The sequence below is a fragment of the Delphinus delphis genome, chromosome 6, assembly GCF_949987515.2.
Source record: "Delphinus delphis chromosome 6, mDelDel1.2, whole genome shotgun sequence".
Lineage (NCBI taxonomy): Eukaryota > Metazoa > Chordata > Mammalia > Artiodactyla > Delphinidae > Delphinus > Delphinus delphis.
The window spans coordinates 84,133,124-84,277,302 of record NC_082688.1 but is presented as its reverse complement, the minus strand read 5'-3'; the positions used below and the strand labels follow the sequence as shown (position 1 = coordinate 84,277,302).

The window sequence follows — 144,179 nt, the reverse complement described above, 5'->3', positions numbered from 1 at the left end:
GGGAAAAGTTTTCCTCCTATTAAGACAGGAGTATTACTTCAGTGTTTCAATTATTAGAGTATTATTTTCCAGTACTTTTTTCCTAAAGAAAAAACAGGTCTCATAGACCTCACCCTTCTGTCCCTTTCCACTAATAGTAGAATTATCAGAGGTTTAGTGTTTAATTTGGTAATTGAGTTTTTGGTTGTGCAGGTGTTGGAGGATGTAAGGATGATTCTAGCACAAAAACTGGTTGGTCCATTGATGGAAACAAGGATCATAGGAGGTGAATCATTCTGAGGTGAAGAGAATCAGAAGCAGAGAAAGATCTAGACTGGAATCACAGATTTGGGAGTTATTATACAAAAGTTGCTGAAGTGGGCTCTAGAATTTCTACCTCCCCCTGCCACACACACATACAGAAAACACAGGCCTGTCCTTGCCTATGTTGGTGAGGCAGAGACCTCATTCTGATCAGTGTGTTGGACAGATCTTGCAAAACGCTACATTCCTAGTTCATATATTTGCACCCTACATGGGATGGAGTCAAATGCATGTAGTCGTGCTAATTCAATTGTTCTCACCCTAAGACTAAGGCATACCCAAGCACATCTGAGAACAGGCTATGTGCACAAGGGCCAAAGGAGTCACAGGGGAAATTACCAAGGTTAATTGATGCTAGGTCCATTTCACGATAAGAAGCCAAATAAGAGAGGAAGATTTCTGAATAAAATATGTGCCTGTTGTGCAGATTACCCTGCCAGTCTTAGGGACACATGCCTCATGTCCTAAGTTGAGACAGGTTTCTTAAAAGCAAAGAAACACCCACGGATACTCCATGGTGCTTTGAGAGCACAGATGGAGCCACGCTGGGGCAATGGCTTTCTCAGAACAACCTCTGTGCAGAGGTGAGCACCATGAACAAGAGCCACCAGCAGTCTTGGCATGAGCTTTGCCAAGCCTCACCCCTGCAGTAGGCATCCCAACTGGCAGTGGTGTCTTTTCTTTTTAAGATTTATTTTATTATTTATTTTTTTATTTTATTTATTTTTGGCTGCATCAGGTCTTAGTTGCGGCACGCAGGATCTTCACTGAGGCATACAGGATCTTTTGTTGCGGAGCGCAGGTTTCTCTCTAGTTGTGGCATACGGGTTTTCTCTCTCTAGCTGCAGCGCACAGGCTTAGTTACCCTGCGGTATGTGGGATCTTAGTCCCCTGACCAGGGATCGAATCCACGTTCCCTACATTGTAAGGCAGATTCTTTACCACCGGACCACCAAGAAAGTCCCAGCAGTGGTGTCTTAACAGGTGAGAATTAACGATGATGCTCCCAACACAGACCCTAAAACCTTAATACCAGGTATCAGGGTCATCAGGAAAAACAATATGGCAGTCTGTTCTTTCCAGTGTGAACCACACCTGAAAAGGCGGGAAACGGCAGATGCCACGCAGCACCCAGGAAGCACATGAGAAATTACTCCATGTGGACTCCTAACACTGTGTAAGAGGAATTTGGGAATCTGGAATTTTCCGAATTTGTAGAGGCAGAGCCTATTTGTTACTTATTTTCATCTTAATCTTACCCTTAAGACAGTGTGACTTCAGAAGGACAAGTCAAACTGAAAAACAGGGCTACACAAGTAAAGAAAAATAAACAAATTTTATAACTCCCACCATTTCCCCATGCATGAAGAAGTATCTATATCCAGTCACCCCTCATAATGCAGAAGTTTCTGATGTTTTTCCCTAAGAAAATATTAAAAATGACATCACAGTTTCCTTTTCACCCCCTGGCAATGAAATGCTTACAGCAATTGCTTGTCTCTTAACCTCTCTTGTAGTCATACGGGCCCCCTTTTGCTTGAAGACAAGAAAGAAGAATCTTGTAGGATCCTGCTTTCTAATATTCATGGTTATCAGAAAAGAACATGTCCTTGGAGAATTCAAGGTAAACCTGAGACACAATAGCAGGCACTGTTCTCACAGCTAATTGGGGGAATCTGGATGGTGCCCAGGTTTGAACCACACAGAAGTAATTATTCCTTGCCCTTCACAGATAACTTTAGAAAAGCATTCCCTTACATTTATGAACTTTTCCCTCTGCAGCATGAGAAATGCAGGAATGTAGCTCAGCCTGCCTTGCTTAGAGGAGATCTGTTTCCCAAAATTGAGTGCATTTGTTTAACCTCGTTTCCAAAAAAAAAGTTGAAAGTTTAGCTCAAGATTTGCTTTTGGGGAGTGGAGGGATGGAATTTTATCAGATTAGTGGGAAAGTGATGGTGAGTGTCTGCCAAAGAATCATACTGCTTTCTTTTTCTTTAAAAAAAAAAAAATACAAAAAAACCCCATGCTGATTTTGCAGTGGGAAGTCTGCCCATATGACAAATTAGTCAAGATGAAATGCAGTGGTTTGGCCTTTCTGGAAATTTAATTCTCAGGTTTTGAAAAATCTGGGGAAAACAAGAAATCTTATTGTTAAAGGACAGTAAATTAGCATAGTGGCAGCAACCCTGGTAAGAAAAGCTCGTCTGCAAACAGGAAAGAAAGTTTGGAGACATTCTGAAGTGGAAAGGTTGCTTATAAAACAGCCATTTAAAATAACTACATGGAGATAATCTAAAACACGGAGAGAAAGAAGCACAGGAGTAAAGGGAAGAATGAGGAAATTATGTCCAAGGAACTGAAAGTCCTGTACGGTTTTTATCCTTTGCTTCATTTTGCCCAAATGTCAGGACCCAGGTGCCTTTGGCTAAGATTTTAAACAGAGTTTAGACCAGAGTTAAAAACTTAAAGGTAAAAAATCTGAACCAGGGAATTCCTTGGCGGTCAGTCCGGTGATTAGGGACTCTGTGCTCTCACTGCCTAGGGCGCAGGTCAGGGAGCTAAAATTTCATAAGCCACCCGGTGCAGCCAAAAAAAAAAAAAAACCTGAACCAGAGGAGAGAATCAGAAAAGAAGAAGCAAGGTCAAGAACATAAGAAGTGAGAGCCAGGTGGCCAAGCCAAGGTCAGGAACACTCAAAGTCAAAGGAAAGGGACAGAAAATCACCAAGTTCAAGCTCACTTACTAAAAGAGGCCAAGGCCAAAGAGGCCAAGGAGTGCTTTAACACTGCCCTTTTCAGACTTTTCCAGGGAAACCCTAATGATAGAGGAGAGTAGATTCACAACCCCTAGAGATTCTGAGACATTTAGGCAGCATTTGTAAATATTATATAGCTTAAAAATGAATGGAAAATTTGCATTTTCCCCATACAGTAGATTTGTTGTTTCCAATATAAAGTTAATATAAGATCAGTTTCTTCCACTGAGCAAAATAGAGTGCTCAGGAGGACACACCATATGCCAAAGCGCAGGAGAAACCCCACTCTCATGCACCTGGGAGATGAGAAGCCATGCTTGAGAAGCTCTGGGCTCCACCGTTATCCTTGGCTGCACTTCCACATGATGTTGGACCCTCACCATCCCTAGGACTCAGGATGAAGCCTGCTTCATCCACAGCCATCAAGGTAGCCAGGGACTGCAACTGTGTTTGCTACTTGGCACAAGGGGCGCCAAGTAGCAAGCTCAGTTGTCTCAGAGACTTGTCTCAAGGCCACAATAATGTCTATCTGTGACAAAATATTTTTCCAAATGCCATGGAAGCCATATAAATGGGTCAAACAAAGGAAAATGTGGAGACATATGCAGCTGTAGGAGCACAGGGTACCAGCTTCTAGCTGTCCATGTCCCTGACCCACATCAAGAACTCAACTTCTGAGTTCTTCGATATATGAGTGAAAAAAAAGATGTAGAATCTAAGAGCTAAATGGAAAATTTTTTAAAGGAGAAGAAACCAAGTCCAACAAAGAAATAAACAAAAATTATCATTCACATCCTGACATATCAAAGCTATTTTTCGCAGATTCTCTATTTTAATAAAGGACAGGACTTCCCTGGTGGCACAGTGGTTAAGAATCCGCCTGCCAATGCAGGGGACATGGGTTTGATCTCTCGTCCAGGAAGATCCTACGTGCTTACACAGCAGCTAAACCCGTGCACCACAACTACTGAGCCTGCACTCTAGAGCCCACAAGCCACAACTACTGAGCCCATGCGTGGCAACTACCAAAGCCCGCGCGCTCTAGGGCCCATGCTCCACAACAAGAGAAGCCACTGCAATGAGAAGCCCACGCACCGCTACAAAGAGCAGCCCCCGCTCACCGCGACTAGAGAAAGCCCCCGCGCAGCAACCAAGACCCAACGCAGCCAAAAATAAATAAAAAATAAGTTTTTTTAAAAAAGAAAAGAACAAAGACAGGCTGGGTGTGGAATTAAGTTTGGGTGTAGGTTGCCCAGAAGGTAGTAACCCAGGCAAAGTCAATGAACAAAACTTTATTGGGGCAGGGGTGGGGGTTGAGATGAAGAGTTATTATTTAATGGAAATAGGGATTTAGTTGTGTAAAATGAAGAGTTCTGAAGATGGATGGTGGCGATGATTGCATAACAATATAAATGTATTAATACTTAATACCACTGAACTGTACGCTTAAAAATGGTTTAAAATGTAATACACACACACACACACACAAAATGCAATATTATTCAGCCATAAAAAAAGAAGAAAGTCCTGCCATTTAAAATAACATGATGGATCTTGAGGGCATTATGCTAAGTGAAATAAGTCAGACAGAGGAAGACAAATAGTGTGTGATCTCACTTATATGTGAAACTAAAAAAAAAAAAACTGAACTCATAGATACAGAGAACAGATTGGTGTTGCAAGGCGGGAAGTGAGGGGTGGGGAAATGGGTGAAAGTGGTCAAAAGGTACAAACTTCCAACATGTACAATGTGGTGACTATAATTAAAAATACTGTATTATATATTTTAAAGTTGCTAAGAGAGCAGATCTTAAAAGTTCTCATTACAAGAAGAAAAATTTGTAACTACGTGAGGTGATGGATGTTAACTAGACTTACTGCTGTGATCATTTTGCAATATATACAAATATCAAATTAGTATGCTGTACACCTGAAACTAATATGAAGTTACGTGTCAATTATATCTCAATTAGGATGGTAAATTTTTTATTATGTGTAGTTTACCACAATTGAAAAAAAAATCTTTATGGGAGAGTGCAGTCCCAGGGAGCAGGAATAAGGGAAAGGGGAGGCAAAACCAGAAGGGAGAGAGAGACAGAAGAAAGAGGCCAGCGATACAGGGGGCTAGCTGCTCCATCCTGCAGGATTGTCTCAGGAACTTCATGAGGGGAAGGGAAAAGCAATTAACTCCAGGCTCCACCCTGCAGGTTGGACACAGTTTGCCTCACAAAGTAATCTCTTGTATGCATCGGGAGTACACATCAGTGAGAATCAAGTGGTTTCATTGCCTGAGGTAAGACACAGTTGAGTTGCACACGCATGTAACTGGTTGGAGCCCTATGAAATTGATTATAGCAGTGATGGCTGGAGGAAGAGACAGATGAGGCCATAGGGACGTGAAATGATGTTCAGTCCACAGATGAAATACAGAAACAAAGGGAGACAAAAATACTCTAAGTAATGCTCTGATGCAATGCTAAGCAATGCTCCAGTTTTGAAATTATCATTAAATACACTATTTTACAACTTCTGATCATTTGCCTACCACTTTTTACCATAGCTACATACCACATTTATAATTAACTGGATTTTTTTAACATCTTTATTAGAGTATAATTGCTTTACAATGGTGTGTCAGTTTCTGCTTTATAACAAAGTGAATCAGTTATACGTATACATATGTCCCCATATCTCTTCCCTCTTGCATCTCCCTCCCTCCCACCCTCCCTATCCCAACCCTCTAGCTGGTCACAAAGCACTGAGCTCATCTCCCTGTGCTATGTGGCTGCTTCGCACTAGCTATCTATTATACGTGTGGTAGTGTATATATATCAATGCCACTCTCTCACTTTGTCCCAGCTTACCCTTCCCCCTCCCCATATCCTCAAGTCCATTCTCTAGTAGGTCTGCATCTTTATTCCCGTCTTGCCCTCAGGTTCTTCTGACCATTTTCTTTTCTTTTCTTTTCTTTTTTTTTAGATTCCATATATATGTGTTAGCATACAGTATTTGTTTTTCTCTTTCTGACTTACTTCACTCGGTATGAAAGATTCTAGGTCCATCCACCTCACTACAAATAACTCAATTTCATTTCTTTTTATGGCTGAGTAATAGTCCATTGTATATATGTGCAACATCTTTATCCATTCATCTGTCGATGGACACTTAGGTTGCTTCCACGTCCTGGCTATTGTAAATAGAACTGCAATGAACATTTTGGTACATGACTCTTTTTGAATTATGGTTTTCTCAGGGTATATGCCCAATAGTGGGATTGCTGGGTTGTATGGTAGTTCTATTTTTAGTTTTTTAAGGAACCTCCATACTGTTCTCCATAGTGGCTGTATCAAGTTACATTCCCACCAACAGTGCAAGAGTGTTCCCTTTTCTCCACAGCCTCTCCAGCATTTATTATTTGTAGATTTTTGGATGATGGCCATTCTGACCGGTGTGAGATAATATCTCATTGTAGTTTTGATTTGCATTTCTCTAATGATTAATGATGTTGAGCATTCTTTCATGTGTTTGTTGGCAATCTGTATATCTTCTTTGGAGAAATGTCTGTTTAGGTCTTCTGCACATTTTTGGATTGGGTTGTATGTTTTTGTGATACTGAGCTGCATGAGTTGCTTGTATGTTTTGGAGATTAATCCTTTGTCAGTTGCTTCTTTTGCAAATATTTTCTCCCATTCTGAGGGTTGTCTTTTCATCTTGTTCATGGTTTCCTTTGCTGTGCAAAAGCTTTTAAGTTTCATTAGGTCCCATTTGTTTATTTTTGTTTTTATCTCCATTTCTCTAGGAGGTGGGTCAAAAAGGATCTTGCTGTGATTTATGTCATAGAGTGTTCTGCCTATGTTTTCCTCTAAGAGTTTGATGGTGTCTGGCCTTACATTTAGGTCTTTAATCCATTTTGAGTTTATTTTTGTGTACGGTGTTAGGGAGTGTTCTAATTTCATTCTTTTCCATGTAGCTGTCCAGTTTACCCAGCACCACATATTGAAGAGGCTGTCTTTTCTCCACTGTATATTCTTGCCTCCTTTATCAAAGATAAGGTGACCATATGTGCGTGGGTTTACCTCTGGGCTTTCTATCCTGTTCCATTGAGCTATATTTCTGTTTTTGTGCCAGTACCATACTGTCTTGATGACTGTAACTTTGTAGTATAGTCTGAAGTCAGGAAGCCTGATTCCTCCAGCTCCATTTTTCCTTCTCAAGATTGCTTTGGCTAGTCGGGGTCTTCTGTGTTTCCATACAAACTGTGAATTTTTTTGTTCTGTGAAAAATGCCAGTGGTAGTTTGATAGGGATTGCACTGAATCTGTAGATTGCTTTGGATAGTAGAGTCATTTTCACAATGTTGATTCTTCCAATCCAAGAACATGGTGTATCTCTCCATCTGTTTGTATCATCATTAATTTCTTTAATCAGTGTGTTATAATTTTCTGCATACAGGTCTTTTGTCTCCTTAGGTAGGTTTATTCCTAGATATTTTATTCTTTTTGTTGCAAAGGTAAATTTTGCAAAGGTAAAAAAGGTAATTTCACTTTCAGATTTTTCATCATTAAAACTGGATTTTTTTAAAACTAACTCATTCTTTTGATTTAATTTTTAGCAGGTTATTGAGGTATAGTCTACATACAGTAAAATTCACTCTTTTAAGGTGTGCAGTTTGATAAATTTTGATAAACACAGTTGTGTAACCACCACCACAATCAAGATACATATTTCTATCATCCCATAATTTCCCTTGGGCCCCTTTATTGTCCAAATCCACCCCTACCCCCAGGCCTTGGCAATCACAGATTTCTGTCCCTATAAATCTGCCTCTTCCAGACTGTCTTTTAAAAAAGAATCATACACTATGTTACTTATACAATGGAATATTACTCAGCTATAAAAAGAATGAAATAATGCCATTTGCAGCAACATGGATGGACCTAGAGATTATCATACTAAGTGATGTAAGCCAAAGACAAATAACATATGATATCACTTATATGTGGAACATAAAAAAATGATACAAATGAACTTATATACAGAATAGAAATAGACCCACAGACATAACAAACATGGTTACCAAAGGGGAAAGGGTGGGGGGATAAATTAGGAGTTTAGAATTATCATAAACACATTACTGTATATAAAATAGATAACCAAGAAGGACCTACTGTATAGCACAGGGAACTATGCTCAACATTTTGCAATAACATATAAAGAATCTGCATATATATATATATGTATGTGTGTGTGTGTATATATATATATATACACATATTCCTCAATCGCTTTGCTGTACACCTAAACTAACACAACACTGTAAATCAACTATACTTCAATATAATAAATAAATAGAATAAAGCCAACATTACACACAAAAAAACATACAGTATGTGATCTTTCTACTTAAATTTGTTTTCTGTTTATTATAAAGCATGGGTGTGATATGAGAGTCATATTGTAATACACATCAAAGCACATATACCATTACAAAAATTAAAATATATCACCTATACCATATCTTCTACCATCACTTGAAAAACACCAAATGGATCTGACTGGGCCGGGTTGGGAGTGAGTATAAACTAGCATGAGACCAAAAGGTGCGTGTGAAGAACACAGGTAAACATCAGCTGCTAGAAGGTATACAGTGCAGACAAAGGACATTTGAGCATATAGGTGGGCAATGGGAACAGAGGATCCATGAAGAATTGACCCCTGGAATTTCAGGCAAGTGTTCCTTGATTCAGACCCAGGGTTTATGGGCTATTTACAACCTCTGTGTGAACACCGGCCAGAACAGAGGAGCACTCTGTATTCAGAGCTTCTGGAACACGAGGTTGGTGTCCAAGAGAAGGACTCAAACTTGGGAAATAAGTCTGGTCTCCAATTAGTTCATTCACTCATTCAAGAAATATTTATTGAGCGCTTACTATGTGCCAGGCACTGTTTGTGTTTCTGAGGGATACAACAGTGAAGAGAAAAAACAAGTCTTCAATGGAGTTTACATTCTAGACTTAGAGACAGATAATCAATCCATGAATATATAATATGATGTCAAACAGTGATAAATCCTAGGAAGAAAAATAAAGCTGGCTGAGGGGTTACAAGTGGTCCTCTCTTAGATAAGGTGGTCAGAGGAGACCTTTCTCAGAAAATGCTTTTAAACAGAGACCTGAATGAAGAAAAGCAGCTGCTAAGGGCCACTTCTAGGATGAGGGTCAGTCTATGAGAACTTTCCACCGAACTCCCAATTCAGACTAAAACTCATTGTAAATTAAGTGTAATTAAGACAATTCAAAACATGCACAGAGAAAAATAAATGCAGGTATTTCCCTACTCTTCATAAACCTAAATGACCATTTTGTTTAAGACAATATGACCCAGAAATTTGCCACTTTTGGCTATTGGGTTTACTGTTGCATTGTTTAATCATGATGTGACAAAACAATAAAAAATATAACTGGTTATTGGCTTAAGGACAAGACTACTTAGGCACTCATGAGGAGAAAGTCATAGGCTTTTAAGACAACCTGTATGGGATGAAACAACACAAAGACAAACCTGGTCTTCTGATAATGAGGCTCTGGGTGAGGTTGCCCTGAGAAGATTATGATGGCTTTTATCTTCCTGGTGAGTGGTGAGGGTGTGGGATAGTCTAGGACACAGGTTGGCCAATTACAACCTGAAGGCCAAATTCTGCCCTAAGCCCCTTCACTGGAGCACAGCCATAACCATTCACCCTTTCATTTATGTATCATCTGTGGCTGCTTCTGCCCTACAACCACAAAATACCACATACTGGGTGGCTTAGACAATAGAAATTTATTTTCTCACAGTTTTGGAGGCTAGAAGTCCAAGATCAAGGTACCAGCAGGGTCAGTTTCTGGCAAGAGCTCTCTTCCTTACTCATAGACAGCTGCCTGCTTGCTGTTTTTCCACATGGCCTTTGCTCACTACATGTGTGTGGGGAGAGAGAGAGAGAGAGAGAGAGAGAGAGAGGGAGAGAGAGAGCGCGCGAGCAGTCTCTGGTATCTACTTAAAAGAGTACTAATCTCATTGGACCAAGACCCCACCCTCATGACCTCATCTAATCCTAATTATTTCCCCAAGGCCCAGTTTCCAAATACACATCACATTGGGGGTCCGAGCTTCAACATATTAATTTGAGGGGACACAAGCATTTGATATATAACAGGCCATAATTTTTTAAATGAAAACCAATGTTTTAACCAAGTCTCATTTTATCAGTTAGGATTTTTTTTTTCAATCCATCCTCTGAAGAATCACAACAAACCACTTTCCAGAGTCAGCACAGAAAGTATTGAGTATAACTTCATCTCTCAGTTAAAAGTAGGTCTTCTATTAAATGTAGGAGCAAAGGAGGTCTTTTATTGCCTCTGAAAATTCAGTAAGTACTCATTTAGATCCCACAGAGCACATGGCACTTGGGAGATTACCACTTGGAATTCTAACTAACCTTTACTTTGCTGGTTTTTCTCCTTCCATCTCACTCTAGGCCCACAGTATAGTTCTCCTTATTCTTCAACAACTGGTAAATCGCAAGAGATAGAAAACCTAATGAAAAAACACAACATAATCAAGAGCCCCGATGAAAGGTAATGTGGGGTGTTTTCCTCCTTGTGATCCAGATAGAGAAACAGCTAATCTTGCAATTGTGTTCATCTGCCTGTCTTCTAGACCTGCAAGTCCCATTCATCTCTAATAGCAATTTGGAGAAAATGGGTAAAAAATCTAAGTAGGAGGTAAGGTGGACTTGTGTTTGGACTGTATACCATTTCTTTCTTTCTTTTTTTTTTTTTTTTTTGGCTGCTTTGGGTCTTTGTTGCTGTGTGCGGACTGCAGCTAGCGGGGGCTACTCTTCATTGCAGTGCACGGGCTTCTCGTTGCAGTGGCTTCTCTTGTTGCAGAGCACGGGCTCTAAGCACGCAGGCTTCAAGAGCTGCAGCGCATGGGCTCAGTAGTTGTGGCTCGTGGGCTTTGTTGCTCCGCAGCATGCGGGATCTTCCTGGACCAGGGATCAAACCCATGCCCCCTGCACTGGCAGGCAGATTCTTAACCACTGTGCCACCAGGGAAGCCCCTGGACTGTATACCATTTCTAAATTCTCATCTCAACAGCAAATTAAGACCAGAGAGGAATAATTTAAACTATTTATTTATATCATACTTTAAAATAAGAAGCCAGCTGGAAAGATGGCAGCTTGAAGCCAGTGTGTCTCCTAATGTCCCTTTCTAAAGTAGTATAACAACCTGATCAGACAAGGCAATATGAATTGCTTTATCTCTTAGGGAAGGTAATCTGCCACTCTCTATTAAAAAGTAAAAAATGCCTACCCTCTCTAACTCAGGAAGCCCACTTTGAGTAAAGTGGCAATACATAAAGATCTATGTAGTAGTGCTTTGATTGCTGGTTATTTGTAATGGTTTAAGTATTGTGGAAGAAAATGCTAACCAAAGACACAATGCGTTGTGTTTGGGTTGACAGACAAAAATTGCTTTCTTTTAAATCTACTACAGTAAGAGATATCTAAGTGCATTGTTCATCTAACACCCCCAAGACAAAATGATTTGGAGTACAATGGACCTTAGGAAAGGTTTAATAAGCTTCCTGATGAATCATTTACATTAGCTGTTACATTTTTAAATCATCATCAATTTTCACAATAACCACTGTTTTATGACCACCTATGTAATTATCTAAACAATGTTCCTAAAATGTTTGAAAGAACTAAGCTTTATAAAGAGTCTATACATGTCTACAAAATAAAGTTTATAGGAAAATTCTTGCCTTTTTCTCCTCATGTGTCAGGAACTTAAGAACAAATCTTAAAAGCACTTACTTTTCAGCTTCTCCTTAGCCCTGAGAATGGAGCTAGCAAGAACCTGATGGTTTAGTGCTCAACTTTCATTCTTAAAAGGAAAATTCATATTTCCCTTTTAAGAATGATTTCATATTTTTGAACTTATATTTCCCCTAAGAAAGAAGTGGATATACATTTCTTGTATGATGTCTATCAATTGGCTGAATAAATTGTGAGACCTAAATAATATGAAATAATTACACAGCTTTATTTTTCAAAGTGAGTTTGCATCTACATTTATCACACCACAGGGAATTCTACATTGTGTAAAGTGAAAAAAGAAATTTGCTGAATTTCTTCAGCAAAGAAAAATGAGAGCATAAGCCAAAAAAATCCAGTTTAATACATAGAGTATATGTATGCTGTAATCCTAGTTTTAAAAAACAACCAAAAACAACCTCTATGTAGGTATATTAGGTATATGAATATATGTGTTCCATCTCTGTGTGTGTGTGTGTGTGTGTGTGTGTGTGTGTGTGTGTGTGTGTATCTTTGTATGAACAAAAAAAGGACTGGAAAGAAAGCATTAATTCTAGGCTATTAACATTTGGTTAAAGCAGATGCAGCTAGGGGGAGGGAATACCGTAAAATTTTTCATTTTACATCTTTATATTGTTTAAATAGTTATAATGATCATAAATTACCCTTGGAAATAACAACAGAAAAAGTAAAAGTAAAAAAGGAAAATAAAGGGGGAGGGGAGCATAGATGGTGCCATTAAGTTCTTGCAAAGTTTTTTTTTTCTTTTTTTTTTCTTGTGGGGTGATGAGGGTCTGGATGTGCACTCAGGGAGGACCTCTCCCTTGCTCTGCAAAAACTCTAGGAGGCAGGTACACCCATCTCCACTGGACAGATGAGCCAGCTGAGGCTGGGAGAAGCTGAGCCGTGTCTCTCTGCCTCCCAGTTCCAGTCACACCCTCCCCACACACTACATCACCAGCACGGGTTGAAACACTGGTGTAATAACTATCTGTGCAAGTCCACCTGTCAGGCACTATGCTAGGCACTGGTGGGGAAGGCTGGGGCCGCTCTTTGAATAAGTCCCAGATGGGCCCTCTGCAGGAAAGGCAGCCTTGCACGCACTCACATCCCACTTCATGCCCCTAATCTCTCCTCAGAGGCAGGGGCTGCAGAAAAATCCTGACATTTACTGAGCATCTACTATGTGCCAAGCCCTATCATAGGCGGTTAACACGTTTGGGCTCATGTAATCCTTACAAGAATCCTCTGAGTTAGATTCTATATTATTCCCTTTTGACAGACCAGGCACGAAGTGGTTCAGTAACCTGCAGCTGGTCACACATCCAGTTAGTGGCAAACCTGGATTCACACGCAGCTATTCTGGCCCTAAGTCCCGGGGTCTCAACCACTATGCCCTAAGACCTCCTCCTTTGGGACCCAGCTCCCCAAGACTCAAAGAAGGCAAGCGCCTCGTCCCCAACATGCCTTGCAGCCCAGTCCAGCTGTGACCAACCATCCTGGCTGCAACCCCCTCTGTGCGTTCAAGGTACGAGGGCCTTTCCATTTTAAAACCCGGAGCGATTGGTCATCCCAAGTCCGGGACTCCTTCCACTTCCCCAGAGTACGAATGGGACCTGAATGCATTTCCTCCTTCCATGCATATACGCCAAAGGAGAGATTCTCTACCGGTGGAAACGCAGGCATCGGCCACAGCGCGTCCCCCGCCCCACTCTCTGAGCCCCAGCCTCCTAGGTCGGACCTTGAGCCACCACCTCTCACCTCTGAGCCAGCGCCCGCCAAAGGTTTCAACCGGCCGCGAGAGCACGTGGAAGCGCCACCGCCCGCCCAGCGGAGCCGCCACCTACCTCCACAAACTCCCCCAGCAAAATTCGCTTCTGCGCCTTGCCTGCGCGCCGCGGGCTCACCTTCTGGCGGAAGTGACGCAACCGGAAGCCGGAGGCGGATCATGCTGGCCGAGGGGGCGTTGTCTGGCTGGTTCAGCCGCCGGCGAACCCAGGCGAGCGGCGCTGAAGGCGGAGGCAGCGGCAAGAGAAAAGAGGGCGGCGGCAGCGGCAAGAGAAGAGAAGGCGGCTGGGCGTGGAGCGGCCTCCTAGGGGAAGGTGAGCACCAGGCCAGGAGGCCGGCCTCTCGAGGGCGTGCGGGTTCGGCGCAGTGGGAGCACCCCGGAACCCCGGCTGGGTTCCCGAGGGCCGGGCAGGGCATGGAACCACCGCCGCCCTCACATCCCCGGGCACCACGAGGGTCAGTGGAGCTGCCAGGTCAGGCGTGTTAACCCGCGGCCGCGCGGTGCTCTGGCTCAGAGACTAAGACGGGTCTGGGGCCTCGAGCAGGGCCTTCCCCTTCGTGCAGCTCCCTCGGCATGGAAACCCCACCCGCCTCTTGCAAAGTTTTAAATGTCAATAATTTATTTCCAGTAATCTATATTGTTTCCTTGTTTTACTTAATTTTTTAACTTTAGGTAATTGCTTTAATTAATTCTTTCCACTTGGAATTCTTCCAGGATTTCCTTTTTTTTCTATTTTTTCTTTTTTTTCACATCTTTATTGGAGTATAATTGCTTTACAATGTTGTGTTAACTTCTGCTGTACAACAAAGTGAATGAGCTATATGTATACATATATCCCTATATACCCTCCCCCCTGAGCCTCCCTCCCACCCTCCCTATCCCACCCTTCTGGGTCATCACAAAGCATAGAGTTGGTCTCCCTGTGCTATGCAGCAGTTTCCCAACAGCCATCCATTTTACGCTTGGTACTGTATATATGTCAATGTTACTCTCTCACTTCGTCCCAGCTTACCCTTGCCCCCTGTGTCCTCAAGTCCGTTCTCTGCATCTGCGTCTTTATTCCTGGCCAGCTACTAGGTTCATCAGTACAGTTTTTTTAGATTCCATATATGTGCATTAGCATATAGTATTTTTCTTTTTCTGACTTACTTCACTCTGTATGACAAACTCCAGGTCCACCCAACTCACTACAAATAACTAAATTTCACTCCTTTTTATGTTTGAGGAATATTCCATTGTATCTATGCACCACATCTTCTTTATCCATTCATCTGTCGATGGACATTTAGGTTGCTTCCATGTCCTAGCTATTGTAAATAGAGCTGCAATGAACATTGTGGAACATGTCTCTTTTTGAATTATGGTTTTCTCAGGGTATATGCCCAGTAGTGGGATTGCTGAGTCATAAGATAGTTCTATTTTTAGTTTTTTAGGAACCTCCATACTGTTCCCCATAGTGACTGTATCAATTTACATTCCCACCAACAGTGCAGAAGGGTTACCATTTCTCCATACCCTCTCCAACATTTATTGTTTGTAGATTTTTTGATGATGGCCATTCTGACCAGTGTGAGGTGATTACTCAATGTAGTTTTGATTTGCATTTCTCTAATGATTAGTGATGTTGAGCAACTTTTCACATGTTTGTTGGCCATCTGTATGTCTTCTTTGGAGAAATGTCTATTTAGGTCTTCTGCCCATTTTTGGATTGAGCTGTTTGTTCTATTGATATTAAGCTACATGAGCTGTTTCTGTATTTTGGAGATTTCTCCTTTGTCCGTTGCTTCATTTGAAAATATTTTCTCCCATTCTGAGGGTTGTCTTTTCATCTTGTTTATGGTATCCTTTGCTGTTCAAAACCTTTTAAGTTTCATTAGGTCTCATTTGTTTATTTTTGTTTTTATTTTCATTACTCTACAAGGTGGGTCAAAAAGGATCTTGCTCTGATTCATGTCATAGAGTCTTTTGCCTATGTTTTCCTCTAAGAGTTTTATAGTGTCTGGCCTTACATTTAGTTCTATAATCCATTTTGAGTTTATTTTTGTTTACGGTGTTAGGAAGTGTTATAATCTTATTCTTCTACATGTAGCTGTCCAGTTTCTGCAGCACCATGTATTGAAGAGGCTGTCTCTTCTCCACTGTATATTCTTTCCTCTTTTGTCAAAGATAAGGTGACCATATGTGCGTGGGTTTATCTACATCTATTAAGATGATCATATGGTTTTTATCTTTCTGTTTGTTAATATGGTGTATCACATTGATTGATTTGCTTTTATTGAATAATCCTTGCATTCCTGTGATAAACCCCACCTGATCATGTGGTATGATCCCTTTAATGTGCTGTTGGATTCTGTTTGCTAGTATTTTGTTCAGGATTTTTGCATCTATGTTCATCAATGATATTGGCCTGGAATTTTCTTTATTTTGTGACATTTTTCTCTGGTTTTGGTATCAGGGTGATGGTGACCTTTTAGAATGAGTTTGAGAGTGTTCCTCTGTCTGATATATTTTGGAAGAGTTTGAGAAGGATCGGTGTTGGCTCTTCTCTAAATGTTTGATGGAATTTGCCTGTGAAGCCAACTGGCCCTGGGCTTCTGTTTGTTGGAAGATGTTTAATCACAGTTTCAACTTCAGTGCTTGTGATGGGTCTGTTAATATTTTCAATTTCTTCCTGGTTCAGTCTTGGAAGGTTGTAATTTTCTAAGAATTTGTCCATTTCTTCCAGGTTGTCCATTTTATTGGCATATAGTTGCTTGTAGTAGTCTCTCATGATCCTTTGTATTTCTGTGGTATCAGTTGTTACTTCTTTTTCATTCCTAATTCTGTTGATCTGAGTCTTCTCCCTTTTTATCCTGATGAATCTAGCTAATTGTTTATCAGTTTTGTTTATCGTCTCACAGAACCAGCTTTTAGTCTTACTGATCTTTGCTATTATTTCCTTCATTTCCTTTTCATCTATTTCTGATCTCATCTTTATGATTTCTTTCCTTCTGCTAAGTCTGGGTTTTTTGTTTTGTTGTTGTTGTTCTTCTTCTTTCTCTAATTGCTTTTGGTGTAAGGTTAGGTTGTTTATTTGAGATTTTTCTTGTTTCTTGAGGTAGGATTGTATTGCTATAAACCTCCCTCTTAGAACTGCTTTTGCTGCATCCCATAGGTTTTGGGTCATCGTGTTTTCATTGTCATTTGTTTCTAGGTATTTTTTGGTATCCTCTTTGATTTCTTCAGTGATCTCTTGGTTGTTTAGTAGTGTATAGTTTAGCCTCCATGTGTTTGTGTTTTTTACAGTTTTTTTCCTGTAATTGATACCTAGTCTCATAGCATTGTGGTCAGAAAAGATGCTTGATACGATTTCACTTTTCATAAATTTTCCAAGGCTTGATTTGTGACCCAAGATCTGACATATCCTGGAGAATGTTTCATGTGTACTTGAGAAGAAAGTGTACTCTGTTGTTTTTGGATGGAATGTCCTATAAATATTGACTAAGTCCATCTGCTCTAATGTGTCATTTAAAGCTTGTGTTTCCTTATTTATTTTCTGTTTGGATGATCTCTCCTTGGGTGTAAGTGGGGTCTTAAAGTCACCTACAATTATTGTGTTACTGTTGATTTCTCCTTTCATGGTTCTTTTCATTTGCCTTACATATTGAGGTGATCCTCTCTTGGGTGCATAGATATTTACAATTGTTATATCTTCTTCCTGGATTCATCCTTTGATCATTATGTAGTTTCCCTCCTTTTCTCTTGCAATAGTCTTTATTTTAAAGTCTATTTTGTCTGATATGAGTATTGCTACCCCACTTTCGTTTGATTTCCATTTGCATGGAATATTCTTTTCCATCCCCTCACTTTCAGTCTGTATGTTTCCCTAGGTCTGAAGTGGGTCTCTTGTAGACAGCTTATGGGTCTTGTTTTGTATCCATTCAGCCAGTCTGTGTCTTTCAGCTGGAGCATTTAATCCATTTCCATTTAAGGTAATTATCGATATGTATGCTCCTGTTACCATTTTCTTAATTGTTTTGGGTTTGTTTTTGTGGGTCTTTTCCTTCTCTTGTATTTCCTGCCTAGAGAAGTTCCTTTAGCCTCTGTTGTAAAGTTGGTTTGGTGGTGCTGAATTCTCTTAGCTTTTGCTTGTCTGTAAAGCTTTTGATTTCTCCATCGAATCTGGATGAGATCCTTGCTGGGTATAGTTATCTTGGTTGTAGGTTTTTCCCTTTCATTGCTTTAAGTATAACCTGCCACTCTCTTCTGGCCTGCAGAGTTTCTGCTGAAAAATCAGCTGATAACCTTCTGGGGATTCCGTTGTATATTATTTGTTGCTTTTCCCTTGCTGCTTTTAACATTTTTTCTTTGTGTTTAATTTTTGTTAGTTTGATTAATATGTGTCTCAGTGTGTTTCTCCTTGGGTTTATCCTGTATGGGACTCTCTGCACTTCCTGGACTTGACTGACTATTTCCTTCCCCATGTTGGGGAAGTTTTTGACTATAATCTCTCCTAATATTTTCTTAGACCCTTTCTTTTTTTCTTCTTCTTCTGGACCACATATAATTTGAATGTTGGTTCATTTAGTGTTGTCCCAGAGGTTTCTGAGATTGTATTCAATTCTTTTCATTCTTTTTTCCTTATTCTGCTCCTCTACAGTTATTTCCACCATTTTGTCTTCCAGCTCACTTATTCGTTCTTCTGCCTCAGTTATTCTGTGATTGATTCCTTCTAGAGTATTTTTAATTTCAGTTATTTTGTTGTTCATTACTGCTTGTTTGTGCTTTAGTTCTTCTAGGTCCTTGTTAAACATTTCTTGTATTTTCTCTATTCTATTTCTGAGATTTTGGATCATCTTTACTGTCATTATTCTGAACTCTTTTTCAGCTAGTTTGCCTATTTCTTCTTCATTTATTTGGTCTTGTGGATTTTACCTTGCTCCTTTGCCTGCAAGATATTTCTCTGTCTTCTCATTTTGTCTGATTTACAGTATTTGAGGTCTCCTTTCCCTAGACTGCAGGGTCACAGTTCCTCTTGCTTCTGTTCTCTGCCCCTGGTGGTAGGGTTGTTCCAGTGTCCTGCGTAGGCTTCCTAATGGGAAGCACTGGTGCCTGTATTCTGGTGGGTGAAGCTGAGTCTTTTCCCTCTGATGAGCAGGACTGTGTCAGTTGGTGTGTTTTGGAATGTCTGTGAGCTTAGCATGACTTTAGGTAGTCTGTGTGCTTATAGGTGGGTTTCTGTTCCTGTTTTGTTTGTTGTTTAGTATGAGGCATCCATTGCTGGGAGCTACATGCAGTTGGGTGGAGCTCTTGGCGATTAATCTTCCCTGGGGCCAGGAATTCTCTAGTAGTCCAGCGTCCTGGACTCAGTGCTTTCACCCCAGAGCCTCAGGCCCAACTTCCATTCGAGAAACCAAGACCCCACAAGTTGCTCGTCTCAGCAATAAAGGGGATTAAAAAAATAAAAAAGACTAACAAAACCCCAGGCAAACAGTGAAAAGTAAAATCAGACACACAAAAACAGGGCTTCCCTGGTGGTGCAGCAGTTGAGAGTCCACCTGCCGATGCAGGGGACACGGGTTCGTGCCTCAGTCCAGGAAGATCCCACATGCCGCAGAGAGGCTAGGCCCATGAGCCGTGGCCGCTGAGCCTGTGCATCTGGAGCCTGTGCTCCACAACGGGAGAGGCCACAACAGTGAGAGGGCCGCGTACCGCCAAAAAAAACCCCACAAAAACAGAAACAAGGAAACATGCACACACACAAAAGAAACAAAAACAGAACCAAATAAAACAAAAAAAGCAAGAGAACAACCAAACAAACAAAAGAAACGAAGAATGAAATAAAACTATTAAAAAGAAAACTAGGAGGTGGAGTCAAGGTGGCGGTGTGGCAAGACATGGAGTAAGTGTCTCCCCATAGTGAGGGCACATGCCGGCTGCTCGTTGGGGACTCTGACGACCAAGGAGACAGGAGGAACCCCAAAGTGAACTGGTAGGAAGTAGGGGGACTGAGGGGGGAGGAGAAGTGGAGGCCAGACACAATCGGCAGCCCTGAGGCCAGGGAGATCAGGAGAGGCAGGATGGAGGGACTCTCCAGGAAGAGCGGGAGAGGACCTGAGGGTGATCGTCTGGCCCACACGGGCAGGGGAGCCTGCTGAGCTCCCAAGCCAGTACCCCCTCTCCAAAGCCCCACCCAGGACACATGGGTCCTGGGAGGTATAGGAGAGAGGCCGGGGAGATCAGGAGAGGAAGGGTGGAGGAGCCATCTGGAAGGAGGGGAAGAGGAGTGGAGGGCGATTGCCCTGCCCACTTGGGCCCGGGGAGCCTGCTGAGCTCCCAGGCTGCTCCCCAGTCCTCCAAACACCCCTTCAGGCTGCATGGATCTTGGGGGTATAGGAGGGAGGCTGGGGAGATCAGGAGAGGCAGGCAGGAGGGTCCCTCCCAGATCTGAGGACCAGGAGAGGAGAGAAGGGTATTTGCTCTGCCCACTCGAGGCCAGGAAGCCTGCTGGGCTCCCAGGAGAGGTCCCCTGCCGTCTGAGACAAAGGGTGGGGGCCACTCCTGGGCCCCTCCTGTTCCTTGAGCCTAAGCCCCACCCTCCACAACCCCCAGGGCCTTTTCCAACCCTGTGGGTCCTGAGCATTGGTGCCGCCCACCACCCAAACCTCGCCCTTGATTAGGTCCCACCATCCACAGCCAAGGCCCTCCCCCCTCTTTTTTTTTTTTTGGCTGTCCCACGCAGCTTGTGGGATCTTGGTTCATGTGCCCAGGATCAGGTTGAAGGTCCTGTGGTATGATCTCTGAGTCCAAACCACTGGACTAACAGAGAACATCAGACCCCAGGGAATATTCATCGGAGTGAGGTGCCACGGAGTTCCTCATCTCGGCACCAAGATCCGGCTCTACCCAATAGCGTACAAACTCCAGTGTTGGAAGCCTCAGGCCAAACAACCAGTAAGACAGGAATATAATCCCATTCATAAAAAAAATAAAAAATGAGACAGCAAAACAATTGTCACAGATGAAGGACCAAGGTAAAAACCTACAAGACCAAATAAATGAAGAGGAAATAGGTAACCTACCTGAAAAACAATTCAGAGTAATGATAGTAAAGATGATCCAGAATCTTGGAGATAGAATGGAGGCACGGACTGGGAGAATACAAGAAATGTTTAACAAAGATCTAGAAGAACTAAAGAACAAACAAACACAGATGAACAACACAACAACTGAAATGAAAAATACACTAGAAGGAATCAATAACAGAAAAACTGAGGCAGAAGAATGAATAAGTAAGCTGTAAGACAAAATGGTGGAAATAACTGTCGAGGAGCAGAATAAAGAAAAAAGAATGAAAAGAATTGAAGACAGTCTCAGAGACCTCTGGGACAACACTAAATGCACCAATATTCAAATTATACGGGTCCCAGAAGAAGAAGAGAAAAAGAAAGGGTCTGAGAAAAAATTTGAAGAGATTATAGTTGAAAACTTCCCTAATATGGGAAAGGAAATAGTCACCCAAGCCCAGGAAGCACAGAGAGTCCCATGCAGGACAAACCCTAGGAAAAACACACCAAGACACATATTAATCAAACTAACAAAAATTAAATTCAAAGAAAAAATATTAAAAGCAGCAAGAGAAAAACAAAAAATAACATACAAAGGAATCCACAGAAGATTATCAGCTGATTTTTCAGCAGAAACTCCTCAGGCCAAAAGGGAGTGGTAGGATATACTTAAAGTGATGAAAGAGAAAAGGCTACAGTCAAGATTACCCTACCCAGCAAGGATCTCATTCAGATTCAATGAGAAGTCGAAAGCTTTTCAGACAAGCAAAAGCTAAGAGAATTCAGCACCATCAAACCAGCTTCACAACAAATGCTAAAGAAACTTCTCTAAGCAGGAAACACAACAGTAGATAAAGACCCACAAAAACAAACCCAAAACAATTAAGAAAATGGTAATAGGAACATACATATTGATAATAACCTCAAATGGAAATGGATTAAAGGCCCCAACCAAAAGACACAGACTGGCTGAATGGATAAAAAACAAGACCCCTATATATATGCTGTCTACAAGAGACCCACTTCAGACCTAGGGAAACACACAGACTGAAAGTGAGGGGATGGATAAAGATATTCCATGCAAATGGAAATCAAAAGAAAGTTGGAGTAGTAATATTCATCACAGGTAAAATAGACGTTAAAATAAAGACCGTAACAAGAGATAAGGAGGGACACTACATAATGATCAAAGGATCAATCCAAGAAGAAGATATAAGAATTATAAATGTTTATGCACCCAACATAGGAGCACCTCAATAGTAAGGCAAATGCTAACAGACATGAAAGGAGAAATTGACATTAACACAATAATAGTATTTACTATTTACACCAATGGACAGATCATCCACACAGAAAATAAATAAGGAAATACAAGCTTTAAATGACACAATAGACCAGATAGATCTAATTGATATTTATGGAATATTCCACTCAAAGTGGCAGAATACACTTTCTTCTCAAGTGCACTCAGAGCATTCTCCAGGCTACATCACATCTTGGGTCACATATCAAGCCTCAGTAAATTTAAGAAAATTGAAATCATATCAGGCATCTTTTCTGACCACAAATCTATGAGATCAGAAATCAATTACAGGGAAAAAACGTAAAAAACACAAACACATGGAGGCTAGACAATACATTACTAAATAACCAAGAGATCACTGAAGAAATCAAAGAGGAAATCAAAAAATACCTAGAGTCAAATGACAATGAACACACGATGATCCAAAACCTGTGGGATGCGGCAAAAGCATCCCCCAAGAAACAAGAAAAATCCCAAATAAAGAAGCTAACCTTACACCTAAAGGAACTAGAGGAAGAAGACCAAACAAAGCCCAAAGTTAGCAAAAGGAAAGAAATCATAAAGATCAGAGCAGAAATAAATGAAACAGAAACAAAGAAAACAATAGCAAAGTTCAATAAAACTAAAAGCTTGTTCTTTGAGAAGATAAACAAAATTGATAACCATTTAGCCAGACTCATCAAGAATAAAAGGGAAAGACTCAAATCAATAGAACTAGAAATGAAAAATGAGAAGTAACAACTGACACTGCAGAAATACAAAGGATCATGAGAGATTACTACAAGCAACTATATGACAATAAAATGGACAACATGGAAGGAATGGACAAATTCTTAGAAAAGCACAACCTTCCATGACTGAACCAGGAAGAAATAGAAAATATAAACAGACCAAACACAAGCACTGAAATTGAGACTGCAATTAAAAATCTTCCAACAGGGCTTCCCTGGTGGCACAGTGGTTGAGAGTCCACCTGCCGATGCAAGGGACGTGGGTTCGTGCCCCGGTCTGGGAAGATCCCACATGCCATGGAGCAGCTGGGTCCAGGAGCCATGGCGGCTGAGCCTGCGTGTCCAGAGCCTGTGCTCCGCAATGGGAGAGGCCACAACAGTGAGAGGCCCGCGTACCGCAAAAAATAAATAAATAAAACTTCCAACAAACAAAAGTCCAGGACCAGATAGTTTCACAGGTGAATTCTATCAAATATTTAGAGAAGAGCTAACACCTATCCTCTCAAACTCTTCCCAAATTTGGCAGAGGGAGGAACACTCCCAAACTCATTCTATGAGGCCACCATCACCCTGATACCAAAACCAGAAAAAGATGTCACAAAGAAAGAAAACTATAGACCAATATCACTGATGAACATAGATGCAAAAATCCTCAGCAAAACACTAGCAAACAGAATCCATCAGCACTTTAAAATGATCATACACCATGATCAAGGGGGATTTATCCCAGGGATGCAAGGATTCTTCAATATACACAAATCAATCAATGTGATACACCATATTAACAAATTGAAGAATAAAGACCTTATGATCATCTCAATAGATGCAGAAAAAGCTTTTGACAAAATTCAACACCCATTTATGATGAAAACTCTCCAGAAAGTGGGCATAGAGGGAACCTACCTCAATATAATAAAGGCCATATATGACAAACCCACAGCAAACATCATTCTCAATGGTGAAAAACTGAAAGCATTTCCTCTAAGATAGGAACAAGACAAGGATGTCCACTCCCACCACTATTATTCAACATAGTTTTGGAAGTCCTAGCCACAGCAAAGAGAGAAGAAAAAGAAATGGAATACAAATTGGAAAAGAAGTAGTAAAACTGTCACTGTTTGCAGATAACATGATACTATAAATTGAAAATCCTAAAGATGCCACCAGAAAACGTCTAGAGCTAATCAATGAATTTGGTAAAGTTGCAGGATACAAAATTAATGCACAGAAATCTCTTCCATTCCTATACACTAATGATGAAAAATCTGAAAGAGAAATTAAGGAAACACTCCCATTTACCACTGCAGCAAAAAGAATAAAATACCTAGGAATAAACCTACCTAGGGAGACAAAAGATTTGTATGCAGAAACCTATAAGATACTGATGAAAGAAATTAAAGATGATACCAACAGATGTAGAGATATACCATGTTCTTGGATTGGAAGAATCAATATTGTGAAAATGACTATACTACACAAAGTAATCTACAGATTCAATGCAATCCCCATCAAATTACCAATGGCATTACAGAACTACAACAAAAAATCTTAAAATTTGTATGGGTACACAAAAGACCCCGAATAGCCAAAGCAGTCTTGAGGGAAAAAAATGTAGCTGGAGGTACCAGACTCCCTTCAGTCTATACTACAAAGCTACAGTAATCAACACAACATGGTACTGGCACATAACCAGAAATATAGATCAATGGAACAGGATAGAAAGCCCAGTGATAAATCCACACACCTATGGTCAACTAATCTATGACAAAGGAGGCAAGGATATACAGTGGAGAAAAGACAGTCTTTTCAGTACGTGGTGCTGGAAAACTGGACAGCTACCTGTAAAAGAATGAAATTAGAACACTACCTAACATCATACACAAAAATAAACTCAAAATGGATTAGAGACCTAAGTGTAAGACTGGACACTACAAAACTCTTAGAGGAAAACATAGCAAAAACACTCTTGAGTAATGGAGATACAAACAAAAATAAACAACTGCGACCTAATTAAACTTAAAAGTTTTGCAAAGCAAAGGAAACTACAAACAAGACAAAAAGACAACCCTCAGAATAGGAGAAAATATTTGCAAACGAATCAATGGACAAAGGATTAATCTCCCAAATATGTAAACAGCTCATGCAGCTCAATATTAAAAAAACAAACAACCCAATCCAAAAACGGGCAGAAGACCAAAATAGACATTTCTCCAAAGAAGACATATAGATGGCCAACAAGCCATCTGTGAAAGCTGCTCAACATCACTAATTATTAGAGAAATGCAAATCAAAACTACAGTGAGGTATCACCTCACGCCAGTTAGAATGGGCATCATCAGAAAATCTACAAACAGCAAATGCTGGAGATGGTGTGGAGAAAAGGGAACCCTTTACACTGTTGGTGGGAATGTAAATTGATACAATCACTATGGAGAACAGAATGGAGGTTTCTTAAAAAACTAAAAATAGAATTACCATATGATCCAGCAATCCCACTACTGGGCATATACCCTGAGAAAACCATAATTCAAAAAGACACATGCACCCCAATGTTCATTGAAGCACTATTAACAATAGCCAGATCATGGAAGCAACCTAAATGCCCATCGACAGACGAATGGATAAAGAAGATGTGGTACATATGTACAATGGAATATTACTCAGCCATAAAAAGGAACGAAATTGGGTCATTTGTAGAGACATGGATGAATCTAGAGACTGTCATACAGAGTGAAGTAAGTCAGAAAGAGAAAAACAAATATATTAACGCATATATGTGGAACCTAGAAAATTGGTACAGATGAACCAGTTTGCAGGGCATAAATTGAGTCACAGATGTAGAGAACAAATGTGTGGACACCAAGGGGGAAAAGTGGTGGTGGGGTGGAGGTGGGGGGTGTGATGAATTGAGAGATTGGGATTGACATGTATACACTAATAGGTATAAAATGGATAACTAATAAGAACCTGCTGTGTAAAAAAATAAAATAAAAATCTAGAAACAATAAATGCTGGAAAGGATGTGGTGAAAAGGGAACCCTCTTGCACTGTTGGTGGGAATGTAAATTGATACAACAACTATGGAAAGCAGCATGGAGGTTCCTTTAAAAACTAAAAATAGAACTACCGTATGACCCAGAAATCCCACTACTAGGAATATACCCTGAGAAAACCATAATTCAAAAACAAACATGTACCACAATGTTCATTGCAGTACTATTTACAATAGCCAGGACATGGAACCAACCTAAATGTCCATCAACAGATGAATTAATAAAGAAGATGCAGCACATATATACAATGGAATATTACTTAGCCATAAAAAAATAATGAAATTGAGTTTTTTGTAGTGAAGTGGATGGGCCTGGAGTCTGTTATACAGAGTGAGATAAGTCAGAAAGAGAAAAACAAATACTGTACGCTAACTCATATACGTGGACTCTAAAAAAAAAAAATGTTACTGATGAACCTAGTTGCAGGGCAGGAATAAAGAGGTAGACACAGAGAATGGACTTGAGGACATGGGGTGGGAGGGCGAAGCGGGGGCAAAGTGAGAGTAGCATCAACATATATACACTACCGAATGCAAAATAGTTGGCTGGTGGGAAGCAGCAGCTTAGTGCAGGGAGATCGGCTTGGTGCTTTGCGATGACCTGGAGGAGTGGGATAGGGAGGATGGAAGGAAGGGTCAAGAGGGAGGCGATATCGGGACATGTGTTTTCATAGGGCTGATTCGCTTTCTTGTGCAACAGAAACTAACACAGTATTGTGAAGCAATTATACTCCAATAAAGATCTGCCAAAAAATAAATAAATAAGAAATAAAATAGAATATCATTTTAAAAATTGTTTTAAAAATAAAAAATTTTAACATTTTAAAAAAGGAACAAAAACACAAAACCAAAAAATAAAAGCAAAGCAGGGTGCCAGCTGAAGAATGAAGCAAAGAAACAAAACAAACCAAAAAAAAAGATTTAAAAAAAAAAGAAAAAAGTGAAAGGGGAAAGAAGACAACAACAGAAAAGCAACATAGAAATATAAAAAAAATAAATAATTTATTAAGGAAAAGAAAGACAAAACCCCAGAGAAATGGTAAAAACAAAATCAAACAAAAACAGAAACACATGCAAAAGAAACAAAAACAGACCAAATAAAACACAAAGCAAGAGAACAACCAGACAAAGAGAAGAACCCCAAAACGAAATCAGACAATTAGAATCAGAACTAAGAAAAACACAAAACCTAAAATCAAAACCAAAATAGTGTGCCTACTGAAGAATAAAGCAAGGAAACTGAACAAACTGATAAAAATGATTTTTAAAATAATAATAAAAAGGGAAAAAACACAGAACAACAGAAAAGCAAAGTAGAAATGGAAATATAAAAAAAATTAAGATATATTAAAGAAGAAAAAATAAAAGAACACAGAACAACAGAAAAGCAAAGTAAAAATAGAAATATATTAAAAAAATAAAAAATATGTTATAAAACACGAAGTTCCTAAAAGACTAAATTAAAAAAAAAACCTAAAACAACAACAGGACTTCCCTGGTGGTGCAGTGGTTGAGAGTCCGCCTGCCGATGCAGGGGACACAGGTTCATGCCCCGGTCCAGGAGGTTCCCACATGCTGCGGAACAGCTGGGCCCGTGGGCCACGGCCGCTGAGCCTGCGTGTCCGGAGCCTGTGCTCTGTGATGAGAGAGGCCACAGCAGTGAGAGGCCTGCGTACCGCAAAAAAAAAAAAAAAAAAAAAAAAACAGACAAAAAAACACCAGAAGAAATCCAGAACCAATTATGTTCCCTGGGGTCTCAGCTGTCAGTGTACTTGCACACGCTGTGAGCCACAGCCCATCTCTGCCTCCCCAAGAGGCCCTCCTCTGCCTCTGGGCTGGTCTCTGGACCTGTCGTGGGCCCTGTGAGGACCACTCAGACTCTGATCTGCCCCAATTCCTGCGTGTGCTTCCCCAACATCTACAGCTGCCAGAGCTAGACCGTTTTCATTTGTGGGAACACTCATTGTCTACTCAGATATTCCACAGACGCAGGGTCTACCTAGGTGATTGTGGGGATATAATCTGCAGCTTGTGCAGCTGATGGGAAGATTTTCAGTACTCTTCCTTAGTCGCCCCATCCCTGGTGTTCAGCTTTGGTTTTGTCCCCACCTCTGCGTGTGGTCCACCCATAGTAGTCTGTTCCTGAGGCTGCCTTGGAGCTCTTGGGTCTGCCCCAGTGAGGATAGGGCACAGAGATAGTATGAGCTCTTGGATCGTGGGAGCCCTGGCAGCACAAAATGCGCAGGGAAGCCGGTGGCCGGTGGCGCAAGAGATATGGCCCTAGTGAGGGCCAGCCCTGGCTGGGCTTTTTCTGGTGCCCGGCAGCCGGTGTGTAAGGGCCAGCCCTGAGAGGGCTTCTTTTATTGTTCATTGGCAGGTGCCGGCATGTGAGGGGAGAGAGGCTACAACAGTGGCTCCTCCCACTGCGTGTCACTCAGCAGTAGCACCTGCTTCCATGGCAGTCCAGTCTTCCTCCATAAGCATTCCCTGCTGTGGATTTCCTCCCTCCCATCCCCTCAGTCTGTCTCCCCACAGCCAACAGCAGTTCTTGCCCCAGGCCAGTTCCCTAATCCCCACACTCCAGCTTCCAGCCCCTTGCACACCTGTGAACACACGTCCCAGTCTGGGGCACACAGGGCCGCCGTACAGACCATCTGTATATTTCTCACTTTGTCCCATCTGCCACAGATCGGCTGCTTCACCCTCTTCCGACAGCTTCAAATGCTTCCCTTCTGTCCCAGTTGATTTCCCCGTCAGAGAGGGGATTTCCCTGAATTCAGGAATCTCTCTTCTGCTTCAGCTCCCCCACCCTGGGGTGCAGGTCCCATCCTGCTTCCTCTTCTCCTCCTTCTCACTTCTTTTTTTTTTTTGTCCTACCCAGTTACGCAAGGATCTTTATAGTCCCTTCCGGTGTCCAAGGTCTTCTGGCTAGTGTTCAGCCAGTGTTCTATGAGAATTGTTGCATCTTATAGATGTATTCCTGATGCATCTATGGAGAGAGGTGAACTCCACGTCTTCCTACTCCTCCGCCATCTTAACTCCACTGTCAGGATTATTTTTGATAAATTAGATTTATCTAATTTAACTAGCAGTTACCAATTTTATTAATAGGATTTATACATATTCAGGAATAATCTAGCATTAAACAATGCTGTGTAGAAATGAAGAACTAAGTTGTAAACAAAGTTTAAATGTTTCTAATGTGAAAGAAAAAACTGGAAAAATCAATAAGGGACCATAGGCCTTTGATTTGAATAAGTTCATCTATAATTTGCCAATGCCTTCAGACCAACTTTATAGGTATATATCAAGCTGCTGAGATTTACCAAGTAAAATCACTCTCCAGGTTTCAAGTAAGTATGTATAAATGTGTCCACTAGTGAAAATATCAAATAACATTTTGATAGGACTGTAGAAAAAGATGACTACTGTCTTAAGTACCCTAGCTTAAAAGAGTGCTGTTTGGGGGCTTCCCTGGTGGCGCAGTGGTTGAGAGTCCGCCTGCCGATGCAGGGGACGCAGGTTTGTGCCCCGGTCCGGGAAGATCCCACATGCCGCGGAGAGGCTGGGCCCGTGAGCCATGGCTGCTGAGCCTGCGCATCTGGAGCCTGTGCTCCGCAACAGGAGAGGCCACGTACCACAAAAAAGTGAGAGGCCCGCGTACCACAAAAAAAAAAAAAAAAAAGTGCTGTTTGGGAGACTGACCTTGACTACTGGAATGAGATGACATAAGAGAGGATAAAGATGCCCCACAACCTTCAGCACCCTACCATTTATACACCCCCGTTGTCTTTAGGCAGGATCAAGCATAATTCTGACACCATGTCTGCTCTGGAAGCCCGAGGCTGGGGGGTGCTGGGAAGGGCAGGGAGAACAATCTTAGTCACAGGTTGTCTGATGACAATGACCTTGGGCGAAAGTACTCAGGACACCTGAGAGGAAATGTCTGCATCTTCCTAGGCCTAAATTCCTTCCTACTGAGGAGAACATGCAAGAAAATGTGAATATGTAACTACATGATTTGACCACAACTACATGACTTGATCGAAGGTGAAGGAGCAATGACAGATCAGCATCCTCAGGAGCTCTGTTGAGCCTACAGCCTCAAGTTGACTCTTTTTATAACTCAAATACATGCCCTTCATGGCCTCCCTCTGCAAGGAACAAATCTTCCCAAACTCCTCCCAAGAACTTTCTTCAAGGTAAGCTAACTAAATCACATGTGATTCTGCCTTTAATTACTGCTTATGACATTTGCATATGGTTTTATGCATTAGAACCCTGTTGCCAAAAAGAATCAAGACAATCGGGGACAGAGAAAGCACAGACAGATCTTTAACTCTACTTGGTCAGATATCTACCAGGTAAATAATTCCAGAGCTCTGCCTAGTTTCTCAATACAATATTAATAGAATAATGATATACCCTTTATTATAGTTCCTTACTCTGATTTATGTAAGATATAATTTACCCCAACCCATCTTCCTAAGGTGACAGACAGCCTCTTAATCAGGCCCAATTGCTGTGTCCAAAAGCATAGTTTTGATTACTGATGATAACTCTGAGATAACTCAAATTGTTCCATTGCTCTGTGTTCTCCACTTTGTAAGGTTTCCATCATCCCCTTACAGAACTGTATGTATTTGTTAACCCCACTCCAACTCCCAGTTGGGGTAGAAGGAGACTTCTCATACTCCCAAAAAGAGACCAAATCACAATCGCACATCTCTGATCGTTGGGTTTCATCTTGCCCTAATACCACTTCAAGACCAGTCCCTTTAAAGTGTTCAGTTCCGGACAACTCAGGACATGTCTCAGGAGATCCAGGAAACATCCCACAGCCCCATCAACCTCCGTTCTATGTAAGTCAACACTAGTTACCTAAGAAGTGCATGATGAGGCGCACCCTGAACCCCCATAGCTGGGTTATAGAAAACATAGAAATAGTTATCACACCACTCAACACATAACTATTATGAAAGGTGATTTGGGATAAATGGTGGCCTGTCCTAGGCTCCATTTACTCATTAAAATAAGCTCTTCCATCTGATGAGCAAGGCTTACATTCTTAACTCACTCTCCCACTCTAATGCCACGAACTGAAATGTGATTGCTAATTTAGTACTTTTTCCCTTTGGTGAGGAGACGCTGGCTTGAGTTTTTGCTTCAACTTTCCATGCTCAGCAAACATCTTGAGCTTTTCTCTGCTGGGAAAAGGGTGATGTTGGCTTTGATTTCCTGCCCCATAATTTGTGTCGTTTTCCAAGAAAATGTGTGAATATTCACAACCGACAAACAAATTCAGGCGTATATAAAATCCTTACTCATGTGTGGTTCATACTTTCCTCTCCTCTGCAAATGGGATCTGTCAAAAACAAATTAAGTAATTACAGAGTGTTGCTGCAGCTGTGTGTATCCTTCATTACATTATGACTGTGGTTAAGGGATGACTCTCTCCTGCCTGGTTTTTAAAATATTTATAATGGAAGGCGGGTTGTCAGGGCATGTTCTACTGTTGCCAGAAAAAACAAAAAGTAAATGAAAATGACGTTGATGGCATGGCATGGCTGTGTGTGTGTGTGTGTGTGTGTGTGTGTGTGCCCATGTGCATGTACAGTAAATGTTCTACTATGTTGTAAAAGTTATTCTAGTTACCTGTTTTTTCTAATTTATTTTCAAAAGCCCATAAAAATAGAACAGTGTCTGTCAATTCTCAAAAGACTCAATAAATAAAATATCCTTAGTACAAACAGTGGGATTTACTAATCCCAATTTATCATTTCTTTTAAAAATCAGCAGTCTCCACTGAAAAATAATATATAATTAAATAACAAGTATTTATCCAAGAAGATAACATCTTTAAGACCTAATGATCCTGCAAGGTGAGTGGTTGGTTACTTTTTGTTGTTTGAAATCTGTAAAAGGAAAAGAATAAAAAGTAAAGAGGAATGAAAACTGGTTGATTATTCTAGAATGTCTTGCTTTAAAAATCCTACATTAGCCTTTGGACACTGATAACCTCAAAATCCTTAATTTCAGCATTCTAAATTAATAAGGATGAGAGAAGCAAACTTATCATTGAAAAGTTTGTGCCTACTTTCTTAGGGAAAGTCCTCCATCTTGAGGTAGGTAACTTTAAACAAACTGGATTTTCACAACTGTAAGAATACATGCATTTAATGTAAATACCAAGCAAAAGGCATCTGGATAGAGAGGAGTTGTTGCACATGTATTATGGATTAAATTTATATCAACTTTTTTAAGATAATACAGTTTACTTTAAAATATAACACTCAACGTTAGCGCTTCAACTGGAGGAAACAAAAAAAGTTAAAATAGAATTAAAAGACACCAAAGAAACATAAACATAAACCAAGAAACAGGCCATAACTAAATGAATAAAATGTAGAAAAAACAAAAACAAAAAAATTAACACATACCCAAGTTAGAAAAAATTAGAAAATCCCCATTGTGCCAGATAAAGAGAGAAATCAAGGCCAGAGGAAAGTGAGGACCAACAGCAGCTTCAACCTCAATCACAGACCATAGAGGCTCAGGATTAGTGCCTCTATGAGGACAGGAGATAAAATGTCTACACAGAGGGAAGACCTGTAGTTGGACATCCCATGTAAAGCATGGAGCCTTGAAGAACTACCTCCTCCATGAAAAGACTAAAGTCACTCCTCCCACCTAACTGTAAAAGCAGTTCAAAAGCTTACCATCTCTCCAGGGACTTGGATGAAAAACAAATCAACTGTGAGAAATCAAAACCCCAGGTACCCATTACACACAGATGTAGGGTTTAAATCATGTAGCTGCTACAACAAACCATGCAGTTGATACTGACATAAAAATTGTTGATATATGGGCTTCCCTGGTGGCGCAGTGGTTGAGTCTGCCTGCCAATGCAGGGGACGCGGGTTCATGCCCCGGTCCGGGAAGATCCCACATGCCACGGAGCAGCTGGGCCTGTGAGCCATGGCCGCTGACCCTGCGTGTCCGGAGCCTGTGCTCTGCAATGGAAGAGGCCACAACAGTGAGAGAATGGAGGATAGGAATAAAGAAACTCAGTCTTTCCAAGACAAGTTAGGAAGGCAGAAAGCAAAAGCAAAAAAAAAAAGAAAAAAAGAAAAGGCACGTGAAATAGAAACACAAAATAAGATAATTAAAATAAGTCCAATATGCTAGTAATCAAAGTGACTGTAAATGAAACAAATGTGCCTGTAAAAGCAAAGATTCTCAGACAAGATTTTAAAAAACAAAAAGAATCCAGCTATGTGCTTTCTATAAACATATCTACAATGGCTCAAAAAGGTCAAATGTAAACTAATGAAAGGATGAAAGAGAATATACCAGGCAAATACTAAGAAAGAAGAGGAGGAGACGGAAGGAGGACGAGGAGGAAGGGGAAGAAAGGGAAGGAGGGAGGGAGAGAGGGAAGAAAGGAGAGAGTGAAAGAGGGCAGGAAGAAACCAGTATAGCAATATTAGACCAAGAGATCTTAAGACCAAAAAAAACACTATTTCAAATTAAGAGGGTCATTATTTAATGATAAAAAGAACAATATACCAGGAAAATATACTTGCTTTAAATCTGTATGCACCTAACCCGGTAGCCACAAAACACATTAAATAAATAGTTTTGAAGAAATATTGACTGAAATTAAGACTACATTTGATTTCTTCTGTTTACTAAAATATTTTCCACTATTAATTACTTCCTAATTAAACATTAACTTGTTCATTGTAAAAGATTTTGGTGACAATTATGTCTTAAACTACAAATTAATGGTAAATAAAGCAAAGTCCCTGTCCTCATAGAACTTGTATTCCAGTAGGCAGATACATTTATTTCAAAATAAAATTTGAAAACACATGGCTCATATGTGAGAAATAATACTAATATCTAAAATAATATGCAGCACTCATATGATTCAGTTATATTGTCCAATGTCTAAATGGTTCTCTGATAATAAATTACATATTATTAAGAGATGTGCTACTGTTTTAAGAGCTCCACTTTGTCCAATGGGTTTCATATGTTTGTTCACACATATACTTGTTTCTCACTTTTATTGAACATGATTACAAAGTTGACACCCCACAAGATGAAATAATGAAAGACAATAAGAATGATCTAATGTTAAATATACAAAGCATCAAAAGAATAAGAGGTTACTGCCAAGTGTGCTTGTGGCCAACTAATAATGGTTATAAAAATAATGATTTCATAATCATTGGCTTGTTACATGAGAAATGTAGCTAAAAATCCACCACAGTTCCATGATTTAGGAAGTATAAATAGCAACACAGCACTTTAGGACACTCTTTCATCATTTGCTTTACTCTCCTAATGTAAAAAGCATAGATTCACTTACAATTCTTCTTTGAACATATGTGTGTATTTCCACTGAATCATATATTAAGATGATATAATGATGTAAATACTTAAATCTTCATGAAGTGCATCTCTTTTCATTAACTGCCAAAGTACACATAATATACACCAGAAGAACAAACTGCAACATAACTTTTTTAGATATGGTCAAAACACAGTTGGCACAAACTACCAAAAGAAATGTAGTCAAGTAGCAAGTGATATTTCGTTTACAGCCTGAAATATTTACAGAAACTATCAAGCATTGATGATGAATGATAAGACTGTACTTACAAATAATTTCTGCTATAAATAACATGCATAGTTTTAGCCAGTATAAACACAATTCTAACAATTAGAATGAAAAAAAAAGTCCTGAGATTACATCTGGTCCCCCCAAAAAAGTCAACTTGATACCAAAAGAAAAAAAAAAGTTTCTAAATGCTTAGAAAGCTTACCTAGAATGAAAACAAAAGTTTCAAATTAACCTTATATTTATGGAGCCCCATTTTGCTGTATGGATGATTTGTCATCTCTGGATTAGTGAGAACTTCTAAAAGTTATGTCTTCCCCATAAATGGGTCAGGTAACTGAGAGTTTTATCTGGGAATCTATGTCCCCAGATGGTCCAGCATTTGCTTGGAAGAAGCTTTCCTTGGATTTAATTTTCTGATTATCATGCATTGAAATGACTCATGGTGCTTTTGCCCATTTTATCCAGCCAGGTCTACCCAGAATCTCTATGTGTGTGTTACTTAACTTGCACCAACTCTGAGGAAGAGGGAAATTAACCTAAAGTTTTTGTGCATTCCTAGAGTCAATGAGTTTCCACTTTCATGTCTTCAAGGAGGAGGGCGGTGCAGGGAGAGACAGGCAGTGAGAATGTGACAGACTATCCCTGCATAAAGGTGAGACCCCACAGGGTAACACCTGCCCAGTGAGAGTGAAAAAGAGCTAAACTCCACCACACAGGAAGAGGACTGCATGGAAACTTGCTTACCCCATCCTTGAAGCTAAAGGGAAAGGAGAGAAGGGGAAATATCTCCTGGGGGTTAGTACTCATTCAGTGGCCCTCACTAGGGTTTTGGTACCAATTCTGAGTGCTTAGCTAACCCAAAGAATCTGAAGTGGAGAAGTCAGCTTAAAGTAGCTGCAGATGGAATTATTAAGGAGAATAAAGAAGATATTATATTTAAAGGGATAATGGATGAGATTTTTCAGAATTGCTGAAAGATACCAGTCTTCGGAGCATGGCACTCAATGAAACCCAAGCAAACATATGCTAGATGTATCACAGTGAAACTGAAGAATGTCAGAGATGAAAAGAATTTTTAAAAACAGCCAGAGAGAGAAGATAGATTACAGAGAAATGACAAAAAGACCAATGTCTGACTTCTTGATATACATCCACCAGAAGCCAGAAGATAACACATTGAAAGAAAGAAAATAACAAGCAATCTGGAGCTCTAGTTCCAGCAAATATTCTTTTCAAATAATAATGGTAGAATCCAGGTGGTGAGTATATGGGTATTCACTATAACATTCTTTCAACTTTGCTATATGTTTGATAATCTTCATAATAAAATATTGGAAAAATACTTTTCAAGAATGAGGTACAATAAGGACATTTTCAGATAAACGGAAACATTGTAAGGACTGTACTTTAGGCAAGAGTATTGTCTAAGAGCGAAAGGATTTGATGTAAAAAAAAAGGTGAGCAGAGATACTATAGTAGTAAATAGACAAGTAAATCTTTAAAAGTCTCTGTCTAAAACAATGATAATACCCTGGTTTGTGGCAGAAAATATTCTAGAGATAAAATACAACTGCAAAAAAAAAAAAAAATACAACTGCAATAGTGTATAAGGGGGAAGGAGAGTGAATAGAGTTTAAGCTTTCTGAGGTCTATTTTATCAAAGAACAATAAGGATACTGATTAACTTAAACTTTGACAAGCATATACCTTAAATTAGCTTTCATAGTGACTTAAAGATAGAGAGGACATAAATTCCAAACAAAAACAGCATTAGAAAAAAACTTAAAAACAAACATACATGTTGCTGCAAATGGAATTATTTCCTTCTTTTTTATAGCTGAGAATTATTCCATTATAGTTATGTACCACATGTTCTTGATCCATTTATTTGTTTATAGACATTTAAGATGCATCCATGTCTTGGATATTGTAAATAGTGCTGCTATGAACATTGGGGTGCATGTATCTTTCTTTTTTAAAAAAAATAAATTTATTTATTTATTTTTGGCTGCATTGGGTCTTCGTTGCTACACACAGGCTTTCTCTAGTTGCGGCGAGCAGGAACTACTCTTCGTTGTGGCATGCAGGCTTCTCATTGCAGTGGCTTCTCTTGTTGCAGAGCATGGGCTCTAGGCACATGGTCTTCAGTAGTTGTAGCACACAGGCTCAGTAGTTGTGGCTCACGGGCTTAGCTGCTCCGTGGCATGTGGGATCTTCCCAGACCAGGGCTCGAACCCATGTCACCTGAATTGGCAGGAAGATTCTTAACCACTGCGCCACCAGGAAAGTCCCTGCATGTATCTTTCAAATTATGGTTTTCTCCAGATATATGCCCAGGAGTGGGATTGCTGGATCATATGGTAGCTCTATTTTTAGTCTTTTAAGGAACCTCCATACTGTTCTCCATAGTGGCTGTACCAATTTACTTTCCCACCAACAGTGTAGGAGAGTTCCTTTTTCTCCATACCCTCTCCAGCATTTATTATTTGTAGACCTTTTGATGATGGCCATTTTGAACAGTGTGAGATGATACCTCATTGTAGTTTTGATTTGCATTTTTCTAGTAATTAGTGATATCTAGCATATTTTCATGTGCCTTTTGGTCATCTGTATGTCTTCTTTGGAGAAATGTCCATTTAGATCTTCTGACCGTTTTCTGATTGGGTTGTTTGTTTTTTGGACCTAGAGATTATCATACTAAGAGAAGCAAGCCAAAGACAAATATCATATGATAACGCTTATATGTGGAATCTAAAAAAAATGATACAAATAAACTTATACACAAAACAGAAATAGACCCACAGACATAGAAAATAAACTTATGGTTACTCTAGGGGAAAGGGACAGGGAGAGGGATAAATTAGGAGTTTGGGATTAATGTATACACACTACTATATGTAAAACAGATAACCAACAAGGACCTACTATATAGCACAGAGAACTATACTCAATATTTTGTAATAACGTATAAGAGAAAAGAATCTGAAAAAGAATCTATACATATATTTATAACTGAAACACTTTGCTGTATACCTGAAACTAACACAACATTGTAAATCAACTATATTTCAATTAAAAAAAACAAAGTTAAAAAATTAAAATAAAATAAAAAATAAATTCAAAGGATGTGAATAATTTTTTTTAAAAAAAGGAAAGGAGGGAGGACTAGAAAAAAGTGAGACAAAAGGAAAGTCCATAATAAAGCTAAATGGACTAAATGAAAACAAACTTGAGTTTTTTAAAAAAACTCAGAAGGCAGTTTGTAAGTTATGCGCCTAAAATCAAAGGACATATAATGGTTGATAAACATGGGAAATATATATACTAAGTATACATACAGCAATCAAAAGCTAAAGTAGCTATATTAGCATCAGACAAAATAGTCACTAAGGCAGTAAGATTTCTATTTCTCAGAGTAGAATGCTGAACTGAACATCCTTCACCAAACTTTGAAACTCCCAAGTCAAGAGTAATGACTCTTCAGACATGGTAACTTTGCTTTTTATCCTCAGTCTCTATAACCCTCTACCTTCATTTCCCTTTGACATAAGACATACCTGGAATCCTCACAAAATCCGGTCCCTCATTCTGAGTTCTCTGTCCCAGTTCTTCCACCTTTATTATAATAGACTTACCCTCTGGGTTTCTGCCTTTCTCCAAACTTATTCCACTTCCCCCAACCCTCAAAACTCAACTTTTCCAGCAATTCCCTGGCAGTCCATTTGTTAGGACTCAGCTTTCACTGCCGGGGCCTAGGTTCAATCCCTGGTCAGGGAACTAAGATCCTGCAAGCCACACAGTGCGGCCAAAACAACAACAACTACAACTCGATTTTTCCATCTCAATCCTGGTGTTGAGGATTAGAGAGATCCAGGTCCCTTCTTGACCTCTGAACCAATTGCAAAATTGGGTAAAACAGATGAGATGCTTTATCTTTAAAAGATAAAGCTGCCTTTCCCAAATTCTTATATTTAAGATCTTTTCTGAATACAGTGGCCAAAGACATTTGTAATGATTTTGTCACCATAGCTATACTTTGAGAATGGCCAATAGTTAGTCTGTCTCACAAAGCATGTCACATGAGAGTGATTAGTGAGTAACCAAGCAATAGACTGGAATTCTCCTTCCAAGCATACTGACCTGAAACAAGCACAGGGCAGATTGTGACTTGTTAGGGAAAAAGTGAGGGAGGGGGCAGTGGCTAAAGGTGACAACGAGAAAGGGCCAAAGAGAACAAGAACAAAACAGAGTTTACTTACTTTTTAACCTGGATTGACACTGAAAATGTTAACATATTATTGGAATTGGACATTTACCAAAACCTGTCAAGAGGAAAGGAGAAAATAAGTTGATCCCATAAAGTACAAATCCGTTTTTCTTTTTACTAAAGGGTGGAGGGCAGAATTATGATTAGTATTGAATTTCTATATTTTTTTCTCTAAAACACTTTTAGCCAAATGAGAAAGGCCTTGACTCATGTAGAAGACCAGGATCTAGGTGAAAAGAGCTTATTTTCAGCCATAAATATCAATATTAATTCACCTTCTAGCTGGAAAGAGAAGGTATAAACAAGAAAAAAGGCTAAACTAAAAGGAGAGATTTAAACACCTGCTCAAGAAGTACAAGAGATATCACAAGACCAAAAGTGAATGTCAAAAGAATTGTATCCCAAAGAAATGCTAAAAAAGATGGGCTGATAATATTACTATAGCATTCATTTCCATGCTGAAAGATAAGCAAAGGCAAAGAAAATAGCCCCACATAAGCCTCTCTGAATAAGTACCTGGAAACACAGGGAGAATCTGAGAGAAAAAGAATGAGCAAAATGTTGCATAAACAGTAGCAGAAGGGGGTGAGAGCTGGTGAGGAGAGGTTGCTGCCTCATTTGCTCAGCCCACCGCCCTGTTGCTAGGGGAGAGTAACACTGTGGGAGTGAGTCAGGCAAGACAGAAGAGAACAGGAGGCGTCCTATCTCTGCTAAGTCAGCTGTGGAGATAATGTAGCGCAGACATTGGAGACCCGCGGAATGGGAGCTGATGAGACAGGGAGGAAGAATGCATCCCAGCTCCCACTCTGCAGCCACATCAAAGATTTCAAGGATCAGCGAAAATGCCCAACCCATTACGCAAGCAATCCTGGATACCCAGAATCTAATCTGGTTGATGAGTTTATTCAGGCCACTTTTTTGTGGACTTGGTACAAAAATGCTCCAATGACTTTTCACCAGGGAAGCAAAACAGAAAAAAACAATCTTCATACACCACCCTCATCAACATTCTCCAATGGTAATAAAACAATTCTATAACTCTGCTAATTCCTTAACATAAAATCATGATCCCCAAAGACCAAATCATAGTCTCAGACTCCTTTCTCTCTCTTTTTGAGCCTAGATAACCAGCCTATGCACTTATTTTCAATCCCAGAAATCAAAGGATAGGTACACTGCTCCCTCTACTGGCTTTGCAAGTGCAGTTAAAGATGAATTTAACCTCAGAACTCTTAGCCTTTTAGCAAGATTCCTTTCTCCAGTGACCAAGAAATAGAGGGATGATGCAAGTTTCTTTTTTTTTTTTTTTAAACATCCTTATTGGAGTATAATTGCTTCTCGATGCTGTGCTAGTTTCTGCTGCACAACAAAGCAAATCAGCCATACACATACACATGTCCCCATATCTTCTCCCTCTTGCGTCTCCCTCCCACCCTCCCTATCCCACCCCTCTAGGTGGTCACAAAGCACCGAGCTGATCTCCCTGTGCTATGTGGCTGCTTCCCACTAGCTATCTATTTTACATTTGGTAGTGTATATATAAGTCCATGCCACTCTCTCACCTCATCCCAGCTTACCCTTCTGACTCCCCGTGTCCTCAAGTCCATTCTCTACGTCTGTGTCTTTATTCCTGTCCTGCTCCTAGGTTCTTTAGAACCTTTTTTTTTTTTTTTTTAGATTCCATATATGTGTGTTAGCATACAGTATTTGTTTTTCTCTTTCTGACTTACTTCACTCTGTATTACAGACTCTAGGTCCATCAACCTCACTACAAATAACTCAATTTCGTTTCTTTTTATGGCTGAGTAATATTCCATTGTATATATGTGCCACACCTTCTTTATACATTCATCTGTCGATGGACACTTAGGTTGCTTAAAGTTAACCTTAACCAAAGATTTACAGAACCTTTACCAAACATCACATTAACAAGTTAATGTAAACGTGTACTCCAATAAAGATGTTAAAAAAATGTTCAAACCCTTAAAGATAAATTCTATTCAGTTATTTTTACTGATATTTGCTGGAACTATTGAAATTTTCTGATGTTGATGACCCTGGAGAGTCAAAGACCAGAAAACGAATTTAAGAAAGGAAAATAATAATACAGCCATTTCAGATGTTTCAAAGCAATGTTCCCACACATTTCCTATTATCTCTCTTCTCAATACTTGCAAAACTTTTGCCACCCCGTTCTTCCATCACTGAAATGTACAAACATATACAGTGTCCACCTTCAATTTTTTCTGAGTTCCCAGAAAAGTGTGTAGATGTACAGATTTTTTTAAGTAAAAGTGAAAATCTTGCAGTGTCCCTGGTAATTGAAAACTAATAGGCATAATGGCAATGGTCTAAAGATGCCAGCAATTGAATTCCCCTTACAGGATGGCTTAATGGCTATTTCCCCCTTATCGATTACGTAGCAAGTAGTCCAAAGTTGATGTTTCAGAATGTATCGTCTCTCTTCCAAGGTTGCAGTTACACCCCTAACTGATGTATTCAACCAAATTCATTTATTTGGTCATCTGGTAAATATTTACTGAGCACCTATAATGTGTTAGGCAATGTTCTAGGTGCTGCGGACTTAAGAGTGAACAAGTGACCTCATCCCCTGTTTCTCATTGAAAAGACAGAAGCCAGCTTAGTGAGTTCCCATTCATTCTCCTTACCTTTCAATGAGTTTGTACACCTCCACATATACTTGGTCAAATTCTAACTCTGTGAAGTCTTCTTTGACCAGCCTGGGCCATGAGTCTCACACCAACTCTGATTTTTCTGAAATGTCCTGTTATTAAGCCACTACACATTTCCTATCTAGACATGGGTTGGTATACAGCTGTATGCCAACAAATTAGATGTCTGTTATTGCCTTGAATTAGTATTTAAAGATTTCATTGCCATCTGACTTTTCACACATATCTGTGGTTTTTCCTCAACTAAACTAAAAGTTCTTTGAAGCAAGAAATACATGACCTGACATAGAATTATATAAGAAATCTTAAAAAGGATACAAAAATAAAATCATATTAACAACCCATCTGTTTTGAAAAGAATAATATTACATTAAATACAGTTCATCAGCAAAGTTTTATATACTGTAAAAATTAAGATGGTTATTCATAAAAATTAGATATTTTTCATGTTAAGACGTTAATTTTAGGGGCTTCTCTGGTGGTCCAGTGGTAAAGAATCCAACTTCAATGCAGGGGACACAGGTTCAATCCCTGGTTGGGGAACTACGAACCCACATGCCACGAGGCAACTAAGCCCGCGCACCACAACTACTGAGCCTACACGCCTCAACTAGAGAGACTGCATGCCGCAAACTACAGAGCCCGTGCGCCTGGAGCCCACATGCCACAACTAGAGAGAGAAAATCCACACGCCACAACTAGAGAGAAGCCTGCATGCCACAACGAAGAGCCCGCATGCTGCAACGAAAGATCCTGCATGCCGCAACAAAGAACCCACGTGCTGCAACTAAGACCCGATGCAGCCAAAAAATTAAAAATAAATAAAAATTTTAAAAAGATGTTAATTGTAATCCTCAGGGCAATTTCTAAGAAAATAATTCATAAAACATAGTGAAAGAAACAACAGCAAGAGAAGTTAAGTGTCATACTAGAATATATCTATTTAACACGAGAAAAAAGGCAATAAAGAAATTAGAGGAACAAAAAGGATATAAGATATATAGAAAACAAATGACAAGCAAAATCCTAGCTTATCAGTAATTATATTAAATGTAAATGGACTAAACATTCTAATCAAAAGGCAGATATTGGCAGATTAGATTTTTTTAATGATCCGACTATATGGTGTCTATAAGAGAGATTGTTTTGATTCAAAGACACAAATAGATGAAAAGTTTAAAAATGGAAAAATGATATAGCATGCAACCAGTAACCAAAAGAGAGCTGGGGTCCTATATTAATATCAGGTAAAACAGACTTTAGGAAGAAGATTTTATGATGATGAAAGAGTCAATACATCAAGAAGATATAACAGTTATAACATATATGAATCTAATAACAGAGTCACAAAATACATGAAGCAAAAATTTACATAAATGAAGGAAGAAATAGACAATTCAGCAATAATATTTGGAGTTTTCAGTAATCCACTTGCAATAATGGGTAGAACAATTAGGCAGAAGTTCAAAAAGGAAACAGAAGACTTGAAAAATATTATAAACCAACTAGACCTAACAAATATTGATAGAACACTCCACCCAGCTACAGCACAATACACATTCTTTTTTTTTTCCTTTTTTTTTTTTTTGCGGTACGTAGGCCTCTCACTGTTGTGGCCTCTCCCGTTGCGGAGCACAGGCTCCGGACGTGCAGGCTCAGCGGCCGTGACTCACGGGCCCAGCCGCTCCACGGCACATGGGATCTTCCCGGACCGGGGCACGAACCCGTGTCCCCTTCATCGGCAGGCAGACTCTCAACCACTGTGCCACCAGGGAAGCCCAATACACATTCTTTTTAAGCATGCATGAAACATTCTCCAGAATAGACTGTGTGTTAGGGGAATAAAGGAAGCCTTAATAAGTTTAAAATGATTGAAATCATACAAAGTATGTTCCTTGATCATAATGAAATGAAATTAGAAATCAATAATAGAAGTAAATTTGGGATTTTCACAAACATGAGAAAATTAAACAACACACTTTTAATAACCAGTGTATCAAAGAAGAAATCACAAAGAAAATTAGAAGAAAGTTTGAGATGAATGAAAATTAAGACACAACGTGGCAAATTTGTGGAATGCAGACAAAGCAGTGCTTAGAGGAAAATTTAAAGCTTTAAATGTCTACATTTAAAAGGAAGATCTAAAATCAATAACCAAATCTTCCACCTTAGACTAGAAAAAAGAAGAGCAAACTAAAACCAAAGCAAAAATAAGAAAGGAAACAATAAAGATTAGAGTGGAAATAGATGAAATAGAAACTAGAAAAATAACAAAACAAAAATAAACTAGAAAAATAACAAAATAGATGAAATAGAAACTAGAAAAATAACAAAGTAACAAAAATAACAAAATAGAAACTAGAAAAATAACAAAACTAGAAATAGATGAAATAGAAACTAGAAAAATAACGAAAGAAATACAAAATTGACATGTCTTTAGCTAGACTGTTCAATAAAAAAAAGAGAGAAGATTCAAATTACTAAAACCAGGAATGAAAGAGGGGAACATCACTATCAGCCTTATAGAAATAAAAAGGATCATAAGAAAATACTATGAACAATTATATGCCAACAAATTAGATAACCTAGATGAAATGGAAAAATTCCTAGAAAGACAGAAACTACCAACACTGACTCAAAAAGAAATACAAAATCTGAATACAGATTCTGCTATAAAATTAGTAATTGAAACACTTCCTACAAAGAAAAGACAAGACCCAAATGGCCTTACTAGTAAATTCTACCAAAGAGTTAAAGAGGAATTAACAATGCTTCTCAAATTCTTCCCCCCCAAAAAATAGAAAATATGAAACACTTTTAAATTATACTATAAGGCGAGTATTACCCTGATACCAAAACCAAGGACATCATGAGAAGAAAACTACAGACCAATATACTTCACGAATATAGGCACAAAACCCCTCACCTGATACTAATGAACCAAACCCAGCCATTTATAAAAAGAATTATACACCGCCACTAAGAGTGATTTATCTTAGGAATGCAAGATTGGTTCAACATATGAAAGTCAACCAGTGTAGTACACCACATTAATAGAATGAAGAGCAAAAACTACATGATCATCTTGAAAGAGATTGACAAGATAACATCTTTTATGATAAAAACACTCAGAAAACTAATACAAGGAAGTGTCATCAATCTGATGAAGGTCCTCTACTAAAATCCCACAGCTAACGTCATATTTAATGAAGAAAAACTAAATACTTTCCCACCAAGATCAAGAACAAGACAAAAATGTCTGCTCTCATCACCTCTGGTGATCATTGTACTAGAGGCTCTAACCAGAGCAATTAAGCAAGGAAAAGAAATAAAAGCATCCAGATTGGAAAGGAAGTGAAATTATCTCTATTCACAGGTGACATGATCTTGTATATAGAAAATCCTAAAGAATCCAAACAAAAAAAAATATTGGAACTACTAACTGAATCAGCAATGTTGCAGAATAGAACATTAATATACAAAAATCAATTGTATTTCTATATACTATCAATGAACAATACAAAAATGAAATTTAAAGAACAATTCAATTTATAATAGCATAAAAGATAATAAAAATACTCAAGAATGAATTTAGTAAACGAAGAGTAAGAATATACCCTGAAAACTACAAAGCATCATTTAAAAAACTTAAAGAATACCTACATTAATTGAAACACATCCTGCATTCATGAATCAGAAGACTTAATATTATAAGATGGCAATACTCCCCAGATTTATCTACAGATTCAACATAATCCCTTTCATAATCCTAGCTACCTTGTTTTGCAGAAATTTATAAGCTGATGATCCTAAGAGTCAAACGGAAATCAAAGGACCCAGAACAGCCGAAATAACATTGAAAAAGAAAAAATTAGAAAACTCATGTTTTCCAATTTCAAAACTTACTACAGGGAATTCCCTGGTGGTCCAGTGGTTAGGACTCTGCGCTTCCACTGCAGGGGGCACGGTTCAATCCATGGTTGGGGAACTAAGATCCTGCAAGCCATGCAGCAAGGCCAAAAAAAAAAAAAAAACTTACTACAAAGATACAGTAATCAAAACAATGTGAGGGCTTCCGTGGTGGCTCAGTGGCTGAGAACCTGCCTGCCAATGCAGGAAACATGGGTTCGAGCCCTGGTCCAGGAAGATCCCACATGCCGCGGGGCAACTAAGCCCGTGTGCCACAACTACTGAGCCTGCACTCTAGAACCCACAAGCCACAACTACCGAAGCCCAGATCCCATGCTCCGCAACAAGAGAAGCCACTGCAATGAGAAGCCCGCACACTGCAAAGAAGAGTAGCCCCTGCTCTCCACAGCTAGAGAAAAGCCCGCACACAGCAACGAAGACCCAACACAGCCAAAAATTAAATAATTAATTAATTTTTTTAGAACCCAACAATGTGAGATTGGCATAAAGCTAAACATATAGATCAATGGGATAAATAGACCCATACATCTATGGCCTGGTTTATATACCAGAAATAAATCCATATATCTATAGCCATTTGATTTTCGACAAGAATGCCAAGGCCATTCATTAGGGAAAGAATAGTCTCTTCAACAATGATCCTGGAACACCGGATATCCATGGGCAAAAGAATAAAGTTGGATCCCTACCACACACAATACACAGAAATCAACTGAAAGAAGATCAATGTCCTAAAGAGCTAAAACCATAAATCTCGTAGAAGAAAATCTTCCAAGAGGGGAACTCTTCATGACCTCAGATTTGACGATGCATTCTCAGATATGACACCAAAAGCATAAGCAACAAAAGAAAAAGTAGATAAGTTGGACTTCATCAAAATTAAAAGCATTTGTGCATAAAGGACATTATTAAGAAAGTAAAAGACAACATGCAGAATGGGAGAAAAAAGTATACATATACACATCAGATAAAGGTTTAGTATGTGGACTAAATGAACTCCTACAACTCAACAGTAAAACAACAAACAACCCAATTATAAATGGGCAAAGGACTTGAATAAACAGATTCCTAAAGAAGCCATATGGCCAAAAGGCACATGAGAAAATGTCAACATCATTAGGCATCAGGGAAACGCAAACTGAAACCACAAAGAGATACCACTTCACACGCACTAGGATCACTATAATCAAAAAGATAGATAATAAGAAGTGTTGGCAAGGATGTGGAGAGATTTGAACTGTCATACATTGCTGGAGGGAATATAACATGGTGTAGCCATTTTGAAAAACAACTTGGAAGTTTCTCAAAAATAAAACACAGGGTTGCCATATGACCCAGGGTTTTCACTCCTAGGTATAAACTTAAGAGAAATCAAAATATATTTCCACACTAAATAAAACTTGTACACAGATGTTCATAGCAACCAAAAAGTAGAAGCAGTCCAGTTGTCCTCAACAGATAAATGAATCAACAAAATGTGTATACTATTCATGCAATGGAATATTTTTCAGTCATTAAAAGGAATGTAGTATTGATATATACTACAACACGGATGAAAACATTATGCCAAGTGAAAGAAACCAGACATGAAAGATCACATATTGTTCTTTTTAAAGATATTTTGGCTGTCCTGGGTCCCTTGCATTTCCATGACTCTTAGGATCATCAGCTCGGCCATTTCCACAAATAGAATCGATTTCATAGAAATGAAATCTATTTTGCAAATAGGCAAATCTATAGAGATAGAAAGTAGATTAGTGGTTGTCAGGGGCTCAATGAGTTGTCAGGGGGAAGAGAAAATGACCACTAATGGGTGCAGGATTTCCTTTCGGGGTGATGAAAATGTTCTAAAATTAGCTACTGGTAACGGTTGCAGAACTCTGTAAATCTGCTTAAAACTACTGAATTGCAGACTTTCAGAGTTAATTTTATGGTATATGGATGTATGGTATATTTCAATAAAGCCGTCATTTTAAAAAATCCAGTCCATCCTAGAAAATTGGGATGGCATAGTTATTATATTCATTTTTCTTTCTAGCCCTCACAATTTATAGCAAGATGCCTTGTACATAGAAGTGCCAAAAATACATACATGTATGAATGCATATTATTGTTCACAAAATGCCCCAAATATTAGTTGGAGTTTCTCAAGGGATTCAAACTCCTGAGGCAAAGCCCATGTTTTAAATTTCATGAACATTCACCACTATTAGACCTTGCATAATGATTACACTTAGCCTGGAAATAGTTACAGTGGGTAAAAATGCTCAGCATCTTAATCCACCTGTAACTCATGATTGTTAAGGAGGCCATGCTGTCATGGGAGGACTCTGAAGTCAGACTATCTAGGTTTAAATCCACCTTCTATGATTTAATAATGGTATGACCTTGGATGAATAACTTAACCTCTGTGAGCCTTATTTTCCTCATCAGTAAGGACAGGATTAATGATAATATTGATAGTAACCACGTTCCAGGGCTGTGTGAGGCTTAAATGAGGCAAGGGGTGTAAAGTACTAATATGGCCTTATTATTCATTCATAGAGTTGCTCGACATTCACTGAGCACTGATTTTAATGCTCTGCCCTCAGAAGACAAATCAATGCAGTGAAGTGCTCTCGCTTGGAAAGACATCCAAAGAACATAAGAGGGGTTCCCAAGGGGTGAGAGGCTCTGTGTGTATGTGGATGGTCAGAGGCACAGAGTATGAAGAAAAGTTTTATGGAAGAAGTACCACTCGAACAGAACGTTTATTTAACTTAAAAAAAAAGTATTCATTCCCCAGGTTGAGAGAAACAGGGAAATAGGACATTCCAAATGGATGGAGTGATAAAAGGAAATCATCATTTTTTCAGGGGGCTGTGATTAACTCAACACAAGAACAGATCCAAGGTGAGAGCAGTCACAGAAAAGGCTAGGGAAGCAGGAGCGGGATCGTAGAAGTCCTTGTTTTCCCCCTCACTAGGGCAGACTGAATTTCCTGACAAGCGGGAATCACCCCTCCCCCACTCCAGCAGAGTCATTTTCTTTGGTTGGTTTTCTTTCCAAAGGTCATAGAGCAAAACAGAGGAAAGACTGAACCTTTGAGGCAGCTTGAGTATTTCCAGAGTGTTCTGGTGATGTCAATGCTGACAAAGCCAGTCATTCGTTGGCTGATCATCACTGAGCACCCAGAGGCTGCAGGACAATTATCAGGAGTGACAGTTTTCCTTGATAAATGCATCTGTACTTTGCACAATTCCCAGTTTCCCTTGCGTGCTCCCAGCATGCACTACTCCCACATTGGGCACCGGAGGTTGAAACAAGATGGCAGCTCCCAGAGGAGTGCCTTCAATTACCCACAGCAAGCATCTGGGCATAAGCCCCCATCATAGGTGATTATGGCCACAGGTTAATCCAGCAGTTCCTCCTAATTGATAGCTTGGAGTATTGAAGAAGCCAGAAGTGACCACAACTCTCCAAGTTTTTGGAAAAGCCCAGCTGGCTGAGTGTCAGCTTTCCGTTAGACCAAACCTTGGTGTGTTGTTTAACCACATCACCCTTTCCTGGAATCTGGCCCTTTGGCTGACACTCCTCTGTGGAGACAGAGTGTCCCTTTTGTGGTTCAGAAATACCATGTAGGCTTTTCTTCTGCCTCAGCATTCCCAATTCTCATTCTTTCGACTTCTTCCAATCTGTTCTTCGCTTCTCTCAGAAATACGCTCAGTCTTTCCTCCCTCGTTTTTTCAGTTTATTTTCTTCAGACTTGTTTTATTTTTTTCTTTTCCTTCAAAAGACCTGATGTCCCTTTCTTTTCCTGCTCCTTGATTTCTCCATTTCTCTCTCTTTCCCTCTGCCCTCCTCCCTCCTTCTCTCACTTCCTGTCTTTCTATTTTTTTCTAAACTGACCTCAGATGAAAACAATAGATTAATCATATTGTATATTTCATAACACTCTCAGCAGTTTCCATGCATGGCCCTCTTTTATTTGGTTCATGTTTTTTCTAATTTCTTGTTTTTAATAATGTAATAAGCACCAATGAATCTAACAACTATTGAAACAAAAAGGGGGATCTCACAATATCCTACAGCAAAACATTTGGTAGCCTTCTATTGTAAGCCCTGGCTCCCCCACACAGGGTATCCACCATGCCGAATCCTGGCCATCATTCCTTCCTTTATTTTAATACAGTTTTATTGTTTCTACATGTAGTTCTAAAAAATGTCTTAGTCTAGTTTTTTAAGTTTATGAAAGGTATGGTGCTTTTATCTACTTCTTTGTTTTAGCCTTACTTTATAGATAAATTCTTTTTACTTTTTATTTTGAAATAAGTTCAAAGTTACAAAAAAGTTTCAAGGATAGTACATAAACTGCCATAGAGCCTTACTGATATATATTATTTATATTTTACTTATGTATTTGTTTGTTTGTAGAGAGAGAGTTATTACTCTCCAACTCATTTGAAAATAAGTTGCATATATCTTCCTTCTTTAGCCCCTAACACAGGGGTCCCCAACCCCTGGACCATGGACCAGTACCAGTCTGTGGCCTGTTAGGAACCGGGCTGCACAGCAGAAGGTGAGTTGCAGGCAAGTGAACGAAGCTTCATCTGTATTTACAGCCGCTCCCCATCACTCACATTACCACCTGAGCTCCACCTCCTGTCAGATCAGCAGCGGCATTAGATTCTCATAGGAGCACGAACCCTACTGTGAACTGCCCATGTGAGGGATCTAGGTTGCGCACTCCTTATGAGAATCTGATGCCTGATGATCTGCGGTGGAGCTGAGGTGGTGATGCTAGCACTGGGGAGTGGTTGCAAATACAGATTATCATTAGCAGAGAGGTTGAACTGCACAGAGGCCATGATAAATCAATTGCTTGCAGACTCATATCAAAACCCTATTAGCGAGTGGCAAGTGAAAACAAGCTCAGGGCTCCCACTGATTCTGCATTATGGTGAGTTGTATGATTATTTCATTATATATTACAATGTAATAATAATAGAAATAAAGTGCACAATAAATGTAATGTGCTTGAATCATCCCGAAACCATCTCCCCCCACACACCCCTGACTGATCCATGGAAAATTTGTCTTCCATGAAACCGGTCTCTGGTGTCAAAAAGGTTGGGGATCACTGCCCTAACACATCAGTGTGTATTTCCTGAGAATAAGGAAAATCTCTTACATAACCACAAATGAGGAAATTTAACATTGATACTATGCTTATACTTTAGCAACAGTCCATTTTTAACTATCCCAATACAGTAAGTCCCCCACATGTGAACCTTCAAGTTGCGAACGTTCAAAGATGTGAATGTGCATTTTCATGTCCAATCATGTAACTTACTTCAAGTGTCTGGCATTATCTGTAAAAATTGGGTACCTAGACTAACTTTATTGGACTTACAAACAAACTGGACTTGCGAACGCACTCTCGGAATGGAACTCGATCATATGTAGGGGACTTACTATAACAGCATTTACAGCAGTTTTTTCAAGTACAAAAATCTGATTCAGATTTGCACATGACATTCAGTTGTGTGTCTCTAGTCTTCTTTAACCTCAAACATTTCCTCCACAATTCTTTACTCTTCATGACATTTAATATTTGTCTGGTATCTTGTTAACATCACTCAGTTTGGGTTCTCCTGATGTTTCCTTTCTATTGCATTCAGGATACACTTTTTTGGCAGGAATACCACAGAAGTGATGCTATGTGCTATGTAAATCACATCCAAAGGCCCCTCATTAGTGACTTCAGATTTGATTCCTTGATTATGGTGCTACCCTGTTTCTCTAGATGACATATTTGCATATAGTCTTTGGAAAATTACTATTTCACTTAATAGCACACTGTTAAGACTCACCCACATTGATGCATGTCACTTTTCTCTCTCTCTCCCACACCCACCCACAGACACACACACCAACCTACACACACACACACACACACACACACACACACACACACTTTCTTATTTTCTTTCTTCCTGTCTTCAATTTTCCAGCCACATTCTTACTCAAAATCAATTTGGAAGTATACAACTCTTAGCTGAAGTATGTACCATCTCTTGTTCAATTACTACAGACTAAATCTCCAAAGATTGGTGTATAACGTGCCAAAGATATGTGTTGTTATGAAAATAGGTGGCTTAGCAAAGAAGCAGATACCAAAGAGATCATAAAGGGACCCTTCGCCTTTTACTCACTCACCCAACTAACCTGTCGACATTCATTAACTGAGTAACTATTATGTTCCCAGCACCAGGCTTGACTAGAAAGGGGCATAAAAGTACAAAACCACAAAGGGCTTAGAAGCCCAATATATACACACACACCCCACCAGCAGTTCACCGTGGACACCTCTCTCACACTTCAAGGCTCAGCTCAAAAGTCACCTTCTCCTGCCAATGCAGGGGACACGGGTTCGAGCCCTGGTCCGGGAAGATCCCACATGCCGCGGAACAACTAAGCCCGTGCGCCACAACTACTGAGCCTGCTTTCTAGAGCCCGCGAGCCACAATTACTGAGCCTGTGCTCTAGAGCCCGCAAGCCACAACACTGAAGCCCGTGTGCCGCAACTACTGAAGCCCATGAGCCTAGAGCCCGTGCTACGCAGCAGGAGAAGCCACTGCAGTGAGAAGCCCACGCACCGCAATGAAGAGTAGCCCCCACTGGCGCAGCTGGAGGAAGCCCACGTGCAGCAACGATGACCCAACGCAGCCAATAAATTAAAAAAAAAAAAGTTACCTTCTCTGTAAAGCTACCCATCCCTGCACCAACCCTACGTACCTGAGAACCTACTACTTGCCAAGCACAGTATTACATGCTTTCCTCAGAGCAGTTCAAGAAGGCTCTGCCTTCTTATTTCAGCTCTCCTAATACAAACTATGTCCTTTCCGTGGTCTATTTAGTGCCACATTTTTCACAACTTTGTGCTTTTTATTGATGATTTCACTGTTTAAAATGACCCCCAAGCGTAGTGCTGAAGTGCTGTCCAGTATTCCTAAGTGAAAGAAGGCTGTGATGTGCCTTACTGAGAAAGTATGTGTATCAGATAAGCTTCCTTCAGGCATGAGTTTTAGTGCTGTTGGCTGTGAGTTCAATGTTAATAAGTCAACTATATATTAAATAAAGTCTCCTTAAACAAAAACATACATAAAACAAGTTTATGTATTGACCAATTTACAGAAATGTGACCAGAGACTGTTAGGACCCTAATTCTGTATTTTCCCTAAGAGTAATGCTTTAGTATCGGTAGTGACTGGTGACTGTAGAAAATAATAATACTGTGAGTAATAAGAATCAACTGTAGTAGGTGACAAATAAATATATGATGAAAAGATGAAGGAAAGAAGCCATCTGTTGGAAAAATGACATTAACAGAGGAAAAGTTGCTTTATGAACCCACATGAAGCCAAATATACATAAATAGATTTTATATTAATATGATAAAGAAGTGACAGAAAGTAGATTATCCTATAATAAGGAGAACATGCAAAGGGGAAGGGGTAATACATGTACATTTCCTACTCAATGGGAAGAAAATGTTCTGTGACAATTTCTTTCCAAAAGAATGAATATTTATTATGCAAATTCAAGCACATCTGGCTGCCGTGAATTTAACACTCCATAATTAATAACTTTATCTCACTGAGCACATTAAAAATCTGTATGTTTTACATTTGCAAAAATATAATAGCACCACATTTTTTAACCACAAAAGTTTTCAAGGGCCCACTGTAACTCTTTTCCAAATTTTTATTAATACTTTTTCCTTACTAAAAAACACAATGTGATTATCTCCATTTTTTAAAAATGCACTAGAATATTTATCTTTGACCTCTTCATAAAGCAAGGAGAAGAGAGCTTTCAATTGACTTTGTAAAGCACATTCTACACTGTTGCATGATGGGAGAGGACCTGACCTGACAGTTCCTTATCCACATGATTGTGGTAAAAGTAGACATAACATTATGGCTCAAACAGAACAAAGATGAGCTTACAAAGTACATGGTTTAAATAATTCCAGAGCTTTGGAACACAGATCTCTTTTTTCAAGACATGAATCTCATGTAACCATAATCATGATTGGTGGTGGGGAAGTTTAAAAACAGAGTGTCCCCCAAACCCTCCAGACTTAGTTATACCACAGCTAAATCAGGTGATTCCAACACATGATTCACATCCCACAAAAAATGAAATGTTTACAAAAACAAGGCTCCCAAAGGATAAAGTAGCCTTTTCTCAAAATCCATTCAAAATTTTAAGCCAATCTTTCTATGTTTTGCTTGCCATAACTACCAGGTTCCTATTCTAAAATAAAAGGTTCATACAAACACACACACAATTTTCACATCTAAGTTTTAGCATTCTGACATATTTTAAAAGCAACTTTGCCTTAGCAGATTCAGGTCACAAGTCAAGGCTATTACTGTAGTGATTTGTATATACATACATTTTTTATTACGGAAATTTTTAACCATACACAAAATGGTAGAAGAAATAGTACAGCAAACTCCCGTATACCAATCACCCAGCTTCAGAAATTATTAGAGATATTAGAGATATTTTTAAATGCAAAGAAAAAATTACACAGCATCATACCTTTTCCTGCCTACAACTACAGAAACAATAATATGACCACCAACACTGAATGCGTTATAGAATATGAGCTGTTTGACCTGCAAACACATTAAATTTTGACCCTAAAGTGCCCAGGGGAGTAGCTGCATAGAGCAATTTTCCTAAATCCCTTGTATAATAAAATTGATGGTAAAAATTCACGTTGACTGTAACATATGATGTTTTTAAATTTTTTTATTGTTATAAAGCTATGCATTTTCATTTTGTAAAGTTTGCAAACACAGTCACACAAATTTGCATATGGGTGGGTATTTTATGGTATTATGAAATAACTGTTCATTTTTTTGGTGAGATAACAGTATTATGTTTAAGTAAGAGTATTATTTTTAGGAGATGCATTAATGAAGTAATTGAAGGAGAAATGTTATAATGTCTGCAACTTGCTTTTCAAATGATTCAGCAAAAACTGTATATGTGTCTCTGTGTGTGTGTGTGTGTGTGTGTGTGTGTGTGTGTGTGTGTGTGTGTGTGTAGATCCAGGGTTGGCAAAATATTTCTGTAAAGGGCCAGACAGTAACAGTTTTAGGCTTTATAGACCAAAAGACAAAATCAAGGATATTTTGTAGATAACTGTATAACTAGTTAAAATGTTGCTGCTTAAAAATGTAAAAACTCTTCTTTAATCTATCAGTGTTGTACAAAGACAGGTGATAAGCAAGATTTGGCCTTGGCCTTAGTTTGCCAACTCCAAATGTAGATAGACAGATACATAGATACATATAGATAGATATACATAGGGTAAATATGAGAAAACTAACAACTGTTGAGTCTAAGTAGAGGGCACGTGGATGTTCATTGTATTAGTCTTTCAAATTTTCTGAACGTTTGAAGAATTTCATAATAAAAACTTGGGGAAAATACAAACACATAAAAACACAATGAAAATAAATATCATCCACGATACAAGTACCTAGATAGAGATTAACATCTTGGTAAAGTAGATTTTATTTTTAGTTCTTGGAAGGTGTGTTTTTTCCGACTATAATTAGATCCTACTCCGTATCAAGTTTTATAGCCCGCCATTTTCATTCACCATTGATTCATAAGCATTTTCACATGTCATCATCATATGATGGACATATATATTCCACTGAACAAATGTTTTAAGATGTCTTAACTATTTCCCAAGCATTGAACATTCAATGTGTTTCCAGTTCTTCACCCACACAAATAAGAATTTTTTAGCTTTTTTTCCATTTTCTACTTTTTATTTTGAAATTTAAAGCTCTGGAAAAGTTACAAGGGCAATACCATAAACACCACATACCTTCCACCTAGGTTCACCAATTGCTAATAGTTTAACACATTTGTTTTATCTCCCCTCTGTATATTTATTTTTTTATTGTTATTTTGAGAATCTTGAGTATATTACTCTTAAATTTCTTACTAAAATATTTGAAGACCACTGAAGAGCTGATTTCCTCAGGGTTTCCAGTTTTCACAGTAAATGTCCTCTGAGACCTAACTGATCTTGAGTGGCAGAAAAAAGACTCAGAAATATACATATATATTAACAAACCTAGTAGCTATTTTTAAGGACAAACTCAAATGAAAATCTTCACTTTGCCAACAGAAAGTTACATCATGTATTAGTAAGAGTTAGATCTCTAATGCTTTACTTACTCTGTAAAGAGACACAGCCCCAAACACATTTTTCCAAAATGAGAATGTGACGTGTTAGTGTCATATCACACCTCTGTTGTAATTTAATTTTCTCTTTATACAGATTTTGCTCTGTCTCCGTCCTCATCCAGCTTTGTGGGAAAACTCACCAAAGCTGCTTTGAATGTTTTTCTTTGACTCCACTGCCACCTAGTGTGGAGAAAAAAGAATTCTGGGCTCTGTAAAAAAAACTTGAATGTGTACTATCAATATTTGCTTACTTATCTGGATTCAAAGCCTGTTTTATTGCAGAATAAACTCTTGGGAACTACACCCACCATGGTCTTCTTGCTTTGCATTAAGTAACAATTCTACGAAAAACAATCATACTTCAAAAATTAGACTGTATTTCACGTTATTGTGAAACAAGGTAGGAGATAAGGCTTGGTTTTCCCAACGTCCCTGTGGCCCACGTGGCCCTTTCACTCCAATCACATACTTAGGTCGTTAAGGTGGTATTTTCCTTCTTTCCAGTGTGATAGGTTGGAAAGAGGGTGGAGAAAAGAGGGAAAGAAGGAGAAATTCAAAGGAAAGAGGAGGAGAATGAGAAAGGGTCATAGATGATGGGAAACATAATAATAAAGACACTAAAAAGACTAAAGATGGGGTACAGATACAAGAAAGAAAATGGAGAGGGAAAGCAGTGCAATGTTAGAATAAGAGACACAGAGCCTAGAAAGACAGGGAAATATAGGGGAAGATGCAAGGAACCAAGGCAGAAAGAGGAAAGAAAAGAAAAGGGGAAGGTGAGGGGGTGCCAGGGTTATGTGGTCGTTCATTGATCAGCCTTGGGAGGGACCACTAGGCCAGGACCGCACACCTTGGGCAGTTTAGAGATCTCAGTCCCCCCTGACCCCACATCCCACCCCATTGCACACACACTTCTGCTCCCCAGCCCTGCTTCGTCCTTTCCCTGATGCCCACCGCCTCCTTTCCCACAGGACAACTAGGGTATTTGTTACACAAGCTGTCCACCAGCAGTGGAACGTAAGTTCAAGGAGGGCAGAGATCTTGGCCTTTTTTTTCTTCCTGTTTTGTTCTCTGATGGATCCCGTGTCTAGAGCAATGTCTGGTACATTATGACATGCATTTAATAAACATTTATTGAATAAATGAAGGCATGGGGGGCACTCTAGAAATGGACAAGAAGATGTATTTGTAACGTTTGTTTTGCTTTATGACAGTGATACCTTTTCTCCTGGGCAGATCACATTTTTATTCGCAGGTTACCAGCTGGTTTTCAACACATCCTGCTACAGACTGAATGTTGTGTCCCCCTCAAATTTATATATTGAAACCTAACGCCCAATGTGATGGATGGTATTAGGAGGTGGGGCCTTTGGGAGGTGCTTAGGTCATGAGGGTAGAGGCCTCATGAATGGGATTAGTGCCCATATAAGAGACCCCACAGAGCTCCCTCGGGCCTTCTACCATGTGAGGACACAGGGAGAAGTCTGCGACCCAGAAGAGAGCCCTCGCCCAACCACACTGGCACCCTGATCTTGGACTTCCAGCTCCAGAACAGTGAGAAATAAACTTCTATTTTTCATAAGCCATGCAGTATTTCATTACAGCAGTCTGAATGGACTAGGACACTTCCCTTCCGAGGAGACAAGCACTTGTTAAAAATTACTGGCACTCCACTCAACAGTGGTTCTGAAAGTCAAATTCTGATATCAGAAACAGAGGTACCGATAGGAAACATGTAATAGAATCAAATCATGTTTTAGAGACGACAAAGCAAACTAGAGAAGAGATAGGTCCTCACCTCAGGCTAAATCTTAGAAAGAATGTTCTAGAGCAAGAAAAGCAAGTTATAAAAGGTTGTTTTGTTTCTTGCTATTTAATATGTTTAAAATTTCTCCTTTCCTACATTTTCCTCCTTGTAAATTATACTAGATGTCTTATCTTTCCAATACCAGGCTCAAACAGATAAAATGATAACTGAATTACTGAACCTTATCAGTATAATAAAAGATTCTGAAAACTCATTTAAAAAATTACTTAGGAGTTAGAAGATGACATGAAAAGATAGCAAAATCTTTAAGAAGGGCTATAGAAAGGGAAAGCGTCTTAAGGAAGACGTTTCTGTATCTGAAATTTGAAAAATTTGTGTGACAATGGCACACTTCATTACATAATTGGAAACATTAGTGGCAGCTGAATTCAGTACTCAAAAATCAATGAAAAGGAATGTTTTCAAGTATCTCACGGATGGGTCTTCACTAGATGGAGATACAAAGGTTGATTTGAAAATCTGGTGCTTGAAGGACGTTTGTAAAATGCTGCTGATTCTACAAGTGCTCACACAAATAGGTCTTGCCAGCCAGACACTAACATTGCTTTCAGATCACACATCAAACTTTTCCAAGCATTCACACATACGTTATCTTAAATTTGGTCCTCCCAATATGTCTGTGGTATAGATAGGACCAGGTATTATCTTCAGCTGCACCGTTTTGTGGCTTTAAAGGAGGGAAGCTGGATTTACCCTATTTTCCCATCTCAGCCTCCCATGTCATGGACGTGATAGTCATGGCAGCCCAGGACCAGAGGTCTCTCCCACCTTCCACCAGACCACTGTGTGTCCTGGAGCAGATATCATGGCGCTGTGCATCCTAGTGGGTGAATGCACAAGGGGTTCTACATCTCAGATGGGACTTCTAAATAGTTTGGAGGAAAGAGCTGGCACAGCTTGGTCACTGTCTGTGACCGCAGGCAAGTAAACTCTTCAGGCTTTGGATTCCTCATTTATAAAGTGATCATGTAGTTCTGTGTGGTCTTTAAGGTAGTGGATTCCAGACAATGAGTCCATGGGTCAGTTTGAAAACAAAATTTTTTTTTAATTTTAAGGATTAACATAGGCTTGCCAACCCTTTATGTGCAAAATAAATTCAAGACGTCGACAACTACAACCATCTACTCACCCCACCCCTCCTCTCACCCTCACTACAATCAGTGAAGAATTGACACAGAGATCCAAATGAGGACCCAAAACCACTTTGTCACGGGGTTGGTCAAGTGCCAAGTGCTCCACAGAGTAATAGGGTGCCTCAGAAAGCTGAATAAGGGGATGCTAGCTGGCATCTCTGGAGGAGTTGGGTTTAGCAACCACGCCTGACGCCAGTCATGCAGCGCAGCCTGTCAGGGAAGGTGACTCCTCTGCCTAGAAGAGCTGGGCCTGTGCTCCCCACACCTGTCCTGGTGGCTGCTTCTGGGGGCTGAGAAGTGGGCAGCTCAGCTACTGCCCCAGAAGACTCTGAAGCAGGTCAAAACAGAATGTTAAGATAACTTTAAGGCCATATACACTATAGGCCAAAAGTCATTGCTTTTTCTGTTTTCCATTCCAAATGATATTCCATTCAATACTCAACATCGCTCACCAGAGACCTTGCAATGCACACCAGACAAAAGTCTAAAACACTCTAAATAACACAAAGCCAGCAACACATAAACGCCCAAATTTTAACCTAAACCTACATCAACGATTCCGTTTCCAAAGAGAGGTTGAATTCCAAACAGGAAATCCTTTGATCTGGGTCAATTAAAGTCCAAAGACATTAAGGTTCAACATTTTCTCTCTCTCAGATTGCTGTATGGTACAAATCTTCTCAAGAACACAATCCTGACAGCAGAACTGTCTCTTTCATGAGTGTTACAGACAGAAGCTCATGGATCCCAGTGGCACAAAAGGCACTTTTAGGAGCAAGCCAGAGGTTAGAGGTACCATCCACAAGCAGGCTTCCAATGGGATGGATCCTGAGAGAGGAGCCATGGAAATTGTGGCACTCCTGTATCTCCTTGATTGCCCTATCTGTGCTTCTCAGCTGAGGTGAAGAATGTATCCCACATCTTCTTCCACTCCCCAGCTCTATGCTCAGGAAGATGCTAGGACTCTCTGTGCATTTTTAGGCCATTCCCAGAACTATTGGTACAACGGATACCAGCTGTCACGTTGAGGGTCTGGCTCAAGTTCCCATAGAGAACAGTTATATACATACAGTGGAATTATTAGCCAAGCTTAAAAAAGAAGGAAATTCTGACACATGATACAACGTGAATCAGCCTTAAAGACATTATGCTAAAAGTGAAAGAAGCTAGTCACTAAAGGATAAGTAAGATTCTTCTTATATGTGGTACTTAGAATAGTCAAATGCATAGAGACAGGAAGTAGAATGGTGGTTGTCAGGATCTGGAGGTAGGAGGGAGTTATTGTTTCATTGGTACACAGTGTCAATTTGAGAAGATGAAGAAGTTCTGGAGATGAATGGTGGTCATGGTAACCCAGCAATGTGAATGTACTTAATATCACTGAGCTGTACACTTAAAAATGGTTAAGATTGCAAATTTTATATGTATTTTACTACAATTTTAAAACTTTTAATCATAAAAAATCTCTTAGCCTGCTTGTAGAACTACAAACACCGTTGTACGATTCTCTTCCATGATTCTTTCCAGCCCTTAGCTATGCAGTGATGCCAGAAACAATGAGACCGTCAAAGCATCGAGGCTCTTTTACTAAATTCTATAGCCAACCCAGCCCTTCTGAACTCTCCATTTTGATTCATAGAGGAAGGCTCTTCCTCCAATATTTCCACGTCTAGGTCTATGCTGGGAAGAGAGCTTCCACTCCATGCTCTTGCCATCCAAAAGGAAGAGAAGCACCTAATCTAATCGATCAGCTGACATTCACAGGGTGTAGTTCACTGGTGGGCAAGATCTGGGTGAGAGTTCACTGCACCTGGATGTCTCTTTGTGCAGTTAAGCAGGCTAAGCCCAGCCCAGTCTAGCAATCCAGAATTCTGTCTCTGCTCCACCTTCTCTGCCTGTGACTGGGTGTGAGTCAGACCAGCCTTGTGGAGTGGACCCGGTTGAATTTGTTTGCAAGGGAGGGAGAAGACTGTCCTCTGGACTGGATTTAGAGTGTTGCTGAGCCCTTGCCCAGCCCAGGACCAAAGTGATAGTTTGAGCCCCATCTGGGTCTCAGTTTCTTAAGCCTCTTCTCCTCCAACAGGGGCAAGAGAAGCAAAACTTTACCTTTACCTGTCTTAGGCTTTCAGCTGGGGCTCTTAACAACAACAACAAATTAACAAGAGAAAAACAAAGCATGCAGCTCACATCAGTCAGGAGAAATCTAAATGAAGAATAACTCAAAGCGGTGGCTTAGAACTCTAGCTTATATAGCATCTTCAACCAAGAACAATAAATCTCTAGAGAAATGATAGGACAAAGGAAAGCAGTTTTAGACTTCCAAGAGCAGCAAACTGTGTGGGGAGGTAACCATATGGCAGGACACTAGTGGAGTAAGATTTGTTTGCAGATTCTTCTGGTGTCTCTGGGCTGATAAGAGTCTATCTCCAGTAAAAGAAGAATTTATAGGGAGTTCCCTGGTGGCCTAGGGGTTAGGATTCTGGGCTTTTACTGCTGTGGCCAAGTTCAATCCCTGATCAGGGAACGAAGATCCTGCAAGCTGTGCCAAAAAAGTAAAAAAATTTGAAAATTAAAAAAAAAAGAATTTATACCCTGGCTTTAGGCGGAAAGCAGGGAGCTTTTCCTACATTTGCTGCTTCTTAATTGCTTTCAGCTCAAAACAACTTTTTCTGTCAAAGAGACATATTTTGGGGTGACATATTCTGGTTTTCTTCACAAGAAAGGGGGCAGCAAAGAAAAGGTAGAGAATGAAGGTTTCATTCCCCTCCAAATCAGAAAAGTAGAACAGATATTCTTCTTTAAAATCTCATTTTAAATTGAATACATTTTGCTTTATGCAAAAATCACTTTCTTGTTTCTTTGTTTTTCATTCTGTTCGTATGCTGAAGTGCCCTAATTATCATCAGTCCATGAATATACATTTGAGGAACACACATTTGAGGAACACTTGAGGAGTATTCCTCTGAAGTACATTTTGCTCTAAAATTCTGTGATACTATTACTGTTGTCTCTGATTCCACCACGCCTCCCAGAATCCCAGGAAATGAAGGGGTAATAAAATATGAGTGTGGAAACCAGGTTTTAATGCCTTACAAAATGCTTTATGCAGATAAATATTTGACAGATAAAAAAAATAAGGTCTTTTCTCCTGTGCCAGGGCAATACAGGACCTCATCTAAACAGACCATCTGTTTATCTAAATCCAGGGTCTGCTTGGACTGGGACACTCTCATGTAGATGGAAAAAAAAAAAAATACCAGCAGTGACACAGCTCTGGGGCACACTGCATCAAAAATGATTTCAAAATAGGTACTCAGTTTATTTTTACTTTATTTTTACTTTATTTTATTTTTACTTCATGAGGCTGCCCGAAAATTCAGGTTTCTCTGGTTCATCTCCTTTGTGTTAGTATTTATTTATTAAAGTGAAATGATCATGTCTTTGTCATTTTATACACACCAGGAGTAAAGTTAAAAGTTACTTTAAACTGCCTTCATTCCATGAAGTTCTCCAGGTATCTGGGTTTGTGAGAACTCATCTGTTTCTCTGACAATGATTAGCTCATTCTCTCCACCACGTTCCCATGTAGAGAGGGAAAAAGAGAACTCTCTGTCCCCACCCCCACATAAAAAGCCATTCTCTCTTTGCAAGTAATTTTCTTTTCAGCTGACACGTCCTAGATTGTTCTAAAAAGAACAGCGGCATGAGAAAATACAAGAACAGATGATTCAAAGACTCCCTGGGAACTGCCGAGCCAGCTCCTAATTGCAAATGCAAGGGTAGGCGAAACATCTGTATTCTGAGTCACTCCATTTTTCTAGAAGGGAGGATGTCGTTAGCCCTCCCGCTGCATGAACCTCTGTGGTCTGTAAGTGGGCCCCAGAGCTGGTTCACGGTGTGCTAGATCTAGATCTAGAGACCGCAACTGAGCTCCCAACCCCCGACACACACACACAAACTCAACATATTTTGAAGTCATCTTAATTAATTGACCACCTGCCTCTGAGAGTTTTTAAGTCTGTATTTTTAATAATGAGTATGCAAAGCAACATGTGTGTGTCTGTGTGTGTTTGGGGAGGAGAAGGAAGTAAATAATCTTAAAAACCTACACAGGTTTCTGACCTTGATTCTCTAATGCCTGGAATGATACAAATTCAGGGATACGGCCTTTTGTGGAAAGAGATCCTAGGAAAAAGTGAAAAGGGAAGCAGATTTTTTTCTAGAAAACTATAAAAAGAGTTATTCCAAAAGAGAGCTGGTTAAGGCTTTTTGATTAATGAATAACAAAAAGATGATGGCAAGAGAAAAGTAAGACATTGATGAGTGAAAACAAGAACTAACAGCAGTGAAGGCAGAGTCAAGTTCACCAATGTGTTTTTTAGGCGTTACTGTCTCTTCTGATGTGACTCCTATGGGGAAATTTCACTGTTTATACAGAGAGTGTAAACAAATCTGTTGACCTAACAAAACACTGGTTTTCATTCCTCACACCTTCCTCCCCCAGCCATGGTAAATAGCTTGACATTTAGGCTCAGGGGTTTTGGTGTGAGTCAGAGGTTCAAATCCTGGCTCTGCTATTCATAGCTGGGTGTCTTAGGACAAGCTTACTACCCCCTCTAAGTCCCAGTTTCCACACTTACGTGATGAGGATGATGGTCAGGTCTGTCTTGAAGGGCAGCTGTACGAATATAAGGAGATAATGCAGGTAACCGCCACAGTGCAGCTCCTGGCACACAAAAAGGGCTCCAGAACTGTTGGGGTGGAGTGGGATGGCCGTTTGTCGTTGATTTATCTAGATAAAGGCTCACACTTATGAACACCTGTTCTCCAGGGTAGGCACCAAAACCTCAGACCCTAAAGTGACAACATCACGAGAAATGCTTGTACAAAATAGCTCTGGGTAAGGAAATGCAACAAAACCTGAAAGAAGAACTGAGGATGCCAGAAATACCCACTTTGAAAACTCTGACAGGCTCAAGTGATTGCAAGAGGAAGATGGCACATTACGATACGGACTCCCTGAATTGGCCACGGGCGCTACCTGGTGATTCCAGATACTAAAATGGTCTGTCCTCAATCTGATTTTGCCCAAATGTCCTCAGAGGAACACTTGAGAATGTGATCTTTTCTATCTGATGGAAGAAATAGGGAGACAGATGGTGGCTGGAAGTAATTGTAGGAAGGACCTGAGATAGGACAGCAGTAGGAAGAACACACCTTAGGAAGTGTGAGAAAGTTATTCATTACCCTCCTTTCCTCTCATCCTCCCTTTCACCAATCTCTCCCCCAATGCCATGGCCTAGAGCACTGGGCAGTCTTCAAACTTGACCAGAAATGATACCATTGTAATGTAACATAATGATGTATTATTTTGTTATTACTTATAGTAGCTAGTACTAGACCTCATCTTCCACGAGGTCTATCTTTGTTGGGAAAAGGCCTGGGTCAGTCCACTCAGAGAAGGGGAATACCTACAGGGTCACAGATGTTGGCTGGTACCATGGCTTCTTCAAAATTATCCTGCATGGGGTAAGATGCCTGTGACACTCCTGGAGTGGAAGAGGAAGAAGAGTCAGGAGAGAAGAGGAAATTGGAAGAGAGAGAGAAGAAAGAAGAGTCAGTGAAATGATGGGAGGCTGGGTAGCAATGGAGGAGACAGCTCCTCAGATTCTCACGAATACCACTAACCCCATGAAAACTTACTGAGTTCAGAGGTTACAAAACAGAATACACATGTAGAATCAGGAGCTAGAGAGGCAATGTGATTAAACATACAGGTACCTACTAAAGGCTCAAAATGTCATGAGCAGGTATGGAAAGGTCAAAAAGACCTAGAGAAAATGAGAATGTATGAAAGTGGCATGCCAAGCTGAGGGAACTGCCTGGGTTCATGCATACCTGCAACCATGCACACCATCACTCATGCATCATTATTGGTTGAACTCCTAATGTGTGCCAGGCACCGCACTAGGCTGTGGAACACCATGGTGACAAAACCAGAGTTCTGGCTCTCCTGGTGTTTGCACACTAGTGGGAGAGGCAGACACTGATCAAGTAATTGCACAAGGGACTTCCTTGGTGGTCCAATGGTTAAGGATCCACCTTCCAATGCAGGGGATGTAGGTTCAATCCCTGGTCAGGGAAGTAACATGCCACATGCCACAGGGCAACTAAGTCCACACGCCACACTACTAAGCCCATGCACTGCAACTACTGAGCCCATGCACCACAACTAGAGATTCTGCATGCCGCAACTACAGAACCCAGTGCTCTGGAGCCCGCATGCCACAACCAGAGAGAAGCCTGTACGCCACCCACGTGCCACAGCTAGAGAGAAGCCCACGCGCCACAACAAAGATCCTGCATGCTGCAACTAAGACCCGACACAGCCACAAATGAATAAATATTTTTAAAAAAGAATCCTCATAACAAGCTTTTAAAAAAAATTGCACAAACATTGGTAAAATTATGATCGTGAGGAGTGCTATATAGGAGAAGCACATGATACTATGAGAGAATATAACAGAGAGATTGGCCCAGCCAGAGAGATCAGAGAAGCTTCCCTGAATAAGTGATCTTATTGATCTTACTGATCTGAGCACTGAGTGATGAGATGTTAACTGGGTGAAGAAAGGGGCGGAAAGCAGCCCAGGAAGAAGAATATGTGTACAGGCCCTGGGGTGGCAGGTTTGAAGACTGAGAGAAGGCAAAGTGTGGCTAGGGAAAAGAGACCCCGGAGAGAATCGGCAGCATGACGCTGGGAGGCGGGGAAGGTACAGGCTCCTCGGAGACTGCGGACCATGTGATGGTGTCAGTCCTTATCTTAAGGGCAGGAGGAAGTCATCATAGGGAAGTTGACAGGAACCCCCAAGAAGGTCTGAAAATGGCAAATGAGACCCCTGTTTACACTTTATTTCCACTTTCCTCAGCATCTCTACTGACTACCAATCAATGACAGCTTGTGTAATAGCATGCCCCAAATCAGAAAAGTAAACATTTAATTAACTTTGTTAACCTAGTGATTTCATTTAAATAATTAGTATTTTTAAATGAATTTTCCATCAACATACAAAAACTCTCAATTCTGAACCACCATCAAAACACAAATGCCCAGTATGTAAATTCATAATTCAGTATTTAGTCTTCCATTACTTAAAGAATACTGAATTAGGAATCAAACAGCCTGAGGGTTTTTTTTTTGTTTTTTTTTTTTTGTGCGCGTTATACGGGCCTCTCATGTTGTGGCCTCTCACGTTGTGGCCTCTCTCGTTGTGGAGCACAGGCTCCGGACGCGCAGGCCTAGCAGCCATGGCTCACGGGCCCAGCCGCTCCGCGGCATGTGGGATCTTCCCGGACCGGGGCACGAACCCGTGTCCCCTGCATCGGCAGGCGGACTCTCAACCACTGCGCCACCAGGGAAGCCCCCAGCCTGAGTTTTAATTCTGACTCTGGCACTTATTAGTCGCAGGGCTTTGGGTTATTCCCCAAACCTCTCTGTCTCAACTTTCCTCATCTATAAAATAGAGTAATAACCCTTGCCCAACGTACCTCACAGGTTAAAGTGAGAGCCTTTTGTAACACCAAATAAAGAGATTATTATTAACCTTTCTCCAAATTGCAAAGGCAAATACACGACTTATTCAAATCAGATAACTTTTTTTTTAACCTCACATATCAAACTGTTTTGCAATATTGTTACAAAATAATGCTTTAAGGTCATTGCCTTCTAACACATTACAAAACTACTTGTGTACATAAAACCACCAAAATTCTTTGAAAAGTTTTTCCCTTATAGGTTATTACAAAGTATTGAGTATAGTTCCCAATGCTATATAGTAGGTCCTTGTTGGTTATTTATTTTATATATAATAGTGTGTATATGTTAATCCCAAACTCTTGATTTATCCCTCCCCCGTTTCCCCTTTGGTAACCGTAAGTTTGTTTTCCATGTCTGTGAGTCTATTTCTTTTTTTTATAAATTTATTTATTTATCTTTGGCTGCATTGGGTCTTCGTTGCTGTGCACGGGCTTTCTACAGTTGCAGTGAGGGGGGGTAACTCTTCGTTGAGGTGCACGGGCTTCTTGTTGCAATGGCTTCTCTTCTTGCAGAGCATGGGCTCTAGGCACACGGGCTTCAGTAGTTGTGGTGCACGGGCTTAGTTGCTCTGTGGCATGTGGGATCTTCCCGGACCAGGGCTCGAACTCATGTCCCCTGCACTGGCAGGCGGATTCTTAACCACTGTGCCACCAGGGAAGTCCCTGTGAGTCTATTTCTGATTCATTAGTATGATGATCTCTAGGTCCATCCACATTACTGTAAATGGCATTATTTCATTCTTTTCTTTGGCTGAGTAATATTCCATTATATATATATATATATACCACATATTCTTTTTTTTTGGCTGCATTGGGTCTTTGTTGCTGCATGTGGGCTTTCTCTAGTTGCAGCGAGTGGGGGCTACTCTTTGCTGTGGTGCATGGGCTTCTCACTGCAGTGGCTTCTCTTGTTGAGGAGCACGGGCTCTAGGCGTGCAGGCTTCAGTACTTGTGGCATGTGGGCTCAGTAGTTGTGGTGCATAGGCTCAGTAGTTTTGGCGCATGGGCTTAGTTGCTCCGTGGCACATGGGATCTTCCCAGACCAGCGCTCGAACCTGTGTCCCCTGCGTTGGCAGGCAGATTCTTAATTACTGCACCACCAGGGAAGTCCCAATGTACCACATATTCTTTATCCATTCATCTGTCGGTGGACATTTAGTTTGCTTCCATGTTTGCCTATTGTAAATAGTGCTGCATGTATCATTTATATTCACAAAAAAGAAAAAAAAGATAAACAAGAAACAAATAAATTTGCTTATCTATGGGGGTTGGGGGAAATTGAAGAGATGGAAAGGGGACAGGACCTGTCTGAATATAACTTTTATATAGTTTTATATTTTGAACCATGTTAAGCATTTCACATATTAAAAAAAATAAATTAAATCAACAAGAATGGGTGGGTAGGAGGCCCTGAAAGTGAAAAAAATGAATTACCTTGATTATAACCAAGTTAATAATACAATTACAAAGAAAAAGGAATTAATCCAAAAAATATCTGAACATAATAACAAATTATTCTGACTATACACTTTCAGTGGGCTATATTCCAAGGACAAAAAAAATCTCAAACGTTACTTGGTAAGCTTGTTTTGGACAATGTTGGTGAAGTAATTCTGAAACTGTTTTGTGTATGTTATAGAAATGAGCAAATGAGTAAATATATTGATGTTTTGAGGAAGCAGGGAGTTCACTGTGGGAAAACAAAGAGACAAATATGGAATGGAGGTAGAATTCTATACTACTGGATGGGATATCAATTAGAGTATCATTATGAACTCATGGATTTTAAAAAGTGTTTCTAGTACTGTCCATTGAGAGGACCTAAAAGCAATTTCACCCCAGAGCAATGAGCACACATGGCACCCAGGGCTTGTTTTCTAAACACCATTCCCCAAACCCTTTGGGAAAATGCATAATTTCAAGGTGAGCCTGGAGCATTTTCTAGTGCCAGAAATTAAGGAAGTACTCAATACTGAGGAAGATATGTCAAAGAGATATAAGAACCCATTTAAGGGGCTGCCACTTGCCAAATTTGGGACAATATGAGCATCAAAATGAATAATGACAGGAATGGATTATAACACACTGAATAAAATAGAATCCATGAGTCTACACTGATTTTTTTTTAATTTTAAAGCAATTAGGAGGAGAAAGGAAAGCCTTCCTTTACAGAAGAATGCTAACTAATAAACATAAAGGAGATGATAGAAATAAAAAGTCACTATTTCACAACTACCGTATTATTTGATTTCAGGAGAGAATCATCAATGGACACTAAAACTATTGGGAGAAATATGGGGAAACAGGATCTTCACACAGTCCAAAATATCCCATCACAAGTCACTTATTAACTACAAAGGGAAAAAATGAATCTCTATAATGGAGAAATACAGTAGATAACACCTTAATCAAATAATCCAACTGATCATCATTAAAAGGACATATTCACGTCATATATCCTCTGTTGTGACACACTCAGATGTGTGATATACCACCTATTAGTATTCCTGCCAAAAATGTTTACCCTAAGTCTAACCATGAGAAAACAATCAGACATCTGCAAAAGAATGCACTTGGACTCTTCAAAAATGTCAATATTATGAATAATAAAAAAAAAGACTGTCAACCTGTGCTACATTAAAGAACAGAGACATGAAAATAAATACAATACGATGCATGATCCTTGCTCAAATCTAGAATACCAAAAAAAAAAAAAATGTTAAAGGACATTACTGGGACAATTGCAGAAACTTAAATATGGACTGCATATTAGAAAGTAGTATTATGTCAATATTAAATGTCCTGAGTGCGATAATTGCACTGTGGTTACAGAGGAAAATATCCTCATTTTTAAAAGATACATGCTGAGAGTTTGGGGGCCTAGGTGTCTAGATATCTGCAACTAACGCTCAAATGGTTCAGCTAAACAACACACATATGCACAAAGGGAGGAAAAGAGGGAGGAGGGAAAGGAAGAAAATGTGACAAAATGTTAAAATTGCTGAATTACGTAAATGGTATATAGATATCCATTGTACATTTCTTGCAAATTTTCTATAGGTTTTCTATTTTTCAAAATACAATGTGGTTGGGGGAGAAAGGGAGCTTTTTATATGGTCACTGCAAGAAGACAGCATAGTTAGAGATACTTAGATAACCTGAGAACCAGTAAGTATTCTTTAGTTGGGTAAATCCTTGCCAAGAGTTCGAGCTCCAGCAGAAAGCCTCCGGAAGATATTGGAGACAGCCAAAGTTAGCAACAACAAAATTAACTAGTTAATACAGGACACCCAGTTAAATCTGAACTTCAGATAAACGAGCAATTTCTTTTTTAGTACAAGTATGTCCCAAGCATTTTATCTGGCAGCCCCACTCAGAGAAGCACTGTGGTCTGTTCCATGCCCAGGGGATAAAGTACAACAGTTCAAGAATACTAGAACCGTTCAAGATTAGAGCCATTGATATTTTTTATTTACTATTTTTATTTAATCAAAGTCTACTCCATTTTCTGTAATGAAGACTACTCTTCAACCTATATTTTCTCCTTACATATGGTTGGTACAGCCCTAATTTAGGCTTCATTTTCTCTCTCTGCATTGCGAAGCTTTCCCCCACTTCCACCACCTTTGACTTCTAAATACTACTTTCCCATCCTCTTCACTACCTTTCTCCCTTCTCAATTTCTACCTGTTTGGCTCAGGAGAGAATAGTTTCAAAGCAATAGATGATACTTAGCTGAGACTGCTTCTGGAAATTTGAGTCACTGTGTTAACCCCACCCAATGTCATTAGTTAAATGCCTTGACCTAGGCTGGTTGGGGATCCTCCCCTCCCAACGGAACCCCTGGATGTCTTGACATAGCATTTTTGGTACATTTGGCATCCATCAGGCCAGAGCAGCTCAGAGAAAAGTTTTATATACTACACTCTCTGAAATTCTCTTTTATCAGAAATGCAAATCAAAACTGCAATGAGGTATCACCTCACACTGGTCAGAATGGCCATCATCAAAAAATCTACAAACAACAAATTCTGGAGAGGGTGTGGAGAAAAGGGAACCCCCTTGCACTGTTGGTGGGAATGTAAATTCGTACAGCCACTATGGAGAACAGTATGGAGGTTCCTTAAAAAACTACAAATAGAACTACCATATGACCCAGCAATCCCAATACTGGGCATATACCCTGAGAAAACCATAATTCAAAGAGTCATGTACCACAATGTTCATTGCAGCTCTATTTACAATAGCCAGGACATGGAAGCAACCTAAGTGGCCACTGACAGATGAATGGATAAAGAAGATGTGGCACATATATACAATGGAATATTACTCAGCCATAAAACGAAATGAAATTGAGTTATTTGTAGTGAGGTGGATGGACCTAGAGTCTATCATACAGAGTGAAGTAAGTCAGAAAGAGAAAAACAAATACCGTATGCTAACACATACACATGGAATCTTAAAAAAATGGTTCTGATAAACCTATGGGCAGGACAGGAATAAAGATGCAGACATAGAGAATGGACTTGAGGACACAGGGACAGGGAAGGGTAAACTGGGACAAAGTGAGAGAGTGGCACTGACATATATACACTACTAAATGTAAAACAGATAGTTAGTGGGAAGCTAGTGCATTGCACAGGGAGATCAGCTCGGTGCTTTTTGACCACCTAGAGGGGTGGGATAGGGAGGGTGGGAGGGAGGCGCAAGAGGGAGGGGATATGGGAATATATGTATATACATATAGCTGATTCACAATGAAACTAACACAACACTGTAAAGCAATTATACTCCAATAAAGATGTTAAAAAAAAAATTCCCTCTTATCACTGAAGCTCCTCCTTTTTTGGTCTTAGCAGCTTCTCTTATTTTTCTTAATGTCTAAATGCTTGACAGCCTCAGTGTTTAATTCTGGGCATTATCTCTTCTCTCCCTTGGGTCCAGTGCTTCCTGAAGTTCAATCATATGTATATCGTCTTCATGATTTTTGACATCTCTCAATAATTATTACTAGTTTTCTTTAAATGGATATGGGGTTTTTTTGCAGTACGCAGGCCTCTCACTGTTGTGGCCTCTCCTGTTGTGGAGCACAGGCTCCGGACGCGCAGGCTCAGCTGCCATGGCTCACAGGCCCAGCCGCTCCGCGGCATGTGGGATCTTCCTGGACCGGGGCACGAACCCGTGTCCCCTGCATCGGCAGGTGGTCTCTCAACCACTGCGCCACCAGGGAAGCCCGGATATGTTTTAATTTATATCTTTTTAATTAATTTTTATTGGAGTACAGTTGCTTTACAATGTTGTGTTAGCTTCTACTGCACAGCAAAATGAATCAGCCATACATATACATATATCCCCTCCATTTAGGACACTACAGTGCATTAAGTAGAGTTCCCTGTGTTATCCTAATTTATATATTTTAAAAGAAGATTTTATACCACAACTATAAAGAGGAATTTAATATCATAAATAGAAGATAAATCTAAAAATAAAACCTCAAAATATATAAAATGTAATTTTTTACTTAGATTTAAAATAATCAATAAAACAAATTATTAACATATAAACAAATTATTTAAATGCACACCCCAAAATAAATTACTCACGAGAATAACTGAGCTTTTCAGGATCAGTCAGGAATAGTGACTGGATGTTTGGCATCACGTTCCCTGTCTTGGGCTTACAGTTAGAAACTGAATATCAGGAGGGAAGGTAATTTGCTGAAGATCAAAACAAAGTAGAGGCAGAGCTGGATCTATAGCCTGAGACTAATGAATCGCAGTTGCAGAGAGTGGTCTCAAAAATAGAATTCAGAAAGGAACACCAGCTCCTGACGGTGTGAGGGCTCAGTCAGGGGACAGGAGCTTGGTGCATGGTAGAGTAAAAAGAATATAAACACTGAAGTCTACAAGGCTGTGGTGACGTTGTGAATAGGCCAGTAAAGCCATGTTACCATAAGCCTATGACTACTCAGTTTTCTAACTAACTCACAAATTGCAGAACTGCGAGAAGACAATCAGACACAAGTACTGAGTGCTCAGCCCAGTGGTTACACAATCAGTAGAAGTTTCCTTCCTTCCTCTCCCATCTTTGTATCACCAACACTGCCACAGACCTACCCACCACTAGCTATATCTCCTTTTGAAGGAGATATGGATTTTTTTTCTTCTGAATAATCCAGTCCTGATTTCTCTCCATCACTGTCCTGTGTCCAGTGCTGGGAGAAAGGACTTCATCTGTGCTGGGCTGCTTGGCAAGGAGAGAGGCAGCAGCTTCCTGGTGTCTTTTGGGGGTTGGGTCTGTAAAGATGAAGATGGCCTAGAGATGACTTCTAAAAGCCTCAGGTAACCCTCAGCTTTCAGTTGCAATGGGAGGGCTGCAGGTTTTAGGGGGTAGCACATGAGCCCAGGGATATTCTCAGGTTCCTGGTCCAGTGGATACTCAAAGGCCTCTTGGGAAGTTCGACCCCAGGAAAGCCGTGGGGGGCAGGGCTGTGGGGAACCTAAAAAAGTCTAGAGTGCAGCATTTGATAATTCTGAAGATGAGAAGCAGGCAACGAGACCTAAGAAATAGCTGGGAGTTGGGTGTTCAGTTTCCATGGGAAAAGGGGCAGCTGAAACTTGGAAGTAGGGAGAGGAAGGAAAGATGGGGCTGCTAGTCTCCATGGCAACAGGGAGGGGAGCAGAACTTTCCATCACTCAGAGAGTAAGATTAGTTGAGGGAAAAGTTTGAAACATGTGGCCCATCCCCAGACTGGAACATGGGGGAAGTAGACTACCGAAGAGAAACATGGGATGATTTCAGGAGTGTGAAAATAACAGCAGGACACAGTCAAGCAGAGAACTGAAATTGGCACTTTCAGGTATACTTGAGATTCCTTGTGTTCTTGAAAAGAATCCAGATGTTTCTGGATTCTTTTTTTTTTTTTTGCGGTACGCAGGCCTCGCACTGTTGTGGCCTCTCCCGTTGTGGAGCACAGGTTCCGGACGCGCAGGCTCAGCGGCCATGGCTCACGGGCCCAGCCGCTCCACGGCATGTGGGATCTTCCCGGACTGGGGCACGAACCCGTGTCCCCTGCATCGGCAGGTGGTCTCTCAACCACTGCGCCACCAGGGAAGCCCCTCTGGATTCTTTTTGATGCCAAGGAAGACAGACAGCAAAGTAGCCAGGAGATTGCCAACGGGGGGGAAGTAGTGGACCACCCACAATGAAAATCTCCTGGGAGTTGCAGCTAGATCCCAAGAGGGATGCATGATGCCATCACGTGTAGTAGGATGGGTCCAAGCTGGCAACAGCGAACCACTGGAGATGGACTATGCTGACAGAACTAACCACGAGTCCATGAGTCTCAGACCTCAGCATCAGATATCCAGCAACAAGGCAAAGAACAGAGCCTAGAAAGACCAAAGAAGCAAGAGGACCCCCTCAAAGAGCCTGTGGATGTGTATCTAGGCACACTTCTTTCCAATCATATGACTCCAGATCATCACATCTCCAGATAGCATGCAAAGGAAGTGGAGAAGGAAATCTGAACAATAGGGTGTTTACCCAAGAGACCAAACCATCAAAGATATGATTTAAATTAGCAAAGACTTGAGATATGTTAACTGGCAAGTTAAATTTTTTTTCCCATAGTTCCCAGAGGGAAGTAGAGCCCCAGAGTAACATTAGCTCAAATTTAGGAGGAAAAAAAGTACATTCATCTAAGTGAAGTCTTAAATTTTCAATTTCAGGACATTTTTTACCTTTACCATATTTTTCAACACTTTGAAAACAGGGACTGTGACTATTTCTCTCATATATCAGGCACATATCAGGAATTCAACATCTGTTGAAAAAAATGAAACGGATGAATGACCCTAAATAAATGGCTGACTCTGGAACAGCACAGTCTAGGTTTTAGTTCATAGCGTATACTAGCTCACTGATTTTCCTAAGGTTTGAAAACAAGCACTGGAAATAAAATTCCTTTACTTTACACAACTTCTTAGGTCATAAATATAAGGTTCTGAAACAATTTAAACTAAGAGACTTTGCGGCGGGCAGAAACGGGATCCTGTTAGCCCTCTGTAATTTGTTAATGACCTCTAAGGCAGATAGCCCCCATATTTCGGCTCCAAATTGTTGGAAATATGTCTGGACCATGACACAATCACTGCAAAGATTCTGAGAAAATCAGTATTCCCTCCAGTGACATCCAAAAAAGAATCAAACCAAACTTTTCAACTGGATTTTATGAACTCCATGACCAATTTAAATTCCCATTACAGTACAATATTGACAGAAAGAGGTATCTTACCTGTCAATATCTGTTGATTAGTATTGCATCTTGTTTTAGAGAGCCTCATTTATCCTCAAGATGAATCTTAAAAGTACATTTTGAATAGAAGTTAGGCTTTGGGAAACACACTGAAGAAAACGCAAATAAAAAATATTTTAAACTCTTAAAAAGATGTGTCCTCTACTGCTCCTCTAGAACTCTAGACAGTCAAGAGTGACTTTTCCTAAACCGGTTGTTCCATACAGAGTTACTCGGCTGGGTGTGGTGGTGCTGCTCTTCCATATAATAAATGTAATAATGTATCATCACACTCCCTTTGGACTCCATAAAAGGCCATTTTCTGCCTGTCAGATTACTGGCTTGTCATGTATTTTCAGAACCAAAGTATCTAGATAAAGCATTGTACAAAAGTTGTACCTACCTGTTTTAAATCACCTTTAGTATAGACATTGGTTAAAAACAGACTGCCTCATTAGGGTTTGGATTCCAGCGGTTCCATTTACTTCACAATAAACGCTATTTCGCCCACCATCTTTAAAAGGGGGATAATGCTATTCTCCTAGTGGGACTGTTGTGAGGATTAAATGAGTAATTATTTGCAAAGCCCTCAGAACAGTGCCTGGCAACAGCCAGTACTAATGTGTTCATTTTAAGACCATTATCCCCACAGAATCTCATGGCTTTAAATTTAAATACCCTTAAAGAGAAATCAAAAACTGTTGCATTTTCTCAAAGCTCCCTAATTTTATTAGTTGCTCGAGGCTTTCCAAGCGTTTAGAACACTGCAGATAGCATGGAAGGTAAAGTCAATGGAAAAGAAGAGAGAGAGAAAAAAGGAACCCAGTTGTTTGCTAGTTGCGTTAAAACAGTCTCCGTTTGAAAATTCGAGTATGAATGCCCTCCTTGGTCATCCTTTGCATTTACACATTTTCTGCGAAACCAGATTTTGTTTTTAAGAGAAACAAATCCGTACACAATCCAAGAAAAAAGCACAGCATTTCTTTCTCTGAGCCATACTGTGATCCGGATGAACAGCGGAGGCTTAAAAGCTAGGGTCGGCCATCAAGACCTCACTGAGACGTTCAATCACTCGAATTATCAGTAAAACAGCACGAGCGCCACGAGGCCTCAGACCCACGCTGAACTTGCCCTGGAGTGGAGCATCCAGGGGCAAAGCGAGTCTCCGACCCGACCCGGGCACACGGCTACGCCTCACCGCGGGCTTCGCTTCTCTCGCAGAGAACCAGAGGCTTCCTCCGCACACCTCCCCAGTGCTTTTAAAGCCCAGGAGAGAGAGGAGCCCAGGCGAGGACAGCTCCGAGCGAGCAAGAGCGGAGAGCCTACACACCGACGCCGACGCAACTCCCGACTCCCGACTGCCGGAAAATGCGCCCGCGCGGCGGCGGCGGCGGCGGCGGCGGCGGAAGCGGGAGCGGCGGGGTGGTGGAGTTTCCGGCGTGCGCGGCGGAGCGCTCGGACTGGGGCACGGCCGGCTTCTAATAGCGCACAATGAGACAGCGCTGAGCGCCGGAAGTGGGGCTGGAGGAAAACACGGAGAGGGAGCCCGGCCGGGACAGGAAGAGGCGGGGGGCCGCGGCGGAGGTGGTGAGTGCTCACGGGCACCGTTTCCCCCCGTGTCCCTGTCAGACTCGCGTCCGGGGAGGGTCTTGGGTGGGTTCTCCGGTCTGCACAGTCGAGGGTGGGCCGGGCCCAGGAGATACGTTGGCTGCATCCTCCGCCGGCCTCCTCTCCCCAGTTGCGAGGTCCAGGGAACCCCCGAGCCGGTGGGGACTGAGCTGTCGGGCTCGAGTCCGCGTCTTCACTTTGTGTCAGACCCTGCGGGGGCTGGAGAAGAAGGGATCTGGGTGGAGGCATTCGGCCCCAGCCCCCTGTCCGGCCGGGGAGACCCCGGAACCCTATCGAGGAGGCAGGTCACTTCCTGCTTCCTGGTCCCCGCGGTGGCTTCTTGGCCAGGACGGCGGAGACGCCTCCTGTTTCTCCGCCTCCGACCCAAAGGGTGGAAAACGAGGCAGATCGGGGGTGGGGCGGTCCCATGGGGATCGAAGAGGGAGAATTGCTGTTCGTGACAAAACCAAACTTGTTTGGGGTGGGAGGATGAGGACTGGGGGGATTAGCTTGAGTTGTCCCTTGGTCAGAAAGCCAGCCCCACTGACCGGAGCGGAGCCTTGGTCGGGAGCCCTCCGTGGCCCAAGAGATCGAAGCCTGTCGTTCTGAATAGTCTCAAGCGGAGCCGAGGTGCCGGGGTACGTAGAAGGGACTGAAAAGTGGAGTTGAGAGATGTACTGCGTTTACAAAGTTTCGGTTACTTTGTAGTAACACTTAAAAGTAATTGCCAGCTTGTTTTTAAAAGACTGGGGAGTTCTCTAAAGTATAGGCTTGGGGTGAGGTATTTGGTTTTGGGGGGCTTTGGGGGGTTCTGAAGAAAAGAGCTTTTGTTATATCTATATAATATCTATGAAGATATTACTAACTATTATATTACTATCTATGAAGATACTATAGAATTAAGCCTCCTAACTTCTAGCATAACGCACTAATTATTGGAACGTGATGGAAATTAGGAAAAGAAGGGTTTCTTACAAGCTTTTGAGCATCTGTGCAATAAATGTGTGGTACTTTGTGAACTTAGTATGATACCTTGTTATAGTTGGTCTCCAAAATGCCTTCTTCCAGGTGAAGAGTAAGAAAATTGAAGTCAAAGATCATGGGAGATGCCACAAAACCTTATTTTGTGAGGCGTGCTAAAGAGCGAGGGACTACAGATGATGAGGATTTCAGAAGGGGTCACCCCCAACAAGATTATTTAATAATGGATGATTATGCTAAAGGCCATAGCAGTAAAATGGAAAAAGGCCTTCCAAAAAAAAAAGGAACACCAGGGAACTATGGGAATACCCCCAGAAAAGGACCATATGCTGTTTCTAGCAATCCATATGCATTTAAGAACCCAATTTACAGTCAACCCGCTTGGATAAATGACAACCACAAAGATCAGAGTAAAAGATGGCTATCTGATGAACTTGCTGGTAATTCAGACAGTTGGAGAGAATTCAAACCTGGACCTAGAATTCCTGTTACAAACCGACCAAGAAGAGACTCTTTTCAAGAAAGTGAAGGTGGGTATAGGTGGCAAGATGGAAGAGGGTGCAGAACTGTAAGACGACTATTTCATAAAGACCTGACAAGCCTCGAAACTATGTCAGAAATGGAAGCAGGAAGCCCTGGTAATGTTTCCAACTTGTCAAGTTACAACCCTGACGTCAGCAATGTCTTTTATTTTTCATTCAAATGAGTTTTATTATTTTCAGCAATGCAGTTCCAGTTTTTCATAGTTTCTGCTTATTTAATGTGATTATTTTAAGGATTGTAATCATGTTTTTTGGGCAACTTCAATATGTTGCATGTATTTCCCTTTAAAAGTTTACTTTGCCACAAGGCTTATTTTACTTTAGTAAAACTATATTTCCCATTGGTACTTTTTACAGAAGAGGGTGATGATATCCCCCTGGGGAGATATCGTAATTTCTGAGGGGTATGTATGTGTTTTCTAAATTATGTATTTTAATTTTGTACTTGAATAATGAATGTATCTGTAATATAAACGACAGAATATAAAGCTTAAAAAAAAACTTATTCTATGTAAAAACACGATGTAGACTGCATATATCTCCTGCTACAGAGGGATATGTGTCTTTTGTGTGGATCTCAATCTCTAGAGAAGGATAGTTTAAGATTTTTTTTCTCAAAAGTGAACATGGTAAACAGGTTGAAAAACATTGTTTAGAAAGTCAGAAATTCAGATAAGATAAAAGCTTGTCCTTTTAGTTTCAGTAAAACCAAAAGCCTTCTAAGCACCCTATGTGCTTGATAATAATTGCCCCAGAGTTATTATTTATACCTTTTTCTAAAAGGTGAATAGATTTTGTCCATGTAACAGAAGAACAGAAGAATCAACCAGCCTCGTAAATCTTTAAGCTAAAAAGAACTTGAAGGAATTGCAGTGCTCTGTCATGGTGTATCAAAGGTAGAATCACAATTTTATTCAATACAAAGCAGATAGCTGTGTCTCTGGAGAGGTTAAATTTATCCAGACTTGTGTATGCAGAGTGGTAGATGAGGAAGTGGAACTGAAATCAAGTACTGTGCTGCTCTGGCCATGAACTCGGCCTGGAATCTGACAGAGGGAACTGAACACGTATTCATAGTTTCTGGCGTTTCGATTCTAAAAGTTTGTGTATATTTAAGTAGTTCTTTATTACTGTGTCCAGGCGAGACATGGACATTCTAATTTAGTTACCAATTGTTGGTCTTTCAGAAAAGAAAAAGTTGATCTTAAGCAGCATTACCAAAAGAAAGATTTATAGGTCAAAAGTTTGCAACCAGATAGATATTAAAAGAGACTGTTTACAGACCAGAAACCTCTTATTCTGTATTCTATATTCTATATTCTTATTCTATATTCTGCCTAGTCTTAAAAGCAAAGCTTAAGTGATTTTGAATAGGACCTGCACTTTTACTATCTTTTTGTTGAAGTCAATCCAAAAGTCCTGTGTTTGCGATATATGAAATTATATGTGTGTGCTTTCAGTTTCCAAATGAAGGACTGTTCAGTTTCTATCCCTTGAAAAATCTTCATGAAGAAATATTAAGCTTTGGCATAACATTGCTTACTGTAGTGAGAAATTCAGTTTAAAGTATAAACTTTACACTGTACTCAGAGGATCCTAAAAAGGATCTCACTAAAGGGACTGAAATTTTTCTTAAACTTATATCTTAATAAGGAAGGAAGATATTAAGTTTGATTCCTTAAATCAAACTTAATATCTTAATATTCCTTAAATCAAACTTATATCTTAATCATCTTATTAAATGATGCAAGAAGATATAATGAAAATTATCTTAGAGTTGCTTTGTTTTTTAATGCTAACTTTCTATTTTTCAGTTCTACTTGACTGCCCCTACTTCATTCCTCATATATCCTAGATTGCCAATTTAATATATTTGGGACAATGCCATTAATGATCTTAGCTGGAAAATATCTGCTCAAATGCACTTGTCCTTTGTGAATGGAGTAATGGACCATATGCAAATGAAATATGAGAAACTTGGAGTACTGTATATAGAGAATTCATATTACTACAAAAAGCCTGGGATGAGCCAGGTAGTCTTCCTCTAAGTAATTATGAGAATTTTTTTTAGCAATACCCAGCTTTGCCTTTCTGGATTCCCTTCAATGAGATTTTAACTGTTTTTACCATGCAGGCCTATGAAACTCAGTTCAGAAGTTTGTATTGCCTTGTCAGTTCCTGCCTTTTTTTTTTTTTTAACAAACTAAGTGGTAGGGAGTTCTGGTCTATTTTAGATGTGAATGGGTTTGCTACAAGAAGGGATTTTTCTTATACTGTTAGATAGAAAGATGAATTTCAGAATTCCATCCATGCTCTAATCTCTGTTTTAAATCCGTTTATTGGATTTAGTCATGTGTCCCTGGACAAGTTACTTATTTTCTTGGACCAGCATGTTCCCTATCTGTATAATGGGGATAATATTAGCATCCATGACAGGATCACTGTAGGGATTAATCTGAGGCAGTGCACATAAAGTGCTTACATTGCATCTGTCACATGATAAAATACTCAGTATTGGTAGCTGCAGTTATTGTCATCATCAGACTATTTGTGCAGCCATCCACTTCTGTGTATAAAATAAGGAGTTAACTGTGCTCTTTGGAGGGAAATTAAAGTCACTCTTTCTAGAAAAATGATAGCAAATATAGTAAGAAGCCTTTGTGATCAAGAGAGAGGAGATGAAAAAAGGAATTTGGTTTCATATCAGTTTTTGTTTTGTGAACTAACAATGGACTTCTCTGATGATGTTGCACATAATGAGTGTTTGCCTAAGAAACTTTGCCCTGAAAACTGAAGTCAGATGCAGTTATTTAGAGTTTGTAATGATAAGCAAATTAAATGAGAATAGACACACCTCTGAGTTAAAAGAATTGCTTATCTCAAAGGTTTATGCGGACCAGGAGTACTGTCCTTAAAAGACTGTGATAATTTAATTGGGCGTAGGGGGAGTGTTAAAAAGCAATAGACCATTTTTGACTACTTACCTTTTAGTATTCTATTTGTCCCATTTTGATTGCTTTAAAAAAAAAAAAGACAACTGTATTTGTCCTAATACTTGTTTAAATTTTTTTAATTGCTGCTGTATTTGCAGAATTTCATTATATTCATCTTAGGGTAGTTTGAGTACAGTGCTTGCTGCTTTTCCTTTAGAGCTGTTGGCGATAGCTGTTTTTAAAATTAGAGGTCCTATACGTCCCTTTCCTGACATAATTTCTTTTCAGTCGACTGATTCATCATACTTGCTATACAAATAATGAGTTCCACTGAAAACTTGACATGGCAGTTGCCTCAGGCAGAGCATTTCAGTAGGTTTATATTTTCAGAGAGTAATTTTTGGTAAGCCATTTAAAAACTATTCAGTCCACTTATCACAATTTTAATTGCGGAAATGAATTTCATTTTACTCTTATGTGGTACTAGTAGCTTCATTTTCAGAACTTGATAGAAATTACCAAAGCTATTAAAAACAATTTTTTGTAGATCAGTCCCACAAGCATCTTCAGTTTTACTGAAGTTGAAAAGTTATAAGTTTAAAAAAGGAATAGATTCATTTATTAGTTATAAGGACTGTAGAACTAACAGCAGGGTTTATAAACAAATGAATTAGTCTGTACTTGTAGAAAACTTTTATTTCAACTGCTAATTGTTTTTTTCCTTTGAAATATGCTCAGTGTGCAGGCCGTTCAAAGAAGCTAAAATGAAAGTAAAGATAAAATGGGTAATAGTTATCCTCGGTAAATACAGTTTTGGCTTGGACTTCTTGATATTAATGTGGGGGAGGGCCCAATAATATGAATGCTAAATTTACAATTTAGTGATGGATTTTCACTCCAGATAAGAATGTAGTTGATTTCTGAGTTCTTTGGAGATAGACTGTCCATCTTTGCTCCGTTGAGACTGTTCATTTATAAAAAATGAAAACAGATGTGGATAGTTTTCATTAGAATACCAGGTGTACTAGGAAGCGTTAGATACATGTACATTATATATTATGATATATTAATTACATTAGAATTGCAGGTGTACTTCAAAGGATAATTTTTACTATTGCTTGAGTATGCTCAGCAGTATACCAGGAAGAGATGATAAAATCAAATTTTATGGTTGAAGTAGAATTCTTTTAAGTTTTCCAAAAAGGTGGTTTCTGTGGATTGGTGTGTCCAAATGTGAGGAGCTTAAGAGTATTTAAGCATTTTATCCACGGGAGAGGTATACCTTTCCTTTTGCTCTGTGTTCAGATGTCATTCAGATATCACATGATTTCATTAATAAATATGTAAGTTCTGCTTTTTACTCAGAGTGGTGTTATTCAGTATTGCCAATAATATTTTCCCACTAACTTAAGAAAACAAGAAGCAGAGGTCCAGACCTAGGAAGCCACGGAGGACTAGAAATGAGGAAAATGAACAGGATGGAGACTTGGAAGGCCCTGTGATTGATGAGTCTGTGCTTTCAACTAAGGAGCTACTGGGCTTACAGCAGGCTGAGGAGCGATTGAAAAGAGACTGCATTGACAGGCTGAAAAGGGTAACAGCCTTTTGTTAGTTAAAATTTGTTAGTTAAAATCCTTGTTTTGGTTTAATCTGTTAGTAATTGGGAACATGTGCTTTGATGAATTATATATCCTACTTTGGTATTTAAGCACTACAAGTCAAAAGTGATACTGTTTGATTTAATAGAATTACTTTTTTTTAAGAATTATTTTTGAAAAATGATTATTAGCATAGTGATAAAGAGTGATAGTACTATATTAACAGTTTTTAAAGTGAATGAGAAATCATCTCCTGGCCAGTTTTTGTTTACCTGTATTTTGTCTCTGTACATCTTTCTCTCTATATGTCTCTATAAATATGTGCTTATGTGTATGTCTCTATAAATCTATTCAAATTGTAGCGACCGAGAAACTACCCTACAGCAAAGTACACCTGCAAACTCTGTGATGTTTTAATTGAATCCATTGCATTTGCTCATAAGCATATCAAAGAGAAGAGACACAAGAAAAACATTAAGGTAAGTTTACTATAACCCAAACAAATATGTTTACTTGTCAGTTATTACTTGTCATCTTTATGACTTTCCTTAAGATTATGGTATTAGTAATTTTGCTACTTATATTGCTGAATTTATTTTGACCAAAATATTTTATACTGGTCAGATATGTTTGCTGGGCAGTCTTGTGAATTTCCTTAGGACAGTATCAGGATGAATGAAGCCAATGGTAGGACCTAGATATATGTCCTTAGGTCAGTAATAATAAAGTAAATAATTTGCCATTGCTATTTCTAAAGTTCTTTCTTTACACTTTTTCCTTATTCCTGTCTTCCCTCTATTATCATTTTATGTGCATAAAGAAGTGTGTGCATGTTTGATAAGATGAAGACTAAAACAGCTAAAGTGAGAAGGAGGGCTAAGAAAAATATTCCAGAATACTGTACAGGGTGTTGTCTCTGTGAATGGTAGAAGGTAAAAACTGTGTGAATCATTTTTAATCTCAACATTGATATTAAAAGGAGAAGCAGGAGGAAGAGTTGCTCACCACGTTACCCCCGCCTACACCCTCCCAGATAAATGCGATTGGTATTGCCATTGACAGAGTGGTACAGGAGTTTGGCTTACACAATGAGAACTTGGAACAGAGACTAGAAATTAAACGTATCATGGAAAATGTGTTCCAACACAAGTTACCAGGTATTTTCTAGATTTGTTTTTCTTTTTAGCTACCTAAAAGTACCCCATTCATTTTTCCTACCAGTAGTAATTTTTGCCTAATAGAAATTGATTTGCCATGTCCTGAAGCTCTCAATTTTATTGTATGTTTTTGTTTCTCCTGGCTTACCCTAAGGTAACAAAGACTTTTACATATGTTGTCATTAACCTGTCTTCATTGTGAGTTTCATTGTGTCTGTCCATTTACATGCCCTGTATTATTAGAGCACCATGGGACTCTTGTATATCTGTTTACCTTTCTATTTATTTATTTACTTTCTATCTCTAAGTTCAGTTTCTTTTTTTAATTGAAGTATAATTGACGTACAATATATTAGTTTCAGGTGTACAACATAGTGATACAGTATTTTTTATACATTACAAAATGATCACCACACCTTTCTACCTATTTACATTGACACAATATTTTGAGTTAAAATAAAGAAAAGTATCCTGGAGTCATTTTCAGGTTATCTGTGTCCATAAAAGGTTCTATTTAACCGCACTTAAAAGAATTGCACCATCTAAAATGAGCTTTCATAACTAATTTGTAAGAGATTTTGTGCAGCGTTGAATTGATTTTTCCAAGTTATGTCTGTGGAGCCATGGAAAACTATTTTTTTTGAAAGCTCCACAAGTGATTCTGATCCACAGCCAGGGTTGAAATCACTATTTGAATTTATCGCCATACCACCCATAAAACTGTTCTACTGAAAGATCATTCATATAGTATATGATTCATATTAATATATATCTGTTAAAAAAAATAAAGGGCAAGATTCTGCTCATCCCCCTGTATAGGTGTCTCATCCTTTATGTTGTAGACAAGCTCCTGAGAAGTCATTTGTAATTTTGATTTTTGCCATAGATTTTCATTGTAAAATTGAATGTGCTTTGTCATGGAAAACCTGTTAAAACCCAAAGAAGTTGTTTGACTTAACAAACCTGGAAAAAAAAAAAATACAAAGTCCCCTGCTGAGAAGGGGTAATTTTTTGGCACAACAATAGTAAAACATTGGGAAAAATGCTGTAAAATAAATATAGGTGGTACACATACACACGTCTTCCTCTGAACTGTGAATCTCTTGCTGCCTAACATTTTAAGTTATATCAGTGATACTATAATTATTTTCTAAACTTTTCCTAAAGGGATTATATTATGTTAAATTAAGCTTTTTGTTCATAATACAATGAGTATTCATATTGAAAAGTAACTTTATGCTGATTTTTGTGATTATTGTTTTACTGAAACATGATCTTTATAGTAAATTATACCTATGTACGCTTTCAAAAAGGTGAAGTGTTTGTATTAACTCTTCAGTATATACATACTATCAGGTTTACAAACGTGTGACAAAGTTAGGCATCCCTTTTCGACTTCCACATTTAAAAAATCATTTCAAATAGTATTTTCTGCACAAAACATGAAATAGTAAAGTAAGTTTTAACATGTTTTACAACTGATATGAAAAGAGTGGCTGTTAAACTAAACTGCAGTCAATACAGTCTTCCCTTTTAAATAAAATAAAATGAAGACAAGAGCAAGAGTCACCCATTCTTGTCCTTTGCTTATGCCAGACTTGAACACTGTTTTTCTTTTGTGTGTAGTTCTAATTGATGGTTACATTTCTGAAATAGCAGTGTCTTGTAATAACTTTTGAGAAATTTTACTTTATTTATGACTTGTATTTATTCAATTTTTTTTGTTTTAGATTGTTCTCTGAGATTATATGGGTCATCCTGTAGCAGATTGGGTTTCAAAAATTCAGATATAAACATTGACATTCAATTTCCAGCCATTGTAAGTACAAAGTGAAACGTTAGAATTTTCACAGAGTGGTACAGAAATTCATTTTTTTCCCAAATGTGAGCTATATATAGATATATTTTAGATACTTGAAGACAGTTTAAGTGTGATGTTTTTTTCCTAAAACTGCATTGTTTTTAAAAGTATAATTTTTTTTCCTAAAATTGCTGTTTTTATGTTCTTCTGCATGCCTTCAATTTTAGAGCATTTCTTTTTATTCTACAGATCTTTCATACTTTCTTCAGACACTGGTCTTCTAACCATGTGAATCTGATCGGGTAATTTAGGTCTGTTAACTTGAAAGGATTAAATTGTCTTGATAAGTCAACTTTCCAATGGCAGGAAAGGGTTTCAGATTTCAAATTGTGTATCTATATAAACATTTATGACCTGCAAGCTTAATCTGTTCCTGAGTTTCCTTATATACACCCACCTTGTAAAAATAATTATGCTTTTGAAGAACTACACCTAGCCTAGATTTCTGGTTTAAACATGGTTCAAAAAGATGTTGATAAGTCAGAACTTTAAAACTGGAAGGCACTTTGGTAGATTATCCATTTACTTACTGGTGGTTCCTGCAGGCCAGTTTGCAAATGGTTTATGCCCATTTACTTGTGTTGCTACTTAAAAATAAAAATGATTCCTAGTCTCCTCCCCCAGATGTTCTGTTTCACAACTTCTCATTCCTTGCCATCCCTGACTGCTATAGCTACCTGGTCAGCTGACCAATAGATTTTACTGTTCTTTTAACCTTAAATTCTGCTTAATAATTTACCAGCATAGCAGTTATTTTGATTTCATGTCATTCATTCATTTAGCAAATATTCAGTGAGTTTGAGTATATGTCAAGCACCATACTAGGTTCTAGAGGACAAAACAGATACCATTCCTCCCTCCTGGAATTCATACTAGGGAAGGAGATAAGTAATTATGTATGTATAATTAATTATAATGAGAGCTATGCAGGGAAACAAGGTTCTGTGAGAGAAAATAAAAGAGTGTAGATATAGCTGTCCTGAAGGCCCCTTTGAAGGGACTACATTTAAACTGAACTCTAAAAGATGAAAATGGGTGGGGACAGTGAAAGGGTAAAAGAGTGTTTCAGCCTGAGGGCACATCATTTGCAAACAGTGAGTTTGGCCTATTCAAGGCACGCTAAAGGGAAAAATTGTAAGGGCTGTGGTGAAGGCACCTTGAGAAAGAATAGTTTAAGATTAGGATAGAGGAGTAGTCTGGGGGCTCAACGTACAGGAAGCCAGAATTTCATTTTAACCTAAGGGCATTAAGAAGCCAGACTGAGAGTTTTAAGGAGGGTCACAACTAGATCTAATGTATGATTTTAAGTGGTTTTGGTTCCTGTGTGGAGCAAAGATTAATAGAGAAAGGCAAGACTAAAGTGGAGACCCGGGTAAGCAATCTGTTGAAGTAGTCTCACAGAGTGAGAAGTAATATTGTTAACAGTTTGACAACCTCTAGCCACAACTTTGAGATTTGCTGAGAGGCTAACTACCTCGGGAATTAGTGAATCAGGAGTTAACTGCATAGTAGGTCTCTTTTTGCCCACACTCATCCTCTTTTTGCTCATCTCTCTGTGTCTGACTGATGTGTGCACACAGCACAATGATTAATTCCTTTACTCTGGTAGCAAGGTGCTTTCTAATTTGGAAAAGAATTTGGGTAATTTCAAACGACTGTGTATTATCTCAGTGAAGCAGAAGTACTTATGGATTATTTGATATATTCACTGATTTATTTCCTAGATGTCTCAGCCAGATGTTCTCTTACTTGTCCAAGAATGTTTAAAGAACAGTGGTAAGGCCAAATTCTTTCCACATTTTGCTCTTAAATTTTTCTTTTGTCTATAGTTTGAATATCTTATTTCTCAAACTTTGAAAATAAGAAGTCATGTTTTTTGATTTACTTATATGGGTAATATACAAACAAAAAACTAAAGCAAATGCCCATGAATTATTAGCAAGTTAATTAGAGTCTTGTTAGTTGTCCTACTATGCAGAATAATTATTTTGTAAGTAAAGCTTTTAGCTTGGTGATAATGTCACATAATTTAGAAAGATTATATTAGCCCTAGGCTGAGAGTAAAAGGAATCAAAATATGTAAAATTTACTCTTGAGGGTAAAAAACTAAAGGATAATCTTTTTAATTCTATGGTTTAAATTAATACTTTACAAATAATAAATAGTGTGGCCCAGCCCAGATGAATGAATCAACAAATCGTTGTTCCCAGTTAGGTTTATCAGTTGTCCAGAGTAATGTCCAACTGGGGCTTGACGGCTTATGTGCTTTCCATAGGCCTCATCCAATTGTTTCATCCCTTGAATTAGTCTTTCCCATCCTTTTTGTTTTGATTGAATGAAACATTTAAACATTTCTTCTTACTTCAGTCAATATGTATTTTGACCCCATGTATTTTAGTAGCTTTTGCAACAATTTTTTTTTAATGTCCTATTCATATTTCTAATTATGTTACCCACGTAACATTTAAATGTTCTAATTCAATAATGTAGTCATTTCTAATCAGACATTAGTTTTTCAAAATAAGGATTTTAAATTAATGTGATTACTTGATTCTTGAATATAATACTTTTTTCCTTTTCAAGTCACTTTTATTTCATAATCATCTCTTGAGAACCTTATTTTGTAATGGTCTTTCAAAAGGTCAAACAGATAATTCACAACTGGTACTTGTACTTTATCTAGTTGTGCTTTTAAACAAAGGCTTAGTTAACTAACCTATCTGATATTCTTTTCTTTTTCCAGACTCTTTTATTGATGTTGACGCAGATTTCCACGCTAGGGTGCCAGTGGTGGTGTGCAGAGAAAAACAAAGGTCTCTGCTTCTTTAAGCTGTTTATTAAGTACCAACTTGCCAAAAGCACTTGTACTTTACTCCATCTTAATGTCCAGTTTCTAGAATTGTAAGCTCCTACGTGGTTAATTTCACAAGCTTCCTGTTAGCATTCTCCCTCTGTTGGTGTTTAACACAAGAGGAAAAAGTGGTTTATTTTTAAAAGTAAAATTACTTAAAAAGAAAAAATATAGGAAGGAAGCATTTTGACCCATTTCAGTAAAAAACACCTCTGTCAAATACTTACTTGCTCTAATCACCTTTATTTGCCATCCTTTTTAGAAGCATTTTAAACAGTGCTGAGTAACAGTTCACCCGGCTCTCTCTCCATCTGGAAGCATTACCATTACCGCTGTAAATGGGTAGTTTGTAGGCTGTAATGATTTGCCATTAGGCAGATTCCTCCAACTAGGGAAAACACTCTTGCCCTTATAAAGATGAATTCATACTCCCATTCGAAAGATTTTACAGTATTCTCCTTACTTGCATTTTCCCCCCAAAATAATTTTGATATATGAAAACATGAAGTTTTAGTTCTTGAAAAATAAAGTTTACTCAGAAGACAGCTGCCCTATCTTTTTTAATACAATATTGAGATGACCCATAAAGGTTTAGTGAGTTAGAAGTATTTATTATCAGTGTAAATTAGTTGGTGGTGGTGTAAAAGACACCTGATACGTGTATAATACTTTCTCTTTTTCCTTCCCATTCTCACCCTCTACCCCCACCAGTGGTCTTCTTTGTAAAGTGAGTGCAGGAAATGAAAATGCTTGTCTGACAACAAATCATTTAACTGCCCTTGGAAAACTGGAATCAAAGCTGGTTCCTTTGGTGATTGCATTTAGGTACTGGGCAAAGGTAGGTTTGAGTTCTTTAAATGAATGCACATTCTGTGTGTGCATAAGCAGTATGCTTTGATTTTTACATGGTTCATTTAATCTTAAATGTTTGGATGCATATTTATAAACATCAAGGGAGTTGGCATCTGAGTATTAGAACAGAAATTTTAATGTGTACAGAAAGGAAAACTCAGTTTCTATTTCACTATGACATATTGCTCAAAAGATCAAAATGCTTTATGATGCTTATTAAAAATTAGATTTGTGGGGGCTTCCCTGGTGGCACAGTGGTTGAGAGTCTGCCTGCAGATGCAGGGGACACGGCTTTGTGACCCGGTCCGGGAAGATCCCACACGCCAAGGAGCGGCTGGGCCCGTGAGCCATGGCTGCTGAGCCTGCGCATCCGGAGCCTGTGCTCCACAATGGGAGAGGCCACAACAGTGAGAGGCCCACGTACCGCAAAAAAAAAAAAAAAAATTAGATTTGTAAGTCAAATCCCAGAGTTATGGCCCAAGTGTTTACATTTTTTTTCTTTTCTTTGTAGTTCTGATCCCTCACCAAACGAAAGTAAAATTTTGATGCTTTAAAAAAGACCTCGAAAGCTATTTCCATATATTTGTTAGTGGAAGCAGCCAGCTGGCATTTCAGTGATGTGTCCTAAATCTAACATTACTCTCATCAGCTGGAGGCAAATTCAAAAACACATAGTTTGAATAACAGCAGAAGAGAATTCTGTCAGTCCCTCTCCCGTTTCCCCCTTTCTAGTGGTAGAATGGCACAGCTATTACCCTCAGAAAAATGCAACTCTCTGAGAATCATATTTTTTTGTACAAGTCTATCTCAAACCATAATTCTTTCCATGTTAATTGTGTAGCAGGGATTTTTATGGATTTCTCAGCTGACATCCTTGGAAGCAAGTTCACTTTATTTCATGAATTTATAAGGTTGTCTGTGCTTGATCAGCTTCACTAGCTAAAACCCCCCATCCCTTAGTCTCAGTTTGGGGCTGGATCTTGTTCACGTTGTCCTGCTCAATTAAGAGAGACAAAATTACGCTGCTTAAAGATTCTTGATGTAGGTTGTCAGGAAAAGCTGATAAAAACGTGTGTGGATTAAGGCGAATTATGGCCATCAGTGAAAAGTCAGTTTAGAGTGCAGGACTCCCACAAGTGGGTTAAGAAGTCATTTTCTGCAGATCAAGAAAATATACTCATCACAATATTCCTACCTTTGTACCATATGAATCAAATACACTGTAAATAAACCAGGTCTTTGCTGAGGAAAAGACAATGTCTAAAAGCATTTATAAATGAAGCTGCAGCTTCATAAGATGAATCTCATCAATAGTATGTGACCCACCAACTGTTTACTTTTTAACTAGTTTCCAGAAGTGATTCTCAGGCACAGGAAAGTTTGAAATGAAGCTTCTCATACCATTTCCAATAATACACCCAGAGACTCCCAAAAAATGAAAGCCACTATCTGATCTTGCTTTATATTTCTACAGTGTTTTAAATATGGTATCCTATTGAAATGCTCAAATAATCATGAGAGCATCTAACATTTCCCCAAAATGTAAGGTCTTATCATGATTATAAAATTGAGATTCTGTGTAGAGAAAAGCCAAAGCTTTACCGATTAAGACATGGCAGTAACAATACGTAGTTCCTGTTGCTTGGGTCCAGGACCCAACAGGGACAGAGGATGTCCCACTCTTAACTGGGTGAATTGATAATCACAATGTGCTGTCTTTTGAAAGCAGCCTCCTACTTCATCACTAAGTAGGCCATGCTTTCTAAGTTGTTATTTCTGCTAGCGCTAATGAGTTTGCCTACATTCTAGCCTAATCACCTTTCTGACCAAAGCATGCATTTTCAAGGTAGTAGCTAAGGGTGAGGGGACCATTAAACTGAGCAAAGCCAATTGTCGTACAGTTGGACTTGAACCATCATTTTGACTCCATTAACAAGTTTTTGAACCAAGTGAATGGAGTTACCATGGATATCAAAAAAATAAAACAGCAAATATTATTTTTAGGGCCCTTCACAAATGAGTTTAGTTAAAATGAAAAATTTGAAATTGAAACTGTCACTCAAAACCACAATCTGTGGTTACTCCAAAAGTACAAGGAAGTATTTTGTCACTGTGGAGTTTTATTTGGAGGGGTAAATCATGTGACACACGGAAATGAAGTAACGGGTTTTAGACCAAATTGCATAAATGACAAGTTTACAAAAGAATGTACTTTTTGACAAGTACAAAAGAATGCTTATCCTCTTTTTGACAAGTACAAAAGAATGCTTATCGTCTTTTCTCTCATTTGTAGCTTTGCAGTATAGATCGCCCTGAAGAAGGAGGTTTGCCACCTTATGTGTTTGCCCTGATGGCCATTTTCTTTCTTCAACAGAGGAAAGAACCCCTTCTGCCTGTTTATCTAGGATCATGGGTATAAAACTTTTTTGCTTATGTATCTGATACTGATTTTATTACAGGGCCACAATCCCTTGTGTATAATTTCAGAGTGTAAAAACCTAACCAGAACTGACATGAATTTATTTATCCTACTATTGTGAATATTCATACCTTTCACTGCTGAAGTATTAATGTATTTGACTCAGGATGCTGCCCTGTACTCTGCTTAGGGACACTGTTACTTTTCTAAACTGAAAAAACTCTTGACTTATGGAACACATGATCTTGAGGTTTTCAGACAAGAGAATGTGAATATATTATCATTTGGTACACACTTTCTTTGGGTACAGTTTTATAATTTGATACTTGAATTTATATATCACCTCCAGACAGACTGTAGGAAGCTTTTGGTTCGCTATCACTTACTTTCTATTTCTAGTCTTTTGATTCTCTTTATGCCCCGTTCCCTGTGAAACAAAAGAAAATATAAGTGCTGAAATTGCTACCTATAGCACAAGATGCAGAACTTAGCAGTCAGTCACCTCTTGAATAATATATTGCTATAATCTTTAAGATGAATTAGACTTCAGTGATGTGACTGTTCCTTCTTTCTGGATAAATTAAAGTTGAGCTGATGTATTCAAATAGTAAGATTTAAGAAGAAGCCACCTCAAAGTCAAAATGAGGTTATTCTCATTCTCTTGGAAACCTCACTGTTAATCCCTAGGTGTTTATCTTGATAAAAATCTTACGTGTACACTTACTTTATAAAAAGGGTCACTGGGTGAGAGCTTACTTTGGTACATCAGTATTTTAACTAGTCTTCTTACCATATGCAGGATTCTTGTCATTTAAGGAGGAGATGTTCTAGAGCAGTAGCCCTTAATTATGGGTCTATAAAAAATATATGATTTTAAGGAATTTTTTTATACTTAATAAGTTGAGAATTAAGCAGGGACCTTTGTCTGCCAGGCCCTGAGAATAAAGACTAAAGCAGAATAAGTCCTATATAAACTCTGTCTTGGCATTAGGGATTGCAGTCTGCTGTGCTGTGACCCAGTTGCCTAAAGGGAGCTCTCTTTGTGCTTGTGGTACTGAAATGAAAAAATTCAGGGTATCCTTGCTAGTCTGCTCTCCTGGTAGAAAAAAGGGTGAGAGAACAAAATCAACCCTTAGTTGATAAATAACCCTTTTCATCAGACCCAAACAGGATTCTGTGAAAGTCTTTGAAGTTTTCTTTTCACTTTGATCCAAGAGAAACAGGAGTTTAAGATGGAACCAAACCAGTTGGACTGCTATGCCAAACAAAAAGCCTTAGAAGAGGTTGATGCATTGCCATGCTCACTAATGTCTTAGTGAAATCTGCCTTTTCTTGTGTCCTCGTCATCTCTAAAGTAGGCATCTGTCACTGATGTGAGGATGCAGTAAAAAAAAAAAAAAAAAAGTGCTTCTATTCTGCTGCTGGGATTCTCCTCAGGATTTGCTTAAGAGAAGCATGAATACCCTTTCCTGTGGCCAGTGTATTATTTCCTCGGGAGTAGTATTGGAAGTCCTCTAAGGTGACACAGAATTTGCTTTTGATTATACCATTTATTTATTTAAGATTTTTTTTCTTCTCTTATTTATTTATTTATTTTAACATCTTTATTGGGGTATAATTGCTTTACAATGGTGTGTTAGTTTCTGCTTTATAACAAAGTGAATCAGTTATACATATACACATGTTCCCATATCTCTTCCCTCTTGCGTCTCCCTCCCTCCCACCCTCCCTATTCCACCCCTCCAGGCGGTCACAGAGCACCGAGCTGATATCCCTGTGCTATGCGGCTGCTTCCCACTAGCTATCTACCTTATGTTTGGTAGTGTATATATGTCCATGACTCTCTCTCGCTTTGTCACAGCTCACCCTTCCCCCTCCCCATATCCTCAAGTCCGTTCTCCAGTAGGTCTGTGTCTTTATTCCTGTCTTACCTCTAGGTTCTTCATGATATTTTTTTTTCTTAAATTCCATATATATGTGTTAGCATACAGTATTTGTCTTTCTCTTTCTGACTTACTTCACTCTGTATGACAGACTCTGGGTCTATCCACCTCATTACAAATAGCTCAATTTCGTTTCTCTTTATGGCTGAGTAATATTCCATTGTATATATGAGCCACATCTTCTTTATACATTCATCCGATGATGGGCACTTAGGTGGTCTCCATCTCCGGGCTATCGTAAATAGAGCTGCAATGAACATTTTGGTACATGACTCTTTTTGAATTATGGTTTTCTCAGGGTATGCCCAGTAGTGGGATTGCTGGGTCATATGGTAGTTCTATTTGTAGTTTTTTAAGGAACCTCCGTACTGTTCTCCATAGTGGCTGTACCAATTCACATTCCCACCAGCAGTGCAGGAGTGTTCCCTTTTCTCCACACCCTCTCCAGCATTTATTGTTTCTAGATTTTTTGATGATGGCCATTCTGACTGGTGTGAGATGATACCTCATTGCAGTTTTGATTTGCATTTCTCTAATGATTAATGATGTAGAGCATTCTTTCATGTGTTTGTTGGCAGTCTGTATATCTTCTTTGGAGAAGTGTCTGTTTAGGTCTTCTGCACATTTTTGGATTGGGTTGTGTGTGTTTTTGTTATTGAGCTGCATGAGCTGCTTGTAAATTTTGGAAATAAATCCTTTGTCAGTTGCTTCATTTGCAAATATTTTTTCCCATTCTAAGGGTTGTCTTTTGGTCTTGTTTATGGTTTCCTTTGCTGTGCAAAAGCTTTGAAGTTTCATTAGGTCCCATTTGTTTATTTTTGTTTTTATTTCCATTTCTCTAGGAGGTGGGTCAAAAAGGATCTTGCTGTGATTTATGTCATAGAGTGTTCTGCCTATGTTTTCCTCTAAGAGTTTGATAGTTTCTGGCCTTACATTTAGGTCTTTAATCCATTTTGAGCATATTTTTGTGTGTGGTGTTAGGGAGTGATCTACTCTCATACTTTTACATGTACCTGTACAGTCTTCCCAGCACCACTTATTGAAGAGGCTGTCCTTTCTCCACTGTACATTCCTGCCTCCTTTATCAAAGATAAGGTGACCATATGTGTGTGGGTTTATCTCTGGGCTTTCTATCCTGTTCCATTGATCTATATTTCTGTTTTTGTGCCAGTACCATACTGTCTTGATTACTGTAGCTTTGTAGTATACTCTGAAGTCAGGGAGCCTGATTCCTCCAGCTCCGTTTTTAGTTCTCAAGATTACTTTGGCTATTCGGGGTCTTTTGTGTTTCCATACAAATTATGAAATTTTTTGTTCTAGTTCTGTGAAAAATGCCAGTGGTAGTTTGATAGGGATTGCATTGAATCTGTAGATTGCTTTGGGTAGTAGAGTCATTTTGACAATGTTGATTCTTCCAATCCAAGAACATGGTATATCTCTCCATCTATTTATATCATCATTAATTTCTTTCATCAGTGTCTTATAATTTTCTGCATACAAGTCTTTTGTCTCCTTAGGTAGGTTTATTCCTAGATATTTTATTCTTTTTGTTCCAATGGTAAATGGGAGTGTTTTCTTGATTTCACTTTCAGATTTTTCATCATTAGTGTACAGGAATGCAAGAGATTTCTGTGCATTAATTTTGTATCCTGCAACTTTAACAAATTCATTGATTATCTCTAGTAGTTTTCTGGTAGCATCTTTAGGATTCTCTATGTAGAGTATCATGTCATCTGCAAACAGTGACAGCTTTACTTCTTCTTTTCCGATTTGGATTCCTTTTATTTCCTTTTCTTCTCTGATTGCTGTGGCGAAAACTTCCGAAACTGTATTGAATAAGAGTGGTGAGAGTAGGCAACCTTGTCTTGTTCCTGATCTTAGTGGAAACGCTTTCTGTCTTTCACCATTGAGGATGATGTTGGCTGTGGGTTTGTCATATATGGCCTTTACTATGTTGAGGAAAGTTCCCTCTATGCCTACTTTCTGCAGGGTTTTTATCACAAATGGTGTTGAATTTTGTCAAAAGCTTTCTCTGCATCTATTGAGATGATCATATGGTTTTTCTCCTTCAATTTGTTAATATGGTTTATCACATTGATTGATTTGCATATATTGAAGAATCCTTGCATTCCTGGAATAAGCCCCACTTGATCATGGTGTATGATCCTTTTAATGTGCTGTTGGATTCTGTTTGCTAGTATTTTGTTGAGGATTTTTGCATCTATGTTCATCAGTGATATTGGCCTGTACTTTTCTTTCTTTGTGACATCCTTGTCTGGTTTTGGTATCAAGGTGATGGTGACCTCGTACAATGAATTTGGGAGTGTTCCTCCTTCTGCTATATTTTGGAATGGTTTGAGAAGGATAGGTGTCAGCTCTTCTCTAAATGTTTGATAGAATTCGCCTATGAAGCCATCTGGTCCTGGGCTTTTGTTTGTTGTAAGATTTTTAATCACAGTTTCAATTTCAGTGCTTGTGATTGGTCTGTTCATATTTTCTATTTCTTCCTGATTCAGCCTTGGCAGGTTGTGCATTTCTAAGAATTTGTCCATTTCTTCCAGGTTGTCCATTTTATTGGCATAGAGTTGCTTGTAGCAATCTCACATGATCTTTTGTATTTCTGCAGTTGTTACTTCTCCTTTTTCATTTCTAATTCTATTGATTTGAGTATTCTCCCTTTTTTTCTTGAAGTGTCTGGCTAATGGTTTATCTACTTTGTCTTCTCAAGGAACCAGCTTTTAGTTTTATTCATCTTTGCTATTGTTTCCTTCATTTCTTTTTCATTTATTTCTGATCTGATTTTTATGATTTCCTTCCTTCTGCTAACTTTGGGTTTTTTTTGTTCTTCTTTCTCTCATTGCTTCAGGTGCAAGGTTAGGTTGTTTATTCGAGATGGTTCCTCTTTCTTAAGGTGGACTTGTATTTCTATAAACTTCCCTCTTAGAACTGCTTTTGCTGCATCCCATAGGTTTTGGGTCGTCGTGTCTCCATTGTCATTTGTTTCTAGGTATTTTTTTATTTCCTCTTTGATTTCTTCAGTGATCACTTCGTTATTAAGTAGTGTATTGTTTAGCCTCCATGTGTTTGTATTTTTTACAGATCTTTTCCTGTAATTGATATCTAGTCTCATGGCGTTGTGGTTGGAAAAGATACTTGATACAATTTCAATATTCTTAAATTTACCAAGGCTTGATTTGTGACCCAAGATATGATCTATCCTAGAGAATGTTCCATGAGCACTTGAGAAAAATGTGTATTCTGTTGTTTTTGGATGGAATGTCCTATAAATATCAATTAAGTCCATCTTGTTTAATGTATCATTTAAAGCTTGTGTTTCCTTATTTATTTTCATTTTGGATGATCTGTCCATTGGTGAAAGTGGGGTGTTAAAGTCCCCTACTATGAATGTGTTACTGTCGATTTCCCCTTTTATGGCTGTTAGTATTTGCCTTATGTATTGAGGTGCTCCTATGTTTGGTGCATAAATATTTACAATTGTTATATCTTCTTCTTGGATCGATCCCTTGATCACTATGTAGTGTCCTTCTTTGTCTCTTCTAATAGTCTTTATTTTAAAGTCGATTTTGTCTGATATGAGAATTGCTGCTTCGGCTTTCTTTTGGTTTCCGTTTGCATGGAATATCTTTTTCCATCCCCTTACTTTCAGTCTGTATGTGTCTCTAGGTCTGAAGTGGGTCTCTTGTAGACAGCATATATATGGGTCTTGTTTTTGTATCCATTCAGCCAATCTGTGTCTTTTGGTGGGAGCATTTAGTCCATTTACATTTAAGGTAATTATCAATATGTATGTTCCTATTCCCATTTTCTAAATTGTTTTGGGTTCACTATTGTAGGTCTTTTTCTTCTCTTGTGTTTCTTGCCTAGAGAAGTTCCTTTAGCAGTTGTTGTAGAGCTGTTTTGGTGGTGTTGAACTCTCTCAGCTTTTGCTTGTCTGTAAAGTTTTAATTTCTCCATCAAATCTGAATGAGATCCTTGCTGGGTAGAGTAATCTTTGTTGCAGGTTTTTCTCCTTCATCACTTTAAATATGTCCTGTCAGTCCCTTCTGGCTTGCAGAGTTTCTGCTGAAAGATCAGCTGTTAACCTTATGGGGATTCCCTTGTGTGTTATTTGTTGTTTTTCCCTTGCTGCTTTTAATATGCTTTCTTTGTATTTAATTTCTGACATTTTGATTAATATGTGTCTTGGCGTATTTCTCCTTGGATTTATCCTTTATGGGATTTTCTGTCCTTCCTGGACTTGATTAACTATTTCCTTTCCCATATTAGGGAAGTTTTCAACTATAATCTCTTCAAATATTTTCTCAGTCCCTTTCTTTTTCTCTTCTTCTTCTGGAACCCCTATAATTCGAATGTTGGTGTGTTTAATGTTGTCCCAGAGGTCTCTGAGACTGTCCTCAATTGTTCTCATTCTTTTTTCTTTATTCTGCTCTGCAGTAGTTATTTCCACTATTTTATCTTCCAGGTCACTTATCCGTTCTTCTGCCTCAGTTATTCTGCTATTGATCCCATCTAGAGTATTTTTCATTTCATTTATTGTGTTGTTCATCATTGTTTGTTTCATCTTTAGTTCTTCTAGCTCCTTGTTAAATGTTTCTTGCATTTTGTCTATTCTATTTCCAAGATTTTGGATCATCTTTACTATCATTATTCTGAATTCTTTTTCAGGTAGACTGCCTATTTCCTCTTCATTTGTTAGGTCTGGTGGGTTTTTATCTTGCTCCTTCATTTGCTGTGTGTTTTTCTGTCTTCTCATTTTGCTTATCTTACTGTTTGGGGTCTCCTTTTTGCAGGCTGCAGGTTAGTAGTTCCCATTGTTTTTGATGTCTGTCCCCAGTGGCTAAGGTTGGTTCAGTGGGTTGTGTAGTGTAGGCTTCCTGGTAGAGGGGACTAGTGCCTGTGTTGTGGTGGATGAGGCTGGATCTTGTCTCTCTAGTGGGCAGGTTCACGTCTGGTGGTGTGTTTTGGGGTGTCTGTGGACTTATTATGATTTTAGGCAGCCTGTCTGCTAATGGGTGGGGTTGTGTTCCTGTCTTGCTAGTTGTTTGGCATAGGATGTCTAGCACTGTAGCTTGGTGGTCGTTGAGTGAAGCTGGGTGCTGAGATGGAGATCTCTGGGAGATTTTTGCCATTTGATATTATGTGGAGATGGGAGGTCTCTTGTTGACCAGTGTCCTGAAGTTGGCTCTCCCTCCTCAGAGGCACAGCACTGACTCCTGGCTGCGGCACCAAGAGCCTTTCATCCACACGGCTCAGAATAAAAGGGAGAAAAAGTAGAGAGAAAGAATTAGTAGAAGTAGGAAGAAAGAAAGAAAGAAATGAGGGAAGGAAGGAAGAAAGAAAGAAGGAAGAAAAGGAAAGAAGGAAAGAAAGGAGGGAGGGAGGGACAGTGGGAGGAAGGAGGGAAGGAAGGAACAAAGAAAGAAGATAAAGTAAAATATAATAAAGTTATTAAATTAAAAAATATTAAGAAAAAATTTTTAAACAACAAAAAAAAAAACAAGGATAGAACCCTAGGACAAATGGTGGAAGCAAAGCTATACAGACAAAATCTCACACAGAAGCATACACATACGGACTCACAAAAAGAGGAAAAGGGGAAAAAATCATAAATCTTGCTCTCAAAATCCACCTCCTCAATTTGGGGTGAATCGTTGTCTATTCATGTGTTCCACAGATGCAGGGTACTTCAAGTTGATTGTGGAGCTTTAATCCGCTGCTCCTGAGGCTGCTGGGAGAGATTTCCCTTTCTCTTCTTTGTTCTCACAGCTCCCAGGGGCTCAGCTTTGGATTTGGCCCCGCCTCTGCGTGTAGGTCGCTGGAGGGCGTCTGCTCTTCGCTCAGACAGGACGGGGTTAAAGGAGCCGCTGATTCGGGGGCTCTGGCTCACTCGGTTCCGGGGGGAGGGAGGGGCGCGGAGTGCAAGGCAAGCCTGCGGCGGCAGAGTTCAGCATGACATTGCACCAGCCTGAGGTACGCCGTGCATTCTCCCAGGGAAGTTGTCCCTGGATTCAGGGACCCTGGCAGTGGCGGGCTGCACAGGCTCCCCGGAAGAGGAGTGTGGATAGTGACCTGTGCTCGCACACAGGCCCCTTGGTGGCGGCAGCAGCAGCCTTAGCGTCTCCCGCCCGTCTCTGGGGTCCGCGCTTTTAGCCGCGGCTCGCGCCCGTCTCGGGTCCACGCTTTTAGTCGCGGCTTGCGCCCATCTCTGGGTTCCGCGCTTTTAGCCGCGGCTCGCGCCCGTCTCTGGGGTTCGCGCTCTTAGCCGCGGCTCGCGCCCGTCTCTGGAGCTCCTTTAAGCAGCGCTCTTAATCCCCTCTCCTCGCGCACCAGGAAACACAGAGGGAAGAAAAAGTCTCTTGCCTCTTCACAGCTCCAGATCTTTTCCCAGACTCCCTCCCGGCTAGCCGTGGTGCACTAACCTCTTCAGACTGTGTTCCCGCAGCCAACCCCAGTCCTCTCCCTGTGCTCCAACCGAAGCCCGAGCCTCCGCTCGCAACCCTGCCTGCCCCAGCGGGTGAGCAGAGAAGCCTTTCGGGCTGGTGAGTGCCGGTCGGCCCTGATTCTCTGTGCGGGAATCTCTCCGTTTTGCCCTCCGCACCCCTGTGGCTGCACTCTCCTCAGCGGCTCCGAAGCGTCCCCCTCCGCCACCCTCAGTCTCCGCCCGCAAAGGGGCTTCCTAGTGTGTGGAAACCTTTCCTCCTCCACAGCTCCCTCCCACTGGTGCAGGTCCCGTCCCTATCCTTTTGCCTCTGTTTATTCTTTTTTCTTTTGCCCTACCGAGGTACGTGGGGGGGTTTCTTGCCTTTTGGGAGGTCTGAGGTCTTCTGCCAGCGTTCAGTAGGTGTTCTGTAGGAGTTGTTCCACATGTAGATGTATTTCTGGTGTATCTGTGGGGAGGAAGGTGATCTCTGCCTCTTACTCTTCCGCCATCTTCCCCTCCCGCCTATTCAAGATTTAATAACAAAAACAAGTATGTGGTGGCCAAATACTAGATTGAATTCTGTGTGTCAAATACGGCAAACTCTGCTGCCTGAACCAAAGTGATCTGTAGCTTTCAGCATTTTAAATTAGTCAAGTATCAGTGTGCTGGCTTCTGCTAGGGTCTTTTGGTCAAAAATGTGAAGCAAGTGAGAGAAAAGAAATTCAGTGCCTTGTTCATGCCAGATATTTTATATCACTCTTTCTGCAGAAAATCTATTGAGAACCTCAAAATTAGGTGCATGAAAGTATCTAAACTGTTAACTCCTTCAAAATTTTTAAAGCACTCTGTATTTTAGTCATTGCACTAGGCCCTGAAGGTAATACACAGATGAGTAAGACTAAATTCTCTGTCAAGAAGTTTAGAGTATTGTATCTCTGTGCTCAGATCTGTGTTTTCGAAAATCTTTCAGCCATTCTCTCCCAACCTACTCAGATTTCTTCCATGTTGGAGATTATCTCTCTGACGTTTTACTCCCAATTAAAATTCCCATTTATCATCATTAGATATTGATATGTGAGTTGTGAATGATGAATAGGCTTAACCCTGTGTTCTTGGCATCTTTTATCCCCTACAACAATATTTTACTAGTCTCCTAGTAGATATTATTTGGAATCTTCCTTATTTTAGATTATGTAAACGTAACCCTTAGGAAATAGTTATTTACACTTTAAGAATGCCAGATAATATAGTAGAAAGAAGAGTAGTGTTAAAGTTTGGCAGCCCTGAGATTCACCCAGGATTTGCCACTTAAATCCTTGTGACCTTGAACAAGTTATTTAATCTCTGAGCCTTGGTGAAAGACTCATCTGCAAATTTTTGAAATGAGATCAGGAATGTAGAGTTCCTGGAACTCTACAGGTAGAACAGATGTAGTCCTTTCCCCCTTCAATAGAAAGGCAAGTTCCACTTACGGTATGTAGGTGTGAACTCCTAAAACAAGTGATCCTTCTGGAAATAAACAGCTATAAATTCTCAACAAAATACATAAAACAACAACGTGAAGGCTCTGGAGACTGAACAAATGCAAACAGACTTTGGAGAGAAGTCAAAACCTGTAACAAGTGACCAACACAGAGTGAGTTTCTGTTTTTCAGTGGCTTTACCCCTGAAGGCAACCCTGGTAGAAAAACCAGTACTCTTTCTGGCCAGAGGAACTAAGGCCACCAGATAATAAGGGGAAGAAAAACCAGAAAGGGAAGATATAGAGAAGTGGAACCCTTAATTCTGTGTGGGAACTCAGTACATCACTGACTGACTTCTGAACCAGTCCAGCGTGCCATATAAGGAGATTGGAAGTCAATACTCTATCCTCACAAAAAGAAAAAGACTGAACATGCTGAAAATCAACAACTCTTTTTAGATCCATTAGAGAATTGAGGTCATGAGGAAAACCACTGCCCCCAAAATTGGAGAGACAGGCAAATATATAAGTTGTCAGAGCATAAGCCCAGAATCCTGCCCATGGAACGGCCACCAGGGTAGGAACACATGGTCTCTGATTCTGGAGGCTCAGTTTGGATAAGCTTGAAAGTGAGAAACAAATAGGGGGCCAGTCTTAGGGGGCTGATTTCATGAGTTTTATCTGCAAAAATGCCCACCAGGTTGTCAGGGTAAAGATCTAAGAAAAATCCCCTTTGAGGGAAAGGCTAGCCATTTTGAAATTGCCTGGAGCATTCTGCTGTTAGAAACAGAAACCTGCCCTCAAGGGAAACTGTTTTACCAGAGCCTGACCACCTTGAGTTTTATCAGGGCCTAACTGACCCGGGTAAAGGAAAAATACCAACTCCAACCCTCTGTAGTTTCCTGTCTCCCCTCAGGTGCGCAGGACTGAGAAGCACTTTGTGAAGGTCACAGTCTCACTAAAAGACTGAGATCTGAACATAGGACTGTAGAATGCTTCCCCTCCCCTCACACCTTACTACAGCATCATTAGGCCTCCGGTGTAATAATGGGATTACAACAGACAGACCTCATATAAGAAGAAATCTCTTAGGAAACCCAAAAGCAATACAGGAGACAAAAACAAGGATACCAGCATAAGTTATAGCCCCTTGACATGTACAGCTACAACAAACAGTACATAGCCTGACTCCTAGCCAGGTAAAAGAAAATCTCACACCCCAGGCCTATACTTTACCCAGCGTTCCACAAAAAAATAACAAGGTATACTAAAAGGCAAATAACATAGTGTGAAGAAACAGAGCAAACATTGGAATTATCAGACCAGGAGTTTAAAAAACAAGAATATGCTAAGGGCTCTAAAGGAAAAAATGGTCAACATGCAAAAACAAATAGATAATATAAGCTGAGAGATGAAAACTCGAGGAAGGAATCAAACGGAAATACTAAAAATCAAAACTAACAAAAATGAAGAATGCCTTTGATGGATTCATCAGGAAACTGGACAAAGCTGCGGAAAAAATCAGTGAGCTTTATTCAATGGAAACGTCTCAAACTGCAAAGCAAAAAGTAACAAAAGAATGAAAAAGAAATGGAACAGAATAGCTAAGAACTGTAGGACAATTACTAAGGGTTGTAATGCATGTATAATGGGAATACCTGGAAAAGAAGAAAGAGAAACAGAAGAAAAGTTGAAGTAATAATGACTGAGAATTTTTAAAATAAATTACAGACTTATAAACCATACATTTGAAGCAGACTGAAAACAGTTAAGAGCCAAGGCTTACTAAACTGAGCTGAGGTCGGAGCTGCTGTCTACCAGAGAGGTGACAATCTGCATTTTGTCTAAGCAGTTAATTACCTATAAAACAAAAGTAAGCCGCATGGCACAGGGATATTGGCTCGGTGCTTTGTGACAGCCTGGAGGGGTGGGATGGGGAGGGTGGGAGGGAGGGAGACACAACAGGGAAGACATATGGGAACATATGTCTATGTATGACTGATTCACTTTGTTATAAAGCAGAAACTAACACACCATTGTAAAGCAATTATACCCCAATAAAGATGTTTAAAAAAAAAACAAAAAACAAAAGTAGCTACACGTATTGGAGTAACATAAAGAATCCAGAATTTTCACAATACATTATAGTATCACAATATCCAGAATGCAATCCAAAAATACTCAACAATACAAAGAGCCAAGAAAATGGGACACACTCTCAGGGAAAAGAAATCAACAGATGCCAAGCCCAAGATAAGATACCAAAGACTTTAAAAGCAGTTATTATAACTGCTCCATGAGACAAAGGAAGCACACTTGCGATAACTTGAAGAGATAGAGAATATCAGCCAGAGAATTAGGAAGTGTAAAGAGAAGCAAATGGAAATTTTAGAAGTGAAAGATACATTATTTTAAATTAAAAAAATTTACTGGATGGGCATCATAGCAGAGTGGAGGTGACATAGGAAAGAGTCAATAGATATGAAAATAGATAAGTAGAAACTAATCTAAAGAAGAAAAAGAAAAAAAGTTTTAAAATAAATAAATAAACCTCAGGGACTTGTGGAACAATTTCAGAAAAATCTAACCTATGGGTAGTTTGAGCCCCAGAAGGAGAGGAGCAAGAGAAGGGGATAGAAAAACATAAAGTTTCACAAATTTGACAAAAAGACAAACTTACAGTCTCAATAAGCCAAGTAAACCTCAAGTAAGATAAATTCAAAGAGAAGCATGCTTAGCACATCATAGTCAGGCTGCTGTAAACCAAAACTAAAGAGCAAAACTCAAAAGCAGCCAGAGAAACACCTTACATAAGGTGAGAAAGGGAAATAGGTACATATCAAGTGGTGGTCATTCTCTGAGGAAAAATAAACCAGGGTAGGAAGGACAGAGTGAAAGAGGAGGAGTTATTTAGAGTCAAAGATATTTGAGCAGAGCCTGAATGTGTTAGCTGCATGGGTTAGCTGATTTAGGGAGAAGAGCCTTCCAAGCAGAGGGAATAGCAGATGTCAGCTCCAAGCCAGGAGGACAGATCGAGAAAATGGGTCAGAGTAATAGCAAAGGACCAGATTACCTAGGCCCTAGAAAAGACTGAATTTCATCCTGAGTAAGAAGGAAACTGTCATGAGCAGGACATGATGTCTTCTGTTTTAGGATTGCTCTGTCTGCTAAACCAAAGAAGTAGTCCATTTGATGTGGAAATACATTGGGGAACTGGGGCTACCACAGACACACCCCACCCCACAATTCACTATGTACATTAACCTGTCTAAAAGGCTGTGATACATCCCTTTGTACCTGCAGTAAAGAAACCTGTTCACATTTGTTCCACATTTCTTAGACCTTTTGAGCCTAGACTTTTCTTTAGCATCTTAACAATGTCAAAAGAAACACTTTATATTTTTTAAACACTTACTATGTGCCATACCCTGTATCTGAATGCTTTGTGTCCATTATTTTATTCCATAACTATCCCATGAAGGAGATTCTGGTGTTATCCCTTTTTACAGGAGCCTGAAACCTAAAGAAAATGAGGACCTTACTGAAGGTCTCACAGCTAGTACATGAGGGAGTGAGATTTGGGCCCAGGTGGTTTTATTCCAGAACCATGACCTTAGGCCTAGCCATGTTGCCTTCTCTTAGAGTATTTACTAAAGAATTATTTCCAAAAATCACCAATTCTTTTGCAAATCAAAACCTTGATTTTTCCTTTAAATTTACAGATGTCTCAAAGATACTCCTTTTATAAAAAATACCTTTTATATTTTCAGTGAACTAAAGTATGTTACTTTTCATTTCTTCCAGGATTAATATGCTCTGATTGATATAAAATCGTTTCTGCCTTATAATAGTATGTGTCTAATTTTTCCCAGATTGAAGGATTCTCATTAAACAAACTAGGGAATTTCAACCTTAAAGAAATTCAGAAAGACTCTGTGGCCTGGGAGTACACTGATAATGCTGCAGGGGACGCAGACTCAGCAAAAGAAGAGGCACCAAAAGAAATGCCCGTTAAAAGGGGACAGGTCTGTTCTCCCTTGTTTCTAGTTTTACTGTCTATTTTTAATTTGTTGCTAATTGTGCAGTTTATGAGTTACTCAGTTCTTCCTCTCTTCTTTCCTCAACTATCTTAACTATTTCGTGGCTGTTTGGTTTCCTAGTCTATTCAGTCCTTTGAATAGACAAGTAATGAGAAAAGGTAAAATTCAAATCATTGAATCCACAGTTACTTATGTGGTTTCTTCTGTGTGCAAGGTGCTGTGAAAGAGGCTGAGAATTCAGAGATAAATTCCCATCTGTCCTCTAAGAGCTTAGGTCTTAGACAGTATTATGAGGTTTAAATATATGAAAAGTTAACTAACCTCAAATTACTAAAATAACAGTGAATAAGTCTGTGGTCTAGTGTACTTGTCCGTATCCATACTATTAGGGGTGGGCAGGAGAATTTATGCAAAAGGAAAGAATTGCCATTAGAATTTCAAACAAAAATCTGAACAATGTAATTATACTAGTAATAACAGTAGGATTCTGACCCAAATTGGTAAATGGTCCTTGACTCCATGAGCTTCCCCATAACCCTTTGGGGTAAAATGACAGTAATACCCACAAAATACTTCTGAGACCTGGATTCTTATCCTAGCTCTTCGCAAACAGGTCATGTCACTCTTTTAGTCCTTATTTACTCATGCCTAAAATGAGGAGATAATGGTGAATCATATGTTCTCCAGGTGTGTTTTCTGGAATCCTTGAGAGTTGAGGGGAAGAGGGTGGGGGTGGCACTCTACCCCTGCTGCCGCCGGAGCACGCTGCTGGTATCAGTTTTCTATTTGGGGTTCCAGGAGTGGCTAAAAGCACAGGCTGTGGAGCCAGAATATTTGAATTTACAAACACAAATGCAGCTCTCCCACTTCCTAGCTGTGTGTCTTTGGGCAGGTGACTTAATCTTTCTGTGCCCCAGTTTCCTCACCTGTGAATGGGGATGATATTGGTACCCTCTCATAGTCACTAATTTATAGAATGCTTCACTCAGTGCCGAGCATGTGGTAAGCACTTTGTAAATGCTAGTTGCTAGTCTTATTTTATTTGAGAAAGAAAGTGTTCTCTACGTTAAAAAAGCAGAAACAATAACAACAACAACAACAAAAAGTGTAAGTACCACTAGTCTAGATATATCAAAGGTCTCTTAAGTTCCATGTTATGATATAATCAAGTCATTTCAGTGAGATGCTTAAAAATCCTTAGTAATGCTGAATATATGGATAAAGAGGTGAGATCTAATGAAGCTTTCCATTTCTGGGGTTTTCTTTGTGTCCTCGACTATAGTGTGTGGGACCTAGACAACTTCCATTTTTAATCAGTTTTGCTTTGTAAGCCCACCTAATAACTTTATCTTATTTCACAGAACCTTTGTGGTTAAGATTTAGTGAATAAGTATGTGGCATTAATAAAATACCATACCACTTGTTTTGAAGCTTGATATAGTAAAGTGTGATTGGAAACAAATTTGTATACCCTAGAAGGAAAAGCTATTGCTGAAAGTCCAATTAAATACTTTATCTTTTCATTTGAATGCTAATTGGAGAGATAAATCATGCTGCCACTTCTGAAATTGAGACCTCGACAGTGTCGAAATTGCATGGTGTGGTGAAAGAACACTGGACTGGGATCAGGAGACATTGTCCTCATTTTGCTCCTGAGAAGCATTGAGACCTTTGACAAGTCACTCTTTGGACTTCAGTTCCTTCTCTTGTAGCATATGGGAGTTGAACTAGATTACCTCTTAAGAGCATCTTACAGTTGTGACATTGTTTCAATGGTATATGGATTTCTTGTATTTAAAAAGACTATACCTAAATGAAAAAATACAGAGAGCAACCAGTCTGCCAGATGCTTTCCCTTGTTTTCTGATTTAATCCTCATAACTATCCTGTGTTATAGGTGGTATCATCCCTACTCTGCAGATAATGGTAGCGACCATTTTTTGAACATGTGTGCCAGGCACTGTGCTAAGCTCTTAACAGACACTCTCTCACTCAGTCCTCCCAACAACCCTATGAGGTGGGTACTGTGATCCCCATTGTTCAGATGAGGAAACTGAGGCTTAGACAGCTTGTATACCTTCACCAGGATCAGACACAGCCAGTAAATGGCAGAGCTGGATTTGAAAGCTAAGCATGTCCCACTCCAAAGCCAGTTCTCTTAGCCTCTGTGCTATACTGCCAATCCAAGAAAGAAGAAGCTAAGTCACAGAGCAGTTAAGATCTGTGAAGTGGCAAAATTGTATTTGGACCCATTTTTTTCTTTTCTAAGTCCTTTGTACTTTCCACTATATTCCATCACAGTATGTCCCAACTTGTCATGAGTCTGTGAGTGGAAAACTTAGTATTAATTTCTGATATCAAGAGTTATTTATTTGACTTTAAAATCAGTTGCTACCGGCAGATTCAATGAACTTAATGTAGCTTCTCAGAGCAAGTGAGAGGAGTGTTTTTCCTTTTGCTCTGTGCCTCTAGCTGTAGCCCATTTCTGTGTGTAACTGTGTAAAGGCACCCTCCAGAGGCAGGAACAGGGAGAGCTCAGTGCTGAGGGTAGTAGCAATCAGGGCACAGTTCTCTCCACCTGCCCTTAAGACTTCAAAATAAGGAGTGCTGCCTGGTTACATAAAACTGCCTGTCTATTCCTATGATAATGACTAGATTTTAACATACTTTAATCCTGGGAATTCAGTGAAGGAATGCTGTTTTCCCACAATCGAAATAGAACCTAGAATGTGGTTATCTAGATAGGCTGTCAAATTCATATCTTTGCTAAGGTTTTTCAGATTTTTTTTATTTGATGCTTGAATGATCTCTTATTTTTCAGATTGTACTGACATCTGAAATAACCTGTATATTTTCTCTTTGCTGTTAATAGGTATCATTAATATTTGATTTAAAACACCAGCCTTCAGTACCGGTTGGGCAGCTCTGGGTGGAATTGCTTCGATTCTATGCTTTAGAATTTAATTTGGCTGATTTAGTGATAAGTATCCGTGTCAAAGAATCGGTATCTCGTGAATCAAAGGATTGGCCCAAAAAGCGCATTGCCATTGAAGGTACCTCAAAACGTTTATCTTTAATTTCCCCACCCCACCTTTTTTTTAAGGTGTCAGTCTAACAGCATGCTTTTTATTTCAGTCTTTTTTCAGCTCCTACATGTAAGGTAGGCCTGACCCCAAAAGTGAAATAGATAGCTAGAATCTTGCATGTGTTACAGTGAGTCATCCCAAGGGAACAAATTGTTCATCCTGGGTTTTTTAAGTGCTGCAATAAAACATCTTAATCACTTAAGCAACTAAAAGAATGGCTGGCTGTGTCCTTATTTTCTTTGTAAATTGCTTTAACAACTTGAAATGCTTAAAAAGTCTTTTCCAAGCGATGTGTAAATCCCACTTTCCTCTTTGCTGTTCTCATTTCTGGATTTTTAGATTCACTCCTTTCATGGATTGTTGTTGATGTTGTTTAGTTTTACAGAGGTTGAGGAAAATACCTTTTCTCATGAAAAATAACATTCTTCATTGGATTCCTCTCCATAGAGAAAAAGGATAGTTATTTTTGGAATATTTGCAATAACATTTAGAACTTATTCATGAAAACACCTTTTCTCTTAAAAAAAACACTTAAACTCTTAAATGAGTTAAGGTTCATTTAACTGAAACCATTGTATAAAAGACATACTGATGTGCCCTGTAGATTTCATTAAATGTATGAGATCTCAGCTTTACAAAGTCAGGAGGTGGAAACCCCACTAGAAATCTTAATTCTCCTCCTTCAGATAATTTAAAGAACCTCCTAAATGGAATTTTCTTATTTTTGCTTGATTTTTTTCAAGCCTTATATTGCATAAGAGGGTTTTTTGCATTTTGCATAAATTCTGTGTGCAGTCATGGGGATCTCACATTTTTAAACCCTCCCCTGCAGTTTCTCTGGCTCAGCTCTTCTGGCCAATTGCCTAACCTGCTGGAGTTCTAGGGGAGGAGAAAAGATTGAGAGAAGTGGTGTCTCCTCCTGGTGCCTCCCTCTCGCCCCTGAATTCAGTCCAGCCAGTTCAGTGATGGGGCTTCCCAGGGCAGAAGAGTGGAGGTAAGCTCTACAAACCGCAGGGCCTGGCTGAGTGGGGAGGCTGAGCACTCAGCAGAGCCTGGCGGGAAGACCTCGCTTCCCGAGGGCACAAGAGCCACACTGATGACATATTTTTTTTTTTTTTTTTTTAACCTCCGCAGTCACAGAACAGAATAGGGAAGGGGTACTGGTTCTGAACAGAATGGGTTCTCTTCAGAGAGCAGATGTTTAAGAAAGCATTTCTTTTCGTTTTTAAACTGTATCTTCTTACTCCCCATCCCCAGTTTTTTAAAAAGCATATGATACATGATAAATTTTACTGTTGCTTACTTGTTGTCTTTATCTATAGCAGGCTAATTTTTAAAACATGAAATAGAAGTGTATGAAGTAGCAGATTTTTTTTTTTCATTACAGATCCCTACTCTGTTAAAAGAAATGTGGCAAGGACCCTAAATAATCAACCTGTGTTTGAATATATACTTCATTGTTTAAGGACAACGTATAAATATTTTGCTCTTCCACACAAAATTACAAAATCCAGCCTTCCAAAGCCTCTGAGTACTGATACCTGTACTTCCAAACATTCTAAAGAAGTAGCAAAACGTGATCCAGATGTACAAGCGAAAGATGATAAACTCAAAACCTCAGTTTTGACTCAAGGTCCTGGTGCTGCCACTTTAACTGCGAGCACCTGCAAGGTACCATCACTTACTCTTAAAGAGACTGCTGAAAGCTTTGAAAGCCCATCAACAGAGGAAATGGGAAACACACACATCAGTGTCCACCTGGAAAACTCAGACTATATCAAGGCAGAGGTCACTTGCGATGACTCTGAGGATGTTAAAGTACATCATCAAGAAACAGGAAGTAAAGATGAGAAAGAAAAATGTGAAATGGAGGGCAAGCATCCTTTGACTGCTGATGATCAAGCTTTAAGTAGTAGCAAACGTGGAGAGCTTGTCATCTGTGGCAGCCCAGGAAGTGACGAGACTCATGGCACTTTGCATTTAAAAGGCTTCGAAAATCCTACAGCTAAAGGGTGTGACGAATTTGCTACTTTAGATGACAAGGCTGATGTTGATGAAGAAAGCATTGAAGGTACAGATGAACTTGGAGATGCTCTAAGCCATTTTACCCCTTCAAGACAGGGCCAGACATCAGGAATCATTCACTCTGATGAAGAAGAGGAGGAGGAAGAGGAGGAGGAGGAAGAACCCAGGCTCTCCATTTCCCGAAGGGAAGATGAGGATGATGTTGCTAACGAAGATGAGTTAGACAACACCTACACTGGATCAGGGGATGAGGATGCCCTGTCTGAAGAGGATGAGGAATTAGGTGGATCTGCTAAGTATGAAGACTTGAAAGAATGTGGAAAACACCAGGTGGATGGAAATCTACTAATGGAACTTAATAAAATCAGTCTTAAAGAAGAAAATGTATGCGAGGAAAATTCAACTGCGGATCAGTCTGATTTCTTCTATGAATTTAGTAAACTCATCTTCACCAAAGGCAAGGTAATCAGTGCCACTCCTAGACATGGCACTAGGAGACTTGAAAGAGTTTTAATGCATGTACTTTCGATTTTTGTGTACTAAAACAGGGCTCTCCCCTCTCGGTAGTGGTTAACAAGTTGCTCTTTCACTCCAGTGCACCCACTAGGTCCACTTCCCTCCTTAATCTCTTAGGAATTTGCAGAGGAGAAAAGTAATGCTGTTGGTAGTAAAAATAACTGCCTTTTGCTCCTGCGTGTACCAAAAGGGGGTCCCCATGTCAGATACTTTGGAGTGGCCACACCATTATATTTTCATTCCTTTGGAATGTGAGAAGTAGAATGTGTACTTTGGAAAAAAGATTCAAGACCCCTTTATTTGGTAAATAAAGTTTTATCTTAAATCTTTTATTATTTGCTTTGCCATCTTCCTGCAGTCTCCTACAGTAGTATGCAGTTTGTGCAAACGAGAGGGTCATCTAAAGAAGGACTGTCCCGAAGACTTCAAAAGAATCCAGCTGGAACCTTTGCCACCATTAACACCCAAATTTTCAAATATCTTAGATCAAGTTTGCATTCAGTGTTATAGTAAGTTATTAACATTTCTTTTGATTTGTCAAAATATTAAATTGGCATTTTCTCAAGAGTTATCTGAATCACTAACCTGTTAGCTTCATTATAGGGGCTAAGTCTGTTCCATTCTCCATTGTATCCACAGTGCTCTGTGTATCCTGTTCCATTTGGGACATGCAATAAAAAATTGTTAGAGAAAGACACGGAGGGAGAATTTTTAAGTCTTAAGACTGGAGTACTATCATTTCCTAACTGGTATTCCTTGAAATGTTTTTCTAGGTGCCTGCCATTAATCGTATTTCGTCACAAGGAGTATTCCATAGGTCAAGTAGGGAATAACTCTATATCCTGCCCACCCCCCCACCCCCCCGTAGAGGTTTTTAGGGCACATTAGCATAATAAAGCCTTCTGAGAAATGCTATGGTAAAGAACTTATTTAACTCTTTAGTCTTATGTAACCCTTTTCCAAAATTTGAGCGTAGAGTACTTTTTAATTAATGCTAATTAATAACCTTTATAACAGCCCTTTAAGGAACACCAGTTTGGGGAAGTGTTGGTATACTGAGGTATAAAGCTCTACAAGGAAAAACATTACATGGAGAGGCATGGCAGCTGCTTAGAGTGAAAGATCCATCACATTGCTGTACCTTGAGATGTCTGTCTGTGCCAGAAGACACTTATCCTGAATCAGGGATTTCTTTTTTAAACCTCTTCAGAGAGTATAAGTGAGGAAAGAAAACCATTGGTTCTCTTTAGAAAAAATACATACATATGCACATGCTCACAAACTATTGTGTTCACCCTGGCGGGGGGGGGGGGGGAGTTTGTGTAGTTCCCTGAAGGCTGCCTTCATAGGGCTCTGGGTCTCTCTGAAACCCAGGAGCAGAACCCTTGTTCAGACTGCTTTACATCTCAGGAGCAGTTCTTGGTGATAGACTCTTTCAAAAGGCGTCTTTATTTTACATTGCTTAATGCTGTCTACTGAGAAGACACACAAAATTTAGAGTTTTGTTTATTTTTTTTTAAGCCAGTTAGATTTTATTTAAAAATATAGTTTTTCAGAGAATGTGAACAATCTTTGTTTCTGAATGTATCTGTTTATTTTAAACAGAGGATTTTTCTCCAACAATTTTAGAAGATCAGGCACGTGAACATATTCGGCAAAACCTAGAAAGTTTCATAAGACAAGAGTTTCCAGGTAAATAAGTTTTTACCTTTAAGTAAAGAACGATAGTGTGACTTTCCTTCAGAATGAGTACATGTGTTACAACAACATTAATTTTGAGACTAAGAAAGCAGTGTTACAGTGATGGGGGGGACAGGGCTTCAGTTGTTCTGTGATATACCTAGGGTGGCTTTTGGTCTTCCCAATCCTAGTTTGCCAATAGAAAAGACAGACGCAGTGTAGTATTTTGCTTAGCAGATACCACAAGTGAACTTCATTTAGTATTAGGTTTAGAGTCAAAATTCAGACCTGTAAAAAGTGAATTTATTTAGAAAGTAGTAAGCTTACATTATTAAATGTTCTGAGGTGATCCACATTTTCCTTGAAATGTCCTTGCATTTAAGAAGAAAGTGGCATTTGATAATCTTGCATGTCTTCTATAACTTGTATTTATTTATTTATAGTAAATTTTGAGAGAAAATAATTTATAATAAATGACTAGTTAATAAAAGAACATAATTATAATGAGATTGTTATAGGACAGTTAACAACTGGGTATTTTTGATTCATGAGAGAGTTGTTTCGATCAGAAGATTAAATGTACTCAGGTAATTAGGTATGACTTTTCATATATCCCTAACAGGAACTAAACTGAGCTTGTTTGGCTCCTCCAAAAATGGATTTGGGTTCAAACAGAGTGACCTTGACGTCTGTATGACAATTAATGGACTTGAAACTGCTGAGGTACAGTGACCACGTAAAACTTCCATTTGCTGTGGAGTATGATTTGACAATCTTGACTGACAATACAGCATGGTATTTTCCAGATTTATCAGGATGTATCATATGGAGTATGCCATTTGGCACAATCTGTCTGGTCAGATAACTTAGAAGTTGAGAAGTGAATGTGAGGAGTAGAAAGGCTTCTGCTTGCAACTTGTAGTGCAAACTAGATTTGAAAGCAACATCTGGGAATTCTAGAAAGCTAAACCAGCCTCTCCCGTGTCCCAGTGGCGTAGCCGCTAGGCTGACTCAGGTACATAAATATACCAACGTGAGGTTTTCTGAGAAGTTTTTTAGTAGGCAGGCAATGTGGTGCAGTGATAGGAGAGTGCTAAACTGAATTCAAGACAGACTTGGTTCATCAGTCCTTAAACATGTGGTCTTTGGTTGATAATCTCTAATATGGAAGTGAGATCCTCTTGCCTCAGGAGATGGTTGTGCTCATCAGCTTGGATCATGTATGTCAGGAGTCAGGGAACTATGGCTCACTGCCTGTGTTGTAAATATCAGTTTTTATTGGCATACAGCCACACCCCTTCATTTATGTATTGTCTACATCTGCTTTCACTCTGTAACTTCACCGGTTGAGTCCTTGCAACAGGCCACATGGTCCACAAAGCAGAAAAGGTTTGCCAGCCCTCATGGATATGAAGGCATTTATAAAATGTAAAATACTTTTGAAAAGGTGTAAAGTCTGAGAAGTACTGCATTTTTTATTTATAACAGTCCAAATGCTGTATATCCAAAGGAGTGATTGCTGCTGTTGCTCAGGATCTTTTTATGCCTTTTTTGAGTTTCAGGTTTTTATCCTTTGAGGATGTATCTGACTTGGGAAAATAGTCAAAAGTTATCTAGCATGACTATGGTGAATAGGTGGCTAAGCAAGATTGGGTCCAATATATGGAATGACCTGATTATATCGGGTGGCCAAAAAGTTCGTTCGGGTTTTCCTGTAATGTGGAAAAACCCAAACGAACTTTTTGGCCAACCCAATACATCATCAAGATTGAATTTTTACATGATTAATAAACTAGTCTTGAGGGCATTTTTAAATTAAATTCCAAATATATTCTGAGAAGTATATAGCCATCAGAAGGACTTAATGTTTCAGCCCAAATGTTTTTAAATATTTGAAATATTATTCATATTTCCTGTATGACTTTCTTTTTGTGCATTATATTTTTTACTAGTTCTGTGGAGAAATAATCTGAGCTTAATTACTCTCCACAGCATTTCATCAGCTCTTAATTAAAGTATAATGAAGGTCTACCCAGAATGAATAAGACGGGCCACAGAAGCTCCCTCTTATTAATTCTGTCACATAGAGAGTACTTCTGAGTGACATGATTACATAGCGGGGAAAAATGGAGATCCTCGCTGGTTCAGAGACTTTTCTGGAGACACTGATTTCAGCCTTTCTTGTGCCTCCAAGAGCAACCCAATGAGGGTTTCCACATCCTTAGGATATTCCTATGAATGAGGATTAACGCTCACCTAAAAGGGAAAAATGTATGTAGAATAATTTGAAGTTAATTTTGTTATTTCTGGAGGAAATGGAAACTATAACAAGGTTAGGAACCTGTCTTCCATTTCTGATTCAGTAGTTTGTGCCTTTTTGTTTGTTTGTTTGTGCCATTTTTCTTGCAGGGGTTGGACTGTGTAAGAACTATTGAAGAATTGGCAAGAGTCCTCAAAAAACATTCAGGTACCTCTGTAAGCTTTTTCTAAAAAATATTTTTGTCTTTTTTATTAGTGTTTTGCATACTTAGAATTTATGAATGCCAACGAAACAGTGTAGTGGTTCATATAACATTTGTGGTATTGGTGTCTTTAAAAAAATCTTATGTGATTAAGTATGAAAAGCTGAGGAATTGGTTATAATATGTGTGTGCATGTTTTTGCCTCAGTCAGTTTTATTTCAAGACAAAGTATATACCACGCAGGACATTTTGGGAATCGCTTTGCCTTATCAGCATTGTGTAAATCAAAGTGTAGGGGCTGCTCGCAGTGATGTGAAGTATAGTGGGAAGCACCATGGACTAGGGTGATGGATTGTACTTACAGCTGTTTAGCTGTGTGTGACCCTGAACAAGTATTTACAGCTGTAAAATGTGCAGATTCTGTAAATTGTGCACAGAGCTGAAATGCCATTAGCATATTCTCCTGCCTCTCTTTGTCAGAGGCAGCTATGGATGCTGTTAACAGTGAGAGTCTTCTTTTAAACTGTGGTTCATCCAACTTCTGTGCTAAGAGTTGAAAATGAAAGTGAGCAAGATATTGTCGTTGCCTTTGTGGAACTTAAAATCCGTGCACCATCCATGGAAAGCTTTCTTATATCTTAGTCAAGAGTAGACCTAGGGCTTCCCTGGTGGCGCAGTGGTTGAGAGTCCATCTGCCGATGCAGGGGACACGGGTTTGTGCCCCGGTCTGGGAAGATCCCACGTGCCGCGGAGCGGCTGGGCCTGTGAGCCATGGCCGCTGAGCCTGCGCGTCCGGAACCTGTGCTCAGCAACGGGAGAGGCCACAACAGTGAGAGGACCGCGTACCGCAAAAAAAAAAAAAAAAAAAAAAGAGTAGACCTAAATTCACAGCATGGGCATGCACACATACATACATACATACATACACATAAATATGCACCTGGAATGCCCCTTTTTGTTGCATTCTTTTTTTAAATAAATTTATTTATATTTTATTTATTTTTGGCTGCGTTGGGTCTTCGTAGCTGCACGCGGGGGCTACTCTTTGTTGCGGTGCACGTGCTTCTCATTGTGGTGGCTTCTCATTGCAGAGCACGGGCTGTAGGTGCGTGGGCTCCAGTAGTTGTGGCACGCAGGCTCAGTAGTTGCGGCTCATGGGCTTAGCTGCTCCGCGGCATTTGGGATCTTCCCAGACCAGGGCTTGAACCCGTGTACCCTGCATTGGCAGGCAGATACTTAACCACTGCGCCACCAGGGAAGTCCCTGTTGCATTTTTTATTTACAGGAGTTTAAAGAGGATACTGTGTTATTTAAGTAATGGGGGAAAAAAACTTAATTTTGATTTACTCCTAATGAAAACCTAGCGCATCAGTATTTTTTTAATATGTTTTGATATGATTTTTTTGGTCATTGAAGCAAGCATTTTGGGAATTTTACCTCTAAAGATCATATGCTTTTTTATTTTTGAAGATTATGCAAAGAAACTAAATTGCTAAGCTTCCGTGACTATTAGTTATTTAGTACTGAGCTAGGTTTTGACTTTTGATTTTGAAATAATTTCAAAGTTAAAGGAAAGCAGCAAAAATTGTATAAAGAACTCTGTCTATCCTTCATTCAGATCCACCAGTTGTTAACATTTTACCACATTTGATTGATCATCCTATCTCTTGCTTGCTCACGATTTTTTTCTGTACCATATGAGATTAAGCTGCAAACATCACGTCCCTTTCCCCTAGATACCTGTGTGTATTTCCTAAGAATGAACCATGTTAAAAATAGGTCATTTTTAGACTAGAAATGACTTTTACATACAGATTACAATGTAATGCAGATTGCATGGAACAAAAATGGAATAATAGCTACAGGACTATGATTAAGAAAGCAGTCTCCCCATGTATTTTATTGGGTACCTGTTATGTGCTCAGCACTGTGTTGGGCACTTAGGGCTGGTAGAAAAATAAGTCTGTATAGGTCTTTGACAGCTTTCAGATCTCAAACGTAAGATAATCTCACAGGCTGTGTAACAATGTGTGGTAGTATTCATTTATTAAAATGAGTTGTAGAAACTACAGCAAGTATTAAATAACTTCTGAAGAGAGAGATTCTGGGAAAAGAGTTGGGTAGGGGAGGTTCATGGAAGAGATGGGCTTTTTCTGATCTCAGATGATGATGAACATGATTTGAAGAGGATAGGAAGAGAAGTCATTTCTAAGATGCATGGATGTGAGTGCGAGAATCACTGTAATATATTTTTTAGGACAGTGAGAAGATTGGTACATTTTGAGAGGAATTTCAAGTGGGAACTATTAGGAGATAAGGTAAAGTCTGTAGATATTTGGAAGCCACTGAAGTTTCTTCAGAGGGGAGAAACCCCATAAAAGCAAAACTTAAACTTTTTAGGGAGCTGATATACTCTTAGGGAAGATATAATCTAAGTGACAGGGAGAAGGACCTTAACCAGTTGCCAGTGATCCTAAAAGGAAAAGAATACGAGAGATTCCAAAGGGAAATTTCCTAGAATTGGAACCTACAAGTAGGAAATAAGGGTTCAGGCTGATGTCTGGGTATTTGAGAAATGAGAATGTTTGCAGAGAACACCAGCGTGCCGTGAAGCTATAATCTCCGAGAGTTAACAGTACAGCAAGCAGTTAGAAATATGGAGTTGTCAGTTAGGATTGAAGAACAAAATGAAACAGTTTTGTATTGAAATGCTTGAAGGAAGAAAGAGAGACAGAAGCCAAGAATAAAACAGAATTCCATGGGATCATTTGAGAGAAGTTGAGGACCAAGCTTTAATTCTTGAGTGTAGAAATTAGGGAAGGACACTGAAAAAAGAGCTATTGGAATGGTAAAATAGGAACCAGGATGATGTGCTATGAATAAATCCTAGAGAACAGGCTTAGAAGTGGTTAGCAGGGTCAAATTCTAGAATGGGAAGGAGATTGAGAAAAAGGATATCTAATTTAGAGCCAGTATAGCAAAGTAATTAATGGGGCTTCTAGAATCAGTCTCTCTAGTTTTAAATCTTGGGTTCCTGCTTTCTGGCTGTGTGATCCCCAAAAGTCACTCAGCTTCATTATGAGCACTCAGTTTCTCATCTATAAAGCAGGAACAACAGAAATAGCATTTAAGATTAAGCAAGGCAATACATTAAACTACAGGGCCTGACATAACACAAAGTGTTCAGTAAGTACGAGCTTCCTTGCCTCTCCTCCCTATCAGTGTGTTAGACTTCTATCTCCCACACAGACCTTTTTTGCTGAAATTTCTTTCATCTGTGTACTTTTTTTTCTATATTCCAGACCGCTAGGTTTCTGCCCTCTAGCCATCACCACTTAACTCTCTCAGAAGGAGCTCAAACCCCAACATCTCAGGCTGAGCTCATCTTTCTCTTTACTGCCTCCCTTCTGCTACAGCCACCACTACCGGCTCGTCCTTCTGAATCCTCTTTCTTGCTTATTGACATTGGCTTCCTTGGAATCACCAAAATGAATGAAGTGATAATTAGCCTGTCCTAGACTAGGTTCAGTAGATTCAGTCATACCTAGATTTGAATCCCAGCTCCACAGTTCACCAACTGCACATTCCTAAGCACGTTCATTTCTCGGGGTCTCTGTTTCCTCATCTTTTGGGTAAGGGTGAATGGTCTTAGGAGGTAATGTTTGTAAAGGAATCTAGGTGCTCAGGAAATGGTCTTACTGTTACAGCCCTCCTTCTTCCTTATCACCCCTACTTCTACTTCCCCAACCCATCCAGTTACGGATGCTCTCACACATGTCTTACTGCTTCTCTGCCAGGTCAGTTTTTTTGTTTTTTGTTTTTTTTTTGCAGTACGCGGGCCTCTCACTGTTGTGGCCTCTCCCGTTGTGGAGCACAGGCTCCGGACGCGCAGGCTCAGCGGCCATGGCTCACGGGCCCAGCCGCTCCGCGGCATGTGGGATCTTCCCGGACCGGGGCACGAACCCGTGTCCCCTGCATAGGCAGGCGGACTCTCAACCACTGCGCCACCAGGGAAGCCCTGGGTCAGTTTTTATAATGGTCACTTAGTCTCTCTTCTGGGTGCCTCCAGTCTATCCATTGCCAGGGACCTTGTTTAAATAGATGTGGTCAGTGATTCTCCCCAACTTACACCAGTGCATTGGCATTTCTTTGCCTCTAAGGATGTATATGTTCCCTATTGGGACTCCTCCCAGTTTTTACCACATCTCCTATTACTCATTATTTCTTTCCCTCAAGTCCACTCTGTAGCCTGAACGATTCCATGGAAGTTCCCTGAACATGCCGTTCTGCTTCAGGCATCTACCCTTCCCCTGTGCAGTTTTCCTTGCCTGGTAAATCCCGTCAGCCTTCTCTTTTTTTGCCTGTTCTTTTTCAAAGCCTAGCTCAAGCAATTTACTTCTCTGTTGAAGTCGATTCCTTTCTTTTACTGACATAGCTTCTAGCTCCAGGATGAGTAATTTTTGTTTTGAGGATTCTGATGATTACCCCTATGGGCTTTTCTCCATATTATATGTGTAGTCATATGGAGAGAATAGGTAGGGCCCACATAGTCCAGATTCTGTAGTAGTTTCCTCTTTTGTGATGTTTATCAGACTGACAGCCCTATACACATGCACATGATCCATTGAGTTCCTGAAGAGCAGTGGCTGCCTTGTTCATTCTTGTACTTCAGATATTGATGTGTTTAACAAATGTAAACTTTGCCAGAAGAGTCTTCCCAGATGTTTGTTAATAACAGAGAATTCTTTGACTAGTCTTAGTGACTCACATTAACATAAGAGCAACTTATATCCCCTGCTGCTGTATTTAATGACACTATCTTATTTCCCAACCTAGGGCTGAGAAACATCTTGCCTATTACAACAGCAAAGGTGCCAATTGTAAAGTTCTTCCATTTGAGAAGTGGTCTGGAAGTGGACATCAGTTTGTATAACACATTGGTAAGATTTTCTTTAGACTTTTTCTTTATGGAGATGAAGGGGAGCAAGTATCTCTTAATTTACACAATCTTTCAGTAAAATTAAACCATTCATTTCATCCAGTTCATTCTTTCAGTAGTTATTTATGAGTGCTTGCTAAGTGCCTGGCAGTGTTCTGAGGCTGGGGATATAACATAGAATTGAGTTAATATTAGTATTCATTTAAAATGAGGTCAGAGTGGCAAGTGCTTTTTGTTTGGCTTGAACTTTGTTTTAATTTTGGAGCGTGTATGTGTGTGTGTGTGTTTGTGTGTGTGTGTGTCTTTGGTCTCATACCTGGTTTATTTCAGGGCTTTATGGGACCTCTCTGGCCCCTAAGGACATTTAATTTGAATAATGGGCAGGAAGTGGGGGGTGCAGATCTTACATTGACTTAAATGGAACTGATTATTTTAATAGCCTATATTTTCTAGGAATGTTTAGACTAAGGAGGCCTGAGATCAGATGTCACTTATAATTCTTATCTAGTAAGTTAATGAAGTTTGTCTTCAGGGGAAAAATATTAGTTCAGCCTAAATGTCTTCATCCTAAAATGAATTACAGTGTAAACCTTTTCAGAATATTCCGTCTTAAAACTTTTTCTTCTAACTGGTAGACTTATAGTGTAATTTCCCTTTTAACAGGCCCTTCATAACACAAGGCTCTTATCTGCTTATTCAGCCATTGATCCCAGAGTGAAATATTTGTGCTATACCATGAAAGTATTTACAAAGGTGAGTATGCTTCCTCTTGTGATTTATCAGGAAATTTCATTACATCTTCAACCTTGTTGAAAACATAAGTCCATAACAGAAACAGACTCAGTGATATAGAAAACAAACTAGTCGTTACCAGTGGGAAGAGGAAGTGGAGCGATAGGGGTATTATGGGATTAAGAGATACAAAGTACTATGTATAAAGTAAATAAGCAACAAGGATATATTGTACAGCACAGAGAATATGGCCATTATTTTGCAAAAACTTTTTTTGGCCTCACCACACGTCTTGTGGGATTTTAGTTCCCTGACCAGGGATTGAACCCGGGCCCTCGTCAATGAGAGTGCAGAGTCCTGACCACTGGACCTCCAAGGAATTCCCTACTTTGTTATAACTTTAAACGGACTATAGTCTATAAAAATATTGTATCACTATGTTGTACACCTGGAACTAATATAATATTGTAAATCAACTATACTTCAATTAAAAAAAGAAAAAGAAAAGATAAGTGTGTATTTTTAAAGAACCATAGCCATGTCAAATGCTTCTTTTAACTATTTGAGAAGCCCTACTCAGCAAGCTAAAATTTTGTTGCTTAAATTTTACGTGGTAACCTAATATTGCTTCTGGCTGATAGTTCCACAGCTTTGTTGGGGTTTGTTTTGCTTTGATTTTTATTTATTTATTTATTTATTTGGTTGGTCTTATTTGGTTTTGTTGGCATATTTTAGCATTTGAAAATGTAATTTTTATATTAGTGCCCTGTAGAAGCACCTTATTCTTAGTGACAACAGAATAGATGCAAGTGTAGCAGAAGACATTGGTGGTCTTTCCTTTGTTCCTCCTTTTCCTTCCCCCCAGATGTGCGATATTGGCGATGCTTCTAGAGGCAGCTTATCGTCATATGCATACACGCTTATGGTGCTATATTTTCTCCAGCAGAGGAACCCACCAGTCATTCCTGTCCTTCAAGAGGTATTAGTAAAAGAAATTGTATTTCTCATCTGTAGAGCTGGGTGATCTTTGAGCCCTCTTCCTTCTCTAAAATTCTGTGGTTCTGTAGTTAAAATTTTTACTATTTTCCTACAAGTTTTTGTATCAATGCATTAAGTTTGTAATCCATACTAATAGTTTAAAAATTAATTTCAGATATACAAAGGTGAAAAGAAACCTGAAATATTTGTTGATGGCTGGAATATTTATTTTTTTGATCAAATAGATGAACTGGTACGTATTTTAATAGTAAAGAATTTTTACATCCTTGACTGAAAGTTACCTATCCTATGCTGTAGTGTAGATGGTCAACAACTATATTATCACTTGTAATATTTATTTATATTATGACAGTAAAAAAAAAATAGCACATACAGATGATTCCTTTGAAGTTGAAAACATTTTTTTTAAGCCAGGTGAGTTTCTAGGGACTATATTCAGGATTTCTTTAATGCCCAATAATTCCAAATGGTCAAGTAACTTTATTCCAAATGAACAAATATTTGCTCTATGGTTTCCTACAGAGAATTTGGAAAGACTCTCAGTTACAGAGATATAATAACCAGGTGTCACCAAGGCTCTTAAAATTTATTTCCAGATTCTTCCACAAACATGCATTCTGAGGTTTGGCATTTAAAACCCTGAGCTCTTTCTGTCTCCAAGTCATAGGGTAGAGATTAATAAACTCATGTAAATGATATTTTAAAATATAAAAGAAAAGTTATATAATTATATTTTCATGTATTTAAACTCTAGTTAATTAAAATAAACCCAGATTTACTCCCTAAGATACAAATGACTATTGATATTAACACTTTACTATAGAGCATGATATCTCTTGTTCCTTCTATTTCTAGCCCACCTATTGGCCAGAATATGGAAAAAATACAGAATCTGTTGGGCAGCTATGGTTGGGACTTCTTCGTTTCTACACAGAGGAATTTGATTTTAAAGAACATGTTATTAGCATCAGGAGAAAAAGTCTGCTTACAACTTTTAAGAAACAGTGGACATCAAAATACATTGTTATTGAAGGTACAAATAAAATCAAACTTAAAACTGAATAGAATATAGAGATTGAACTGTGAGGGTGTTCTTCATCCTTGCAGAGCTCTCCCAGAGCAGCCATGAGCCACTGATCGGGGTGCGCCTTGCAGCCATCCCGTTACTGTCCACATCAGGCAGACTTGTCTGTTTCCAACTTAAAGATTTATTTTTAAATGGCTGATGCCCTCCCATGGGGTCTCTCACAAATCCAAAAGTCTTTGTTCACCATGACAAGCCCTTTACCTGTGTTTAACAGGTACTGGAGAATAAGGTTGCTATAGAGGTAAGCCAGCTTCAAAATAGTGGGACTTTTAAAACCTTCCTAAGTGAGGGTTTGAAGAGTACCTCCGAAAGTCAGTTTTCAAGGTCCTTATTTGCTGTTTATTGATGGAGAAGTTTACCTATAAGTAGTTAGATATAAAATTTGCCATTTATTTCGCCTGTGCTGAAGACTTCCTTGAATGCTAAGATCCGTGGGCCATTGTGTTTGTATTGATATTTGATTGTTTATTTCCACTTTGGGAGATTTTTGTTTCTATCTTTGTAGATTTTTTATTAACTATATATATATTTATATATTCACCAAATTATTTTCAGTGATTGCTCAGTACTGGTTTTTTTTTATTGTTGTGTACTTGTTTTACAATATTATATTAGCTTCCTGTGTATAAAATAGTGATTTGATATTTTTATAGATTATTCTCCATTTAAAGTTATTATAAAATATTGGCTATATTCCCTGTGCTGTACAGTATATTCTTGTTGCTTATCTATTTGATATATAGTAGTTTGTGTCTCTTAATCCCATACCCCTATCTCGCCCCTCCCCATTTCCCTTTCCCTACTGGTAACCACTAGTTTGTTCTCTATATCTGTGAGTCTGTTTCTGTTTCATTACATTCATTTGTTTGTTTTATTTTTTAGATTCCACATATGATAAATGTGGAATTCCACACATTCCACAAATGATAAATTTGTGGGATTTTTAATTTTAAAGACAAAATGGAGTTTAAATGTTTAAAAATGAATTGAGAAATGGCTTAAATATTTTGTTGATTTGGGTCTTTTTAAATTTATTTTTAATATAATCATATCACCTAAATAATGTATTACTTTAGGTTATGCTTTTATCATTACTTCTGCTTATTGACAGTATTAAAATACTGTGAACATTTGTAAAATTAAATTCAGATGACAATGAGTTATAGATACAGTTTTAACTTTTTGGTATCTGATATGTCAAAAACATAGAACTTTGTCTTAAACCTTTCCGCTATCAGAGTGGGTTCTTATGGTCTGCCAATTATTAATATTTTTTTCTTAATTTTTTGAAGCCTCATTATCTTTTGCTTTTAACTTTACATTATTTACAAACGAGCCATTAGTAATAGGCTATATTAGAAGGAAGACTTTTAACTAGTTATTCTAGAACTGAGAAATTTCAGTGGTGGTAGTTTGTAGTGTCTGTATGATAGCTAATATCGTAGTATCTCTGCTACACCAAGCAAACAACCAAAAATACTTCCACATAGCACACACATAAAAATCACCAGAAGAAAGCATGACCAAACCTACTAGAAAGGTAACCTTCTCATAGCAGTTATTAGTACAGGGTTATACTGAGTAAAGGGTCCTATACGCCAGTAAACTCTTAGTGGGTCTAAATCCCAAATGGTATACCCCAGTTATTATACATTAGAAGCATAACGGACAACCAGAAGGAATGCCTCTTTTTACTTCGTTACTCTTTTTTTTTCTTTTTTTTTTGCGGTACGCGGGCCTCTCACTGTTGTGGCCTCTCCCGTTGCGGAGCACAGGCTCCGGACGCGCAGGCTCAGCGGCCATGGCTCACGGGCCCAGCCGCTCCGTGGCATGTGGGATCCTCCCTGACCGGGGCACAAACCCGTATCCCCTGCATCGGCAGGCGGACTCTTAACCACTGTGCCACCAGGGAAGCCCCCTTTACTCCTTTTGTATGTACCATATACATCCTCCATTTTCTTAATGAGATGATCCCCAAAAAAGGTTTTGGGTTTATTTTTTCCTTTGCTTTCTTGAATATGTTTCTGGACATTTATTGGAAATAATTAAATATCTATACATAATGTTTAAATTGTGAATTATTCTGTATATTTTTATTTTAAATCCAATATAAAATAGTATTTTGACTTAGAAATAGTGCTTTACCTGAATTTATTTCATGAACCAGTTTATTCAGATCTCACATACATCTTTGACATCAGCATTTTTTTCATCATTTCTACCACTTTTTGGATCATCTAACAAATAATATTTCAGATACATCATGTTTATATACCTATCTAAGATATTTGAGATGCAGACATTTCAGATCACGTGGGAGGGACTTCCCTGGTGGCGCAGTGGTTAAGAATCCACCTGCCAATGCAGGGGACACGGTTTTGAGCCCTGGTCAGGGAAGATCCCACATGCCGCGGAGCAACTAAGCCCATGCGCCACAGCTACTGAAGCCCACACACCTAGAGCCCATGCTCCGCAACAAAGAGAAGCCACCGCAAAGAGAAGTCCGTGCACTGAAACGAAGAGTAGCCTCCGCTCGCCACAACTAGAGAAAGTCTGCGCACAGCAACAAAGACCCAACACAGCCAATAAATAAATAAATAAATGAATAAATAAAATTCTAACACAAGCCATTTGATTAAAAAAAAAGATCATACAGGAGTCTTTTTTTTGGCTGCATTGGGTCTTCGTTGCGCATGCAGGCTTTAATTGTGGCGAGCGGGGGCTACTCTTCGTTGAGGTGTACGGGCTTTTCATTGCAGTGGCTTCTCTTATTGCGGAGCATAGGCTATAGGCACGTGGGCTTCAGTAGTTGTGGCTCTCGGGCTGTAGAGCACAGGCTTAGTAGTTGTGGTGCACGGGCTTAGTTGCTCCTCAGCATGTGGGATCTTCCCGGACCAGGGATTGAACCCGTGTCCCCTGCATTGGCAGGCAGATTCCTAACCACTGCACCACCAGGGAAGTCCCAGGAGTCTTTATATAAAGCTTTTACTGGAAATGGAGATCCAGATAGCCATTGGTATGCTACTGGGACAGGTGTGTGTGTCTGTGTGTGTTTTCATTTATCTTACGTTTTATGAGCTTCATGATAAATTATTTTCTAAAATGATGTTTTAAAGGCTGTTAATTAGCAGGAGCATTCAGTACTAAAATGTTTTAAATATATTTGTGACTTCTATATGCCTCTAAAACTAGCATGATTAGGTAATATCAGACTAATACGTCTTCTCCAAACAGTATTTTGTTGTTCAAAATGAAGCACCTTCTCATAATATGAAGGACTCTTTAAGGATTCAAATATAAAGCAATACTCTCTTTTCTGATGGATACTTTTGTGGGAAAACTTGCCTTATATTTAGGAATATATATATATATATTACTTAGTTGTATTATAGACTTAAAACTCATTAAAAAGGCAGTCATTTAATACTTTTATTAATGATAAAGTATGTAACACTTTCTTCTTGTTATATAGACCTCACTTAATGTATGAATACTGGTATTTCCTATTTGATTATCTTTTTATGTTTTCATTAATTTTCTTTACTTAGATCCATTTGATTTGAATCATAATCTTGGAGCTGGATTATCAAGGAAAAGTAAGTTATTACTTCGTTTATAAATATTAATGCCATCTCTTTTACTTTTAATCCCTCCAATTGAGCCTTTACTCTTTTCTCCTTAGTGACAAATTTTATAATGAAAGCATTTATAAATGGGAGAAGAGTATTTGGTATTCCAGTCAAAGGATTTCCAAAGGACTACCCCTCAAAAATGGTAAGTTTTGGAAATACAAAAAACCAATTCTAAAAGCCATTTAAGCACCTAATTTGTATACATTACTTCAATAGTAATCTAAATACTCTGGAAGTTTGGTGAGTCTAGCCAAGATAAAAACCTTTTAATAAACATCCCTGTTTTGAAGCCATTTATCAGGAGAACAGGAAGAGATAGCCGGAAGTGGAGTTTGGGTGGGAAAATTAATAATTTTGTTGCTGCTGCTTTTCGTCGGTAACACACATTGGTGGCACTGCTGTTCCACCAAGCATTCAGCTCCATACCAGCCTCTGCAAACCCAGTTTGCACATATCTAAGGACATCCCCCACCCCCTCATATGACGTCTAGATTTTTCCAGTCTGCTTGCAAAGAGTAATAAATCCCTTAATGGGACAAGAGAGAGTCAGTGCTGCCTGTGCTAAAGATCTGTCTGTTCTCATATAACCTAATAATCAGGTTTTTATGGAACCACACTCATTAAAAACAAAACAAAACTGCATTATAAAAATTCATTTCAGTGAGAGAAAACGGGAAGGGGTTAGGAACTAGAGAGTTTTATGTTAAAAACAAAGGGGTTTTTTTCCTGCATTAATTTTCTTAATAAAGACTTTTTAAATGAACCTTAAGTTATTGGGTGTATAAGCATGTTCAGCATTTGATTACATCTCTACATCTATTTTTTGCTAGATACTGCTGTGGTGGTCTTCTACACCAGTGCTTTTGAAACTTGTTCAAACAAATCACCTGGGGATTTTGTTAAAATGTAGGTTCTGATTCAGGAGGTCTGGAGTGGGGCCCAAGACTGTATGTCCTACAAGCTCCCAGGTGATGCCACTTCTGCTGGTACCCACCTTAATTTTGGTGGCAAAGAGGCTAGAGTCCAGACCATTGTCTTTCCTTTCCTCTGATATTTTCCTTCAGAAGCCACAACAAAGCAACAGCACATAGCTTCTTTCTTTTTAGGTTTTAGCCTTTTCATTTTATGAGAAAATGAAGTCTTTGTACCTGGCCTCAGCTTCTCCCAAGTCCTAGGAAGCTGACTCACAGGGATGTGTAATGCTTTTGTTCAGAAGTGTGGAAGGGAACAAGCTACCTTTATGGTTAAACAGTGTCCTGCATGACGAATAGTAATAAACAAAAATGAATTTAGGTAAGCCTATCCTGAATTAGACCTCTTAATGGTTTTGATTTTGGAATTAAGCAATATAATAATAACTATTAAAATTAATATATCGATGTTGGTATGTCAGTGAGATTCCTGATTGATATTGGTTAGTTTTTGTGTTTGGATCTCATATTAATAGTTCAGATTTTTATGTATTTATATTCTGCTAGGAGTACTTTTTTGATCCAGATGTGCTAACTGAAGGCGAGCTGGCCCCAAATGATAGATGTTGCCGAATTTGTGGGAAAATTGGACACTTCATGAAGGACTGTCCTATGAGGAGAAGGTAAGCAGATATTCAAAAGGGGTGGTTTTGTTTTTGTTTTCTTGCTGTACCAGTTTTTAAATGAGGTTCTCTTGTAACAAAATAAACTTGTATTAAATCCAGCAGTTCTCAGATAAATTTGAGCTTTTTTTTACCATGAAAATGAAGTGATTTAAAACATGGCTTTAAGTGCAGATGACTAGGATTAACTAGGGTGTACAGGAGACAGTCTTCCAGGCCCCGTCACCTTTCCTAATTTGGGGCACAGCCCTAATCATCACTTGATCATTTGGTTATCACACTCTCCAACAGGGATATAAGAACAAAAGAGGAAACTGAAATTCTTCCCTTTTACAGCAGTGAGGAGTTCAGAATCATTTCAGTCAATGAAAAGTAAAATGGGTTTTTTTTTTTTTAGGATCTCAATTACACTTCTGTGTACAATAACTGGGGTGTACTTAATAATTGCTATGGTGACCTACTCAGTTTGGGCCCCATGCTTTCTTATGATAATGATTGCAGGAGCGCAGAGCGGGTTAGGTTAGGTTAGGTTGCTTGCTTGGGACACATTCTTATTTTGGGGTGGTGGTGGTATTTTTAACTGGACGATAATATTCTCATTTAAAAACTTGCCACTTAGAATAAGTCACCATCTGGAATTCAAGGCTCTTATTTAGTACTTTATTTTTATTCAGATAATAGTCACTGATCATGTAGGTCAAGGAAGAAATAATTTTGACAGTTTAAGAACATAAATCTCCTTATAACCATTGTTTCCTTGTGAACCTAAAGTTTCATGTCTCAAGTTTCCAGTGCTGGTAAAGAATGCTCATGGGCCAGAAAGGTTTAAGAAATCACTCCAAGGATAATTTGAGTTTCATTGCATCAGTATCAGAGTAGGTATTATATTAAGGAGTTCCACTAGTTGCAAAAACTGGTTTTACAGCACTAGAGTACTTGTGAAAATGAAAAAAACTACACCCTTAAGCCCTGAGGTTGCTTCTTAATAGAGAAGATGAACTTAAATTGTTAAATTCTTGTTTTTCCCTCTGATGCCGCCTATATCTGGTTGTCTCCTAAACCTGAAGTGGTCTTAGGAATTTATTTAGGTTTTTGTTCAGATTTTTCCTACTAATATTATATCTTCTACAGAGTGAGGCGACGGCGAGATCAGGAAGATACACTGAACCAAAGATACCCCGAGAACAAAGAGAAAAGAAGCAAAGAAGACAAAGAAATTCAAAACAAGTACACAGAGAGGGAGGTATCAACAAAAGAAGATAAGCCCATGCAGTGCACACTTCAGAAAGCCAAGCCAGTGAGAGCAGCTGTTGACCTGGGGAGAGAGAAAATTCTCAGGCCACCAGTGGAAAAATGGAAGAGACAAGACGACAAAGACTTAAGAGAAAAACGTTGTTTTATTTGTGGAAGAGAAGGGCATATTAAAAAGGAATGCCCACAATTTAAAGGCTCTCCAGGTATGCACACCCATCACACCTTGATGTTCGCACTCACATCTCAAGGGAAATCTCTTTTTTAGAGTTCTTAACTATTTTATTTATATTTATTTCTTTAACAGATCTATTTACTGGAAAAGATTTTGTTTTTAAGAAGGTGAACCCACCTCTCCTGCCTTTACTTCTGATCCTCTCTATGGCTTGAACACTTATTGCTGGTTTTTTGAGAGGCTTATCAGAGTCATTTGGTTGACTTTTCTGATAAGATTATCAGTGAATCGAAGACCTGGTAATCCCCAGTACCTAAAAAATGTAGCCTAAGTGACCAGAAAACAAGCTACCACTTGAGCTTTGCTACTCAGTGTGTGCACTTTTGAAATGGAAGCGCTGCAGGGCCATGGGGGAGTGATCTCAGGACACCATACAGTTCGTGCAGGAGCCGCTTGTATTGTTGTTTAAATACATGTGCGCACAGGCCTAGAAAGGGGACTAGAAGTAGAAGGGTTACACAGTTAATGGTGCCTCTACCTGCAGCAGATTGTCTTTGCATTTCATCATTTTAATAATTTTCTGCAGTGAGCATGATTATTCTTATGATGAGGAAAAATATATTGATACTATCAGTCCATAGTTGAAAATCATCCACAGATCTTGCCCCTTTGAGTTGTCAGATCTTAATCCACTTTTTCTATTAAATGGGTGAAGTGTCCGTTATGGGCATCTTTTTAACAGACTGTTAAGAGTAAGCGTTCTTTGTGTGTGGGGGGATAAGTTATGGTTTACAAAGCAGTTTATACGCTCTCACTTTCTTTTCTCAGAACAAACCTGTGAAAGTGGATGAAATTTGATTAGCATGGAAATGAAACCCTGAGAAATAATGTTTTTGATTAAAGTGGTAACCCTGTTCTTGTCCTCGATTGTAAATGATGTTTATGTGCAGCATAAAAAAATGTCAGCACTGACAATTTCCTTAAAATACTCACTCTAGTCCTTGTTGTTCCTGGAACACTAATACCTCTCTTCCATTCTATGATATCATATCAGCAATATAGTATCTCTTTTTCTTAAGGTAGAAACTTTTTAGATCAGCTATCCTTATTTTTTTTAAATGAGCTTTATATGAAAAGAAGTATATTTTTAAATTGTTTTCATTATTGATTTTAAAATAGGACTTAAATGTTTATGAAAGTTACAGCTTCAGCTTGTCCTTCTAAGGAATTCAAATTCAAACTTTTTTGCCCTAACAAGGGATGTATACCAGAATAAAATGATCTTCTTTTATAATTATAAGAGGTAAAATGTTTAAAAGAAATTAAAAGCAATAGCTAACATTCATTGAGCACTTATGACGGGTAATTTCATCTCATTTTCACCACAGCCCCATTAAATGTGGTATTATTGATATCTCCAGTTTACAGATGAGGAAACTATAAACGGTATAGATAAGATGTAATATAGTCTCACCAAAATTCCTTTTGTAGGCTACCCTTCAGAAAACTCAGGTGTTGTGTTTACTCAGAGCAGGAGCATTGCGTTCCTCTTCGGTACAAGAGTGGTGAAGGAATGCCCCTGTCCTCCCGCAGCTTGGATGATCTCTTCTTTCTAGCTAGTAGCAAGTTTTAAGTTGCCTGCTAGTGAATCTCTCAAAATAGTTAGAGCAGGGAATTCCCTGGCCATCCAGTGGTTAGGACTCGGGGCACTTTCACTGCTGTGGGCCAGTCTGTGGTCGGGGAACTAAGATCTGACCAAAATTAAAAAAAAAAAAAAAAGTAGTTAGAGTGGTGATTCTGGCTGCCTAGGGGGCAGTAGCAAATCAAAGAGAGATGGGATATCCTGGGGCAGGGATGGGGTATTATCAAAGCTACGGAAAGCACTAGAATCTTGGTTTCTTCAGACTGCAGTGTTTTCACATTAAATCAAGTAGTCATAATATAAAAGTAAAATAAAAAGGGGAGGAGTGGGGCTAGAGTATGGTGAATTTCCTCCAAGAGCAATTAAAAATAATCAGCTTCTTTCTGTCTAAAAATTATGTTGCTCCCTCTCATTTCTTCCAATATGTTATTATTTTGTCCACACAGTATACTGAGTAGAGTTTCTGTCATATCAACAGAAAATCATTCTGTGAAAGTTTGAAACAGGGCTACTACTTTGGATTTAAAGTAGGAACAAAAAGTGCTGATTTCTTTCTCAGGTCTGTCTAAATCTGATTGTGTATTTGGATCCCCTTCTTCACCTAGCCCTTTGAGACCAACTGGCACATTTGTTCAGGTAAACCTAGCTCAGGCCTGAGCAGGAAACCCTCCCATCCTCTGTCTCTCCTGCAAACACGTACTGAGTGCTAGCAGCTCTGTGCCAGGTGCTCGGAGGTGCTGGGCTGCCCCAGGCCCTCCCTGTCTCCATCCTCGTGGCTCCTCTGCTCTGCCCGAGGCACAGGTTGTGATGAGCTTGCTGTGCACCAGCTCACCGGGTGTGCTTTAAGGGGTCCTGCAGATGTGTCTTGCTTGTTGATTAACTTGCAAAGTTCTGCCACCCACATGCCTAATTTCAGCTCTCCTTGGATTTAGTTACAGTTTTCAGGCTGTTTCGGATGCTGTTCCTTTCGACTTTGTAAACCAGTCTATTTCGTTTTTTAGGCAGTGCTTTTACATGAAGACCAAAAGAAACAAAAAACATCTATATTTTTGAGTCCCCAGTCAGGTATGTGGGTTTGAAAAAAAAAAAATGTGTGTTATTTTATTTACTGCATAGTGTACCACATGCCTTTTGAGGCACTTCCTTTGAATAAGTGGTTTTAACAGGGATTGGACATCAGAATCACTTGGGGAACTTTTAAAAATACAGCTACCCTGACCCCACCTTCATTTCTTTTTTTTTTCCTTTTTGCGGTACGTGGGCCTCTCACTGTTGTGGCCTCTCCCGTTGCGGAGTACAGGCTCCAGACGCGCAGGCTCAGCAGCCATGGCTCACGGGCCCAGCCGCTCCGTGGCATGTGGGATCCTCCCGGACCGGGGCACGAACCCGTGTCCCCTGCATCGGCAGGCGGACTCTCAACCACTGCGCCACCAGGGAAGCCCAACCTTCATTTCTTAAATCAGATGCTTCAGGGGCTAGGCTTAGGCCTGTGTATTTTTTAAATGTTCTAGGTGATTCTTATACCATCCTTGAGTAGGAACCATAGTCTAGTTATTTGTTCCTCTTCTATACTTTTTGTTTCTGCTTTGAAATTGCCACTGTCTTGTCAGCAGTGTATTCTCATGGAGATTATTTACCATGCACCAAAGTAAGGAAAGAAAGTAATCATTGACCTGAACACTCTCTCTCTCAGCTGCGTCATTTATTCATTCCTTCAACAAATATTTATTAAGCCACACCTCCCACCCACCCGCCCCCTCTAAGTTCAGGGTGTGGGCCTAAACACTGAAGATACAGCAGTGAATCAGCAAAGCCCCTTCTCTCATTTACTCTGCATTCTTGTCAGAAGAGAGACAAATATTTCACGTGGGACAGATGCTAAGAAATATAAAGCAGGAAAAGGGAAAGAGAATGTTGGGAGGGAGGAGGCCTCTCTGATAGAGTAACATTTAAGCAGAGAATCAAGTGAAAGAAAGAGGCAAGCCAAGAGGAAATTGGAGTTAGACTCTTACAACAGAGCTGAGAACAGTTTTGTCCTAAGTGGGTGACACTAAGTGGGATGAGGGTGAGGAGGGTTGGTTGGAGGGGAGGTCAAGGGTATACAAGTGTGGGTCATGCAGCTCCTTCAGCAATGGTAGGGATGGGATTTTTATCTCTACATGAGATGGGCAACTGTTGGAAGGTTTTGAGCAAAGGAGTGGTATTATCTGAATTGTTTTAAAAGGTTCATTATGCCGTGAGGAGGCAAGGGTGAAAATTCAAACCAACAGGGAGGCTCCTGCTACAGTTCAGGGGAGAGTGGAGGACGGCTTAGATGTAGGTAGAAGGGGTGGAGGAAGTGAGGACTGCTAATGTTCTGGAGACTTTAAAGGTAGCGCCAACATGATCTGTTGATGGGTTAGATGATAAAGCATGACAGAAAATCATGAGATTTTGAGAATCAGAGCAGACATTGTGATTTTTGCTCTGAGCAGCTAGAAGAATGGAGTTTGAATTTCCTGTGCCGGGGAACCGTCAGGGAGAACAGATTATGGGGAGAAATAGAGTTCGGTTTTAGACGTGTAAGTTTTAAGAGACCTGCTAGATATTGGGTAGAGATGTTGAGTAGCCAAGTAGATATAGGAGCCTGGCATTTAGAGCAAAATCCAGGCTGCAGATACAAATTTGAGCATGCTCAATGTATAATAGACGGTAGTTATGTCCTGGGTCTGACTGCGATCACTTAGAAAAGAGAAAAAGCATGTAGAGGCTCAGGCAAAATAAACCAAGGAGACACAGGAAAAATGGTTCATGGGGAAGGAGAAGCAGCAAGTTGGGTCCCGGAGTCCAAATGGAGAAAGTGCCTCAAAGAGGGAGAATTGACTTCATGCAAATTGCTGCTCATAGGTCTGTGCACCGAAGACTGAGAATTCAGCATTTTATTTGGCAACACAGAAGTCACTCACTGTGACTTTGAAAAGAGCCATTTCTTTGGAGTGGAGGGCAGAAAAACCTGATTGTAGAGAGTTGTGGTGAGAAGTGCTAGAAGAACTGTAGGCTGCTTAACTTCAGCTGTGGGTTAGTGCCAGGTGGGGTTAGTGCCCCATCCCCACCCAGGCCCCAGGCCTAAGGAAAGATGCTAAAAGGGAGGGGGAAATGGGAGGCTGTGAAGGCCTTCTCTTTCTCTTTCTTTCTCTCTCTCTAATCTTCAATAAAGTAGAGTTAAAGGAGGAACATTCTATAAGCAAATAGAGCATGTGTACTCTTTTTAACTTGATTGTATAGTTGATGAGAAAAGTTAAGTTTTTGAAATTTTAAAGCTTCATTGATATAACCTGACATTTTTATATATAATGTAAAACAAGCCACATATTTTATGCTCAGCTTTTACATATTGTGTCTTATTGCTAATGTGCAAAGAATGTTTGCTTTTAGATTGGAGAGGTGCCTGTGTTAGTTTACAGAGTGTGAAGAGGCTAATCTGTATCTACCATCAGGTGTCGGTTTCTGAGAGATAGCGCTCTCAGAGCCTCAGCAGCCTCCAGAGTCCCACCGTAGAGAGAACTCTTCCCAGCTTTCACCAAACCAGGCTGAAATAAGCCAGGGCACAGTGATCTCACCCTGGGAAAGCTGAGAGCTCCAGGCAAAGAGTATTTGGTTGTTTCTACTTTGAATGTTAACAAGAGAAAAATTAATTGAATTATTAAATTATTTAAGTACTTCCGTTTCTGTCAGTACCACGATGATTTATCTCCAGTATATAAAATGATCTACATAGAAGTAGGCATTTATTTTTATGATATGCTAATTTTACAGTTGGGTTTTTTTTTTTTTAATGATTGGAAAAAACATTTGAAATGGCATCAAATCTCTTTACAATCAAAATTTAAAAGGCCTGAGTATTGAGGTTGGTGTGCACAGTGAGGTAGAACAACTCAAAGAGAAACAGAAATCTTCAGAGAATTGCCACCCTTACCCAATAGGGGAATATGGTGTCCATGAAAGGTAAAGACATAGGAGACTCTGTAAGAACAGGCGAGAGCAGCTCTTTCCTGGGAAGGTCTTGTAATTGCTGTCAGTGGAATGCATGGACTTAAAAATAAGAAAAGTTCTACGGGAAAACACTCAAAATGAAATTGTGTGAAAAGAGAATGGGGCCTATCGTGAGAGGATTTGATTGACAATGGCAGCAGCCATGAAAGATGGATGAGATTGACAGGCTGCCTCTGAAAGCTACTTCAACAGATGAAAGTGTTTGGGAAACAGACTCCACTGCAGTTTGTGGGATTGTTTCCCGTAGATCCTCTGAGAGTTTGAGGATCACAAGGTTACCAGATGTAAGCAAGGCAAAAGAGCGTTGTTTTTACAAGCTTCAGCCTTGAACAGGCATTTCCAGAACATTTTACATAAGAAAATACTGATCCTTGCTTAGTTGAGATATTTGTTTTGCCAAGGATAAGGTGTTTCTGAATATCGGCTTTGCCATCAGATCGCATGGTGTGATTTCTAGCTTTGTGATCTTATCCTCCACTTCCTTCAGTTTCCTCATCTGTTACAAGGGGATAATAGCACTACTATCACTTGCCTGGTATGGCTGTTGAGAAACCCTCATAAAAGCACTTAGAACAGTAGCTGCATGCAGCGAGGGCGGAGGTTGACAGGGGGTGCTGATGGGGTTGATATTCCCGCAGGGCATCTGTCGGCATTGCTTCTGCTAAAGGCTTTACACATCTTGAGAGTAAAACTTTATAATTGTATAATTTTTTAAGTGGGGGAGAAATACAGATATTAGACATATGCCTAGAAATGGCATTACCAATTGACAGTAAGTTAGGATTTCAATAAATTTTCTTCTGAGTAAAAGACTTACATATTTATAAATCTTTTGAATAACTGTAAAACTTTATTTTTTTCCTGTAGTAAGTTTATTACAATAAATAGGTTTACTTTATACCAGAAAAGAAAACATAGGTGGTTAAAATTTATCCTTTCCAATAAATTAAACTTCAAGTTTAATTTATTGACAACTGTTAATACTGTCAAATTTACCCATGGTAAATTTATACAAGTTATCTATGTTGTTATAGATGTGAAATATGTCTCAACTGTAAGTAGTATTAGGTTTCCAAAAAGCTCTTCCTTTTCACAGGCTTATTTATCTGTGATGCACGGGTAGTTTCCTAACAAGAGCCTGCTGGTGTGGACAGCCCCTGCTCTCACACATCAGTTATATTGACCTTAGAAGAAATTAGCTGCTCTGAGCTCCAGATGTCACATTTATAAAATTGGCAGTAGCACCATCTGTGTCATCGGGTGCTGAGAAGATTAAAGCACCCATTCAGTAGTAAGCACTCAACCAAGTTCTCTTTTCCTCTCCTGATACCTCCCTCCATTCCTTTCCACTAAGCTACGTATAGTTCTTAACTCTCAAATGTGATAGTAGTAGATAGAAAATTCCATGAATTTCCTTGATCTTCATTGTTTCCTCCCTCCTGCACATACACACAGCCAACACAGTGCCTTAGATATTCAGTAAGTTTGGAAGAATAATCAAGAATACAAGTGTTAAAATCAGACTTACTTGAGTCTGAAATCCAGTTCAGTCATTTACTAGCTGCATTATCTCTGTCGAGTTATCGAACCTCTCAGTGCCTCAGTTTCCTTGTCGATAAATTGGGGCTGATATCTCACAGGGCAATTGTAAGGATTAATTTCATATATGTAAAGCCCTTAACACAGCATCTGGCACACATCACTCAATAAATTATTACTACTCTTATTACTGTGGTTAACGCAAAGTCTCCAACCATGCTGTACTTCTCTCTAACTTCTAGGACGAATATATAATGGAAATTTTTAACAAAACAGGAGTATGTGGAGATTGGAGAACCATAGTCATAAACTGTTCAGTATGAGAATCTCAGAAAACTAACATTTTTCTATTTCTTAATCCTCTACCGTTTTTGCAAAGAAAATTACTTTTCCAAAGAAACTACCTCTGTCTCTTCGTTTATTCCATTTTAATCCCAGGATTTGAAATCTTAAAAATTGGAGATACTGTAAGAGATTGGTGGATATCTTTTCTCCTTCATGATGATGTATACTTTTTTCCTTAACCAGAATGTTAAAGCCTACTTATTAAAAACAAAAACACAGTTCTCTTTATGATAGTAAATTTAAAATAATAGAAGCACTTTTTAGAAACCATATGGGGAGATCTTAGTATCAGTGAATATAGATCATTCTTTTTCATACCCTTCTTGATATTCCAGTATATGAATATACATTATTTATTTAACCATTCCTTATTAATGAGCTAGCTCTTTTCAAACATTTGTTATGTCAGTGTCTTCAAAACTTTTTTGCTCGCATACTCTCCCCCAAAATGTTGAACCACCAATATATCTCCTTGTATGTGTTTAAGTTTATATCTCCATTTTTCATCATAATTGCAAAACATGTAATTTCTGGAGGTTTTTTGTAAATATTGGCATTTTAAAAACAAAACTTTTAAATCAAGCTTAAATGTATCAAATGAAATGTAAATATTATTGCAGAAATTTTACATCTTTTTTTTTTCCACCTTGAATTCTTTTGTTTCACTTCCATGGAATTTTATCTTAAGATGGTACCTTTTAATCATATATATTTCAAGCATCTTATTGACCAGCCTATCATACTTATCTGCAACAGAAGTGTTTATATAGATTGAATTTTTTTATATAAATTGAATTTTTAAGCTTTTTATTAAATCTCAAAGTGTAAACATTTCTTCTAAATTATTTTTATAGTTATAAGAATAATATAATTAGCCAAAACAAATGTTACAAATTTTGATTAAAAATTGCTTTTTATGTTTACTTACTGAAAATGACTGTCCTTTATTTAGATGGGATTTTTTCCCCCATGCATTCATTCAACTTTGGATCAGTACTACTTACTGCAGGACTGAAACAGTGAATCATTTCTGTTCCTAATCTTTTTGTTTTTATACTTGGTAAACATTGAGAAAACTCATTAGTCTTTATGATAGCAAATTAAAAGTAATAAGAAATACCTTTAGGAGTCTGGGAAGGGAAGATGTATTACAACAGTGCCACTCAGTTATTTTCATTCCTTTTTAATTAACTGACCAAAAATCACATAATAAGGCATCATCAGAAATTATTTTGATGGTCATCAGCTATCAGTGTAATTTTATGAAAGCTAAAAATTTGGGTTTTTATTAGAGGCATTGACATTTTATCACAGATACCAGCATTCTGTGTGCCTCCCTGCCTCCCAAAGTTTTTTTTTCACCCTGGGGCAATGTACCACATTAAGAGGTGGATGGTTAGAAGGTATGCCTCTCTGTCTTGTGAAAGGGGAAAGAAAAAGTGGTGTGATTCCTGAGAACCAGCCCAAAGCCTGGGCCACAAAGGCATTCTCAGAAAGAACTCAGAAATTGAAGCACTGTGGTCAGCTCTCTGATTGCCCAACGAATACGTTAAGCACTTGTCCTGTTAAGCTATTCAGGAATACAAGTACCCAAGGTTGAAGACCACTGTTTAAACATTATAATGTATATTTGCATGTTTGTCTAGTTATTTCCTCAGGATAAATACCCATTTAGGAGGATAATAGGTTTAAAGGTATGCATGTTTCGACAGAGATACAATTAATGCCGTGTTGTGATTGTTGACAATCTCAGAGAGTCATTCACAAACTTGCCATACCCTCACTCCATTAGGGTAGTCCTTTTTTGCCAGTCTGCTTGAAGTTCTACTATTACCATTAAACACTAACATTTCCCATGTTCTCATTTGTATTTCTTCATGTTATATCTTTTTATTTTCGTTGAGGATTCATTTTTGTCTTTAGTTCTTTCTACTTAGAAATTCATTCATGCTTTGTCAAATGAGTTACAGTAGGCTTCGCCACTACCACCAGTTTATTATTCTTTCAGCCTCATTTATGATTTATTTTGCCATACATAACATTTGTTTGTTTGTTTTAGTAGTTTGATCTAGCCAGCTTTAGGGTAGTTTCAAGTCATGCTTACACAATTTTAAGAATTTCATGTTCTTCCCCCAGATTACATAAAAATTCATATTTTATTTCTAGCAGTTTTATCTTTTTTTGTGGCCGCACCATGCGGTATGTGGGTTCTTAGTTCCCAACCAGGGATCGAATATGTGCCCCCTGCACTGGAAGTGTGGAGACTTAACCACTGGACTGCCAGGGAAGTCCCATAGTTTTATCTTTTTACATGTGAATTTTTTATATGAAGTTTCTTCAGGTATGATGAGATTTTGTGTGTATATATATATATATATATATATAGGACTACATGTTTAAGTGATGCAGTAATAAAACTATAAGTACTATTCTTAGAAAAGAATGGTTTCTTAACATTTTGGGGAAAAATTTTTTTAAAGGTACAGATAATATAACAACTACCCATCTACTAGAGAATTGGCGTTATTTTTTCACATTTTCTTTTCAATCATTTGTTAATAAAAGGTTAAGATGGTGACTACCCCAGGCCCATTCTGTCTGTCATGTCCCCCTCCATCCCAGAGGATCCATTATTATGACTTCAGGTACCAGTTCTTTTTAAGCCCTTACTTATGTATCCTTTAATATACGTATCCTTGGTGAATATTTAAATTTAAATGACATATCACACTGTATAATAAGAATGTTCTACAACCTGCTTTTTTATATCTATTTAACGAAATTACTTTGAAATTTATATATGTTGTTGTATATAGATTTAGCCTCTTTCTTTACAGTATTGCATCATACAAATACAGAATATTTTATGTAGCCATTACCTAGTACGTGAACATTTAGATTACCTCTGATTTTTTCCTATTATAAACAGTGTTGTAATGATCATTCTTGTGTGAGTCTTCTTGAGCATGTTTTAGAGATTCTATAGGGTTTGAGTACCTAGAAGTCAAATTGTTGGGTCATAGCGCATTTTCATATGTGCATATGTGCCTTTTCGGTTTAGTTAGATATTGTCGTATACCCTCTCATTGGTTGAAACAATTATCACTCCCATCAGCAGTTTTTATTCTTACAAATCTGATGAGTGAGAAATACTTTGGTGTTGTTCTAATGGGTATTTTTTTGACTCTGGTGATGCTAAGCACCTTTTTCTATGTTAACTGGCCAGTTGGAGTTCCTCTTCTATAAATGGTCTGTTCAGATCATTTGCCCGTTTTCCTGTTGCATTATCATTTCCTTAATAATTTACAAGCGTTCTTCATTCTGAATACTGAGCATTTATTATTATATACTTCCTTAATATCTTCCTCCAGTATGTCTTGTCTTTCACCTTGTATCTATTGCCACTTCAGTTTTTAATTTTGAGATAATCAGATGATTGGTTTTCCCTGATTAGTTTTCATGGACATGTGATTCATGATTTTAGGGTTATCTTTCAGAAATTCTTCCCTAGCCTGAGGTTATAAAGATATACAACTGTATTTTTTTCTATTAGCTTTAAAACCTTATTTTTCCTATTTAGATCTTTAATCCATCCGAAGTGTGTGTAGAATATGAGGTGCAGTGATCTAAATTTTTGTCCTTCAAGTGAAAAGCCTGTCCTCAATACTTTGTGCAGTTCAGAATATCAAAGATGTGTATTTTTGACCAGTAGACACTCCGTGGTATAAATATGGTATTTATACACAAGCAGAGTACTTTGAATCTTCCTGACATAGCACTCATTTTTCACTGTGAGTTGACTATCTAGATGTCCTGCTTCGAAAAGTTTGCTTTTGGGGGGCATAAGTTTATATTTGCATACTTAATATTTTGGCTTTGAACATTTTAGAAAGTATAGTTTAAGCAAAGTGAAAATAAAAGCCATTTATACTTGTCCCGTTCTAGAGCATTAACTATTGTTTAGGTTTTTGAGGTAAAATCTTCCCAGCTTTTTACATCAGTGTAATGATAATAGTTAGCATTTATTGAGTACTTTCTATGTGCCAGTTTCAGTTGCTTTACATGTATTAATTAATTTAATCGTCACAATAACTCCAAGGGGGTAGGTGTTATTGCCCTTATTTTACAGATAAGGAAAATGAAGCGCCAAATAGCTGATTGGTAGGGTTTTTCCTTTTTTAATTTTTAGTTTTAATGGAAATATTATTCATGTGGTTTTATAAACTGCTTTTTTCATGTTATTAATTATCCTCTGCATACCTAATAATCCTATTTTGTTCATGATATACTTAGTCATATCACAAGTTCTGGACATTTGAGTGGTTTGCATACTTAAGTTATTGTAAGGTTTGTATGAATATTCCTTTACCAAAATTTCTACCCACTTCCCTGTCCTTCTGCTTTTCCTTCAAACAATTTGGTGGTTAGGAATTGGTATCTTGTTTGCATTTCTTTGATTACCCATTGATATTGAATATTTTTTTGTGCTTTTTCTCTTTCATATATTGCTTTTTCTTTCACCAGCTATCTATTGGTGTTCATCTTTTCTCTATTGATTTGTAACTTCTTTAGTACTAAGCATAGAAAGCCTTTTTCATAAATAAAATATAATGTGATGTACTTAGGAAACTGTTTCCCCACCCCAAGATTGTATAAATAGCCACTACTTCTTATACTTTGACTCTCTTATATTTAATTCTATAATTCATTTGGAATTAGGTGGGGAGGAAAAGTATGATGTGAGGGAGGAAACTTATCTAACCCTTTTCTTCCAAAATTACTTATTTGACACAATACCAGTTATTGAACAATCCATACTTTCCCCCATTGATTTGAAATGTATATAATCAATGTGTATAACCTTTGTTATATACTACTTTCTTACAAGTAATCACTTAAGAATTTCTCAGTTTTCTTGCTTCGTTGATCGATTTGTTTAGACTCCAGAACAGAACTTATTAACTGTTCTGTGGTATGCATTTAATTAACAGTCTTTATTTCTGTCCTTCACCTGTAAATATAATAAATTTCCTTTTTTTCTTTTAAATCAATGACTTATGGCTACAATATCACCATTCACAGCTTCGTGTCGTCAGAGTAATGACGCAAGATATACATTTCTGACCAAAGTATTCTTTGCAATCTATTCTGTTTGGTTGCAGATGCAGAGCAGAGCCTTTAAAAGTTCACCTGGCCTTCTGTACCAATATGTAAATAGTGAGCATGCAAATGTATTAAAATGATGTCACTCTAGCAACTCGTCTGCATTTAGAAAGAATGTGACGAGGCTTATGTTTAATAGATAATGTTCTATATATACCTTTTTACAATATATCTAGCCAAATTACTTGATTGAAAACAAGTGACCAGTATGAAAAGTTTCTGTGAATAATTAACAATAAGAAGTAACTGTATGGCGTTTACGATAAAGTGAGGCTTGTTTCATTTATGTTGGGTTTTGTTTTTTCCCCTCCTCTAGGTAGCCTTTCCAGTAAATATATGACTCAGGGAAAAGCCTCAGCGAAGAGGACCCAGCAGGAATCATGAGGGAAGGAAAATGCCGCACTCTAAATGGCCACTCAGGCGTTCCTATTCACTTTGAAAATTAGGTTCATTTCACAGGACACAGCAGCATAGATCAGGCTTCAACTTAACATTTAAGGGAAATGTCCGATTTTTTTTTTTAACTTAATGAAATTGTTAATGAGGAAAAAAAATTTTTATATAGTCTTACCTACTACAAATCCCTGTAGATTTAAGGATTTTAATAGAAAGCCATGATGTATGTATTGAAGACAGGTTTAAAAAAAAAATGTAATTATGGGCCAGTATTCAGGAATACAATTTCATGCTTTTTAATTCTTTCAAAGCACACTAAAATTGGTGTGCTGATGAACTCCAAGTAAATTAATCCTTTTTTTCCCTTATAAATCCTTTTTGTTTGTTTGTTTTGAAGAGGGGAAATTATATTTATTGTTGTTGACTGAATCCTTGTGTGAAAGCGTGTCAAATATGTGTGAACTGCCACTACTGTATTTACGATTTACAAACCTTACTTTATTGATATTTGTAGAAGAAGTGATAACGTGAACATGAGTACCTATTTATGTGAGCCTTCCGTGGATGAGCAGTGCCACTGAGGGGCTTTTAGTTTTCTTCCCTCTCTAATTTCAAGTAAGTTGACATATAAATACTATGGTCATAAAAATGAAGTAAGGAAAACAAGAGTCCTGTTTGCTGCTAAAAACATTTTCAAAGGAAAAATGACAAAAGTAATTTTTACTTTTTATGATATTCAGAAATTAGGGTGGAGGACTTTTAAAATCCCTGACTATTAAAGAGGCTGTCTCTGCCAATCATGAGTTTGATTGGTCTGACTGGAGCCCTCCTGGAACTGTTTCTCTAATTCACAAGCCCTTCAGAAGTAGTACATGGTCTAAACTATGCCTCGGTTTATTTATCATTTTGAAATAAAATCACATTTTCAACCTGTAACTTTATCCATATTACTTTCCACTGAGAGTCCTACATTTCCTGAGGAAACTAGGTCAAGGATTAAGGGCAGTACAGATCTGCTCCTCTTTATCCCGTGTTCCCTTTACATGTGCTCATTCGATCTGGTGTTTATTGACACCCGACGCCTGCCAAGTCCTGAGAGAGTGCCAGTAAGAGGCACAGATTTATGGGGGGTGAATGCATAGGAAGGGCTGCAGGGGGTGCTTGCTGGGCAAACGTTCCCAGATAGAAGAGGGCTCAGAAAGTAGCACACCTTGTGTGCCCTTCTTTTAAACAAATTACTTAGAGGCGTTTTCCAGCTAAAAAAGAACCATATCAAAATTAACTTTAGAGGGGAGTTCCCTTTGGCTTAGTGGTTAGGATTCGGGGCTTTCACTGCTGTAGCCCAGGTTCAGTCCCTGGCCAGGGAACTGAGATACTGCAAGCCACGCGGGGCAGCGAAAAAAAGAAAAAAAAAAGAACTTTAGAGTAGGGAAGTTGTGGTAGAAAGAATTAAGCATTATTCCTTACTCAGTTTTGAATGAACAGAAACTCATGAATTAACAAGTAAATTAAGCACCCTGGGCTAAAACTGCTCTACCTGACTTTCCTCCGCTGCTCCTCTTTTCTTCTCTTGCCTTCGTACATGACAGTCGACTGGACACGTAATTCTTGTCACTTTCTTTGGAAAGACTGTTGATGGCATTCTGTTGTCTTCTGGCATAGTAACGAGATTGGGGCCAACCTGATTTTTGTTCCCTTATAGGTTTTATTTTTCTGCTT

At 39.0% G+C, this 144,179-nt stretch overlaps 1 protein-coding gene and 1 long non-coding RNA gene across 9 annotated transcripts; one reads left to right on the top strand and one right to left on the bottom strand.

Moving 5' to 3' along the window:
• Positions 1-31,638: 31,638 nt before the first annotated feature.
• Positions 31,639-75,899, bottom strand: LOC132427474 (uncharacterized). Of its 2 annotated transcripts, none has more exons than XR_009519918.1 (3): positions 74,477-75,899; positions 73,923-74,005; positions 31,639-31,753 (listed from the first exon to the last, which is right to left on the bottom strand). It is a non-coding gene; the product is annotated as an uncharacterized lncRNA (long non-coding RNA). The 2 variants fall into 2 exon arrangements; XR_009519919.1 differs by lacking the exon at positions 31,639-31,753 and adding an exon at positions 65,785-67,356.
• A 64-nt stretch (positions 75,900-75,963) lies between these two features.
• On the top strand, positions 75,964-142,889 carry TUT7 (terminal uridylyl transferase 7). Of its 7 annotated transcripts, XM_069540782.1 has the most exons (30): positions 75,994-76,063; positions 76,615-76,722; positions 77,153-77,703; positions 81,953-82,134; positions 82,501-82,617; positions 83,118-83,295; positions 85,026-85,114; positions 86,881-86,932; positions 87,900-87,969; positions 88,719-88,845; positions 91,153-91,272; positions 104,998-105,150; positions 108,038-108,218; positions 109,639-110,738; positions 111,151-111,301; positions 112,398-112,484; positions 113,095-113,195; positions 114,882-114,939; positions 119,771-119,874; positions 120,537-120,626; positions 121,471-121,584; positions 121,759-121,836; positions 122,460-122,637; positions 126,240-126,287; positions 126,374-126,465; positions 127,802-127,917; positions 129,049-129,374; positions 131,545-131,621; positions 131,987-132,050; positions 142,381-142,889. In XM_069540782.1, the coding sequence occupies exons 3-30, from the start codon at positions 77,184-77,186 to the stop codon at positions 142,446-142,448; spliced, it is 4,641 nt and encodes a 1,546-aa protein (XP_069396883.1). In that variant the 5' UTR covers positions 75,994-76,063; positions 76,615-76,722; positions 77,153-77,183; the 3' UTR covers positions 142,449-142,889. The 7 variants fall into 7 exon arrangements, with proteins under 7 accessions (XP_059870970.1, XP_069396883.1, XP_059870971.1 ...); XM_060014987.2 differs by lacking the exon at positions 76,615-76,722 and having other exon boundaries at positions 75,964-76,063; XM_060014988.2 differs by lacking the exon at positions 75,994-76,063 and having other exon boundaries at positions 76,070-76,722; positions 77,153-77,595.
• The last annotated feature ends 1,290 nt before the right edge of the window (positions 142,890-144,179 follow it).

What these genes read in the sequence shown, in the direction of transcription:
- TUT7 (XM_060014987.2), top strand. Translation starts at nt 77,184, where the DNA reads ATGGGAGATGCCACAAAACCTTATTTTGTGAGGCGTGCTAAAGAGCGA. An exon ending in AGGACTACCCCTCAAAAATG is followed by an intron (nt 126,466 to 127,801) that starts GTAAGTTTTGGA and finishes ATATTCTGCTAG; the next exon opens with GAGTACTTTTTTGATCCAGA. An exon ending in GACTGTCCTATGAGGAGAAG is followed by an intron (nt 127,918 to 129,048) that starts GTAAGCAGATAT and finishes TATCTTCTACAG; the next exon opens with AGTGAGGCGACGGCGAGATC.